Source organism: Procambarus clarkii, chromosome 79 (assembly GCF_040958095.1).
Source record: "Procambarus clarkii isolate CNS0578487 chromosome 79, FALCON_Pclarkii_2.0, whole genome shotgun sequence".
Classification (NCBI taxonomy): Eukaryota; Metazoa; Arthropoda; class Malacostraca; order Decapoda; family Cambaridae; genus Procambarus; species Procambarus clarkii.
The window spans coordinates 13,230,658-13,374,836 of NC_091228.1; the positions used below are offsets into that span (position 1 = coordinate 13,230,658).

Below are 144,179 nucleotides of genomic sequence, written 5' to 3' on the forward strand. Positions count from 1 at the left end.
CTCACACCTGGCTAGCAACAGCCCCCCTCCTAACCCACGCAACTGACGCTTTATGTCATGGCACCTTCCCTATCTGCTCAGGATTCAGCTGATGTAGAGGTAATCTAGGAGTCATTTATTTAGGTAACCCAATTACGGATGTTTTTGGTTCAGTCATGTTTGTTTTTTCTGATTTTGCTTTTTAATTTTTGGTTACAATCACTTGCTGACCAGACCACACACTAGAAGGTGAAGGTAAGCAGAACTGGCGCTGTGGGATGAACCAAACGTCGAGTTAAGGGGCCTAAATGAATGATCATATGTACGTGCATAAGGCCAGTATGGTTCTTTTTATGACATACACATATGCCATTGTTATTATAAGAAATATTTAATGTTTATCAGTGCAAAGGCCAAAGATACATAAAAATATACCGACGAGGTACACACACACACACACACACACACACACACACACACACACACACACACACACACACACACACACACACACACACACACACACACAGAGGAGGTAAGATACCTAAAGGAGACTCTTCCACAATAACAGGCACAAACCGTACCCCAGGGAGATGGGAATGCTACTGTGGAGGGGACCACCACAACCCAGATCTCATTTGCTCAAATGCTTAAAAAGAGCCCTGAAGCTAGGTCTGCGGTTAAGGAAGTTGCCATGGAAGTGGCTTCCTCTCAGGAAGCAGCTAGATGTACTAGCCGGCTGATAGAGAGAAATAGAGCAGTAGTAGTAGCAGGCATTAAAGAACAAACAGGGACCAGACCAAAGGAGCGGAGAGACAAGGACAAAAACATGATTAAAGAGATCCTTAAAGAGGTAAGGATGGAGGGAGCTGAGCGAAATGTTGAAAAGGTTTTCAGGCTTGGAAAGTACAACAAGGACAGAGACCGAATGATAAAGGTGGTTTTCATGAGCGAAATCGCGAAAGAGGAACTGCTAGCAAGGAAGTGTTGTCTAAAAGGTGTAGAGAAGTTCAAGAAAATATTCCATTCACTACAAGGATTCACTACAAATGACAAGGAAGTGTGTGAGGAATTGAATAAGAAATTCCAGGAGGTCTTCACCTTAGAGCAAGGAGAAATTCCAGAGGTAAGTGAGGGAATAGCTAACCAGGAACCACTGGAAGAGTTTGAGATTACCAGTGGGGAAGTAAGGAAGTGTTTACTAGAGTTGGACGTGACGAAGGCTATAGGCCCAGATGGAATCTCCCCTTGGGTTCTAAAGGAAGGAGCAAGAGAACTGAGCCTACCACTCTCCATAGTGTATAACAAATCACTGGCAACAGGGAAACTGCCAGATATTTGGAAAGCAGCTAACGTAGTCCCGATATACAAGAAAGGGGGATAGACAGGAGGCACTGAATTACAGGCCAGTGTCCCTAACCTGCATACCATGCAAGCTGATGGAGAAGATTGTGCTAAGAAAGCTAGTGGATCACCTGGAGCGAAAGAACTTTGTAACACAGCATCAACATGGATTCAGGGATGGCAGGTCCTGCCTCACAGGGATACTTGAATTCTACGACCAGGCAACAAAAATACAGAATAGGAGGTGACGTACTTAATGAAACGAACAGAGAGAAAGATCTAGGAGTTGATATCACACCAAATTTGTCTCCTGAAGCCCACATAAAAAGAATAACGTCTGCGGCATATGCGAGGCTGGCTAACATCAGAACAGCGTTCAGGAACCTGTGTAAGGAATCATTCAGAATCTTGTACACCACATATGTAAGACCAATCCTGGAGTATGCGGCCCCAGCATGGAGCCCGTACCTTGGAGCACAAGACGAAGCTGGAAAAAGTCCAAAGGTATGCCACTAGACTAGTCCCAGAACTAAGAGGCATGAGTTATGAGGAAAGGCCGCGGGAAATGCACCTTACGACACTGGAAGACAGAAGAGTAAGGGGAGACAAGATCACAACCTACAAAATCCTCAGAGGAATCGACCGAGTAAACAAGGATGAACTATTCAACACTGGTGGGACGCGAACAAGGGGACACAGGTGGAAATTGAGTACCCACATGAGCCACAGAGACGTTAGAAGGAACTTTTTCAGTGTCAGAGTAGTTAACGGATGGAATGCATTAGGCAGTGATGTGGTGGAGGCTGACTCCATACACAGTTTTAAATGTAGATATGATAGAGCCCAGTTGGCTCAGGAATCTGTACACCAGTTGATTGACAGTTGATAGGCGGGACCAAAGAGCCAAAGCTCAACCCCCGCAAGCACAAATAGGTGAGTACACACACACACACACACACACACACACACACACACACACACACACAAACACACACACACACATGATCACAACCTACAAAATCCTCAGGGGAATTGACCGGGTAAACAAGGATAAACTATTCAACACTGGTGGTACGCAAAGAAGGGGACACAGGTGGAAACTGAGTATTCACATGAGCCACAGAGACGTTAGAAGGAACTTTTTCAGTGTCAGCGTAGTTAACGGATGGAATGCATTAGGCAGTGATGTGGTGGAGGCTGACTCCATACACAGTTTCAAATGTAGATATGATAGAGCCCAGTAGGCTCAGGAATCTGTACACCAGTTGATTGAAAGTTGAGAGGCGGGACCAAAGATCCAAAGCTCAACCCCCGCAAGCACAAATACGTGAGAACAAATAGGTGAGTACACACACATTGCCACTGGGGGGCCGATGGCCAAGCGGACAGCTAGTTGGACACGTGACCCTGTGGTCCTGGGTTCGATCCCGGGCGTCGGCGAGAAACGATTGGCAGAGTTTCTGTCAACCTATGCCCCTGTTACCTAGTTGTAAGTAGGTTCCTGGGAGTTAGTCAGCTGGCTCAGGATGCTTCCTGGGTGTGTATGTGTGTGTGTGTGTGTGTGGTATGAAAAAAAGTAGTAGTAGAAACAGTTGACTGACAGTTGAGAGGCAGGCCGAAAGAGTCTCAACCCCCTCCGTAAGCACAACTAGGTGAATACAACTATGTGAATACAGACACACACACAGAGATAAAGACAGACTACTTACCACAAGGAGCATGCGCACTAGGGGACACAGGTGAAAATTGAGTGCCCAAATGAGCCTAGAGACGTTAGAAAGAATTTTTCAGTGTCAGAATAGTATACAAATGGAATGCATTAGGCAGTGATTTGGTGGAGGCTGACTCCATACATAGTTTCAAGAGTAGATATGATAGAGCCCAGTAGGCTCAGTAACCTATACATTAGTTGATTGACAGTTGAGAGGCGGGACCAAAGAGCCAGAGCTCAACTCCTGCAAGCACAACTAGGTAAGTACACACACACACACACCCTTCCCCTCACCCTACCTGCCCCCACCCAAATGCTCACCCAACCCTCCCTCCCCCCCACCCCATTCTGAACCTATCACCCCTCCCCCATTCCCACCATGTCCCCCCTCCCACCTTCCCCCCCTTGTCCCCCCTCCCCCTTCATCCCATACCCTCCCTATCCCTCCTCGCCCTCATCCCGTATCCTCCATGTCACCCCTTATCTCCTTAACCCACACCCTACCTGTCCCCCTTTCCCTTGCACCCCCACCCCCCACCCCAAAATCCTCTGAGACCCAGTAAACCACCTCACAGATCTTCTCACCCAGGGAACAGTTTTCCCCACCAGCAGAATGCTCACCAAGAAGGGGACTAGAAAATAAACAGAAGAAAGTGAGCTTCAAGGCAATGTACACTAACATAGATGGGATTACAAATAAAGCAAATGAGCTTGGAGAATGGGTACTAGAGGAAAACCCAGACATAATAGCCCTCACAGAAACAAAGCTAACGAAAACGATAACAAATTCAGTGTTCCCACAGGACTATTATGTTATGAGGAAAGAGAAGGAAGGAAGAGGAGGTTGTGGTGTAGCTCTGCTGGTAAGAAATGGCTGGGATTTTGAGGAGATGGTTATTCAGGGCTGTGAAGGTTTCAGTGACTACATATCAGGCACCATAGCAACTGGAGGACAGAAAATTATAGTAGTAGTCATATATCTATGCCCCCCAACAAACGACAGAAGACCCAGACAGGAATATGATAGAAACAACTTGGCCACCATCAATATAATAGAGAGAGAGTAGCTTCTGTGGCAAACAGGAACAGATACAGACTACTAATCACGGGAGACTTCAACCATGTGAAGATAGATTAGGTGAACAGAGACCCACATGGAGGACCAGACACATGGCGAGCTAAGCTGTTGGACATGGCAACAAGAAACTTTCTAAGTCAACACGTCAAGGGACCGACAAGAATGAGAGGAAAGGACGAGCCAGCCTTGCTTGATCTGATATTTATCCTAAATGAGTCGGATATAAGGGAAGTTAAGTTGGAAGCCCCTCTGAGAATGAGTGATCATAGTGTATTGTGCTTTGAGTACCTGGTTGAGCTAGGAATTATCTCCCCCAAAAATGAACTGGGAAACAAAGGGCTGGCGTACTGAAAAGGAAACTATGAGGAGATGAATCAATTCCTTAGGGATATACAATGGGACACAGAATTCAGAACCAAGTCTGTACAAGACATGATGGACTATGTCACTCAAAAGTGTCAGGAGGCTGTAAGCAGGTTTGTCCCGGCCCGACAGAAAAAAAACACAGAAGCAAAAGAATAATCCGTGGTTTACTAGGGAATGTATGAAACCAAAGGAGCTGAACAAAAAACCATGGAGGAACTTCCGTAATAACAGAACACCTGAAAGCAGAGATAGATACCAGAGAACCAGGAAATAGTATGTTAGTGTGATAAGAGCAGCTGAGAAAAGGTATGTAAATGATATAGCTAACAAAGCCAAGACCGAAACAAAACTATTACACAGTCACATCAGGAGGAAGACAACACTGAAGGAACAGGTGAGGAAACTTAGGATGGGTGAGGACAGGTACACAGTGAATGACAAAGAGGTGTGTGAAGAACTCAACAAAAGGTTCCAGGAGGTCTTTACAATAGAACAAGGAGAAGTCACGGCGCTAGGAGAGGGGGCAGCAAACCAGGCGAATTTGGAAAGGTTCGAAATTACAAGAGATGAGGTCAAGAAGCCCCTATTGGAGATGGTTGTGAGAAAAGCTGTTGGGCCGGACGGAATCTCACCATGGGTATTGAAAGAGTGTACAGGAGCACTTTGTTTGCCACTCTCCATAGTGTATAGTAGGTCACTGGAAACGGGAGACCTACCAGAAATATGGAAGATGGCTAATGTAGTCCCAATATACAAAAAGGGTGACAGACAAGAGGCACTGAACTACAGGCCAGTGTCCTTGACTTGTATACCATGCAAGGTAATGGAGAAGATTGTGAGAAAAAACCTAGTAACACATCTGGAGAGACGAGACTTCGCGACAACCCATCAACATGGGTTCAGGGAGGGTAAATCTTGCCTTACAGGCATAATAGAATTCTACGATCAGGTGACAAAGATTAAGCAAGAAAGAGAAGAATGGGCGGACTGCATTTTTTTGAACTGTTGGAAAGCCTTTGACACAGTACCCCATAAAAGGCTAATGCATAAGCTGGAGAAACAGGCAGGAGTAACTGGTAGGGCGCTCTGTGGATAAGGGAGTACCTAAGCAATAGGAAGCAGAGTGTTACAGTGAGGGGTGAGACCTCAGATTGGCATGAAGTCACCAGTGGAGTCCCACAGGGCTCTGTACTCGGATCTATCCTGTTTCTGATATACATAAATGATATCCCAGAGGGTATAGACTCATTCCTCTCAATGTTTGCTGACGACGCCAAAATTATGAGAAGCATTAAGACAGAGGAGGACAGCTTGAGGCTTCAAGAAGACCTGGACAAGCTGCAGGAATGGTCGAACAAATGGTTGTTAGAGTTTAACACAAGCAAATGTAATGTAATGAAGATAGGGGTAGGGAGCAGGAGACCAGATACAAGGTGTCATTTGGGAGATGAAATACTTCAAGAGTCAGAGAGAGAGAGAAAGACCTGGGGGTTGATATCACGCCAGACCTGTAACCTGAAGCTCATACCAAGAGGATAACATCAGCAGCATATGACACGTTGGCTAACATAAGAACGGCCTTTAGAAACTTGTGTAAGGAATCTTTCAGAACATTATATACCACACATGTCAGACCAATCCTGGAGTATGTGACTCCAGCATGGAGTCCGTATCAAGTCAAGCATAGGACTAAACTGGAAAAGGTTCAAAGGTTTGCCACCAGACTAGTACCCGAGCTGAGAGGTATGAGCTACGAGGAGAGACTACGGGAATTAAGCCTCACTTCGTTGGAAGACAGAAGAGTTAGGGGGGACATGATCACCACATTCAAGATTTTCAAGGTACAGATCCTCTCCCTCGGTCGCTGCTGGGCTGCAGATCCTTTCCCTCGGTCGCTGCTTGGCTGCAGATCCTCTCCAACGGTCGCTGATAAGCTGCCGATCCTCTCCAACGGTCGCTTATTGGCTGCAGATCCTCTCCCTCGGTCCCTGGAGGGCTGTAGATCCCCTCCAACGGTCGCTGATAGGCTGCAGATCCTCTCCAACGGTCGTTGATGGGCTGCAGATCCTCTCCCACGGTCCCTGGTGGGCTGCAGATCCTTTCCCCCGATAGCTGGTGGGCTGCAGATCCTCTTCCCCGGTCCCTAGTGGGCTGTAGATCCTATTCCCCGGTCGCTGCTGGGCTGCAGATTCTCTCCCTCGATCGTTGGTGGGCTGCAGATCCTTTTCCCCGGTCCCTGGTGGGCTGTAGATCCTCTTCCCCGGTCCCTGGTGGGCTGTAGATCCTATCCCCCGGTCGCTGCTGGGCTGCAGATACTCTCCCTCGGTCGCTGCTGGGCTGCAGATTCTCTCCCCTGGTCGCTGCTGGGCTGCAGATCCTCTCCCTCGCCCGCAGTTGGGCTGCAGATCCTCTCCCCCTGGTCGCTTCTGGGCTGCAGATCCTCTCCCCTGGTCTCTGGCAGGCTGCAGATCCTCTCCCCCGGTCGCTGGTTGAATATGAACCAAATTATGTTTTTGGTTCATATGCTATAATTTACGTTTCGATTAAACTCCTGATTTGGGTTTTAAGTTTGCAGGTTATGGCAGAGTGACAGATGACAATAGGGTTCAAATGAGCTGTAATATATATATATCGCCCATGAGTAATAATGGAAGATCGATGATCTTGATCGATGACAGTGTGAGACACTGTCATCGACCAAGAGAAAACATTTATAACACACATGTGTACATGTTCGATAGTGGACGTTAATGTAGCAACACAAACTGGTGGTGAGAATAATGTCCTGGAGTTCTTGTACCAATGCTTCCCCACCGTGTAAACAGTGGTGGTGAGAATAATGTCCTGGCCTTCCTGTACCAGTGCTAATCCACCGGGTAAACACTGGTGGTGAAAATAATGTCCTGACGTTGCTATACCAGTGCTAGCCCACCCTGTAAACACTGGTGGTGAGAATAATGTCCTGGCGTTGCTGTACCAGTGCTAAACCATCGTGTAAGCATTGGCCACGTGTGCTCTCTGCTCTTCAATCTCTCTTATGAATTGCACTTTATCGCTGACATGAAAGTGAAGTTAACACATTGCCATCATTACAGAAAAGCCTCAAATGTATTTCCAGGTGGCATTTACTGCACAACAGTCAATAGCACCTGTTGACTTTACCTGAAGGTTCTTGTTTTTTAAAGACAGAACAATATATCCGTATCTAATACATGTTTGAGCATACATTTTTCCTTAACAAATGGTGAAGTATGACATTAGATTATATGTATTTATTTATTTGATAAAGTCCCACGTTTTATGCTAACATCTCATTCTATTTCCTTAATGAGCTGTAGTCTCCTCTGTCTATTAATTAAATAACATGGGTGAGGATTCATCAATCATTTACATAAGTATAACGAAACCTTTATATCTTTCCTTAATCCTAGCGCATTTATTTACATTTATTTAACAGTTTATGAGCTTTAAAACCCAAGGTTAATATTGTTACAGATAATTTTGTAGTTCTTCAAAATTTTTAAAATGATTCAAGAATGTAAACAACTCTGTCTTGATGGAGGAAAGATGCATAGGTTTCAAAGCAGGTTACCTTGATGAATCCTGGCCCTGACCCCCCTTGTGTTACCTTAATCATCTACCATCGTTCCTGCTGTGTACCGCCAATCGTCTATACTCGTTCATCAGTGTGGTAATTGTCTCTCTTGACCTTCGACCGCCCAGTTCCGGTCAAAGGCTGAACAATAATTCCAATTCATTTCTTATTTCAAATTGGTGAATGTTGTAGATGGGATTTTTTATTGCTAATTATCCTGGGATGGACTGAAATAAATAGAAAATGTTACCTCTACAGGACCTCAACATAACCTAACCTGGTCCTGAACCAGGACCGAGGCTTTTCATAATGTATGATAATAATAGTAAAGATGTTACAACATCGGAGAGAAAGTGCAGTGAACAATGTACCCTTTTACTCATTCAAGACAAGGGATGTATGCACCAGAGGTGTAACCCGCTTCTCAGTGTATATACACTAAGAGTTTGCTTTTGTCCTGCATGAAAGATATTCTGCTTGGGCAGCAGTTTACATTAACAACCATGACGCTTACTGGTGCATGAATAGTGGGTGCTCAAAATTGCAAGCAGAATTATATGCCTCAAATGAGGCTATAAATTATGCAATTGAGAATAATTTCCATGATGTCATCATTCATACTGAATCTAAATCTTCGCTCCAGGCATAGCACTATATATATATATATATATATATATATATATATATATATATATATATATATATATATATATATATATATATATATATATATATATATATATATATATATATACACACAACTCGTCACAAAGCCTACATATAGGAAAAGAAGCACACAATCTAGAGCTGTCAATACCCCTAAATTGGATGCCAAGTCACATTGGCATAGATGGTAATGAAAAGACAGACACAGTAGCAAACACTGCCACTCCTCTACCTGTTGTACAGGTTATTAAACCTCCACGTTTTTCACAGATTAAGGAGCAAATCAAGAAGAAAATACTCCCAACTCTCAAAAGTCACCACAGAGCCAAAGTAGCGGAAGGAAGATCCATTGTGATGTGGTACGAACCAGCCACTGGGTACTCCTCTTTCAAGCCTGGCAAAAAGGTATCCATAGACATTGCAGTAGCCAGAGGGAGCCGGTCGGCCGAGCGGACAGCATGCTGGACTTGTGATCCTGTGATCCTGGGTTCGATCCCAGGCGCCGACGAGAAACATTGGGCAGAGTTTCTTTCACCCTATGCCCCTGTTACCTAGCAGTAAAATAGGTACCTGGGTGTTAGTCAGCTGTCACGGGCTTCTTCCTGGGGGTGGAGGCCTGGTCGAGGACCGGGCCGCGGGGACACTAAAAAAAGACCCGAAATCATCTCAAGATAGCCATACACAGACTCAGACCTGGTTACAAGTGCTGCTGGGAGGTAATAAACCCAATATTCAAAGGAGAGTCATATCTGTGGAACAGATGCAGAAGCGCCACTATTGCACTGCTTACTGGAATGTGAAGCAACTGAAGTCCTGCTCACCAAACTCAACATTAATCCAACGAGAGCAGCTGCATTAGATGCAAATTCCATAGCGAATACGATGATTAGAAAAGCCGTTGAAGAATGGGACACACTAGTGAACATTGTTCATCTATTTCCGCCATTAAGATAAGGTTATTAAAACAAGAGTAAAACTCGTGCGCTAAAACAGGAATGGGAAAGAAACGGGAGAAAAAAGAAAACCCAACCTCCATTTAAAACTTTGACCCAGATATCACAGTAACAAGGTTATCTCGAATAACCTAACTCAATTACGGGCACATTATAGCCCGTGCTACATGGACATTTCGTTCTGAGTAGTTAAATCTAAAACAACAACAACAGCAACAACTTTTGTCCTGGCCTTTGTTGAGGATTAAAGCATTCTCGTTGGTTGGTCAGTAAGCTGTTGTTGTTGCCTTAATAACTCTCCAGAGGTTGATAAGTCCAAGAAGAAAGCTTACTACGGTTTCTCAAGACAGTTCAGCTCGTTAGTCAAAACTCTGACGGCCTGTGATGCGACTCTTATTTAACATGAGAACAATGAGGCCCGAGCAATATTACAATCAGAGTAGGACTAATTTTAACCCTGTTCTTGCTTATAAACTAAAGCAAAAACTAACAATATGAGTTGTACCTAATTCTCCAGATTCCTTCATGAGACTGACTGGTGTTCTGGTTCGAATAAAGAAAGGTGCAGACGGAAGCTGAGACAACCTTCAGTATAAAGAAGTATAAACCTTCAGTATAAACCTTCAGTATACAGCTGTCACAGAAGGTTAACTGTCGAAACAACGATACAACGCTACATGTGGAGGGACTCTATTAGTAACGGGGAAATATATTAAGTTCCTTGTCATTTACCCCTATACCCATGTGTTGTGTGGACATCAAAGTCATTTTATGAGTGGTTATAGCCAATACCCACCTTGTGAGAGTTGGGACTATATACCCATCTCATGGGCGGAGTAGCCACATTTCCATCTTCTTAGTGGTGGACCAAGTACCCATCTTAAGTCGAGGTCCCAATATACATCTTATGAGTAGAGAGTGGTGTTCTCATCTTGTGAGTGGTGGCCCAAATACTGAACTTGTGAGTGGGGGGTCCCAATACCTATCTTGTGAGTAGTGGTCCCAATACCCACCTTGTGAGTAGTGGTCCCAATAACCACCTTGTGAGTGGGGGTCCCAATACCTATCTTGTGAGTAGTGGTCCCAATACCCACCTTGTGAGTAGTGGTCTCAATACCCACCTTGTGAGTGGGGGGTCCCAACAGCGACTTTGTGAGCGGTGGCCTCAATACCCACATTCTGAGTCGTGCTCCCAATGCCCTTCTTTTGAATGGTGGTCACAATACCCATCTTGCGAGTGTTGGTCCCAATTCTCATCATGTGAGTGGTGGTCCCAATGCCTATCTTCTGATTGGTGTTATCAATACCCTTGTTATCAATACTCATCAACTTGTGAGTAGTGTTCCCAATACCCATCTTGTGAGTGATGGTCCCGATACTCACATTTTGAGTGGTGGTCCTTATACCCATCTAGAGGGAAGGGAAGGGAACCATCAGGGGTAAGGTAAGCACCAAGCTCTTACGACTATATAGCAATCTTGAGCGAGGTGTTATCAATACCCGCCTTGTGGGTGGTATTATCAATACCCATCTAGTGAGTGGTGGTCACGATACTCACATTTTGAGTGGTGGTCCTTATACCCATCTTGACGGAAGGGAAGGGAACTATCAGGGGTAAGAGCTAAGCCCTTACGACTATAAAGCAATCTTGAGCGAGGTGTTATCAATATCCCCGCCTTGTGGGTGGTGTTATCAATACCTATTTTGTGAATGGAGGTCCCATTATCCATCATGTGTGTGTGGTGGTCCTAATACCCATCATGTGTGTGTGGTGGTCCTAATACCCATCATGTGTGTGTGGTGGTCCCAATACCCATCATGTGTGTGGTGGTCCCAATACCCATCATGTGTGTGGTGGTCCCAATATTCATCTCGTAAGTGGTGCTCTCAACCTCCATCTTGTGAGTGCTGGTCCTAATACCTATCTTGCGAGTGGTATTCCCAATACCAATCTTTTGATTAATGTTTCCAATCCCAATATTTTATTAGTGTTTCCAATACCCATATTATGAGTGCTGGATCCACATTGATATCTCTGTGAGTTGTGGTGTCCAATGTGTGTATTTTCAGTTGCAGGTTCTCATTCTCAAACTTCTACTTGAAGAAGACCTATGACATTCTCTCTAAAAGGTAGAGCTATGTACCTTTCTTGTGAGTACTGGTGTATCATACACGTTTCTTAAGGTGTGATGCACCAGTCCCATGTTGCGAGTTGTGAAACTCCAATACCCAACTCCTAAGCGCTGGAGCTTCATTCCAACCTTAGAAATGATGGTTCCTCATCCCCACTCCCCACGGCATGCGGAGGAAGGGGTACAGTTATATCCATAGCTGGGAGGGGTACAGTCATATCCATAGCTGGGAGGTTATCTTGAGATGATTTCGGGGCTTTTTAGTGTCCCCGCGGCCCGGTCCTCGACCAGGCCTCCACCCCCAGGAAGCAGCCCGTGACAGCTGACTAACACCCAGGTACCTATTTTACTGCTAGGTAACAGGGGCATAGGGTGAAAGAAACTCTGCCCATTGTTTTTCGCCGGCGCCTGGGATCGAACCCAGGACCACAGGATCACAAGTCCAGCGTGCTGTCCGCTCGGCCGACCGGCTCCCTCCGGGAGGGGTATAGTCATATCCATACCTGAGAAGAGTACAATCATACACATACCTGGGAGGGGTACAGTGTTACGGCCACAATGGGACACAACCGGGTTCTTTTCAGGTGGTACGAAAGTTCATATATCCGGCCCCAAGTTAGTAGAGGCTTTCAAGAGGTGAGCTCAGTAATGCAAGTAAAATAAGAAGGGGAGGTACATTAAATACACAAGTTCGTCACTTTAACCATATATAATTAGTCTTCCCATCAACATATATATATAAAAGTCTTAAACGGAGAATATTACTACACCTTGTACATCATCATCTCTCTCTGAAGACACTGAACACTCAGCGAAGCCCACTCCATGCAGTCTTTTACCGGGTTTCCTTATCCATGGTACTACCCTCAGCAGGTACCAGGAAACAACGATGAGTCTACCCTGGCCACGGACCAGCCAAATCACAATTCCACTAGGTGCCTCGTCGTGAAGGCCCACAACCACAGTCCAGCCTGTTGCTGGCAGGTACCAATCAGCCTCACGCTGTTAGGCCACTTCACGAGCGAATACTAGGATTGCGAGCCCTAGGCAGGAGCTTTGTGTAACTCGCTGGTTACTCTCCTCTTTCGGCACCCAGTCGGTTGTCTCTTCCACCAGCCAGCCCCGGGTACGACGAATCCCGTCACTGCCACTCCTCAGGTAGACAGTTGAACACTATACAGTTCTTGTCCGGCGGCGGCTCACTGCTTCTGTAAAGCAGATTGGTGTAGAGACCTTGGCTGCCTTGGGTAGACTGACTCTTCGTACATCACAGCAGCCTTACGTTGACTCTGTGAATACAAACACGTCATCAGTACACTGGGATACTACATGGGGACCACTAGGAAACATCACTTACTGGCTTAGACTCAAACGTCCACCTTTTCGCTCCATAGATGGCGCTCATTGTCTAAGCGCCACCTCACCAGAGGCCAGCACCGGCTACCTCTCGAGCCGATTGGGACAGGAATCTAGCGGTTCTCGCCAGTATATTCCCGTCATCACTAGATGGCGTTGTCCATGTTGTGGGGGGTTTCGGGAGCGGACTCACAGATGGCGTTGATGTCACTGCTCCATGTTCCGATGGTGGACTTGGGTTTGTAACATACAGTCACACCCGTACCTGGGAGGGGTACCGATAGTGGACTTGGGTTCGTAACATACAGTCACACCCATACCTGGGAGGGGTACAATCACACCCATACCTGGGAGGGGTACAGTCACACTCATACCTGGGAGGGGTACAGTCACACCCATACCTGGGAGGGGTACACTCATACTCATACCTGAGAGGGGTACAATCACCCTCATGCCTGGGAGGAGTACTGTGACACCCATACCTAGGAGGGGTACAGTCACACTCATACCTGGGAGAGGTACAGCCACAGTAATACCTTGAAGGTGTAGTCACACCCATACCTGGGTGGGGTACAGTCACACTCATTCCTGGGAGGGGTACAGTCACTACAATACCTGGGAGGGGTACAGTCACCCTCATACCTGGGAGGGGCACAGTCACACTCATACCTGGGAGGGGTACAGTCACACCCATACCTGGGAGGGGGTACAGTCACACCCATACCTGGGAGGGGGTACAGACACACCCGTACCTGGGAAGGGTACAGTCACACTCATACCTGGGAGAGGTACAGCCACACTAATACCTGGGAGGTGTAGAGTCACACCCATACCTGGGAGGGGTACAGTCACACCCATACCTGGGAGGGGTACAGTCACACTCATTCCTGGGAGGGGTACAGTCACACCCATACCTGGGAGGGGTACAGTCACACCCATACCTGGAAGGGGTACAGTCACACATATACCTGGGAGGGGTACATTCACACCCATAAATGGGAGGGGTACAGTCACACTCATTCCTGGGATGGGTACAGTCACACCCAGACCTGGGAGGGGTACAGTCACACTCATTCCTGAGAGGGGGTTATTATAGTATGTTGGGTTGGTGGTGTTGTCGTCGTTGGTCCTTCTTTACGGACAACCCAACGCACAACTCGGTAGAGTGCTTATACTTTACCAGATCACCCTGGGCGCTTCTGGCTCTTGGAGAGGGGCTCAACGTCACACATGTAGGGGATGCGGCTCCAATACTTAGCCTCGTTGTCACGTGCACACACTCACTCGAGCCGCTGTGACTCCCGACTCTCTCCTTAGGCGATATGATCTCCTTAATCCCCTTTGACTTTTAGTCTTCCGTCCTACCCTGTCCACAGCAGTGGTTCTTGGTTCTTTCTCTCTCTCTCCTTCTTTACTATTTCCTGGGAAGCTTCACTAGGACAAGGTCAAACACCAGCAAATTTGAATACATTTACTGGACAAAGCACATATACAATACATACACACATATAATAATAATGAATCTTACACTCTATACTATTTCAGTCAGGTTGCACTCCAACACCATCAGAAATCTATCATCTGCTTATGAAGTGGTATCCTATCTCCTGATTCACCACCTAATATTACCAAGCTCCTCAAGTAGGTCAAGTCCTATAACACAATGTTGTATTATCAGCAAGAGAATATATATATCTATCAACATGTACAAGGAAAATCAGCGTATGAGTGCAATAACATATATATATATCAGTATAAACGTTCCTTGATACACAACAATGAACAATCGATTACCTTATTAGTCCTAGAACACATACATCTGTAGGTAATTCAGCCTACGTCTGTAACTCTATGCTTCAGTATAAACACTCCTCGGCACAAGAACGGCAAACAATCACTCACCTTTCACTGCGTCTTGCACGCTAATGACAACCAAACACTCTATCACCTCCCAACAAGTAATCAACCAGAACTTCCCTTCCGCATCTGGAAGCTCACTACCCTCATCTCTTCAGGTTCTTCCGGGTTTAACTACCAGGATCCTCTGCAGCTCCTCTTGGCTGCTACACCATGAAGTCTTCCTTGAGCAATTATGGTGCTCCACCACTTCTGCTAGGGTCCTCCACAGCTCTCCTGGCTGCTACACCATGAGGTTTTCCTTGGGCAAATATGGTGCTTCACCACCTCTACAGAAGCACGTGACACTCCTCTTCACTGCTTCTCCTCACAGCTCGAGGTCCTCTCCTCCACTACCTTGGAGTCTCATCAACTACTCCCTCTGTGCTGGCTTCGAAGTTCTCAGCAACTTCTTCCCCAAAGACAAACCTGCAACCCATTGACACTCCAATAAAAATGTTTCCCCTTAAACACATAAACAAAAATAACTACACAATATATTTGCCTCCTACATCTATCTGCTCTCTACATACTGTGAGAGTGGACTCCCCCATTTTGGGCTGGTCCATGCTCCACCTCGCCCGGCGGTCCTCACTCACTCTGGGAGGGTCCTCTGCCATCAGGAGCTGGGCCCTCTCAGTCACCTGCCAGTGCTCAGAGGAGACGGACGTCGCTCCGTGTTCCTCCCTCTCCACTCTCTTGTTTTAGGCCTCCTGCCTTATCAAAACATGTCTAACTTATCAATAAACATTGCTACTGTCGCTGGGCACATGACCAACTACAAGTAATCACTATGAACTGGTTTAAATCGTGCTTACCACAGATTGCCTAGTCGACAGCGCTCCTCCCTCTTACAGAGTCTGGTCAGGGCACTCCCACGGCCCACGATAATGTCTCTGGGCGGTTTAATAAACACTCCTCGCCGTCCAGGACTTGAGACCACAACGACCCCAGCTCGATTCCACAGCTGGCACACCTGCACACTTCTCTTCTCTTGGAGATATATCACTAGGGGTTCCTTTCTGACGGGAGCTCAAATGAAGTACGGCTTCCCCCTGCAATGTTTGGTGCTCAAGTGAGCTCAAAGCCCTCCAGAAGCGAGCCTCACGCCTCCAGCAAATTATCTACATCTCCTAACCAGTCATTTATCTATTTTCTTATTCACTGCCCATAATCTCAAATCGTTCATTAAATCCAACCAGCTATTTTACATCGTGTCTTCACCTCCATATTTCCCATACCTTATAGTCGGGTCAGGCTTGATAGAATAATTCTCAAAGGGGAGACTCGTTTTTCGCCTGCCTGGGATCATAACACTCCCTCTCCTTTGTTTTTTGAGAATTATTCTAGTGGCTAGGCTCGAGATAACGCATAAGCTATTACGTTGTCTCGCCCTCTTATGTGCGTTATCACCAGGTCATACTATTGGAGCGATAAAAACCATCTGGTTAACCTCTGGTTTGCATGCTTCATTTTCCTCAGGAAAACTAGGGGATTATTGTCTGTATACACCGTCACTGGGTGTCCTCCCCCACTCACATACTCTTCAAAATGTTTCAATACCATCACCAGGGCCAAAATCTTTTTCTCGACCGTACTATACGACCTCTGGTGCTTAACGAACTTCTTCGAGAAGAAGGACACGGGGCGGTAAATTCCATCACTCTGCTGCGTCAGTACAGCTCCAGCCCCTATATCACTGGCATCTACAAATAACGTAAACGGCACTCCAAAATCTGGCGACACTAGTACAGGCGCCTCAGTCAACAGTCTTTTGGTCTTTTCAAACGCTTCTTGTGCTGTTCCATTCCACTCCCACTTCTTGCTCTTTGACAGCAAACTCGTCATAGGAACGGCTATGGTGGAGAAATTTTCACAGAACTTCCGGTAATATCCAATCATACCGAGGTATCTCAGCAATTCTTTCTTACTCCTGGGCACCGAGAAATTGTCAATGGCCTCCACCTTTGTTCTTACCGGAGCAACCTCAACCTCACCTTGCCCTACTATATATCCAAGGTACTCCAGGCTGGCTCTCCCGAACTCGCTTTTTGCTAAGTTGATCGTCATGTTGGCCTTCTCCAATCGATCGAACAAATCTAAAAGTCGATCCACGTGATCATTCCAGGAATCAGCGAACACTACAATATCATCGATGTACACTGCACATCCGGTCGAGCCTTGTATTACCTGATTCATTACTCGTTGGAAACAACTACCACTATTCTTCATTCCGAACGGCACCACTTTATATTGGTACAAGCCGTCGGGTGTCACGAACGCTGAGATCCTCTTGGCCTCCTCGGACAGGGGAATCTGGTAGTATCCCTTCAACAGATCTATTTTCGAGACATACCGTGCACTCCCAATCCGATCTATGCAATCGTCAATGCGCGGTATCGGGAATGAGTCAGCGACTGTGACGGCATTCACTTTCCTATAATCGGTGCAGAACCGGTATGTGCCATCACTCTTCTTCACGAGGAGGCACGGCGAACTCCAGTCACTGTCGCTAACCTCTGCCAAGTCGTTATCTAGCAGATACTTTACTTCTGCTCTCTCATCGCCGCTGCTTTCTCTGGGTTAACTCTGTAAGGGTGCTGCTTGATGGGGTCAGCACTCCCTACATTTACTTTGTGCACCGTTCCGCGGTGTCTTCTGGGCACGTCCTTGAATAACGACTTATTCCTCTGGAGGATCTCCGCTAGTTCCTGGCGTTGGTCATCCTCCAAATGACCCAGACGTTCACCTATCTTGGCCAGGCTTTCCGTATTCGATATCTTCGCGCCATCGGCCCTCTCTAACTTACAGTTCTCCTCCTCTATTCCTTTGCCGTCTCCCACGCAAAGCACAGTCGCCGGCAATGGGGTTTCCATCTGTTCTTCACCACCTAGAGGCTTATCTCTGTCATAGTACCTCTTGATAGAGGTACTATGACATGATAGTACCATGTTCAAGTGGCAAACCTGTGACTTCCTCAGACGATCTGTCATGTGGATTATATAATTCACATCCCCTAACGCCTTCTGGATGGTATACGGTCCACAAAATCTCGACTCATATATACTTCAATTCACCGGCAGGAGGACTAACATCTGATCTCTTTCTTAAAATTTCCTGCCCTTCGCCTTCCTGTCGTGGTACCTTACCATCTCTGCCTGGGAGGTTCTCAAATTTTCCTTGGCCAAATCTCTGGCCCTAGAGAGTCGCTCTCTAAAAGTTTTTACATATTGTCCCACGTCCACCTTAGGCCTATCCACGGTGAGCTGCTCCTTCAGCGCACCCACTGGGCTCCTCACGGAGTGTCCATACACCAGCTGGAATGGGGTGAATCCGAGTGATTCTACTACCGCATCCCTGATGGCGAACAACACGGATGGTAATGCCTCGTCCCAACTACTCCCTTCCTCAGCGCAGTATATCCTCAACAAGCTCTTTAGCGTTCCATGGAAACGTTCCAATGCTCCCTGCGACTGAGGGTGATACGGTGTTGAGCGCACTTGCTCTACCCTCCATCCTTTCACAGTGTCCCTAAACAACTTCGACTGGAAGACACTCCCCTGGTCCGTCTGGATAACCTTGTGCATTCCTACCCACGAAATGTAGTTCTGTAGTCTATCCAGAACGGCTCTCGACGTCACTCTTCTCTAGGGGATTGCTTCTGGGAAACGGGTGGCCGTGCACATTATGGTCAGCAAATATTCGTGGCCTCTTCTGGTCCTTGGCAACGAACCTACACAGTCTATCAAGACTCTCTCAAAAGGCTCGCCAAATGCCGGTATGGGCTTTAAAGGTGCCTTTGGTGTAGCCGGAGTCGGCTTACCTGCATGTTGGCATGCCAAACATGTCCTACAATACTTCTTCACATCCTTCCATACGTTCGGCCAGTAGAAGTGTTCCAGCACCTTATTTAAGGTCTTATTCACCCCTAAGTGCCCTGCCATATCTATGGAGTGGGCTAGTTCTAGCACTGCCGCCCTAAACTCCTTCGGCACTAACACTTGGTGCTTCTCCAACCATACTTTATCTGCGCCGGCTTTGTCCGGTCGCCACTTCCTCATTAGTACGTCATCGTCCAAGTAGTAATCCACGGGGGACTCCGGACATGAGTTTCCCCCTTTTGCCTCCCTGATTAGATCTATAAACTCCTCTTTCTGAGCCCTAATCAGGTCCGCTCGGTTCACGCTGAACCTTTCAGGTAGAGTCATCTTCAGTTCCTGTCTCCTCGAATCCTCATTCTTCTGAGCTGGATCTTCATCAAACAGCCCAGACATCTCCATGTCGACCTCCTCCCTTGGTGGAGTCGACACTGCCACATCATCTCCAATGTCTTACTCGGCGGCTACGTCCGACTCTTTCACTACACAGGCCGGGTATACGATGACTTGACTGTCCTCTGCCTCATCTTCAAGGATGCTGGAAGGATCTACCTTGTCCGGTGTTCCACTTGTATCGCGGTCTTTCTGGTTCACCTCCGGCACAGCTTTTACTATCAGCTCTGGCAACACCTTGGACCCACACAAGTCGTTCCCCAGGATCACTTGGACTCCTGAAACAGGTATGTTGGGGCACACTCACAACATCACCTCCGCCGACAAATAATCTGACTTCAACTGAAAAGCACACACGGCCATGTCACTCTTAGACATGAACCCAACAACCCATGAACCTTTATTCTCCTACTGCCAGCTAACAGCCGATCATTTCCAATTAGGCCTCTCAGAATCAAGCTCTGATTGGCTCCGGTATCCCTGAGGATACTAACCTCCACCTCGGGTTGACCTTCTATGCCGACCCAACCTTTACTAATGAACGGCCTATACCGCTCGTTCATCAAATCTCCCTTCTGTGGTTTGTCTTGTTGTACATCAACGAATTTTTTCCGGGGATCACACGTGGTCAGGGTCACGACTCTCTTGCCCTGCCGACAATCTCGCATCATGTGACCCGATCTGTTGCAGTTGTAGCATCTCTTCTGGGAGAAATCTCTCCTATACGTCCCCGAGTGGCTCTGATTCTGCCCACTCATATTGGAGTTCCTCGGGCCAGACGTACTACTCGTACTCTGTGGAGCTTCATTGGACTCTTGTCTTCTCTGCACATTTTGATTTTCCTGCATACCTCCAGCAGACGGACTCAACAACTTTCCTTCCTGGGGCTTAAAACTAGCTGGTCTGCTTGTCTGCCCCCCAAAACTTCTTCCTCCCCAGACTCCACTGGGTCTGCTATTGCTGAGTCTCGCCTCGCTTCTCACTCTGTTCTCCCTCAAGCTCTTGTATGCTTCAGTAATCATATCCGCCCTATCTGCGGCATCTTTCACATCCTTTACCCCCGCTTCTTGGATCTTGAACTTTGCTTCGGGATGCATCATCTCCAAGAACTTCTCCATAACCATTAGTTGCTTCAGGTCAGCGTAAGATCCAACTCCAGCAGCCTCAATCCACTTCTGGAATCGTCTTTGCTGTCCAGATCCTTTGCTGTCTCAGCAAAGGTACATGCTTCAATCTTTATCATCTCTCTGAAACGCTTCCTATAAGCTTCTGGGGTTAGCTGAAACGAGCGCAATATGCTGCTCTTTACTGTGGCATAATCCTGGCACTCTTCCAGTGACAATTGGGTGTACGCCTCCCTGGCTGCACCGGTCAATCTTAACTGGACCAGCTGGGCCCATTCCTCCTGTGGCCACTCCCTAATGCTGGCTATTTTTCAAAATGCCCGAAGAAGCTCTCTGCCTCTTCGGGAACAAACAAGGGAATGTCCTTCTCCCTAACCCTAACATCTGGTGAGTGTGATACCTGGGTGGTGCCCTCTGGCAACCCATGTTCAATCCTTTGTTCAGCCAAGGTTCTGTTCGCTTCTATCTGCATTTGTTTTGTTCTCCCTTTTTCTTATTCGACCCGGGCTTTTTCTTTTTCGACCTCTAGTCTTGCTTTCTCTTTTTCTTTCTCCTGTTCCAACTCCAGTTCTCTTACTCTGGTTTTCTCTTTTTCTTTCTCCACCTCTAGCCTGGCTTTCTCTTTTTCTACCTCCAGTTTGGTGTTCTCTTTATCCCTCTCGGCTTCATTTTTTATCTGGAGTTCTAATTTCATCTTTTCCAGCTGGAACTGTCTCTCCTTGTCCTCTCGTTGTTGCTGCATCTGGAGTTCTAACCGGAACCTTTCCAGACTCCTGTTCCGGCTTCTCCTGCTACTGCGGCTACTCTTGCTGCTCCTACTCGATCCCTGGGATCTCATTTCATCCTGCCCATCGACCTCCTTTCCACTATCAGCTCATTTCTGGGCTCCTTACTCTGCCGCTTCACTTTTTGGTTCTTAACTGCCTCAGGATCTCATCCTTCATCCCAGCTACTTTAGATGCTTTCAACCTGATGCCACATTTTTCTGCTATTTGTTTTAATTGATCCCTCGTGCAACCTTCCAAGTCCTCAGGCTTGCCTGACTCCACAAACGCTTGCACCTTATCCATCTTGTCCTGTGAGTCTTCCCAAAAGAGAATATACACCTGCGGTCACACAGTGTATCTATTTCAACAAGGGGTGTACGAATCCACTCTTGGACAGAGTGTGGGTGTGTCAGTTCACTCTCCCGGACTCAGGCCCCCAATTTATTATATTGTGGATAGGTGGTGTTGTCGTCGTTGGTCCTTCTTTACGGACAACCGAACCCACAATTCGGTAGAGTGCTTATACTTCACCAGGAGATCACCCTGGGCGCTTCTGGCTCTTGGAGAGGGGCTCAACGTCACATGTGTAGAGGGATGCGTCTCCAATACTTAGCCTCGTTGTCATATGCACACACCCACTCGAGCCGCTGTGACTCCCGACTCTCTCCTTAGGTGATATGATCTCCTCAATCCGCTTTGACTTTGACTAGTCTTCCGTCCTACCCTGTCCACAGCAGTGGTTCTTGGTTCTTTCTCTCTCTCTCATTCTTTACTATTTCCTGGGAAGCCTCACTAGGACAAGGTCAAACACGAGCAAATTTGAATACATTTACTAGACAAAGCACATACACAATACATACACACTTATAATAATAATGAATCCTACACTCTATACTATTTCAGTCAGGTTGCACTCCAACACCATCAGAATTCAATAGTCTGCTTATCAAGTGGTATCCTATCTCCTGATTCACCACCTAATATTACCAAGCTCCTCAAGTAGGTCAAGTCCTATAACACAATGTTGTACTATCAGCAAGAGAATATATATATCTATCAACATGTACAAGGAAATCAGCGTATGAGTGCAATAACACACACACACACACACTCACACACACACTCACACACACACATATATATATATATATATATATATATATATATATATATATATATATATATATATATATATATATATATATATATATATATATATATATATATATATATATATATATATATATATATATATATATATATATATATATATATATGTCGTACCTAGTAGCCAGAACGCACTTCTCAGCCTACTATGCATAGCCCGATTTGCCTAATAAGCCAAGTTTTCATGAATTAATATATTTTCTCTAATTTTTTTCTTATGAAATGATAAAGCTACCCATATTATTATGTATGAGGTCAATTTTTTATTATTGGAGTTAAAATTAACGTAGATATATGACCGAACCTAACCAACCCTACCTAACCTAACCTAACCTATCTTTATAGGTTAGGTTAGGTTAGGTAGTCGAAAAAGTTAGGTTAGGTTAGGTTAGGTAGTCGAAAACCAATTAATTCATGAAAACTTGGCTTATTAGGCAAATCGGGCCTTGCATAGTAGGCTGAGAAGTGCGTTCTGGCCAACGAATTGGTAGGGCAGATCCTACCAGAGCGTATGAGAGAGACAGCGGGAACTCATGATCAAACGTTCATCGAAGCAGCCAGACAATGGGACACCATTGCACACCCTCAACCCCGACCACAAGTCCCAAAAGACCACAAGCAGGCCCACTGGGATAGCCCCATAATGGAAAAGACTGTCACAGCAATGATTGACAACGCTGATGCTGAAAACAAAGCCCGCCTCCTAGCGGTAACAGCACCCCACGCCGGGGATTTTTTATTTGCTGTGCCCAATGCAGCCCTGGGAACTCGCCTCAGTCATGACGCTCTCCGCATTGGAGTTGCCCTTCGCCTTGCCGCCCCCATCCTCACCGAACATAGGTGCATCTGCGGAACTGCGATGGCAGACCAATATGGTCGTCATGGTCTGGTAGGTCGTAAATCACAGGGTAAAATTGTAAGACATGAAGAAGTCAACGACATCATCAAGAGGAGCCTCGCCACAGCCCGCTGCCCGGCACAAAGAGAACCACACTTATCCAGACCTAACGACCCTCAGAAGCGCCCTGATGGGGTCACCTTGCTACCTTGGAAGGATGGTAAGCAAGTGGTATGGGACTACACGTGCGCTGCCACACTGGCCAGTACCTACCTCCACTACAGCACACGTGAAAGCGGTGGTGCTGCTTCTTTCAGGGAATCGCAGAAAATTATTAAATACAGAGGTCTAGCACACTGCTACAGCTTTGTTCCGATCGGCTCGGAGACCCTCGGTTCGTGGGGAAAATGTGCATTGAAGTTCCTGAAGGAGTTGGGGGACAAATTGATCAGCGCTACAAAAGACCAGAGAGCAAAAAGTTTCTTGTTCCAGCGCCTCAGTGTTGCGATTCAGAGGGGAAATGCCTGTTGCGTCTTGGGCACTAGTCCAACTTCAGAGGAATTCGAAGAAGTGTTTGACTTGCAACAATGATCGAACCCGTCTGTGACATTCATCAATGTTTCCCATTGTTGTGTTCTTCAAGAGATCCATAACCTTTAAGCACCTTTTTGCATTATTATTTTTGTATCAACCCATGTATATCTTGTAACCATCAAATGCATAATAAAGCACAAAAAATATTCAAGGAAGGGGGTGGTAGGAGAAAAGCACACAGAAACTGTATTGGAGGGGATCTAAACATTCCCTCTAATGCGTTATGCGTGGTTTCCTCCGAGGCTATGGGTCCCCCTTCTTCCAGCTAGAGGGTATATGTATATATATATATATATATATATATATATATATATATATATATATATATATATATATATATATATATATATATATATATACATATATATATATATATATATATATATATATATATATATATATATATATGTTGTATAAAAATCATAGTTGTTACTATTATAGTTGTGTCGGTTGTGTCGACTATTACTATTATAGTTGTGTCGGCTATATATATATATATATATATATATATATATATATATATATATATATATATATATATATATATATATATATATATATATAAACGTGTACAAGGAAAATCAGCATGTGAATGCAATAACATATATCAGTATAAATGTTCCTTGATACACAACACTGATCAATCGATCACTCTATCAGTCCTAGAACACATACATCTGTAGGTAATCCAGCCTACAACTGTAACTCTAAACTTCAGTATAAAACACTCCTTGACATAAGAATGCAAACAGTCACTCACCTCTCATTGCGTCTTGCACGCTAATGACAACCAAACACTATCAACTCCCTTACAAGTAATCCACCAAAACTTCCCTTCCACCTCTGGAAGTTCACTACCCTGATATCTTCAGGTTCCTCCGGGCTTAACTACCAGGATCCTCTGCAGCTCCTCCAGGCTGCTACCATGAAGTTTCTTTGAGCAACTACGGTGCTTCACCTTTCTGCTAGGGTCCTCCACAGCTCTCCAGGCTGCTACACCATGAAGTTTTCTCGAACAACTATGGTGCTTCACCACCTCTACAGAAGCACGTGACACTCCTCTTCACTACTTCTACTCACAGCTCAAGGTCCTTTCCTCCACTACCTTGGAGTCTCATCACTACTCCCTCTGTGCTGGCTTCGAAGTTCTCAGCAACTTCTTCCCCAAAGACAAACCACAGATTGTCTCGTCGAGGGCGCTGCTTCCTCTGACGGAGCCTGGTCAGGGCGATTCCACAGCCCACGAAAATGTCTCTGGGCTGCTTAATACTCTCCTCGTCGACCAGGACTTGAGACCACAACGTTCCCAGCTCGATTCTACAGCTGGCACGTCTGCATACTTCTCTTCTCTTGGAGATATATCACTAGGGGTTCCTTTCTGATGGGAGCTCAACGGAGCGCGGCGTTCCCCCTGCGATGTCTGGCCTCAAGTGAGGTCAAAGCCTTCCAGAAGCGAGCCTCACGCCTCCAGCAAATTATCCACATCTCCTAACCAGTCATTTATCTGTTTCCTTATGCACTGCCCATAATCTTGAACTCCGTGTAAAATTTACCCAATTATTTTTACATATGAATCTTCATGTCTGTATTTCCGACCTCCTAGTCAGGTCAGGCTGATAGAATAATTCTCAAAGGGGAGATTCGTTTTTCGGCTACCTGGGATCATAACATTACCATCTGGCATAATAATTAGTTCATAGGGTTGATTTACCCATGTGTGTTGGCAAAACCTAGGTCACATGACTCGTTCGGCCATGCGGTAGGTCATATGTTTCCCCTTCGTAGCTCAGCTTGGGAAGATTGCCTATGCAACTATCTCATCATTTGAGAGTAAAGATTCCTTCACTTATATTGGCCCAAGTGCATATTAATTATCATTTGTAATGAACTGTGGCAATTAGTGTGGCGAGGACGTAGGCCGGCTTGATAGCCACGAGAGAAAGATCAAATGAGTGTAGACAGGACGGAGTCTGTGAGTTGAGGTGAATACCATACCAGGGCAGGATGGCCAGAACATCAGGCTTGGGACGCAGGATAGACGATACAATACTGTTTGGGATTGTGTACAAATGTGGCCATTTCCATTTCCACTATCTCAAAGGTTAGGATATTAATTAGACGAGGGGTTTACTTAAATTTCCATTTTTATCCTTATAAAGTTATTAAAAATTTTCCTTCTGTGTTTATGTATTTTACCTTAATATTTTTCTGGGTCCAATTTTCTTGAAGTGTTTGGGAACTCCTGTGATCATAAATGTATACTTATGAGTCAAATATTCCCCTTGTCTTGAGTAAGCAGCCTTTATATAGGGGGCATCAGTTCCAAATAAGCCAAAAAAAAATTCAATTAATGAAAACTCGTTCGATTTCACTCAAACTTTTTTCGACGAGTTGTATATGCAAAGGGTCTTATCTGGTCCTGCCTCAGCATCATAGCATAAATAGGAAGGAAGAAAAATTTATTGAACTATGTATCAAAAAATTTCCAAAATGGTCAAAAATTAACATCAAACACAAGTGTCAACTGAAATCATGTCTATGACTCAGCTATCACAATAGCATGTAATAAATACATCAATAGTTAGTTTATTAAAAAAATTTAGTAAAAAACATTTTTTTTCATTTCTATCTCTTGTTAGTTTACCGGACGATTTGCACGAAACTTATACACCTGACTACACGTAAGCTTATCTGTAAGGGTGTTAATTTGGGAGGAAATTGGTTGATGTCAACCTCATCCACAGATGGCAGAACCTTAGACTTTATTTTTTACTTATTTATTTTCAAGTAACATAAACGTTCTAATAACTCATTCATTTTTTTATTAAATTTACATGAAACTTACATCTTAAATATAGAGTTCATGTTTCTACAAATCTGTTTCGACTTTTTTTCCTAAGTTCATTTATTGATTTTATAATAGTAATAAACCATGATATATTTGCATAATTTTTTATGGAACTTTGACTATTTGTAAAACTAAACATATTTTGGAAAATCCGCTGAAACAGATCCTATTATTACATGCTAATGTGATAGAAGAGTGTCATAGAAATGATTTCATTTGAAACTTGTGGTTGTAATTTCGATTTGAAAATGTGTAAAATTCGTTGAAAAAATCTCCCTTTCTATTTAACTGCAGTACTGAAGCTTGGAACAACTGCAGCCCTTTTCATATACAACTAGTCAAAATAAGATTTGTTGACATTGAACAACTTTTAAAAAACTAACTGATACCCCCTTAAAGAAATTCCACCCATCATTTCAAGTATTTCAAGTATAAAGATCAAAATTCCTGTTAGACTATACTAATTGACTGGTCTTTTCCTGAGTCAATTAGCTTAATTACCCCCTAATTCAGGAGAGATGGTGGTGGCCGTAAAAGTATTTCGAGTAATCCTTATTTTTCATCCAGTCCTGTAAGATTTATAAACGATATTTAGTTTCATTGGTTATCAGTCATTCCTCCCCGTCCTTGCTGATTGTGGTGGACATTCTGCTCTAAGGGCGGCTCGGCAGTTCTCCTGAATTTATATTTTACAATTATAAGAGCAGTAAGGGGTTACGCTTATAACAGCAGTGATCGTTGTACGTGTGACACATATTGATGGCACACAAAGATATACGAGGGTGACTGGCGCAGCGTTACAATGTGAACAATGTCTCCTTGGTCGTGCATGAACAATGTCTACAGAGTCATACATGAGCAATGTCTCCTGGGTCGTGCATGAACAATGTCCTTTGAGTCATACATGAGCAATGTCTCCTGGGTCGTGCATGAACAATGTCTATTGAGTCATACAAGAGCAATGTCTCCTGGGTCGAACATGAACAATGTCTATTGAGTCATATATAAGCAATGTCTCCTGGGTCTCCTGGGTCGAACATGAACAATGTCTACTGAGTCATACATGAGCAATGTTTCCTTGGTCGAACATGAACAATGTATCCTGGATCCTCGAGGACCCAAGAGCTCCTCGATCCTCAAGGACCCAAGAGCTGCCTGGGGTCCTCGTGAACCATTATGAGCATGTAACAGTCATGATACTGTAGTTTTGAACCATTATGTGAGTATGTTATGGTCATACCATACTGATAACTACAAATAACACCACTGTGAGATACTCACAGAATGGTTCAACACCACAGCAACATCACTGTAACATATTCTCACAATGGTTCAACACTACAGTAACATCACTGTAACATATTCTCACAATGGTTCAACACTACAGTTACATTACTGTAACATTCTCCCATATTGTCAATATAATATATTATAGGACAATTGGCGACATCTACTGAAGTTTATAAAATATATTGCAGTAAATTGAACACTTCATTAACTTGGTTTCTGAGATGTTGCTGAGTGAAACGTGTGACTGTACCCCTCCCAGGTATGGGTGTGACTCTACACCTCCCAGGTATTAGTGTGGCTGTACCTCTCCCAGGTATGAGTGTGACTGTACCCTCCCAGGTATGTGTCTGACTGTACCCTGTTATGATCCCAGGCAGCCGAAAAACGAGTCTCGACTTTGAGAATTATTCTATCAAGCCTGACCTGACTATAAAGTCTGGGAAATATGGAGGTGAAGACGCCGATGTAAAATAACTAGTTGGATTTAATGAACGATTTGAGATTATGGGCAGTGAATATGAACTGAGTGGGTGATCGATTGATCATTGTTATATATCAAGGAACATTTATACTGATATATGTGCTATTGCATTCATACGCCAATTTTCCTTGCACATGTTTACAGATGTATATTCTCTTGCTGATATTGCAACATTGTATTATCAGACTTGACCTACTTGAGGAGCTTGGTAATATTAGGTGGTGAATCAGGAGATAGGATACCACTTGATAAGCTGATGATAGAGTTCTGATGGTGTTGGAGTGAAACCTGAATGAAATAGTATAGAGTGTAGGATTCATTATTATTATATGTGTGTATTGTGTATGTGCTTTGTCCAGTAAATGTATTCAAATTTGCTGGTGTTTGCCCTTGTCCTAGTGAGGCTTCCCAGGAAGTAGTAAAGAAGGAGAGAGAGAGAGAGAGAGAAAGAACCAAGAACCACTGATGTGGACAGGGTAGGACGGGAAACTAATAAGTCAAAGGGGATTGAGGAGATCATATCACCTAAGGAGAGAGTGGGGAGTCACAGCGGCTCGAGTGGGTGTGTGCACGTGACAACGAGGCTAAGTATTGGAGCCGCATTCCCTAAACGTGTGACGTTGAGCCCCTCTCCAACAGCCAGAAGCGCCCAGGGTAAAGTATAAGCACTCCACCGAGTTGTGGGTTGGGTTGTCCGTAAAGGGGAACAACACGACAACACCACCAACCCACAATCCTATAATAAATCGGGGGCCTGTGTCCGGGAGAGTGAACTGACACACCCACACCCTGTCCAAGAGTGGATTTGTACCCCCCTTGCCGAAATAGATACACTGTGACCGCAGGTGGGATATTCTTTCTCTTAGGAAGACTCACTGGACAAGATGGATAAGGTGCAAGCGTTTGTGGAGTCATGTAAGTCTGAGGACTTGGAAGGTTGCACGAGGGATCAATTAAAACAAATAGCAGAAAAATGTGGCATCAGGTTGAAAGCATCTAAAGTAGCTGGGATGAAGGATGAGATCCTGAGGCAGTTAAGAGCCAAAAGTGAAGCGGCAGAGAATAGCCTTGATAATTTGGAGAACCCGATACCTGATATTATTTTCCTAGGTGACTTCAACTTGCCTAGTCTCAGGTGGAAAATAGCAAACAATAATATTATACCAGGAAATCTATCAGGACCTAACCAACCACAGATTAGAGAACTACTTAGATTCTGTGACAAATTTTCACTCAATCAGCAGATATCGGAGCCAACGAGAAATGAAAATATTCTAGATCTGGTCTTTACGAACAATGAAGACATTATCAGAGACATTACGATATCAGATACCACATACTCAGATCACAAACTCATTGAAGTGCAAACGACCATCAATACTCAGAATAGACCTAAAACGTTGATAAAGCGAGAGGGGCTATTCAGTAAATTCAATTTTTATAATAAAAGGATAGACTGGGAGATAATAAACAGGGAACTTACAAACATTCCATGGGGAACTGTTTTAAATAATACAAGTCCTACAGAAGGAATAGAAAAACTTACTTCAGAAGCGTATCAAGTCTGTCTGAAACATGTTCCTTTGAGGAAAGCCAGAAAGAGATCTAACGTAGAAAGAGAACGCAGACGACACTATAAACGCAGGAAAAAATAACGGAACTGCTTATGCAGACACGAATTTCCCGTCAAAGAAGGAATAATTTAAATAGGGAGATTGAAGAAATCGAGCGGAAATTGAAACACTCATATGAAACTGAAGAAAGGCAGTTACAACAGAAAGCAATTTAGGAAATAAAGAAAAATCCAAAATATTTTTTCTCATATGCGAAATCAAAAGCAAAAACCACTGCCAGTATTGGACCTATTCGTACAAGTGAAGGTTCATACACGGAGGATGACAAAGAAATTAGTGAAATCCTAAAAAAGCAGTATGAGGACATGTTTAGCACTCCAATAAACAACATGAAGGTGGAAGATCCAGACAATTTCTTTATGCGGGATATTCAAACCCCGGTAAATATAACTGATATAAACACGAGCGCACTAAATTTTGAAAAAGAAATTGAAAACATGCCCATGCACTCGGCCCCAGGTCCAGACTCATGGAATTCAATATTTATAAAGAAATGCAAAGTGCCGGTAGCACAGGCACTCAGTATAGTGTGGAGGAAGAGCTTGGACACGGGGGAGATACCAGATGCACTTAAAGTAGCAGACATAGCCCCTCTACACAAGGGAGGGAGCAAAGCATTGGCAAAAAATTATAGACCAGTTGCACTAACATCGCACATCATAAAAGTATTTGAGAGAGTGATTAGGAGTCAGGTCACCAATTTCATGGAGACCAATGACCTTCATAACCCAGGCCAACATGGATTTCGAGCGGGAAGATCGTGCCTCTCACAGCTACTTGAGCACTACGACAAAGTCACTGAGGCATTAGAAGAGAAACAGAATGCTGATGTGATATACACGGACTTCGCAAAGGCCTTCGATAAATGTGACCATGGCGTGATAGCACACAAAATGAAGTCAATGGGAATAACCGGTAAAGTAGGACGCTGGATACTCAGTTTTCTGTCAAACAGGACTCAGCGAGTAACTGTCAACCATATAAAATCTAGTCCAAGTGCAGTGAAAAGCTCTGTACCTCAGGGTACAGTCCTTGCACCACTGCTTTTCCTTATTCTCATATCAGATATAGACAAAAATACAAGTCACAGCTTCGTATCATCCTTTGCAGATGACACAAAAATCAGTATGAAAATTACCTCGGCTGAGGACATTGAAAAACTTCAAGCTGATATTAATAAAGTTTTCGACTGGGCATCAGAAAATAACATGATGTTTAACAGTGATAAATTCCAGGTACTCAGGTACGGTAAAAATGAGGACCTTAAACATAATACAGAGTACAAAACACAATCAAATGTACCCATAGTAGGAAAACAGCATGTAAAGGATTTGTGAATAATAATGTCTGACGACCTAACGTTTAAGGAGCATAACCAAGCAAATATTGCGACAGCCAGAAAAATGATAGGATGGATTACGAGAACTTTCAAATCCAGGGATCCCATCACAATGGTTGTACTCTTCAAGGCACTTGTGTTGTCCCGTCTTGAGTACTGCTCAGTACTCACTTCCCCCTTCAAAGCAGGAGAGATTGCTGAAATAGAGGGAATACAGAGAACATATACGGCACGCATAGACGCAATAAAGCACCTAAATTATTGGGATCGTCTCAAAGCCCTCCAAATGTACTCACTAGAAAGAAGACGAGAGAGATATCAAATAATATACACCTGGAAGATACTGGAGGGCCAAGTACCAAATCTACACAGTAAAATAACAACGTACTGGAGTGACCGACATGGAAGAAAATGTAGAATAGAACCAATGAAGAGCAGAGGTGCCATAGGCACAATCAGAGAACACTGTATAAACATCAGAGGTCCGCGGTTGTTCAACGTCCTCCCAGCAAGCATAAGAAATATTGCCGGAACAACCGTGGACATTTTCAAGAGGAAACTAGATTTATTCCTCCAAGGAGTGCCGGACCAACCGGGCTGTGGTGGGTATGTGGGCCTGCGGGCCGCTCCAAGCAACAGCCTGGTGGACCAAACTCTCACAAGTCGAGCCTGGCCTCGGGCCGGGCTTGGGGAGTAGACGAACTCCCAGAACCCCATCAACCAGATATCAACCAGGTATCAGGCAGAGCAAGGAGCCCAGAAAGGAGCTGAAAGTGGAAAGGAGGATGATGGGCAGGATGAAGTGAGATCCCAGGGATCGAGTAGGAGCAGCAAGAGTAGCCACAGTAGCATGAGTAGCCAGAATAGGAGCTTGGAGAGATTCCAGTTAGAGCTCCAGATGCAGCATGAGGAGAGACAGTTCCAGCTGGAAAAGATGAAACTAGAACTCCAGATGAAAAATGAAGCCAAGAAGGAAAAAGAAAAAAAAACAGGCTGGAAGTAGAAAAGGAGAAAACCAGACTGGAGGTAGAAAAAGAGAAAGCAAGAGTAGAGGTGGAGAAAGAGAAAGCCAGGCTAGAGGTGGAGAAAGAAAAAGAGAAAACCAGAATAAGCGAACTGGAGTTGGAATAAGAAAAAGAGAAAGAAAAAGCCCAGGTCGAAAAAGAAAAAGAGAGAACAAAACAAATGCAGATAGAAGCGAATAGAACCTTGGCTGAACAAAGGATTGAACATAGGTTGCCAGAGAGCACCACCCAGGTATCACACTCACCAGATGTTAGGGTTAGGGAGAAGGACATTCCCTTCTTTGTTCCCGAAGAGGCAGAGAACTTTTTCGACTACTTCGAAAAGGTAGCCAGTATCAAGGAGTGACCACATGAGGAATGGGCCCAGCTGGTCCAGTTAAGGTTGACCGGTGCAGCCAGGGAGGCATGCACCCAATTGTCACTGGAAGAGTGCCAGGATTATTCCACAGTAAAGAGCAGCATACTACGCTCGTTTCAGCTAACCCCAAAAGCTTATAGGAAGCGCTTCAGAGAGATGATCAAAGTTGAAGCATGTACCTTTGCTGAGACAGCAAGGGATCTGGAAAGACGATTCCAGAAGTGGATTGAGGTTGCCGGAGTTGGATCTTACGCTGACCTGAAGCAACTGATGGTCATGGAAAAGTTCTTGGAGATGATGCATCCCGAAACAAAGTTCAAGATCCAAGAAGCGGGGGTAAAGGATGTGAAAGATGCCGCAGATAGGGCAGATATGATTACTGAAGCATACAAGAGCTTGAGGGAGAACAGAGTGAGAAGCGAGGCGAGACGCAGCAATGGCAGACCCAGTGGAGTCTGGGGAAGAAGAAGTTTTGGGGGGCAGACAAGCAGACCAGCTAGTTTTAATCCCCTGGAAGGAAAGTTGTCGAGACTGCCTGCTGGAGGTAAGGAGGAAAATAAAAATGTGCAGAGAAGACAAGAGTCCAATGAAGCTCCACAGAGTACGAGTAGTACATCTGGCCTGAGGAACTCCAATACGAGTGGGCAGAGTCAGAGCCACTCGGGGGCGCATAGGAGAGATTTCTCCCAGAAGAGATGCTACAACTGCAACAGATCGGGTCACATGATGCGAGATTGTCGGCAGGGCAAGAGAGTCGTGACCCTGACCACGTGTGATCCCCGGAAAAAATACGTTGATGTACAACAAGACAAACCACAGAAGGTAGATTTGATGAACGAGCGGTATAGGCCGTTCATTAGTAAAGGTTGGGTCGGCATAGAAGGTCAACCCGAGGTGGAGGTTAGTATCCTTAGGGATACTGGAGCCAATCAGAGTTTGATTCTGAGAGGCCTAACAGGAAATGATCGACTGTTAGCTGGCAGTAGGAGGATAAAGGTTCATGGGTTGTTGTCTAAGAGTGACATGGCCGTGTGTGTTGTCAAGTTGAAGTCAGATTATTTGTCGGCGGAGGTGATGTTGGGAGTGTGCCCCAACATACCTGTTTCAGGAGTCCAAGTGATCCTGGGGAACGACTTGTGTGGGTCCAAGGTGTTGCCAGAGCTGATAGTAAAAGCTGTGCCGGAGGTGAACCAGAAGGACCGCGGTACAAGTGGAACACCGGACAAGGTAGATCTAGGCAGCATCCTCGAAGATGAAACAGAGGACAATCAAGTCATTGTATACCCGGCTTGTGTATTGAGAGAGTCGGAGGTAGCCGCCGAGGTCGACACTGAAGATGATATGGCGGTGTCGACTCCACCAAGGTAGGAGGTCAACATGGACATGTCTGGGCTGTTCGATGAAGATCCAGCTCAGATGAATGAGGATTCGAGGAGACAGGAAGTGAAGATGACTCTACCTGAAAGGTTCAGCGTGAACCGAGCGGACCTGATTAAGGCTCAGAAAAAGGAGTTTATAGATCTAATCAGGGAGGCAAAAGGGGGAAACTCATGTCCGGAGTCCCCTGTGTATTACTACTTGGACGATGACGTACTAATGAGGAAGTGGCGACCGGACAAAGCCGGCGCAGATAAGGTATGGTTGGAGAAGCACCAAGTGTTAGTGCCGAAGGAGTTTAGGGCGGCAGTGATAGAACTAGCCCACTCCATAGATATGGCAGGGCTCTTATGGGTGAAGAAGACCTTAAATAAGGTGCAGGAGCACTTCTACTGGCCGAACGTATGGAAGGAGGTAAAGAAGTATTGTAGGACATGTTTGGCGTGCCACGTTGCAGGTAAGCCGGCTCCAGCTATACCGAAGGCACCTTTAAAGCCCATACCGGCATTTGGCGAGCCTTTTGAGAGAGTCTTGATAGACTGTGTAGGTCCGTTGCCAAGGACCAGAAGACGCCACGAATATTTGCTGACCATAATGTGCACCGCCACCCGTTTCCCTGAAGCAATCCCCTACAGAAGAGTGACGTCGAGAGCCGTTCTGGATAGACTACAGAACTACATTGCGTGGGTAGGAATACCCATGGTTATCCAGACGGACCAGGGGAGTGTCTTCCAGTTGAAGTTGTTTAGGGAAACTGTTAAAGGATGGAGGGTAGAGCAAGTGCGCTCGTCACCGTATCACCCTCAGTCGCAGGGAGTATTGGAACGTTTCCATGGAACGCTGAAGAGCTTGTTGAGGATATACTGCGCTGAGGAATGGAGTAGTTGGGACGAGGCATTACCATCCGTGTTGTTTGCCATCAGGGATGTGGTAGTAGAATCACTCGGATTTACCCCATTTCAACTGGTGTACGGTCACTCCGTGAGGAGCCCAGTGGGTGCGCTGAAGGAGCAGCTCACTGTGGATAGGCCTAAGGTGGACGTGGGACAATATGTGAAAACTTTTAGAGAGCGACTCTCTAGGGCCAGAGATTTGGCCAAGGAAAATTTGAGAATGTCCCAGGCAGAGATGGTAAGATATCACGACAGGAAGGCGAAGGGCAAGAGATTTCAAGAAGGAGATCAGGTGTTAGTCCTACTGCCGGTGAAAGGAAGTATATACGAGTCGAGATTTTGTGGACTATATACTATCCAGAAGGCGTTAGGGGATGTGAATTATGTAATCCACATGCCAGATCGTCCGAGGAAGTCACAGGTTTGCCACATGAACATGATAAAGAGGTACTATAACAGAGATAAGCCTCTAGGCGGTGAAGAACAGATGGAAACCCCGTTGCAAACGACTTTGCTTTGTGTGGGAGACAGCAAAGAAATAGAGGAGGAGAACTGTAAGTTAGAGAGGTTTGATGGCGCGAAGAGGAATAAGTCGTTATTCACAGACGTGCCCAGAAGACACCACGGAACAGTGCACGAAGTAAACGTAGCGAGTGCTGACCCCATCAAGCAGCACCCTTACAGAGTTAACCCAGAGAAAGCAGCGGCGATGAGAGCAGAAGTAAAGTATCTGCTGAATAACGGCTTGGCAGAGGTTAGCGACAGTGACTGGAGTTTACCGTGCTTCCTCGTGAAGAAGAGTGATGGCAGAAGAGATGATGGCAAACTTATCAGCTCTATCATGCATTTTGAGGCCAACATGAGAAGGAGACCACATGAAATGGACTCTGTTACCATACCGTTAATTTAATTTAAAATTATTAAGTTACCCTTAATAATTTTGTGTATTTGTGTCTAGCTTCGGACACGAGCATGTTACAGTTATGTCTTAAAGAGTTAAGAGCATTTAAGGATGATAAGGAGTCACTTACAATTAATGTATCAAGTTTGGAGACTTGTACACATTTCAGTGCAAGGAGCAAGGCAAATAGTTCGGTCTGAAGGGTAGAGGCCCAGTTGTTTAGACTCCCCACTCAAAGTGCAAGCCATCGCCCATTGTCAGAACAACTGCACTTCCAGCTGCACCCGTGGTGCGGTGTAGGGAACCATCATTGTATATGATCTGAGAGAGAGAATGCTCCGTCGACAGAGCATCAATATGGCTTAAGGCGTTGAGCTTTGCTTCAAGACGAAGCTAGGGATGATCTCTAATTTGCTTCTTGGGTGGAAAGGGAGGGATTAAAACTTGAAAGGATGTAACCTCCCACTGTGCAGGAAAGTGCCGTTGTTGTTTCTCTTGGTGCAAATCATGAACCTGATACATTCTGAGTTGAGTTCCAGTTTATGTTATCCATTTGGAACAATGCTGATCTTCAATAAAGAAAATCTGGAGGGCTTCTGTGCAAGGGTTAGGATGAGTTAGCCTAAGCATTTTTATACCAATTTGACAGTTAATTTCAATAACACGCTCAACAATGCTCGGAATATTAAGTTCCTCTCTCATATTAAGTATCTTTGTGGTACGAGGGCACCCAAGGATTATCCTCAAGGCTTCATTCAGCAATTTGTTTGTGAGAGAAAAATGACTAATACGTTCGGCAAATGACTTTGACTTCGACTAATAGTTCATGGCATCGTATTTTTTCATAATATATAAGGGTATGCCAATGCAATTATATTATTGTGTGCAAATAAGTTGGTAATTTCATGTAACCTAAAACTAATAAAATAGATGGAAAGAATAATTGAATAATTGTTTTAGTAAATTGTTCGGGTTCATCAAACCCGAACACCCAGTTTGGACCATCAGTACAACAACAGCCCACCATCTTGAAAGACGCTTTCGAACGTGAGTATATATTTTCTCGTGATAACACTGTGTTATACAATAGATAAGTTCTTGGATTCACATATTTAGAGGTTATATCTGTCAGAGTATGTTAGATGATGTAGTGCTGGTTGATGGTGGCGTATTGGTGAGATTGTTGATGGTTTATGGTGACGGTTTGGTCAGGTCTCTTTGTTCCTGTGTATAGTACCAGGCGTCTCTATACAGTACCAGGCGTCTATGGTTTAAGGTAGGTGAGGCAGGCACAGTATGTGCTGTCTGTGAATTCCTCAACCTTTGTATCTGGCAGTTTATATATTAGAATAATAATTAGGTTTATTTTTCTTCCTTAATTCCAAGTACCTCTACCACCACATTGAGTTTAGTAGCTCTGTGCATATCAGCTGCTCTTTAATATTCAAACCTACTCCTCCATTTGACCTAGTTTCTCTATCACATCTATATAAATTGTAGTTGGGAATCCAGATTTTACTATCCATGTAATCTTTTTTTTCCTTTCTAACTTTTTTATAAGTTATTTATATTTTATAATTTTTTATTTATTTGTTTATATTTCAAATTGAATTTTTCTAACAGTTAAAAAGGAAATAGTTTAATGGTATATATTTATTACATTAGAAAGTAATAAAATCTAATGTTGAGGTTGAACGACATACATTATACTCTATTTCCATACAGTTTATAAATTATTTTATCAGGTACAAATGCCGTCTTTCTTGGGAGGTGCAAACTGTAATGACATAGTGAGACGAATGATGAAGATAGGGCCCTTTGCTTTGTAGTGCAAGCCTTACCTAGTTGAGCTCAACAAGAAAAGTGTCTTCAAAACCTTGAATATTTCCAATGTAATATTAAGTAAGTAAATTTGACAATTTTTGTATTATATATGTATGTGTATATACTGCATATGGATATTTTTTATCATCCGAATTTTGGCACGGCATGTAAGGTAGGCACAGCAGTTGACGCCGGCACAGCAGTTGATGCCGGCACAGCAGTTGATGCCGGCATGACATGTAAGGTAGGCATGGCAGTTGACGCCGGCACAGCAGTTGATGCCGGCATGACATGTAAGGTAGGCATGGCAGTTGATGCAGGCACGGCAGTTGATGCCGGCATGGCAGTTGATGCCGGCACGGCAGTTGATGCCGGCACGGCAGTTGATGCTGGCACGGCATGTAAGGTAGGCACGGCAGTTGATGCTGGCACAGCATGTAAGGTAGGCACGGCAGTTGATGCTGGCACAGCATGTAAGGTAGGCACGGCAGTTGATGCTAGGCACAGCATGTAAGGTAGGCACGGCAGTTGATGCTGGCACAGCATGTAAGGTAGGCACGGCAGTTGATGCTGGCACGGCATGTAAGGTAGGCACGGCAGTTGATGCTGGCACAGCATGTAAGGTAGGCACGGCAGTTGATGCTGGCACAGCATGTAAGGTAGGCACGGCAGTTGATGCTGGCACAGCATGTAAGGTAGGCACGGCAGTTGATGCTGGCACAGCATGTAAGGTAGGCACGGCAGTTGATGCTGGCACAGCATGTAAGGTAGGCACGGCAGTTGATGCTGGCACAGCAGTTGATGCCGGCACGGGGTGCAAATTGTACAAATTTACAAAAAATACACGGGGTGTAAATTGTATTGACACAGTGAGATGAATGATGATGAAGATAGGGCCCTTTGTTTTGTGGTGCAAGCCTTACCTTGTTGAGCGCAAGAAGAAAAGTGTCTTCAAAACCTTGAATATTTGCAATGTAATATTGAGTAAGTAAATTTGATAATTTTTGTATTATATATGTATGTGTATATACTATATATGTATATATGTGTATATATTTGCATATCAAGTATTGCTGATATGTTGAAGCATGTACTGAACAAGATTGGTGGAAACAGATACAAGGTTAAGATTGCCAATTAACTGTAGTCTAGTTTAATTCAATCATTTTTAGTAATCTTTGAGAACATTTATGCTATGTATATGGTAAAATAAAGTAACTTTGATTTTGACTAAATATGTAGACATATCTTGAATTTTCTCTACAATAATATTGAAAGAAAGCCTAGATTAGTGGTGGCTACTAGCTCCAACAATAACATGGTATATTACAAGATATAAAATAGTGTTATAAAGACTCTTGACATTGCTGCTTTCTATAATATAGAATGGGTTTAAGCCATATTTATTAAACCATACTAAGTTCAGGCTATGCTTGGTTACTATACTTTTATATGTACTGTACATCACTCATTTTTTTTATCCTCTATGTTATTAATTGTTCTGTTGTTATTAATATACCATGCTGGTTCTCTGGTTTTGGTTGAAGTTGCCGGTGCCAGTGGACCACTTTGTGCTTTGGGCCTGGTGGAGCTTGGTCCACCAGGCTGTTGTTTGGAGCGGCCCTCAGACCCACATACAGTCTGCATATGATATACAGTCTGCTAATCAATTGAACTACAGTAGTTAGTGTTTATCATCCGAATGCACCAATATGTCTTCATTCTTCCCAGACGAAGGAACTTGGTAATGTTCATCATCTGAATGCACCATCTGAAGCTTTTCCACACTCATGTGGAAACACAGGAGGTTTATCAGCTGTATGCACCATCCTGTGAGTTTTTATAAGTCGCAAACAACTGAATCCCTTGCCACACTCAGGACATTCATGAGGTTTATCATCCGTATGTCGGAAAACCCGACACCATATAATAATATTACATTCAACAGGCAGATAATATATCTGCTGTGTTGTATATACAAGTTACCCATAGAAAATATAGCTTGTAGTGGAATTTTCCGTCAATAGAAAACGGGATATCATTGCTACATAGTACTATAAATTCACCTGCTATTGTGTTGGGAATTATTCTTAAATACAGTAGTCTTTGGAGTTTTTATATCATAAAAACATCTCATTTGAATTAACTTAATTATCAGTATCAAAATAGAGTAAATGTTATCCTTCTATCACTTACTGACATCTAGACAGTAAGCCAGTAGCGTCAGGGAGGAGGGAGTGGTCAGCCATTGTTGTTAGACCAGAGTCGTGGAGCAAATTCAGCTCCAATAATTTCTCTTGGACGAAGTGTTGTGGAGATCAGAGTAGTGTTCTACCATCATCAACATGCTGTCAACAAACACAAGGGAAGTGTCTTTCCGAAACCCATTTATCTAATCATTTCTGGCCATTAATGTTAGTAGATATAGGGCGAACCGGTTAGAACACAAATAATCGACTCAATAAAGGTAATTAAGCCTTGGTCCTTATCCTATCTATTATACAGTGTTTTCTCTGATATAGCTGTCATATATTAGGATTCTGGCTTTACAGCTAGCGCCCCTTGTCAGGAACAAGAAGAGGAAGAAAGACTTGATACATCAGTTACTGGGTGATAGAAGCTAGCCTCAAACGTGGATAATTTGGTGTCTGCATCCCAGTTATACCTGGTGGACTAAGCCTGCTGTACAATAAGATAAGGAACCTCCTCAATGTATACCAATATATGTAGTTTAATACTGTAGTTTGATTGGTTGTATATATATAAATTTAATACAAACCCCCCTAATGTATAAGGATCGATTTGTGAGATTATTGCAGAAATACAGTCCACCTAACATCATACCAATTGCTATCGAAATATATAAATTAACGTAAATATAAATTCTATATAAATTCATATAAATTAAATAAATATAAATCTCACAGGTTGGTTTCCACACCGTATGCACAATCGTGTGTGTGACTTATTGTACTGGAACGTTTTCTGAATCTTTGGCCCGCATTCAGCACACTTGAAATGTTTAGCACCCGTTTGTAACGTCCCATGCACATATATTTATTTATTTATTTATTTGCTTATAAATATTTATTTATTTATATATATATATATATATATATATATATATATATATATATATATATATATATATATATATATATATATATATATATATATATATGTATATATATACATATATATATATATATGTATATATATATATATATATATATATATATATATATATATATATATATATATAATATATATATATATATATATATATATATATATATATACATATATATATATATATATTTGGATCTTGGAGTTTGGATCTAAACTAGGTTGCCTGTATAATGTTTGATGTCATTATTTTTACTGCAACTTAGTATCTGGAAATTATCACTGTTAAACATCATGTTATTTTCTTCTGCCCAGTTAAAAACTTTATTAACATCTGCTTGCAGTTTTTCAATTTCTTCAGCAGAGGTAATTTTCATGGTTTGTCATAGAGGTCAAGTAACTGTGAGAGTCATGATCTTCCCATTCTAAAATCTATCTTGTACTGTCAGCTGTACTGTCAGTCAATGTAATTAGTGCATATGCACCAACCCTGACTTCTCCAGCAGAGGCAAATGAAAAATTCTACGATGACCTCAACAGAGTCATAGCAAGAATCCCTGTAAAGGAGCCACTGTTCATCCTCGGCGACTTTAACGCCAGAGTGGGTGCCGAGCACAACATTTGGCCCACTTGCCTGGGTCAATTTGGCATAGGGAGGATGAATGAGAACGGACAACGTCTGCTAGAACTCTGCTGCCTTCATGGTCTTTGTGTCACCAACACGTTCCTCGGCACAAAGCCTCAACACCGAGTATCTTGGAGACACCCCAGATCCAAGCACTGGCACCAGCTTGACCTGATTCTTACCAGGAGTGCAAGTCTACCCAGCGTCAAGATTACGCGTAGCTACCAGAGTGCTGTCTGTGACACCGACCACTCCCTGGTATGTAGCAGGGTCAAGATGCAACCAAAGAAGATTCATCACTCGAAAAAGGCGGGCAGACCTCGCATCGACACCACCAAGACCTGCAACCAGGACAAGGTGGAAGATTTTGCACGCGTGCTCGAGGAAGCTCTCCCTGGCCCAGCTGGGGTCACTGCCTGTAAAAGATGGGAGCACTTCAGAGACGCTGTGTTCAACGCTGCCATTTCCACCTTTGGCAAGAAGACCAGCAGGTCGGCAGACTGGTTCGAGGCTCACTCGGAAGAGATGGCACCTGTCATCGAAGAGAAGAGAAACGCATTGGCAGCCTACAAAGCCTGCCCAAGTCAGCGCAACTTACAGATCCTTCGGGCCGTCCGCTGCAAAGTGCAGCAGATTGCCAGGCGATGTGTCAACAACTATTGGCTCCAACTCTGCTCCCAGATACAGACTGCAGCGGATACAGGCAATGTAAGGGGAATGTATGACGGCATCAAGCAGGCCCTCGGCCCAATCCAGAGGAAGACCACTCCTCTGAAATCTGCCACTGGCGAGGTGATTCAGGACCAGACACTGCAGCTGAAGCGCTGGGTCGAGCACTACTCTGAGCTATACGCCAGGGACAATGTGGTCACCGAAGATGCCCTGAGCGTCATTAAGTGTCTGCCTGTGTTAATGGAGCTCGACAGTGAACCGACCCTGGAAGAACTCAGCGATGCCCTAGACTCCCTTGCTTCTGGTAAAACTCCTGGCAAAGATGGCATTCCTGATGAGACCTTGAAGTGCTGCAGAGGTAGCCTGCTCATGGAGCTGCATGAAATTCTCTGCCTCTGCTGGGAAGAAGGAGAGGTGCCACAGGACATGAGGGATGCCAACATTGTCACACTGTATAAGAATAAAGGTGACAGGGGCGACTGCAACAACTACCGTGGAATCTCCCTCCTCAGTATTGTCGGAAAGCTGTTTGCTCGAGTCGCATTGAAGAGGCTCCAAGTACTTGCAGAGAGAGTCTATCCAGAATCACAATGCGGATTCAGAGCTGGCAGGTCCACCATCGACATCTTGAGGTTATCTTGAGATGATTTCGGGGCTTTAGTGTCCCCGCGGCCCGGTCCTCGACCAGGCCTCCACCCCCAGGAAGCAGCCCGTGACAGCTGACTAACTCCCAGGTACCTATTTACTGCTAGGTAACAGGGGCATTCAGGGTGAAAGAAACTTTGCCCATTTGTTTCTGCCTCGTGCGGGAATCGAACCCGCGCCACAGAATTACGAGTCCTGCGCGCTATCCACCAGGCTACGAGGGTCCATAAGACATGGTCTTTTCCCTCAGACAACTGCAGGAGAAATGCAGGGAACAGAAGCAGCCACTCTTCGTAGCCTTCATAGATCTGACGAAGGCCTTCGACCTCGTCAGCAGGGATGGCCTGTTCAAGATCCTCCCCAAGATCGGATGCCCACCCAGGCTCCTCAGCATCATCAGATCTTTCCATGAGAACATGAGGGGCACCGTGGTCTTTGATGGCCTAACATTAGACGCCTTTGACATCCAAAGTGGAGTAAAGCAGGGCTGCGTACTGGCTCCAACCCTATTCGGGATTTTCTTCGCAGTTATGCTGCGGCATGCCTTCGGATCTGTCACGGAAGGCATTTACCTCCGGACCAGGTCGGATGGAAAGCTCTTTAACCTCGCCAGGCTGAGACCCAAGACGAAGGTTCGGCTGAGGTGTCTGCGCGACTTCCTTTTTGCCGACGACGCGGCAGTCACTGCCCACTCAGCTGAAGACCTCCAACGGCTCATAACCCGCTTCAGCGAGGCCTCTCAGGCTTTCGGACTCACCATCAGTCTGAAGAAAACACAAGTCATGGGACAAGGAGTGGACTCCCCACCTGACATCGGCATCTCTGATTCCAAACTGGAAGTCGTTCACGACTTCGTGTACCTGGGATCCACAATCACTGACTACCTCTCTCTTGATACGGAGCTAAACAAACGCATCGGTAAGGCATCTACTACCATGTCCAGACTGACAAAGAGAGTGTGGGCCAACAATAGGCTGACTGAGTATACTAAGATTCAGGTTTACAGAGCCTGTGTCCTGAGCACTCTCCTTTATGGCAGTGAGTCTTGGACACTCCGCGCCCGTCAGGAAAAACAGCTGAATGCCTACCACATGCGCTGCCTTCGACACATCTTGGACATCACCTGGCAGGACAAGGTGACAAACAACAACGTCTTGGGGAGAGCAAGAATCACCAGCATGTACAAAATGCTGAAACAGAGACGAATGCGCTGGCTCGGGCACGTTGTGCGAATGGGCGACGGCAGGATCCCCAAGGATCTCCTGTACGGAGAGCTGATGCAGGGAAAGCGTCCAACAGGCAAGCCCCAGCTACGGTACAAAGACGTATGCAAGAGGGACCTGAAAGCCATGGACGTCGATCTAGCTATATGGGAGACACAGGCTGCAGACAGTTCAGCCTGGAGGCAGTCCTGTTCAAAGAGGTCTCTCCAAGTTCGAGGAGTCACTTGCCAAGAAATCGGAGGCAAAGAGACAGAGAAGGAAAGCCGGTAGCCAGGAAGACAGACCAGAATCGGACTTCGTTTGTGCTCGGTGTGGGAAGGACTGCCACTCTCGGATTGGCCTCATCAGTCACACCAGACGCTGCACCAGGATTGACAACTAGGGCGCAACTCCATAGTCTCCCGAGACTGAAGGATGCCTACTAACTGTCAGCTTTGCCAAAATTATCTGGGTAGGTTAGGTTTGGTCATATTTCTACATTAGTTTTAACTCAAATTCTTCCTTTGCAAACTCAGTTTATCATTATTAATCCATTTTTCTGGGAGGGCTTTCTTTGGGGACACTACGCTGCTCTCCTGGATCTTTTAAAACTTTTTGACCTATGTATTTAAAAGCAATTCTAAAGTTAGAAAGTGTAGCATAGGCCCCTCGCATAATGTTCTTAATATGATCCTCAGGTTATAGTTTTCTATCTAAAACCACCCTTAGATCTCTTTTTTGATCAGAATTCTTTATATATCTCTGTGGCTCGATCTTAGAAACTGAGTTGATTCGTTACACTGGACCTTCCAGATCGAAGACCAGCTGACAGTGATATATCATTGAGTACGTCTGCATCTGAAATTGAGCAATATCGGTTTTATTATTTGGTTTTATAAATTTTAGACCTATAATCTTATAAGGATGGGGGCACTGGTGGTACTGGTGGAGGTGGGGGCACGGTTGGTACTGGTGGAGGTGGGAGCACAGGTGGTATGGGTGACGGATGGAAGCACCGGTGGTACTGGTGGAGTTGGGGGCACAGGTGGTACTGGTGGAGGTGGAGGCACAGTTGGTACTGGTGGTGGTGGGGGCACAAGTAATACTGGTGGATGAGGGGACACATGTGGTAATGGTAGAGGTGGGGGCACAGGTGGTACTGGTGGAAGTGGGGGCTCAGGTGGTACTCGTGGAGATGGAGGCACAGTTGGTACTTTTGGTGGTGGGGGCACAGGTGGTACTGTTAGAGGTGGGAGCACAGGTGGTACTGATGGAGGAGGGGGCACAGGTGGTACTGGTAGAGATGGGAGCACAGGTGGTACTAGTGGAGGTGGGAGCACAGGTGTTACTTGTGGAGGTGGGGGCACAGGTGGTACTGGTGGAGGTGGGGGCACAGATGGTGCTGGTGGAGGTGGGGGCACAGGTGGTACTGCTGCTGGTGGGGGCACAGGTGGTACTGGTGGTGGTGGGGGCACAAGTGGTACTGGTGGAGGTGGGGGCAGAGGTGGTACTGGTAAAAGTGGGGGTACTGGTGGAGGTGGGGGAACAGGTGATACTGCTGGAGATGGGTGCACAGGTGGTACTAGTGAAGATGGGGGGCACAGGTGGTTTGTGCAGGTGGGTGCACAGGTGGTACCGGTTAGGCGAGGGCACAGGTAGTACTGGTGGAGGTGGAGGCAGAGGTGTTACTGGTGGAGGTAGGGCACAGGTGGTACTAGTGGTGGAGGGGCCACATGTGGTACTGATGGAGGTGGGGCACAGGTGGTACTGGTAGAGGTGTGGGCACAGGTGATACTGGTGGTGGTGGGGGCACAGGTGGCACTGGTGGAGGTGGGAGCACAGGTGATACTGGTGGTGGTGGGGGCACAGGTGGTACTGGTAGAGGAGAGGGAACAGGTGGTACTGAAGGAGGTGAGGGCACCGGTGGTACTGGTGAAGGTGGGGCCATAGGTGGTACTGGTGGAGGTGTGGGCACAGGTGGTACTTGTGGAGGTGGAGGCACAATTGATACTGGTGGAGGTGGGGGCACAGGTGGTACAAGTGGCGGTAGGGGCACAGATGGTGCTGGTGGAGGTGGAGGCACAGGTGGTACTGCTGCTGGTGGGGGCACAGGTGGTACTGGTGGAAGTGCGAGCACAGGTGGTACTGGTGGAGGTGAGAGCACAGGTCATACTGGTGGAGGTGGGAGGCACAGGTGGTACTCGTAGAGGTGAGAGCACAGGTGGTACTGGTGGAGGTGGGGGCTCAGGTGGTACTGGTGGAAGTGTTGGCACAGGTGTTACTAGTGGTGGTGGGTGAACAGGTGGTACTGAAGGAGGTGAGGGCACCGGTGGTACTGGTGAAGGTGGGGCCACAGGTGGTCCTGGTGGAGGTGTGGGCACAGGTGGCACTGGTGGAGGTGAGAGCACAGGTGGTACTAATGGAGGTGTGGGCACAGGTGGGGGCACAGTTGGTACTGGTGGAGGTGAGGGCACAGGTGGTACTGGTGGAGGTGGGGGCACAGGTCATACTGGTGGAGGTGGGGGGCACAGGTGGTACTGGTGGAGGTGGGGGCACAGGTCATACTGGTGGAGGTGGGGGGCACAGGTGGTACTGGTAGAGGTGAGAGCACAGGTGGTACTGGTGGAGGTGGGGGCTCAGGTGGTACTGGTGAAAGTGTTGGTACAGATGTTACTGGTGGTGGTGGGGGAACAGGTGGTACTGAAGGAGGTGAGGGCACAGGTGGTACTTGTGGAGGTGTGGGCACAGGTGGTACTGGTGGAGGTGAGAGCACAGGTGGTACTAATGGAGGTGTGGGCACAGGTGGTACTGGTGGAGGTGGGGGCACAGGTGGTACTGGTGGAGGTAAGGGCATAGGTGGTACTGGTGGAGGTGGGGGCACAGGTCATACTGGTGGAAGTGGGGGGCACAGGTGGTACTTTTGGAGGTGGGGGCACAGGTCATACTGGTGGAGGTGGGGGGCACAGGTGGTACTGGTAGAGGTGAGAGAACAGGTGGTACTGGTGGAGGTGGGGGAACAGGTGATACTGCTGGAGATAGGTGCACAGGTGGTACTGGTGGAGATGGGGGGCACAGGTGGTTTGTGCAGGTGGGTGCACCGGTGGTACCGGTTAGGCGAGGGCACAGGTAGTACTGGTGGAGGTGGGGGCACAGGTGTTACTGATGGAGGTGGGGGCACAGGTGGTACTGGTGGTGGAGGGGCCACAGGTGGTACTGATGGACGTGGGGGCACAGGTGATACTGGTGGAGGTGGGGGCACAGGTGAAACTGGTGGTGGTGGGGGCACAGGTGAAACTGGTGGTGGTGGGGGCACAGGTGGTACTGATAGAGGAGAGGGAACAGGTGGTACTGAAGGAGGTGAGGGCACCGGTGGTACTGGTGAAGGTGGGGCCACAGGTGGTACTGGTGGAGGTGAGGGCACAGGTGATACTAGTGGAGGTGGGGGCACAGGTCATACTGGTGGAGGTGGGTGGCACAGGTGGTACTGGTAGAGGTGAGAGCACAGGTAGTACTGGTGCAGGTGGGGGCACAGGTGGTACTGGTGGAGGTGGGGGCTCAGGTATTACTGGTGGTGGTGGGGGCACAGGTGGTACTGGTGGAAGTGTTGGCACAGGTGTTACTGGTGGTGGTGGGGGACACAGGTGGTACTGGTAGAGGTGAGAGCACAGGTGGTACTGGTGGAGGTGGGAGCTCAGGTGGTACTGGTAGAGGTGGGGGCATAGGTGGTACTGCTGCTGGTGATGGCACAGGTGGTACTGGTGCAGGTGGGGGCACAGGTGGTACTGGCGGAGGTGGGGGCACAGGTGGTACTGGCACAGGTGGTACTGGACACAGGTGGTACTGGTGGAGGTGGGGGCACAGGTGGTACTTGTGGAGGTTGGGGCACAAGTGGTACTGGTGGAAGTGAGGGCACAGGTGATACTGGTGGAGGAGGGGCACAGTTGGTACTGGTGGAGGTGGTGGCACAGGTGGTACTTGTGGAGGTGGGTGCACAAGTGGTACTGGCGGAGGTGGGGGCACAGATGTTACTGAAGGAGGTGGTGGCGCAGGGAGTACTGGTGGAGGTGTGGGCACAGGTAGTACTGATGGAGGTGGGGGCACAGGTGATTCTGGTGGAGGTGGGGGCACAGGTGGTACTGGTGGAAGTGTTGGCACAGGTGTTACTGGTGGAGGTGAGGACACAGGTGATACTGGTGGAGGTATGGGCACAGGTCATGGTGGTGAAGGTGGGGGGCACAGGTGGTACTGGTAGAGGTGAGAGCACAGGTGGTACTGGTGGAGGTGGGGGTACTGGTGGAGGTGCGGGCACAGGTGATACTGGTGGAGGTGTGGGCACAGGTGGTACTGGTGGAGGTGTGGGCACAGGTGGTACTGGTGGAGGTGAGAGCACAGGTGGTACTGGTGGAGGTGTGGGCACAGGTGGTACTGGTGGAGGTGGGGGCACAGGTCATGCTGGTGGAGATGGGGGGCACAGGTGGTACTGGTAGAGGTGAGAGCACAGGTGGTACTGGTGAAGGTGGGGGTACTGGTGGAGGTGCGGGCACAGGTGATACTGGTGGAGGTAGGGACACAGGTGATACTGGTGGAGGTAGGGGCACAGGTCATGCTGGTGGAGATGGGGGGCACAGGTGGTACTGGTAGAGGTGAGAGCACAGGTGGTACTGGTGAAGGTGGGGGTACTGGTGGAGGTGCGGGCACAGGTGATACTGGTGGAGGTAGGGGCACAGGTGATACTGGTGGAGGTAGGGGCACAGGTGGTACTGGTGGAGGTTGGGGCACAGGTGATACTGGTGGAGGTGGGGGCACAGGTGGTACTGGTGGAGGATGGGCCACCGTTGGTACTGGTGGAGTTGGGGCACAGGTGGTACTGGTGAAGGTGGAGGCACAGTTGGTACTGGTGGTGTTGGGGGACAGGTAATACTGGTGGAGTATGGGACTCATGTGGTACTGGTAGAGGTGGGGGCACAGGTGGTACTGGTGGAGGTGGGGGCACAGGTGGTTCTGGTAGAGGTGGGAGCACAGGTGGTACTGGTGGAGGTGGGGGCACAGGTGGTACTGCTGCTGGTGGGGCACAGGTGGTACTGGTGGAGGTGAAGGCACAGGTGATACTGGTGGAGGTGGGGGCACAGGTCATACATGTGGAGGTGAGGGGCACAGGTGGTACTGGTGGGGATGGGGGCACAGGTGGTACTGGTGGAGGTGAAGGCACAGGTGATACTGGTGGAGGTGGGGGCACAGGTCATACATGTGGAGGTGGGGGGCACAGGTGGTACTGGTAGAGGTGAGAGCACAGGTGGTACTGGTGGAGGTGGGGGCTCAGGTGGTACTGGTGGAGGTAGGGGCACAGGTGGTACTGGTGGAAGTGGGGTCACAGGTGGTACTGGTGGAGGTGTGGGCACAGGTGGTACTGGTGGAGGTGGGGGCACAGGTGATACTGGTGGTGGTGGGGGCACAGGTGGAACTGGTGGAGGTGGGGGCTCAGGTGGTACTGGTGGAGGTGGAGGCACAGGTGGAACTGCTGCTGGTGATGGCACAGGTGGTACTTGTGGAGGTTGGGGCACAAGTGGTACTGGTGGTGGTGGTGGTGGCACCGGTGGTACTGGTAGAGGTGGAGGCACAGGTGGTACTGCTGGAGGTGGGGGCACAGGTGGTACTGGTGCAGGTGGAGGCACAGGTGGTACTTGTGGAGATGGGTGCACAAGTGGTACTTGTGGAGATGGGTGCACAAGTGGTACTTGTGAAGGTTGGGGCACAAGTGGTACTGGTGGTGGTGGTAGCACCGGTGGTACTGGTAGAGGTGGGGGCACAGGTGGTACTGCTGGAGGTGGGGCACAGGTGGTACTGCTGGAGGTGGGGCACAGGTGGTACTGGTGCAGGTGGGGGCACAGGTGGTACTGGTGGAGGTTGGGGCACAGGTGATACTGGTGGAGGTGGGGGCACAGGTGGTACTGGTGGAGGGGGGGGGGGCACAGATGTTACTGAAGGAGGTGGGGGCTCAGGTGTTACTGGTGGTGGTGGGGGCACAGGTGGTACTGGTGGAAGTGTTGGCACAGGTGTTACTGGTGGTGGTGGGGGGCACAGGTGGTACTGGTAGAGGTGAGAGCACAGGTGGTACTGGTGGAGGTGGGAGCTCAGGTGGTACTGGTGGAGGTGGGGGCACAGGTGGTACTACTGCTGGTGATGGCACAGGTGGTACTGGTGCAGGTGGGGGCACAGGTGGTACTGGCGGAGGAGGGGGCACAGGTGGTGCTGGTGCAGGTGGGGGCACAGGTGGTACTGGTGGAGGTGGGGGCACAGGTGGTACTTGTGGAGGTTGGGGCACAAGTGGTACTGGTGGAAGTGAGGGCACAGGTGATACTGGTGGAGGTGGGGGCACAGGTGGTACTGGTGGAGGTGGTAGCACAGGTGGTACTTGTGGAGGTGGGTGCACAAGTGGTACTGGCGGAGGTGGGGGCACAGATGTTACTGAAGGAGGTGGTGGCGCAGGGAGTACTGGTGGAGGTGTGGGCACAGGTAGTACTGATGGAGGTGGGGGCACAGGTGATTCTGGTGGAGGTGGGGGCACAGGTGGTACTGGTGGAAGTGTTGGCACAGGTGTTACTGGTGGAGGTGAGGACACAGGTGATACTGGTGGAGGTATGGGCACAGGTCATGGTGGTGAAGGTGGGGGGCACAGGTGGTACTGGTAGAGGTGAGAGCACAGGTGGTACTGGTGGAGGTGGGGGTACTGGTGGAGGTGCGGGCACAGGTGATACTGGTGGAGGTATGGGGACAGGTGGTACTGGTGGAGGTGTGGGCACAGGTGGTACTGGTGGAGGTGAGAGCACAGGTGGTACTAGTGGAGGTGTGGGCACAGGTGGTACTGGTGGAGGTGAGGACACAGGTGATACTGGTGGAGGTGGGGGCACAGGTCATGCTGGTGGAGATGGGGGGCACAGGTGGTACTGGTAGAGGTGAGAGCACAGGTGGTACTGGTGAAGGTGGGGGTACTGGTGGAGATGCGGGCACAGGTGATACTGGTGGAGGTAGGGGCACAGGTGGTACTGGTGGAGGTTGGGGCACAGGTGATACTAGTGGAGGTGGGGGCACAGGTGGTACTGGTGGAGGATGGGCCACCGTTGGTACTGGTGGAGTTGGGGCACATATGGTACTGGTGAAGGTGGAGGCACAGTTGGTACTGGTGGTGTTGGGGGACAGGTAATACTGGTGGAGTAGGGGACTCATGTGGTACTGGTAGAGGCAGGGGCACAGGTGGTACTGGTGGAGGTGGGGGCACAGGTGGTTCTGGTAGAGGTGGGGGCACAGGTGGTTCTGGTAGAGGTGGGAGCACTGGTGGTACTGGTGGAGGTGGGGGCACAGGTGTTATTGGCAGAGGTGGGAGCACAGGTTGTACTGGTGCAGGTGGGGGCACAGGTGGTACTGGTGGGGGTGGGGCCACAGGTATTACTGGTGGAGGTGGGGGCACAGGTGGTACTGCTGCTGGTGGGGCACAGGTGGTACTGGTGGTGGTGGGGGCACAGGTGGTACTGGTGGACGTGGGATCACAGGTGATACTGGTGGGGATGGGGGCACAGGTGGTACTGGTGTAGGTGAAGGCACAGGTGATACTGGTGGAGGTGGGGGCACAGGTCATACATGTGGAGGTGGGGGGCACAGGTGGTACTGGTAGAGGTGAGAGCAGAGGTGGTACTGGTGGAGGTGGGGGCTCACGTGGTACTGGTGGAGGTGCGGGCACAGGAGATACTGGTGGAGGTGGGGCCACAGGTGGTACTGGTGGAGGTAGGGGCACAGGTGGTACTGGTGGAAGTGGGGTCACAGGTGGTACTGGTGGAGGTGTGGGCCCAGGTGGTACTGGTGGAGGTGGGGGCACAGGTGATACTGGTGGTGGTGGGGGCACAGGTGGAACTGGTGGAGGTGGGGGCTCAGGTGGTACTGGTGGAGGTGGAGGCACAGGTGGAACTGCTGCTGGTGATGGCACAGGTGGTACTTGTGGAGGTTGGGGCACAAGTGGTACTTGTGGTGGTGGCACCGGTGGTACTGGTAGAGGTGGAGGCACAGGTGGTACTGCTGGAGGTGGGGGCACAGGTGGTACTGGTGCAGGTGGAGGCACAGGTGGTACTTGTGGAGATGGGTGCACAAGTGGTACTGGCGGAGGTTGGGTCACAAGTGGTACTTGTGGAGGTTGGGGCACAAGTGGTACTGGTGGTGGTGGTAGCACCGGTGGTACTGGTAGAGGTGGGGGCACAGGTGGTACTGCTGGAGGTGGGGCACAGGTGGTACTGGTGCAGGTGGGGGCACAGGTGGTACTGGTGGAGGTTGGGGCACAGGTGATACTGGTGGAGGTGGGGGCACAGGTGATACTGGTGGAGGGGGGGCACAGGTGATACTGGTGGAGGTGGGGGCACAGGTGATACTGGTGCAGGTGGGGGCACAGGTGATTCTGGTGGAGGTGGGGGCACAGGTGGTACTGGTGGAAGTTGGGGCACAGGTGGTACTGGTGGAGGATGGGGCACCGTTGGTACTGGTGGAGTTCGGGGCACAGGTGGTACTGGTGCAGGTGGGGGCACAGGTGGTACTGGTGGAGGTGGGGGCACAGGTGGTACTGGTGGAGGGGGGGGGGCACAGATGTTACTGAAGGAGGTGGAGGCGCAAAGGGTACTGGTGGAGGTGGGGGCACAGGTAGTACTGGTGGAGGTGGGGGCACAGGTGATTCTGGTGGAGGTGGGGGCACAGGTGGTACTGGTGGAAGTTGGGGCACAGGTGGTACTGGTGGAGGATGGGGCACCGTTGGTACTGGTGGAGTTCGGGGCACAGGTGGTACTGGTGAAGGTGGAGGCACAGTTGGTACTGGTGGTTGTGGTGTCACAGGTGGTATGGATGGAGGTGGGTGCACAAGTGGTACTAGCGGTACTATCGGAGGTTGCGGCACACGTGGCACCGGTGGTACTGGTAGAGGTGGGGGCACAGGTGGTACTGCTACAGGTGAGGGTACAGGTGGTACTGGTGCAGGTGGGGGCACAGGTGGTACTGGTGGAGGTGGAGGCACAGGTGGTACTGGTGCAGGTGGGGGCACAGGTGGTACTGGTGGAGGTGGGGGCACAGGTGGTACTGGTGCAGGTGGGGGCACAGGTGGTACTGGTGGAGGTTGGGGAAAAGGTGGTACTGCTGGAGGTGGGGGCACAGGTGGTACTGGTGGAGTTGGAGGCACAGTTGGTTCTGGTGGTGGTGAGGGCACAGGTAGTACGGGTTGAGGTGGGGACACAGGTGGTACTGGTAGAGGTGAGGGCACAGATTGTACTGGTGGTGGTTGGGGCACAGGTGGTATTGATGGAGGTGGGGGCAAAGATTGTACTGGTGGTGGTGGGGGCACAGATTGTACTGGTTGTGGTGGGGGCACAGGTGGTACTGGTGGAGGTGGGGGCACAGTTGGTACTGGTAGAAGTGGGGGCACAGGTGGTACTGGTGGAGGATGGGCCACCGTTGGTACTGGTGGAGTTGGGGGCACAGGAGATACTGGTGAAGGTGGAGGCACAGTTGGTACTGGTGGTGGTGGGGGACAGGTAATACTGGTGGAGTAGGGGTCTCATGTGGTACTGGTAGAGGTGGGGGCACAGGTGGCACTGGTGGAAGTGGGGGTTCAGGTGGTATTCGTGGAGGTGGAGGCACAGTTGGTACTGGTGGTGGTGGGAGCACAGGTGGTACTGTTGGAGATGGGTGCACAGGTGGTACTGTTGGAGATGGGGGGCACAGGTGGTTTGTGCAGGTGGGTGCACAGGTGATACCGGTTAGGCGAGGGCACAGGTAGTACTGTTGGAGGTGGGGGCTCAGGTGTTACTGGAGGAGGTAGGGGCACTGGTGGTACTGGTGGTGGAGGGGCCAAAGGTGGTACTGATGGAGGTGGGGCACAGGTGGTACTGTTAGAGGTGTGAGCACAGGTGAAACTGGTGGTGGTGGGGGCACATGTGGTACTGGTAGAGGAGAGGGAACAGGTGGTACTGAAGGGGGTGAGGCCACCGGTGGTACTGGTGAAGGTGGGGCCACAGGTGGTGATGGTGGAGTTGTGGGCACAGGTGTTACAGGTGGAGGTGGGGGCACATGTCATACTGGTGGAGGTGGGGGGCACAGGTGGTACTGGTAGAGGTGAGAGCACAGGTGGTTCTGGTGGAGGTGGGGGCTAAGGTGGTACTAGTGGAGGTGGGGGCTCAGGTTGTACTGCTGCTGGTGATGGCACAGGTGGTACTTGTGGAGGTTGGGGCACAAGTGTTACTGGTGGTGTTGGTGGCACCGGTGGTACTGGTAGAGTTGGGGGCACAGATGGTACTGGTGCAGGTAGGGGCACTGGTGGTACTGGTGACACCGGTGGTACTGGGAGAGGTGGGGACACAGGTGGTACTGCTGTAGGTGGGGGCACAGATGGTACTGGTGCAGGTAGGCGCACAGATGGTACTGGTGGTGGTGGTGGAACCGGTGGTACTGGTAGAGGTGGGAGCACAGGTGGTACTGCTGGAGGGGGGGGGGCACAGATGGTACTGGTGCAGGTAGCGGCACAGGTGGTACTGGTGGTGGAGGTGCAGACACAGGTGGTACTGCTGGAGGTGGGGGCACAGGTGGTACTGGTGCAGGTAGGGGCACAGGTGGTACTGGTGGTGGTGGTGGCACAGGTGGTACTTGTGGAGGTGGGTGCACAAGTGGTACTGGCGGAGGTGGGGGCGCAAGTGGTACTGGTGGTGGTGGTAGCACCGGTGGTACTGGTAGAGGTGGGGGCACAGCTGGTACTGCTGGAGGTGGGGGCACAGGTGGTACTGGTGCAGGTGGGGGCACATGTGGTACTGGTGGAGGTTGGGGCACAGGTGATACTGGTGGAGTTGGGGACACAGGTGGTACTGGTGGAGGTGGGGGCACAGATGTTACTGAAGGAGGTGGTGGCGCAGGGAGTACTGGTGGAGGTGGGGGCACAGGTAATACTGGTGGAGGTGGGGGCACAGGTGATTCTGGTGGAGATGAGCGGCACAGCTGGTACTGGTAGAGGATGGGGGCACCGGTGGTACTGGTGGAGGTAGGGGCACAGTTGGTACTGGTGGAGGTGGGGGCACAGGTGGTACTGGTGGAAGTGAGGGCACAGGTGGTACTGGTGGAGGATGGGGCACCGTTGGTACTGGTGGAGTTGGGGGCACAGGTGGTACTGGTGAAGGTGGAGGCACAGTTGTTACTGGTGGTGGTGGGGGACAGGTGGTATGGATGGAGGTGGGTGCACAAGTGGCACTAGCGGTACTAGCGGAGGTTGGGGCACACGTGGCACCAGTGGTACTGGTAGAGGTGAGGGCACAAGTGGTGCTGGTGCAGGTGGGGGCACAGGTGGTATTGGTGCAGGTGGGGGCACAGGTGGTACAGCTGGAGGTGGGGGCACAGGTGGTAGTGGTGCAGGTGGGGGCACAGGTGGTACTGGGGGAGGTGGGGGCACAGGTGGTACTGGTGCAGGTTGGGGCACAGGTGGTATTGGTGGAGGGTGGGGCACAGGTGGTACTGCTGGAGGTGGGGTAACAGGTGGTACTGGTGCAGGTGGGGGCACAGGTGGTACTGGTGGAGGTTGGGGCACAGGTGATACTGGTGAAGGTGGGGGCACAGGTGGTACTGGTGGAGGTGTGGGCACAGGTGGTACTGGTAGAAGTGGGGGCACACGTGGTACTGGTGGAAGTGGGGGCTCAGGTGGTACTCGTTGAGGTGGAGGCACAGTTGGTACTGATGGTGGTGGGGGCACAGGTGGTACTGATGGAGGTGGGGGCACAGGTGGTACTGGTTGAGGTGGGAGCACAGGTGGTACTGGTGGAGGTGGGGGCACAGGTGGTACTGGTGGAGTTGCGGGCACAGGTGGTATTGGTGGAGGTGGGGGTACTGGTGGAGGTGCGGGGCACAGGTCATACTGGTGGAGGTGGGTGGACAGGTAGTACTGGTGGAGGTTGGGACACAGGTTGTACTGATGGTGGTGGGGGCACAGGTGGTACTGGTGGAAGTGAGAGCACAGGTGGCAGTGGTGGAGGTGGGGGCACAGGTGATACTGGTGGTGGGTATGACACAGTTGGTAGAGATGGAGGTGGGTGCACAAGTGGTACTGGTGGTGGTTGTGGCACAGGTGGTACTGGTGGTGGGGGGGGGCACAGGTGGTACTGGTGGACGTGGGAGCACAAGTGATACTGGTGGAGGTGGGGGCACAGGTAGTACTGGTGGAGGTTAGGGCACAGGTGATTCTGGTGGAGGTGGGGGCTCAGGTGGTACTGGTGGAGGTGGGGGCACATTTGGTACTGCTGCTGGTGTTGGCACAGGTGGTACTTGTGGAGGTTAGGGCACAAGTGGTACTAGTGGTGGTGGTGGCACCGGTGGTACTGGTAGAGATGGGGGCACAGGTGGTACTGCTGGAGGTGGAGGCACAGATGGTACTGGTGCAGGTGGTGGCATAGGTGGTACTGGTGCAGGTGGGGGCACAGGTGGTACTGGGGGAGGTGGGGGCACAGGTGGTACTGGTTGAGGTGGGGGCACAGGTGGTACTGGTGGAGGTTGGGGCACAGGTGGTACTGCTGGAGGTGGGGGCACAGGTGGTACTGGTGCAGGTGGGGGCACATGTGGTACTGGTGGAGGTGTGGGCACAGGTGTTACTGGTGGAGGTGAGAGCATAGGTGGTGCTGGTGGAGGTGGGGGCTCAGGTGGTACTGGTGGAGGTGGGGGCACATTTGGTACTGCTGCTGGTGTTGGCACAGGTGGTACTTGTGGAGGTTAGGGCACAAGTGGTACTAGTGGTGGTGGTGGCACCGGTGGTACTGGTAGAGATGGGGGCACAGGTGGTACTGCTGGAGGTGGAGGCACAGATGGTACTGGTGCAGGTGGGGGCACAGGTGGTACTGGGGGAGGTGGGGGCACAGGTGGTACTGGTTGAGGTGGGGGCACAGGTGGTACTGGTGGAGGTTGGGGCACAGGTGGTACTGGTGGAGGTTGGGGCACAGGTGGTACTGCTGGAGGTGGGGGCACAGGTGGTACTGGTGCAGGTGGGGGCACATGTGGTACTGGTGGAGGTTGGGGCACAGGTGATACTGGTGGAGGTGGGGGCACAGGTGGTACTGATGGAGGATGGGCCACCGTTGGTACTGGTGGAGTTGGGGCACAGGTGGTACTGTTGAAGGTGGAGGCACAGGTGGTTCTGGTTGAGGTAGGAGCACAGGTGGTACTGGTGGAGGTGGGGGCACAGGTGGTACTGGTAGAGGTGGGAGTACAGGTTGTACTGATGCAGGTGGGGGCACAGGTGGTACTGGTGGGGGTGGGGCCACAGGTATTACTGGTGGATTTGGGGGACAGGTAATACTGGTGGAGTAGGGGACTCATGTGGTACTGGTAGAGGTGGGGGCACAGGTGGTACTGGTGGAGGTGGGGGCACAGGTGGTTCTGGTTGAGGTAGGAGCACAGGTGGTACTGGTGGAGGTGGGGGCACAGGTGGTACTGGTAGAGGTGGGAGTACAGGTTGTACTGATGCAGGTGGGGGCACAGGTGGTACTGGTGGGGGTGGGGCCACAGGTATTACTGGTGGAGGTGGGGGCACAGGTGGTACTGCTGCTGGTGGGGCACAGGTGGTACTGGTGGTGGTGGGGGCACAGGTGGTACTGGTGGACGTGGGCTCACAGGTGATACTGGTGGGGATGGGGGCACAGGTGGTACTGGTGGAGGTGAAGGCACAGGTGATACTGGTGGAGGTGGGGGCTCAGGTGGTACTGGTGGAGGTGCGGGCACAGGAGATACTGGTGGAGGTGGGGGAACAGGTGATACTGCTGGAGATAGGTGCACAGGTGGTACTGGTGGAGATGGGGTGCACAGGTGGTTTGTGCAGGTGGGTGCACCGGTGGTACCGGTTAGGCGAGGGCACAGGTAGTACTGGTGGAGGTGGGGGCACAGATGTTACTGAAGGAGGTGGAGTCGCAAAGGGTACTGGTGGAGGTGGGGGCACAGGTAGTACTGGTGGAGGTGGGGGCACAGGTGATTCTGGTGGAGGTAGGGGCACAGGTGGTACTGGTGGAAGATGGGGCACCGTTGGTACTGGTGGAAGATGGGGCACCGTTGGTACTGGTGGAGTTCGGGGCACAGGTGGTACTGGTGAAGGTGGAGGCACAGTTGGTACTGGTGGTGGTGGGGGACAGGTGGAACTTGTGGAGGTTGGGGCACAACTGGTACTGGTGGTGGTGGTGTCACAGGTGGTATGGATAGAGGTGGGTGCACAAGTGGTATTAGCGGTACTATCCGAGGTTGCGGCACACGTGACACCGGTGTTACTGGTAGAGGTGGGGGCACAGGTGGTACTGCTAGAGGTGAGGGCACAGGTGGTACTGGTGCAGGTGGGGGCACAGGTGGTACTGGTGGAGGTGGAGGCACAGGTGGTACTGGTGCAGGTGGGGGCACAGGTGGTACTGGTGGAGGTGGGGGCACAGGTGGTACTGGTGCAGGTGGGGGCACAGGTGGTACTGGTGGAGGTTGGGGCACAGGTGGTACTGCTGGAGGTGGGGGCACAGGTGGTACTGGTGGAGTTGGAGGCATAGTTGGTTCTGGTGGTGGTGGGGGCACAGGTAGTACGGGTTGAGGTGGGGGCACAGGTAGTACGGGTTGAGGTGGGGACACAGGTGGTACTAGTAGAGGTGAGGGCACAGATTGTACTGGTGGTGGTTGGGGCACAGGTGGTATTTATGGAGGTGGTGGCAAAGATTGTACTGGTGGTGGTGGGGGCACAGATTGTACTGGTTGTGGTGGGGGCACAGGTGGTACTGGTGGAGGTGGGGGCACAGGTGGTACTGGTAGAAGTGGGGGCACAAGTGGTACTGGTGGAGGATGGGCCACCGTTGGTACTGGTGGAGTTGGGGGCACAGGAGGTACTGGTGAAGGTGGAGGCACAGTTGGTACTGGTGGTGGTGGGGGACAGGTAATACTGGTGGAGTAGGGGTCTCATGTGGTACTGGTAGAGGTGGGGGCACAGGTGGCACTGGTGGAAGTGGGGGCTCAGGTGGTATTCGTGGAGGTGGAGGCACAGTTGGTACTGGTGGTGGTGGGAGCACAGGTGGTACTGTTGGAGATGAGTGCACAGGTGGTACTGTTGGAGATGGGGGGCACAGGTGGTTTGTGCAGGTGGGTGCACTGGTGGTACCGGTTTGGCTATGGCACAGGTAGTACTGTTGGAGGTGGGGGCTCAGGTGTTACTGGAGGAGGTAGGGGCACTGGTGGTACTGGTGGTGGAGGGGCCAAAGGTGGTACTGATGTAGGTGGGGCACAGGTGGTACTAGTAGAGGTGTGGGCACAGGTGAAACTGGTGGTGGTGGGGGCACATGTGGTACTGGTAGAGGAGAGGGAACAGGTGGTACTGAAGGGGGTGAGGGCACCGGTGGTACTGGTGAAGGTGGCCACAGGTGTTACTGGTGGAGTTGTGGGCACAGGTGTTACTGGTGGAGGTGGGGGCACAGGTCATACTGGTGGAGGTGGGGGGCACAGGTGGGACTGATAGAGGTGAGAGCACAGGTGGTTCTGGTGGAGGTGGGGGCTCAGGTGGTACTGGTGGAGGTGGGGGCTCAGGTGGTACTGCTGCTGGTGATGGCACAGGTGGTACTTGTGGAGGTTGGGGCACAAGTGTTACTGGTGGTGTTGGTGGCACCGGTGGTACTGGTAGAGGTGGGGGCACAGATGGTACTGGTGCAGGTAGGTGCACTGGTGGTACTGGTGACACCGGTGGTACTGGTAGAGGTGGGGGCACAGGTGGTACTGCTGGAGGTGGGGGCACAGATGGTACTGGTGCAGGTAGGCGCACAGGTGGTACTGGTGGTGGTGGTGGCACCGGTGGTACTGGTAGAGGTGGGGGCACAGGTGGTACTGCTGGAGGTGGGGGCACAGATGGTACTGGCGCAGGTAGGGGCACAGGTGGTACTGGTGTGGAGGTGCGGGCACAGGTGGTACTGCTGGAGGTGGGGGCACAGGTGGTACTGGTGCAGGTAGGGGCACAGGTGGTACTGGTGGTGGTGGTGGCACAGGTGGTACTTGTGGAGGTTGGGGCACAGGTGGTACTGGTGGTGGTGGTGGTGGCACAGGTGGTACTTGTGGAGGTGGGTGCACAAGTGGTACTAGCGGAGGTGGGGGCGCAAGTGGTACTGGTGGTGGTGGTAGCACCGGTGGTACTGGTAGAGGTGGGGGCACAGCTGGTACTGCTGGAGGTGGGGGCACAGGTGGTACTGGTGCAGGTGGGGGCACATGTGGTACGGGTGGAGGTTGGGGCACAGGTGATACTGGTGGAGGTGGAGGCACAGGTGGTACTGGTGGAGGTGGGGGCACAGATGTTACTGAAGGAGGTGGTGGCGCAGGGAGTACTGGTGGAGGTGGGGGCACAGGTAATACTGGTGGAGGTGGGGGCACAGGTGATTCTGGTGGAGATGAGCGGCACAGCTGGTACTGGTAGAGGATGGGGGCACCGGTGGTACTGGTGGAGGTAGGGGCACAGTTGGTACTGGTGGAGGTGGGGGCACAGGTGGTACTGGTGGAAGTGAGGGCACAGGTGGTACTGGTGGAGGATGGGGCACCGTTGGTACTGGTGGAGTTGGGGGCACAGGTGGTACTGGTGAAGGTGGAGGCAGAGTTGGTACTGTTGGTGGTGGGGGACAGGTGGTACTTGTGGAGGTTGGGGCACAAGTGGTACTGGTGGTGATGGTGTCATAGGGGGTATGGATGGAGGTGGGTGCACAAGTGGCACTAGCGGTACTAGCGGAGGTTGGGGCACAAGTGGCACCAGTGGTACTGGTAGAGGTGAGGGCACAAGTGGTACTGGTGAAGGTGGGGGCACAGGTGGTACTGGTGCAGGTGGGGGCACAGGTGGTACAGCTGGAGGTGGGGCACAGGTGGTAGTGGTGCAGGTGGGGGCACAGGTGGTACTGGGGGAGGTGGGGGCACAGGTGGTACTGGTGCAGGTTGGGGCACAGGTGGTATTGGTGGAGGGTGGGGCACAGGTGGTACTGCTGGAGGTGTGGGCACAGGTGGTACTGGTAGAAGTGGGGGCACACGTGGTACTGGTGGAAGTGGGGGCTCAGGTGGTACTCGTTGAGGTGGAGGCACAGTTGGTACTGATGGTGGTGGGGGCACAGGTGGTACTGATGGAGGTGGGGGCACAGGTGGTACTGGTTGAGGTGGGAGCACAGGTGGTACTGTTGGAGTTGCGGGCACAGGTGGTATTGGTGGAGGTGGGGGTACTGGTGGAGGTGCGGGCACAGGTCATACTGGTGGAGGTGGGTGGACAGGTAGTACTGGTGGAGGTTGGGACACAGGTTGTACTGATGGAGGTGGGGGCACAGGTGGTAATGGTGGAAGTGAGAGCACAGGTGGCACTGGTGGAGGTGGGGACACAGGTGATACTGGTGGTGGGTATGGCACAGTTGGTAGGGATGGAGGTGGGTGCACAAGTGGTACTGGTGGTGGTTGTGGCACAGGTGGTACTGGTGGTGGGGGGGCACAGGTGGTACTGGTGGACGTGGGAGCACAGGTGATACTGGTGGAGGTGGGGGCACAGGTAGTACTGGTGGAGGTGGGGGCACAGGTGATTCTGGTGGAGGTGGGGGCACAGGTGGTACTGGTGGAAGTGTTAGCACAGGTGTTACTGGTGGTGGTGGGGGAACAGGTGGTACTGTTGAAGTTGGGGCCACAGGTGGTACTGGTGGAGGTGTGGGCACAGGTGGTACTGGTGGAGGTGAGAGCACAGGTGGTACTGGTGGAGGTTTGGGCACAGGTGGTACTAGTGGAGGTGAGAGCACAGGTGGAACTGGTTGTGTGGGCACAGGTGGTACTGGTGGAGGTGAGGGCACCGGTGGTACTGTTGAAGGTGGGGCCACAGGTGGTACTGGTGGAGGTGTGGGCACAGGTGGTACTGGTGGAGGTGAGAGCACAGGTGGTATTGGTGGAGGTGTGGGCACAGGTGGTACTGGTGGAGGTGAGAGCACAGGTGGTACGGGTGCAGGTGCGGGCACAGGTGGTACTGGTGGAGGTGAGGACACAGGTGATACTGGTATAGGTGGGGGCACAGGTCATGCTGGTGGAGGTGGGGGGCACAGGTGGTACTGGTACAGGTGAGAGCACAGGTGGTACTGGTGGAGGTGGGGGTACTGGTCGAGGTGCGGGCACAGGTGATACTGGTGGAGGTGGGGGCACAGGTTGTACTGGTGGAGGTAGGGGCACAGGTGGTACTGGTGGAGGTGAGGGCACAGGTGATACTGGTGGAGGTGGGGGCACAGGTCATACTGGTGGAGGTGGGGGGCACAGGTGGTACTGCTGGAGGTAGGGGCACAGGAGGTACTGGTTAGGCGAGGGCACAGGTAGTACTGGTGGAGGTGGGGGCACTGGTGTTACTGGTGGAGGTAAGGGCACAGGTGGTACTGGTGGTGGAGGGGCCACAGGTGGTACTGGTGGAGGTGGGGCACAGGTGGTACTGGTAGAGGAGTGGGAACAGGTGGTACTGAAGGAGGTGTGGGCACACTTGGTACTGGTGGAGCTGTGGGTACAGGTGGTACTGGTGGAGGTGTTGGCACAGGTGGTACTGATGGAGGTGAGAGCATAGGTGGTACTGGTGGACGTGGGGGCTCAGGTGGTACTGGTGGAGGTGGGGGCACATTTGGTACTTCTGCTGGTGTTGGCACAGGTGGTACTTGTGGAGGTTAGGGCACAAGTGGTACTAGTGGTGGTGGTGGCACCGGTGGTACTGGTAGAGGTGGGGGCACAGGTGGTACTGCTGGAGGTGGAGGCACAGATGGTACTGGTGCAGGTGGGGGCACAGGTGGTACTGGTGCAGGTGGGGGCACAGGTGGTACTGGGGGAGAAGGGGGCACAGGTGGTACTGGTTGAGGTGGGGGCACAGGTGGTACTGGTGGAGGTTGGGGCACAGGTGGTACTGCTGGAGGTGGGGGCACAGGGGGTGCTGGTGCAGGTGGGGGCACATGTGGTACTGGTGGAGGTTGGGGCACAGGTGATACTGGTGGAGGTGGGGGCACAGGTGGTACTGGTGGAGGATGGGCCACCGTTGGTACTGGTGGAGTTGGGGCACAGGTGGTACTGTTGAAGGTGGAGGCACAGTTGGTACTGGTGGTGTTGGGGGAGAGGTAATACTGGTGGAGTAGGGGACTCATGTGGTACTGGTAGAGGTGGGGGCACAGGTGGTACTGGTGGAGGTGGGGGCACAGGTGGTTCTGGTTGAGGTGGGAGCACAGGTGGTACTGGTGGAGGTGGGGGCACAGGTGGTACTGGTAGAGGTGGGAGCACAGGTTGTACTGATGCAGTTGGGGGCACAGGTGGTACTGGTGGGGGTGGGGCCACAGGTATTACTGGTGGAGGTGGGGGCACAGGTGGTACTGCTGCTGGTGGGGCACAAGTGGTACTGGTGGTGGTGGGGGCACAGGTGGTACTGGTGGACGTGGGCTCACAGGTGATACTGGTGGGGATGGGGGCACAGGTGGTACTGGTGGAGGTGAAGGCACAGGTGATACTGGTGGAGGTGGGGGCACAGGTCATACATGTGAAGGTGGGGGGCACAGGTGGTACTGGTAGAGGTGAGAGCACAGGTGGTACTGGTGGAGGTGGGGGCGCAGGTGGTACTGGTGGAGGTGCGGGCACAGGAGATACTGGTGGAGGTGGGGGAACAGGTGATACTGCTGGAAATAGGTGCACAGGTGGTACTGGTGGAGATGGGGGGCACAGGTGGTTTGTGCAGGTGGGTGCACCGGTGGTACCGGTTAGGCGAGGGCACAGGTAGTACTGGTGGAGGTGGGGGCACAGGTGTTACTGGTGGAGGTTTGGGCACAGGTGTTACTAGTGGAGGTGAGATCACAGGTGGTACTGGTAGAGGTGTGGGCACAGGTGGTACTGGTGGAGGTGAGGGCACCAGTGGTACTGTTGAAGGTGGGGCCACAGGTGGTACTGGTGGAGGTGTGGGCACAGGTGGTACTGGTGGAGGTGAGAGCACAGGTGGTACTGGTGGAGGTGTGGGCACAGGTGGTACTGGTGGAGGTGAGAGCACAGGTGGTACTGGTGCAGGTGTGGACACAGGTGGTACTGGTGGAGGTGAGGACACAGGTGATACTGGTGGAGGTGGGGGCACAGGTCATGCTGGTGGAGGTGGGGGGCACAGGTGGTACTGGTAGAGGTGAGAGCACAGGTGGTACTGGTGGAGGTGGGGGTACTGGTGGAGGTGGGGGCACAGGTGGTACTGGTGGAGGTAGGGGCACAGGTGGTACTGGTGGAGGTAGGGGCACAGGTGGTACTGGTGGAGGTGTGGGCACAGGTGATACTGGTGGAGGTGGGGGCACAGGTCATACTGGTGGAGGTGGGGGGCACAGGTGGTACTGCTGGAGGTAGGGGCACAGGAGGTACTGGTTTGGCGAGGGCACAGGTAGTACTGGTGGAGGTGGGGGCACTGGTGTTACTGGTGGAGGTAGGGGCACAGGTGGTACTGGTGGTGGAGGGGCCACAGGTGGTACTGGTGGAGGTGGGGCACAGGTGGTACTGGTAGAGGTGTGGGCAAAGGTGATACTGGAGGTGGTGGGGGCACAGATGAAACTGGTGGTGGTGGGGGCACAGGTGGTACTGGTAGAGGAGTGGGAACAGGTGGTACTGAAGGAGGTGTGGGCACACTTGGTACTGGTGGAGCTGTGGGTACAGGTGGTACTGGTGGAGGTGTGGGCACAGGTGGTACTGGTGGAGGTGAGAGCATAGGTGGTACTGGTGGAGGTGGGGGCTCAGGTGGTACTGGTGGAGGTAGGGGCACATTTGGTACTGCTGCTGGTGTTGGCACAGGTGGTACTTGTGGAGGTTAGGGCACAAGTGGTACTGGTGGTGGTGGTGGCACCGGTGGTACTGGTGGAGGTGGGGGCACAGGTGGTACTGGTGCAGGTGGGGGGACAGGTGGTACTGCTGGAGGTGGGGGCACAGGTGGTACTGGTGCAGGTGGGGGCACAGGTGGTACTTGTGGAGGTTGGGGCACAAGTGGTACTGGTGGTGGTGGTGGTGGTAGAACCGGTGGTATTGGTAGAGGTGGGGGCAAAGGTGGTACTGCTGGAGGTGGGGGCACAATGGTGGTACTGGTGCAGGTGGGGGCACAGGTGGTACTGGGGGAGGTGGGGGCACAGGTGGTACTGGTTGAGGTGGGGGCACAGGTGGTACTGGTGGAGGTTGGGGCACAGGTGGTACTGCTGGAGGTGGGGGCACAGGTGGTACTGGTGCAGGTGGGGGCACATGTGGTACTGGTGGAGGTGGGGGCTCAGGTGTTACTGGTAGAGGTGCGGGTACAGGTGATACTGGTGGAGGTGGGGGCACAGGTGTTACTGGTGGTGGTGGGGGCACAGGTGGTACTGGTGGTGGTGGGGGCACAGGTGGTACTGGTGGAGGTGCGGGTACAGGTGATACTGGTGGAGGTAGGGGCACAGGTGTTACTGGTGGTGGTGGGGGTTCAGGTGATACTGGTGGAGGTGGGGGCACAGGTGGTACTGGAAGAGGTGAGAGCACAGGTGGTACTGGTGGAGGTGGGAGCTCAGGTGGTACTGGTGGAGGTGGGGGCACAGGTGGTACTGCTGCTGGTGATGGCACAGGTGGTACTGGTGCAGGTGGAGGCACAGGTGGTACTGGCGGAGGTGGGGGCACAGGTGGTACTGGTACAGGTGGGGGCACAGGTGATACTAGTGGAGGTGGGGGCACAGGTGGTACTTGTGGAGGTTGGGGCACAAGTGGTACTGGTGGAAGTGAGGGTACAGGTGGTACTGGTGGAGGTGGGGGCACAGGTGGTACTGGTGGAGGTGGGTGCACAAGTGGTACTGGCGGAGGTGGGGGCACAGATGTTACTGAAGGAGGTGGTGGCGCAGGGAGTACTGGTGGAGGTGGGGGCACAGGTAGTACTGATGGAGGTGGGGAGCACAGGTGGTACTGGTAGAGGTGAGAGCACAGGTGGTGCTGGTGGAGGTGGGGGTACTGGTGGAGGTGCGGGCACAGGTGATGCTGGTGGAGGTGGGGGAACAGGTGGTACTGGAGGAGATGGGGGCACAGGTCATGCTGGTGGAGGTGGGGGGCACAGGTGGTACTGGTAGTGGTGAGAGCACAGGTGGTACGTGTGGAGGTGGGGGTACTGGTGGAGGTGCGGGCACAGGTAATACTGGTGGAGGTGGGGGCACAGGTGGTACTGGTGGAGGTGTGGGCACAGGTGGTACTGGTGGAGGTGAGGACACAGGTGATACTGGTGGAGGTGGGGGCACAGGTCATGCTGGTGGAGGTGTGGGGCACAGGTGGTACTGGTAGAGGTGAAAGGACAGGTGGTACTGGTGGAGGTGGGGGAACTGGTGGAGGTGCGGGCACAGGTGATACTGGTGGAGGTGGGGGCACAGGTGGTACTGGTGGAGGTAGGGGCACAGGTGGTACTGGTAGAGGTGCGGGCACAGGTGGTACTGGTGGAGGTGAGGGCACAGGTGATACTGGTGGAGGTGGGGGCACAGGTCATACTGGTGGAGGTGGGGGGCACAGGTGGTACTGCTGGAGGTAGGGGCACAGGTGGTACTGGTTAGGCGAGGGCACAGGTAGTACTGGTGGAGGTGGGGGCACAGGTGTTACTGGTGGAGGTAGGGGCACAGGTGGTACTGGTGGTGGAGGGTCCACAGGTGGTACTGATGGAGGTGGGGCACAGGTGGTACTGGTAGAGGTGTGGGCAAAGGTGATACTGGTGGTGGTGGGGGCACAGGTGAAACTGGTGGTGGTGGGGGCACAGGTGGTACTGGTAGAGGAGAGGGAACAGGTGGTACTGAAGGAGGTGTGGGCACAGTTGGTACTGGTGGAGGTGTGGGCACAGGTGGTACTGGTGGAGGTGAGAGCATAGGTGGTACTGATGGAGGTGGGGGCTCAGGTGGTACTGGTGGAGGTGGGGGCACAGGTGGTACTGCTGCTGGTGATGGCACAGGTGGTACTAGTGGAGGTTAGGGCACAAGTGGTACTGGTGGTGGTGGTGGCACCGGTGATACTGGTAGAGGTGGGGGCACAGGTGGTACTGCTGGAGGTGGGGGCACAGATGGTACTGGTGCAGGTGGGGGCACAGGTGGTACTTGTGGAGGTTGGGGCACAAGTGGTGCTGGTGGTGGTGGTAGCACCGGTGGTACTGGTAGAGGTGGGGGCACAGGTGGTACTGCTGGAGGTGGGGGCACAGGTGGTACTGCTGCAGGTGGGGGCACAGGTGGTACTGCTGGAGGTGGGGGCACAGGTGGTACTGGTGCAGGTGGGGGCACAGGTGGTACTGGGGGAGGTGGGGGCGCAGGTGGTACTGGTTGAGGTGGGGGCACAGGTGGTACTGGTGGAAGTGCGGTCACAGGTGGTACTGTTGCAGGTGTGGGCACAGGTGGTACTGGTGGAGGTGAGGGCACAGGTGATACTGGTGGAGGTGGGGGCACAGGTGATACTGGTGGTGGTGGGGGCTCAGGTGGTACTGGTGGAGGTGGGGGCTCAGGTGGTACTGGTGGAAGTGGAGGCACAGGTGGAACTGCTGCTGGTGATGGCACAGGTGGTACTTGTGGAGGTTGGGGCTCAAGTGGTACTGGTGGTGGTGGCACCGGTGGTACTGGTAGAGGTGGAGGCACAGGTGGTACTGGTTGAGGTGCGGGCACAGGTGGTACTGGTGGAGGTGAGGGCACAGGTGATACTGGTGGAGGTGGGGGCACAGGTCATACTGGTGGAGGTGGGGGGCACAGGTGGTACTGCTGGAGGTAGGGGCACAGGTGGTACTGGTTAGGCGAGGGCACAGGTAGTACTGGTGGAGGTGGGGGCACAGGTGTTACTGGTGGAGGTAGGGGCACAGGTGGTACTGGTGGTGGAGGGGCCACAGGTGGTACTGATGGAGGTGGGGCACAGGTGGTACTGGTAGAGGTGTGGGCAAAGGTGATACTGGTGGTGGTGGGCGCACAGGTGAAACTGGTGATGGTGAGGGCACAGGTGGTACTGGTAGAGGAGAGGGCACAGGTGATACTGGTGGAGGTGGGGGCACAAGTGGTACTGGTGGTGGTGGTGGCACCGGTGGTACTGGTAGAGGTGGGGGCACAGGTGGTACTGCTGGAGGTGGGGGCACAGATGGTACTGTGCAGGTGGGGGCACAGGTGGTACTTGTGGAGGTTGGGGCACAAGTGGTACTAGTGGTGGTGGTAGCACCGGTGGTACTGGTAGAGGTGGGGGCACAGGTGGTACTGCTGGAGGTGGGGGCACAGGTGGTACTGGTGCAGGTGGGGGCACAGGTGGTACTGGGGGAGGTGGGTGGACAGGAGGTACTGGTTGAGGTGGGGGCACAGGTGGTACTGGTGGAGGTTGGGGCACAGGTGGTACTGCTGGAGGTGGGGGCAGAGGTGGTACTGGTGCAGGTGGGGGCACAGGTGGTACTGGTGGAGATTGGGGCACAGGTGATACTGGTGGAGATGGGGGCACAGGTGGTACTGGTGGAGGATGGGTCACCGTTGGTACTGGTGGAGTTGGGGCACAGGTGGTACTGGTGAAGGTGGAGGCACAGTTGGTACTGGTGGTGTTGGGGGACAGGTAATACTGGTGGAGTAGGGGACTCATGTGGTACTGGTAGAGGTGGGGGCACAGGTGGTACTGGTGGAGGTGGGGGCACAGGTGGTTCTGGTAGAGGTGGGAGCACAGGTGGTACTGGTGGAGGTGGGGGCACAGGTGTTACTGGTAGAGGTGGGAGCACAGGTTGTACTGGTGCAGGTGGGGGCACAGGTGGTACTGGTGGGGGTGGGGCCACAGGTATTACTGGTGGAGGTGGGGGCACAGGTGGTACTGCTGCTGGTGGGGCACAGGTGGTACTGGTGGACGTGGGCTCACAGGTGATACTGGTGGGGATGGGGGCACAGGTGGTACTGGTGGAGGTGAAGGCTCAGGTGATACTGGTAGAGGTGGGGGCACAGGTCATACATGTGGAGGTGGGGGGCACAGGTGGTACTGGTGGAAGTGCGGTCACAGGTGGTACTGGTGGAGGTGTGGGCACAGGTGGTACTGGTGGAGGTGAGGGCACAGGTGATACTGGTGGAGGTGGGGGCACAGGTGATACTGGTGGTGGTGGGGGCACAGGTGGTACTGGTGGAGGTGGGGGCTCAGGTGGTACTGGTGTAAATGGAGGCACAGGTGGAACTGCTGCTGGTGATGGCACAGGTGGTACTTGTGGAGGTTGGGGCTCAAGTGGTACTGGTGGTGGTGGCACCGGTCTTACTGGTAGAGGTGGAGGCACAGGTGGTACTGCTGGAGGTGGGGGCACAGGTGGTACTGGTGCAGGTGGAGGCACAGGTGGTACTTGTGGAGATGGGTGCACAAGTGGTACTGGCGGAGGTTGGGGCACAAGTGGTACTTGTGGAGGTTGGGGCACAAGTGGTACTGGTGGTGGTGGTAGCACCGGTGGTACTGGTAGAGGTGGGGGCACAGGTGGTACTGGTGGAGGTTGGGGTACAGGTGATACTGGTGGAGGTGGCGGCACAGGTAGTACTGGTGGAGGGGGGGGGGCACAGATGTTACTGAAGGAGGTGGTGGCGCAAAGAGTACTGGTGCAGGTGGGGGCACAGGTGGTACTGGTGGAGGTGGGGGCACAGGTGGTACTGGTGCAGGTGGGGGCACAGGTGGTACTGGTGGAGGTTGGGGCACAGGTGGTACTGCTGGAGGTGGGGGAACAAGTGGTACTGGTGGAGTGTGAGGCACAGTTGGTTCTGGTGGTGGTGGGGGCACAGGTAGTACGGGTTGAGGTGGGGACACAGGTGGTACTGGTAGAGGTGAGGGCACAGATTGTACTGGTGGTGGTGGGGGCACAGGTGGTATTGATGGAGGTGGGGGCACAGATTGTACTGGTGGTGGTTGGGGCACAGATTGTACTGGTTGTGGTGGGGGCACAGGTGGTACTGGTGGAGGTGGGGGCACAGGTGGTACTGGTGGAAGTGGGGGCACAGGTGGTACTAGTGGAAGTGGGGGCACAGGTGGTACTAGTGGAGGATGGGCCACCGTTGGTACTGGTGGAGTTGGGGGCACAGGAGGTACTGGTGAAGGTGGAGGCACAGTTGGTAGTGGTGGTGGTGGTGGACAGGTAATACTGGTGGAGTAGGGGTCTCAAGTGGTACTGGTAGAGGTGGGGGCACAGGTGGCACTGGTGGAAGTGGGGGCTCAGGTGGTACTCGTGGAGGTAGAGGCACAGTTGGTACTGGTGGTGGTGGGAGCACAGGTGGTACTGATGGAGGTGGGGGCACAGGTGGTACTGTTGGAGATGGGGGGCACAGGTGATACTGGTGGAGATGGGGGCACAGGTGGTACTGGTGGAGGATGGGTCACCGTTGGTACTGGTGGAGTTGGGGCACAGGTGGTACTGGTGAAGGTGGAGGCACAGTTGGTACTGGTGGTGTTGGGGGACAGGTAATACTGGTGGAGTAGGGGACTCATGTGGTACTGGTAGAGGTGGGGGCACAGGTGGTACTGGTGGAGGTGGGGGCACAGGTGGTTCTGGTAGAGGTGGGAGCACAGGTGGTACTGGTGGAGGTGGGGGCACAGGTGTTACTGGTAGAGGTGGGAGCACAGGTTGTACTGGTGCAGGTGGGGGCACAGGTGGTACTGGTGGGGGTGGGGCCACAGGTATTACTGGTGGAGGTGGGGGCACAGGTGGTACTGCTGCTGGTGGGGCACAGGTGGTACTGGTGGTGGTGGGGGCACCGGTGGTACTGGTGGACGTGGGCTCACAGGTGATACTGGTGGGGATGGGGGCACAGGTGGTACTTGTGGAGGTGAAGGCTCAGGTGATACTGGTGGAGGTGGGGGCACAGGTCATACATGTGGAGGTGGGGGGCACAGGTGGTACTGGTGGAGGTGTGGGCACAGGTGGTACTGGTGGAGGTGCGGGCACAGGTGATACTGGTGGAGGTGGGGGCACAGGTGATACTGGTGGTGGTGGGGGCACAGGTGGTACTGGTGGAGGTGGGGGCTCAGGTGGTACTGGTGGAAATGGAGGCACAGGTGGAACTGCTGCTGGTGATGGCACAGGTGGTACTTGTGGAGGTTGGGGCTCAAGTGGTACTGGTGGTGGTGGCACCGGTCTTACTGGTAGAGGTGGAGACACAGGTGGTACTGCTGGAGGTGGGGGCACAGGTGGTACTGGTGCAGGTGGAGGCACAGGTGGTACTTGTGGAGATGGGTGCACAAGTGGTACTGGCGGAGGTTAGGGCACAAGTGGTACTTGTGGAGGTTGGGGCACAAGTGGTACTGGTGGTGGTGGTAGCACCGGTGGTACTGGTAGAGGTGGGGGCACAGGTGGTACTGGTGGAGGTTGGGGCACAGGTGATACTGGTGGAGGTGGCGGCACAGGTAGTACTGGTGGAGGGGGGGGCACAGATGTTACTGAAGGAGGTGGTGGCGCAAAGAGTACTGGTGGAGGTGGGGGCACAGGTAGTACTGGTGGAGGTGGGGGCACAGGTGATTCTGGTGGAGGTGGGGGCACAGGTGGTACTGGTGGAAGTGTTGGCACAGGTGTTACTGGTGGTGGTGGGGGAACAGGTGGTACTGGTGGAGGTGAGAGCACAGGTGGTACTGGTGGAGGTGTGGGCACAGGTGGTACTGGTGGAGGTGAGAGCACAGGTGGTACTGGTGGAGGTGTGGGCACAGGTGGTACTGGTGGAGGTGAGGGCACCGGTGGTACTGTTGAAGGTGGGGCCACAGGTGGTACTGGTGGAGGTGTGGGCACAGGTGGTACTGGTGGAGGTGAGAGCACAGGTGGTACTGGTGGAGGAGTGGGCACAGGTGGTACTGGTGGAGGTGAGAGCACAGGTGGTACTGGTGGAGGTGTGGGCACAGGTGGTACTGGTGGAGGTGAGGACACAGGTGATACTGGTGGAGGTGGGGGGCACAGGTGGTACTGGTAGAGGTGAGAGCACAGGTGGTACTGGTGGAGGTGGGGGTACTGGTGGAGGTGCGGGTACTGGTGGAGGTGCGGGCACAGGTGATACTGGTGGTGGTGGGGGCACAGGTGGTACTGGTGGAGGTAGGGGCACAGGTGGTACTGGTGGAGGTGCGGGCACAGGTGGTACTGGTGGAGGTGAGGGCACAGGTGATACTGGTGGAGGTGGGGGCACAGGTCATACTGGTGGAGGTGGGGGGCACAGGTGGTACTGCTGGAGGTTGGGGCACAGGAGGTACTGGTTAGGCGAGGGCACAGGTAGTACTGGTGGAGGTGGGGCACTGGTGTTACTGGTGGAGGTAAGGGCACAGGTGGTACTGGTGGTGAAGGGGCCACAGGTGGTACTGATGGAGGTGGGGCACAGGTGGTACTGGTAGAGGTGTGGGCAAAGGTGATACTGGTGGTGGTGGGGGCACAGGTGGTACTGGTAGAGGAGAGGGAACAGGTGGTACTGAAGGAGGTGAAGGCACAGTTGGTACTGTTGGAGGTGTGGGCACAAATGGTACTGGTGGAGGTGAGAGCATAGGTGGTACTGGTGGAGGTGGGGGCTCAGGTGGTACTGGTGGAGGTGTGGGCACAGGTGGTACTGCTGCTGGTGATGGCACAGGTGGTAATTGTGGAGGTTAGGGCACAAGTGGTACTGGTGGTGGTGGTGGCACCGGTGGTACTGGTAGAGGTGGGGGCACAGGTGGTACTGCTGGAGGTGGGGGCACAGACGGTACTGGTGCAGGTGGGTGCACAGGTGGTACTTGTGGAGGTTGGGGCACAAGTGGTACTGGTGGTGGTGGTAGAACCGGTGGTACTGGTAGAGGTGGGGGCACAGGTGCTACTGCTGGAGGTGGGGGCACAGGTGGTACTGGTGCAAATGGGGGCACAGGTGGTACTGCTTAAGGTGGGGGCACAGGTGGTACTGGTGCAGGTGATTACACAGGTGGTACTGGGGGGAGGTGGGGGCACAGGTGGTACTGGTTGAGGTGGGGGCACAGGTGGTACTGGTGGAGGTTTGGGGCACAGGTGGTACTGCTGGAGGTGGGGCACAGATGGTACTGGTGCAGGTGGGGGCACAGGTGGTACTGGTGGAGGTTGGGGCACAGGTGATACTGGTGGAGGTGGGGGCACAGGTGGTACTGGTGGAGGATAGGCCACCGTTGGTACTGGTGGAGTTGGGGCACAGGTGGAACTCGTGAAGGTGGAGGCACAGTTGGTACTGGTGGTGTTGGGGGACAGGTAATACTGGTGGAGTAGGGGACTCATGTGGTACTGGTAGAGGTGGGGGCACAGGTGGTACTGGTGGAGGTGGGGGCACAAGTGGTTCTGGTAGAGGTGGGAGCACAGGTGGTACTGGTGGAGGTGGGGTCACAGGTGGTACTGGTAGAGGTGGGAGCACAGGTTGTACTGGTGCAGGTGGGGGCACAGGTGGTACTGGTGGGGGTGGGCCACAGGTATTACTGGTGGAGGTGGGGGCACAGGTGGTACTGCTGCTGGTGGGGCACAGGTGGTACTGGTGGTGGTGGGGGAACAGATGGTACTGGTGGACGTGGGCTCACAGGTGATACTGGTGGGGATGGGGGCACAGGTGGTACTGGTGGAGGTGAAGGCACAGGTGATACTGGTGGAGGTGGTGGCACAGGTCATACATGTGGAGGTGGGGGGCACAGGTGGTACTGGTAGAGGTGAGAGCACAGGTGGTACTGGTGGAGGTGGGGGCTCAGGTGGTACTGGTGGAAGTGCGGGCACAGGTAGTACTGGTGGAGGTGTGGGCACAGGAGGCACTGGTGGAGGTGAGGGCACAGGTGATACTGGTGGAGGTGGGGGCACAGGTGATATTGGTGGTGGTGTGGGCACAGGTGGTACTGGTGGAGATGGGGGCTCAGGTGGTACTGGTGGAGTTGGAGGCACAGGTGGAACTGCTGCTGGTGATGGCACAGGTGGTACTGCTGGAGGTGGGGGCACAGGTGGTACTGGTGCAGGTGGAGGCACAGGTGGTACTTGTGGAGATGGGTGCACAAGTGGTATTGGCGGAGGTTGGGGCACAAGTGGTACTTGTGGAGGTTGGGGCACAAGTTGTACTGGTGGTGGTATTAGCACCGGTGGTACTGGTAGAGGTGGGGGCACAGGTGGTACTGCTGGAGGTGGGGCACAGGTGGTACTGGTGCAGGTGGGGGCACAGGTGGTACTGGTGGAGGTTGGGGCACAGGTGATACTGGTGGAGGTGGGGGCACAGGTGGTACTGGTGGAGGGGGGGGGGCACAGATGTTACTGAAGGAGGTGGTGGCGCAAAGAGTACTGGTGGAGGTGGGGTCACAGGTAGTACTGGTGGAGGTGGGGGCACAGGTGATTCTGGTGGAGGTGGGGGGCACTGGTGATTCTGGTGGAGGTGGGGGCACCGTTGGTACTGGTGGAGTTCGGGGCACAGGTGGTACTGGTGAAGGTGGAGGCACAGTTGGTACTGGTGGTGGTGGGGGACAGGTGGTACTTGTGGAGGTTGGGGCACAAGTGGTACTGGTGGTGGTGGTGTCACAGGTGGTATGGATGGAGGTGGGTGCACAAGTGGTACTAGCGGTACTAGCGGAGGTTGGGCACACGTGGCACCGGTGGGACTGGTAGAGGTGGGGGCACAGGTGGTACTGCTGGAGGTGAGGGAACAGTTGGTTCTGGTGCAGGTGGGGGCACAGGTGGTACTGGTGGAGGTGGAGGCACAGGTGGTACTGGTGCAGGTGGGGGCACAGGTGGTACTGGTGGAGGTGGGGGCACAGGTGGTACTGGTGCAGGTGGGGCACAGGTGGTACTGGTGGAGGTTGGGGCACAGGTGGTACTGCTGGAGGTGGGGCACAGGTGGTACTGGTGGAGTTGGAGGCACAGTTGGGTCTGGTGGTGGTGGGGGCACAGGTAGTAGGGGTTGAGGTGGGGACACAGGTGGTACTGGTAGAGGTGAGGGCACAGATTGTACTGGTGGTGGTGGGGGCACAGGTGGTATTGATGGAGGTGGGGGCACAGATTGTACTGGTGGTGGTGGGGGCACAGATTGTACTGGTTGTGGTGGGGGCACAGGTGGTACTGGTGGAGGTGGGGGCACAGGTGGTACTGGTGGAAGTGGGGGCACAGGTGGTACTGGTGGAGGATGGGCCACCGTTGGTACTGGTGGAGTTGGAGGCACAGGTGGTACTGGTGAAGGTTGAGGCACAGTTGGTACTGGTGGTGGTGGGGGACAGGTAATACTGGTGGAGTAGGGGTCTCATGTTGTACTGGTAGAGGTGGGGGCACAGGTGGCACTGGTGGAAGTGGGGGCTCAGGTGGTACTCGTGGAGGTGGAGGCACAGTTGGTACTGGTGGTGGTGGGAGCACAGGTGGTACTGATGGAGGTGGGGGCACAGGTGGTACTGGTAGAGGTGGGAGCACAGGTGGTACTGATGGAGGTGGGGGCACAGGTGGTACTGGTAGAGGTGGGAGCACAGGTGGTACTGATGGAGGTGGGGGCACAGGTGGTACTGGTAGAGGTGGGAGCAAAGGTGGTATTGGTAGAGGTGGGGGAACAGGTGATACTGCTGGAGATGGGTGCACAGGTGGTACTGTTGGAGATGGGGGCACAGGTGGTTTGTGCAGGTGGGTGCACAGGTGGTACCGGTTAGGCGAGGGCACAGGTAGTCCTGGTGGAGCTGGGGGCTCAGGTGTTACTGGAAGAGGTAGGGGCACTATGGTACTGGTGGTGGAGAGGAAACAGGTGGTACTGAAGGAGGTGAGGGCACCGGTGGTACTGGTGAAGGTGGGGCCACAGGTGGTACTGGTGGAGTTGTGGGCACAGGTGTTACTGGTGGAGGTGGGGGCACAGGTCATACTGGTGGAGGTGGGGGGCACAGGTGGTACTGGTAGAGGTGAGAGCACAGGTGGTTCTGGTGGAGGTGGGGGCTCAGGTGGTACTGGTGGAGGTCGGGGCACAGGTAGTACTGGTAGAGGTGAGAGCACAGGTGGTTCTGGTGGAGGTGGGGGCTCAGGTGGTACTGGTGGAGGTGGGGGCTCAGGTGGTACTGCTGCTGGTGATGGCACAGGTGGTACTGTGAAGGTTGGGGCACAAGTGTTACTGGTGGTGTTGGTGGCACCGGTGGTACTGGTAGAGGTGGGGGCACAGATGGTACTGGTGCAGGTAGGGGCACAGGTGGTACTGGTGGTGGTGGTGGCACCGGTGGTACTGGTGCAGGTTGGGGCACAGGTGGTGCTGGTGGAGGTTGGGGCACAGGTGATACTGGTGCAGGTGGGGGCACAGGTAGTACTGGTGGAGGTGGGGGCACAGGTGATTCTGGTGGAGATGAGGGGCACAGGTGGTACTGGTGGAGGTAGGGGCACAGTTGGTATTGGTGGAGGTGGAGCACAGGTGGTACTGGTGGAAGTGGGGGCACAGGTGGTACTGGTGGTGGCACCGGTGGTACTGGTAGAAGTGGGGGCACAGGTGGTACTGCTGGAGGTTGGGGCACAGATGGTACTGGTGCAGGTAGGGGCACAGGTGGTACTGGTGGTGGTGGTGGCACCGGTGGTACTGGTAGAGGTGAGGGCACAGGTGGTACTGCTGGAGGTTGGGGCACAGATGGTACTGGTGCAGGTAGGGGCACAGGTGGTACTGGTGGTACTGGTGGCACCGGTGGTACTGGTAGAGGTGAGGGCACAGGTGGTACTGCTGGAGTTGGGGCACAGATGGTACTGGTGCAGGTAGGGGCACAGGTGGTACTGGTAATGGAGGTGCGGGCACAGGTGGTACTGCTGGAGGTAGGGGCACAGGTGGTACTGGTGGTGGTGGTAGCACCGGTGGTACTGGTAGAGGAGGGGGCACAGCTGGTACTGCTGGAGGTGGAGGCACAGGTGGTACTGGTGCAGGTGGAGGCACAGGTGGTACTGGTGGAGGTTGGGGCACAGGTGATACTGGTGGAGGTGGGGGCACAGGTGGTACTGGTGGAGGTGGGGGCACAGATGTTACTCAAGGAGATAGTGGCGCAGGGAGTACTGGTGGAGGTGGGGGCACAGGTAGTACTGGTGGAGGTGGGGGCACAGGTGATTCTGGTGGAGATGAGGGGCACAGGTGGAACTGGTGGAGGTAGGGGCACAGTTGGTACTGGTGGAGGTGGGGGCACAGGTGGTACTGGTGGAAGTGGGGGCACAGGTGGTACTGGTGGAGGATGGGGCACTGTTGGTACTGGTGGAGATGGGGGCACAGGTGGTACTGGTGAAGGTGGAGGCACAGTTGGTACTGGTGGTGGTGGGGGACAGGTGGTACTTGTGGAGGTTGGGGCACAAGTGGTACTGGTGGTGATGGTGTCACAGGTGGTATGGATGGAGGTGGGTGCACAAGTGGTACTAGCGGTACTAGCGGAGGTTGGGGCACAAGTGGCACCGGTACTGGTACTGGTAGAGGTGAGGGCACAGGCGGTACTGGTGCAGGTGGGGGCACAGGTGGTACTGGTGCAGGTGGGGGCACAGGTGGTACAGCTGGAGGTGGGGGCACAGGTGGTAGTGGTGCAGGTGGGGGCACAGGTGGTACTGGTGGAGGTGGGGGCACAGGTGGTACTGGTGCAGGTTGGGGCACAGGTGGTACTGGTGGAGGTTGGGGCACAGGTGGTACTGCTGGAGGTGGGGGCACAGGTGGTACTGGTGCAGGTGGGGGCACAGGTGGTACTGGTGGAGGTTGGGGCACAGGTGATACTGGTGAAGGTAGGGGCACAGGTGGTTCTGGTGGAGGTGTGGGCAGAGGTGGTACTGGTAGAAATGGGGGCACAGGTGGTACTGGTGGAAGTGGGGGCTCAGCTGGTACTCGTGGAGGTGGAGGCACAGTTGGTACTGATGGTGGTGGGGGCACAGGTGGTACTGATGGAGGTGGGGGCACAGGTGGTACTGGTTGAGATGGGAGCACAGGTGGAACTGGTGGAGGTGGGGGCACAGGTGGTATTGGTGGCGGTGGGGGTACTGGTTGAGGTGCGGGCACAGGTCATACTGGTGGAGGTGGGTGCACAGGTAGTACTGGTGGAGGTTGGGACACAGGTTGTGCTGATGGAGGTGGGGGCACAGGTGGTACTGGTGGAAGTGAGAGCACAGGTGGCACTGGTGGAGGTGGGGGCACAGGTGATACTGGTGGTGGTTATGGCACAGTTGGTAGGGATGGAGGTGGGTGCACAGGTGGTACTGGTGGAGGTGAAGGCACAGGTGATTCTGGTGGTGGTGGGGGCACAGGTGGTACTGATGGAGGTGTGGGGTACAGGTGGTACTGGTGGAGATGGGTGTACAGGTGGTACTGGTGTTGGAGGTGCACAGGTGATACTGGTGTTGATGGGGACACAGGGGGTACTGGTGGTGGTGGTGCACAAGTGGTACTGGTGGAGGTGCATGCACAGGTGGTACTGGCGGAAATGTAGGGACTGGTATTACTTGTGGAGGTATGTGGCTGCTTCGATAAATGCCTTTTGGGTGCCTGGGCTGCAGGTCTTGGAACTAGTGTTACAGGTCTCGGTGCTAGGACTGCAGGTTTTAGGGTTAGGGCTGCAGGTATCAGTGCTAGGATTGCAGGTCTTGGAGCAAGGGTTGCAGGTCTTGGGGTTAGGGCTGCAGGTCTTGGGGCTAAGATTGCAGGTCTTGGAGCTGGGGCTGTAGGTCTTCGGGCGAGGGCTGCAGGTCTTGGGGCTAGGGCTGCAGGTCTTGGGGCTAGGGCTGCAGGTCTTGGGGCTAGGGCTATAGGTCTTGGGGCTAGGGCTATAGGTCTTGGGGCTAGGGCTATAGGTCTTGGGGCTAGGGCTGCAGGTCTTGATGTAATGATAATTTAGAGCATAGTTTGGTAATTAACTTTTTATCATGATTAATAAGGAAAATATGGGTGACGAGTTAAGAGAACTGGACATGAATGTCTCAAGAAATATTTACCGATAAGCATTGTAACATAGTCGCAAGTGGTGGGGGTAGGGCGGTGCCAGCATTACCGGTGACAGGGAGATGCTGGCGGGTGGTACCAGCAGTACCGAGGCCAGGGAGACGCAGGAGGGGGGCGGTGCCAGCAGTACCGGGGCCAGGGAGACGCGGACGGGGGGTTGTGCCAGCAGTACCGAGGCCAGGGAGACGCAGGAAGGGGGCGGTGCCAGCAGTACCGGGGCCAGGGAGACGCGGACGGGGCGGTGCCAGCAGTACCGGGGCCAGGGAGACGCAGGAGGGGGGCGGTGCCAGCAGTACCGGGGCCAGGGAGACGCGGACGGGGGGTTGTGCCAGCAGTACGGGACCAACAGTTCAGCTGGTCACTACACGGGTCCAGGTCAGTTCTCTTCCTGCCCCGCATCTTATCTCTCTTCCTTCAGAAAGACCTTAACTGATGTAGGTAGGTGCTCTCACTCCAGGGTGTATGGTTTACCTGGCGGCCTAACACTCCAGGGTGGCTAGTTTACCTGGCGGCCTAACACTCCAGGGTGTATGGTTTACCTGGCAGCCTAACACCCCAGGGTGGTTGGTTTACCTGGCGGCCTAACACTCCAGGGTGTATGGTTTACCTGGCAGCCTAACACCCCAGGGTGGTTGGTTTACCTGGCGGCCTAACACTCCAGCGTGGTTGGTTTACCTGGCGGCCTAACACTCCAGGGTGTATGGTTTACCTGGCGGCCTAACACTCCAGGGTGTATGGTTTACCTGGCAGCCTAACACCCCAGGGTGGTTGGTTTACCTGGCGGCCTAACACTCCAGGGTGTATTGTTTACCTGGCGGCCTAACACCCCAGGGTGGTTGGTTTACCTGGCGGCCTAACACTCCAGGGTGTATGGTTTACCTGGCAGCCTAACACCCCAGGGTGGTTGGTTTACCTGGCGGCCTAACACTCCAGGGTGTATTGTTTACCTGGCGGCCTAACACCCCAGGGTGGTTGGTTTACCTGGCGGCCTAACACTCCAGGGTGTATGGTTTACCTGGCGACCTAACACCCCAGGGTGGTTGGTTTACTTGGCAGCCTAACACTCCAGGGTGGTTGGTTTACTTGGCAGCCTAACACTCCAGGGTGGTTGGTTTACCTGGCGGCCTAACACTCCAGGGTGGTTGGTTTACCTGGCGCCCTAACACTCCAGCGTGGTTGGTTTACCTGGCGGCCTAACACTCCAGGGTGTATTGTTTACCTGGCGGCCTAACACCCCAGGGTGTATGGTTTACCTGGCGACCTAACACTCCAGCGTGGTTGGTTTAACTGGCAGTCTAGCACTCCAGGGTGGATGGTTTACCTGGCAGCCTAACACTCCAGGGTGTATGGTTTACCTGGCGACCTAACACCCCAGGGTGGTTGGTTTACCTGGCGACCTAACACCCAGGGTGGCTGGTTTACCTGGCGGCCTAACACTCCAGGGTGGTTGGTTTACCTGGTGGCCTAACACTCTAAGGTGGTTGGTTTACCTGGCGCCCTAACACTCCAGGGTGGTTGGTTTACCTGGCGGCCTAACACTCCAGGGTGGTTGGTTTACCTGGCAACCTAACACTCCAGGGTGGTTGGTTTACCTGGCAGCCTAACATTCCAGGGTGGTTGGTTTACCTGGCGGCCTAACACTCCAGGGTGTATGGTTTACCTGGCGACCTAACACCCCAGGGTGGCTGGTTTACCTGGCGACCTAACACCCCAGGGTGGCTGGTTTACCTGGCGGCCTAACACTCCAGGGTGGTTGGTTTACCTGGTGGCCTAACACTCTAAGGTGGTTGGTTTACCTGGCGCCCTAACACTCCAGGGTGGTTGGTTTACCTGGCGGCCTAACACTCCAGGGTGTATGGTTTACCTGGCGACCTAACACTCCAGCGTGGTTGGTTTACCTGGCAGCCTAACACTCTAAGGTGGTTGGTTTACCTGGCGGCCTAACACTCCAGGGTGGTTGGTTTATCTGGCAGTCTAACACTCCAGGGTGGGTGGTTTACCTGGCAGCCTAACACTCGAAGGTGGTTGGTTTACCTGGCGGCCTAACACTCCAGCGTGGTTGGTTTACCTGGCGGCCTAACACTCCAGGGTGGTTGGTTTATCTGGCAGTCTAACACTCCAGGGTGGGTGGTTTACCTGGCAGCCTAACACTCTAAGGTGGTTGGTTTACCTGGCGGCCTAACACTCCAGGGTGGTTGGTTTATCTGGCAGTCTAACACTCCAGGGTGGTTCGTTTACTTGGCAGCCTAACACTCCTGCGTGGTTGGTTTACCTGGCAGTCTAACACTCCAGGGTGGTTGGTTTACCTGGCGGCCTAACACTAGGGTGGTTAGTTTACCTGGCAGCCTAACACTCCAGGGTGGTTGGTTTAACTGGCAGCCTAACACTCCAGGGTGGTTGGTTTACCTGGTAGCCTAACACTCCAGGGTGGTTGGTTTACCTGGCGGCCTAACACTCCAGGGTGGTTGGTTTACCTGACGGCCTAACACTCCAGGGTGTATGGTTTACCTGGCGGCCTAACACCCCAGGGTGGTTGGTTTACCTGGCGGCCTAACACTCCAGGGTGTATGGTTTACCTGGCGGCCTAACACCGCCTCCCTCAACCCGTCTCTCGCATTCACCACAGAAATTATTAATCACGAATAATTCTTTTCTGCGCAATTATGGATGTAACACGTTAATGAGAACTGGGTTGCAATTATACGGACTTAAATACAGAGGAGCTCCAAGATATTCATAACCTCTAAACCCATTGTAATAAATAATAACTAATGTAAATCTTGTAACCTTTAAATATCTAATAAAGCAAAACAAAAGACAAAAGAAAGAGCGGTAGGAGAAAAGCACACAGAAGCTGTATTGGCGGGACCTAAACATTCCCTCCAATGCGTTATGTGTGATTTTCTCCGAGGTTAAGGGTCCCCTTCTTCCAGCCATAGGTGGAACTCCCTTCTTATAATTCTTGGTACGTTGGTAAACGGTGATTCTGTAGAATCACTGTTTACCAACGTACCTGTGGATGAAACAATCGGGATGATAGCCGACAGAGTTTACCGTGATCCGGCCTGTACTCCTCTTGACATACCAGAAAACAGTCTAAGGAAACTACTCCAAGCTTGTACTAAAGAGGCACCCTTCTTGAGCCCGGATGGGCACATGTATAAGCAAGTAGATGGGGTCGCCATGGGTTCTCCCCTAGGTGTCCTGTTTGCAAACTTCTACATGGGTACCATCGAGCAAAAAGTCTTAGTCGACATGAACTTGAAACCGGCCATATACTGCAGGTATGTTGACGACATTTTTACACAGGTACCTGATGTCAGACATCTGCAGGAGCTGAAGGAGGCATTTGAGCAGAGTTCCGTGCTGCGTTTCACTTACGAGATGGAAAAGGATGGGAAGCTGCCCTTTCTAGATGTAACAGTCATGGAAAAGGGCGGAGGTTTCCACACTGCAGTCTACACTAAGGAAACGAACATAGGAATGTGCCTAAATGCCAACAGCGACTGCCCAGACAGGTACAAGAGGAGTGTTGTTAACGCATATGTCGACCGTGCTCTCAGCCACAGCTCAGAATGGAAGCAAGTCGACGAAGAACTCTGTAGGGTAAGGCAGGTCCTAGTCAATAACGGCTTCTCCAATGGTTTCGTCGAAGACATCATAAGAAGGAAAGTGAAAAGCCATGCAACCTCTGAAGAGACAACTAACACAACACCTATACCGCCTATTAGACTATTTTACAGGAACTTCTTTTCCACAGCTCATAAAACGGAGGAAAGGGTCCTGAAAGATATTGTTAATAGAAACGTTATCCCTACAGACAAAAATCAGAGGATACAACTGACGATTTACTTTAAAACCAGAAAAACGGCCAGCCTACTCATGAGAAACTCTCCAGACACAAAACAGAACGCTTTAAAAGAGACTAACGTCGTCTATGCCTTCAAATGCCCTCTTGGGGACTGTAAGCTCCAAAAAACCCAGTATATAGGCAAGACAACAACATCTCTTTCTAGGCGTTTAACGATGCATAAGCAACAGGGCTCCATTAAGGAACATATAATCTCTTCCCACAACCAAACCATCGCCAGAGAAATCCTAGTAAACAACACAGAAATCATCGATAGATACAGCGATAGCAGGCGGCTTGACGTTTGCGAGGCACTACACATCAAGAAGTCAACACCAGCAATCAACAGCCAATTATTGCACAACTATATTCTACCCACCTCAAGACTCCGCTCCAATATAGAAGCATCAAGAAATATGGACCAATAGGCTTTCTACAAACACTTCTATTCAATATCCATTGTTTCGTGTTCTGTCTTGTGTTGATGAAATTAATACCCTATTAATACCACTTCTTGTTCTGTCTTGTGTTGATGAAATTAATACCCTATGAATACCACATCTTGTTCTGTCTTGTGTTAATGCCACATCACCCCTTCCACCTCACTCAAATGTAGATATAAAATCGGAGATGCGTAAGTTCTATTCAGTTGTGTATTTGTGAACTAAAGTCTTTGAAAATGTAATAAGTTTTACGAAACGCGCTCGTGTCGCGTCAGACTAGAAATAAAAATGAATTTTGGAGAATTGATCTTTGATTTACCTCCAACAGTGAAAAGAAATGTACGAAAGATTGAGAAAATTCGTGTTAGAATTATTAATCTTACTTTTTCGGTCATATTTAATATATATATATATATATATATATATATATATATATATATATATATATATATATATATATATAAATATATATATATATATATATATATATATATATATATATATATATATATATATATATGTCTACAGGAAAGACTGCTACCAAAATATACTAATATATATAAATATATATATATATATATATATATATATATATATATATATATATATATATATATATATATATATATATATATATATATATATATATATATATAAAGTTTGTGAGGGTACCACCTCTGGTGCCAATGTGGGGACCCATAGCCTCGGAGAAGAAAATAAAAAGTATTCAGAGGAGACCTTGTGGTTTCTCACTGAACACTAATATTATCTTCTCCTACCACCCCCATTCTTTTGTATGTACACATATATATTTACTTTATTTGAACTTTGTTACAAAAAAGGAGTTACATATAGGTTACAAAGATGGTTGTCATAGGTTGTCGAGTTCCTCCAGCTCCTCAGATGGCGGGCAGGAACCCTGGATGCAGTGCGCATTTCCCCTCTGTATCGCCACACTGAGGCGCTGGAAAAGAAAGCTTGCAGCTCTCGGGTCCCTTGTTGTTTCAATGAGCCTAGAACCCAGTTCCTTCAAAAAACTGGTAGCACTTTTACCCCAGGCGCCGAGCGTCTCAGAAGCAATGGGGACAAAATTGTAGTGGTGATCCAGTTCTCTATACTTACGGGATTTGGCTGCTTCCCTGTGGGTGGCAGCGCCACCTGGTTGTGCAACACTGAGGTTAATGTAGGTGTTAGCCAGGGTTGATACGCACGTGTAGTCCCATACCAACTGCTTGCCATTCTTCCAGGGGTTCACTGTGATACCATCTGGGCGACCAATAAGAGCATCAGAGTTACGGGGCGTTAGGTAACGGGGCTCTCTTTCAGCTGGGCATCCAGCTGTGGTGAGGCTCCTCTTGATGATGTCGTTAACTTCGCTGTGCCTCGAGTGCCATCCCCCTGTGCTTTGGCAGAGTAGGCCATGGTGACCGTACCTGTCAGCCACCACCTCGCCGCAAATACACCTATATCTGGTGTGGATTGGGGCAGCAAGGCGGAGGGCCACAGCAATTCGGAGGGCGTGTGGTGTGAGACGCGTGCCAGTTGCCGACATTGGGGTTGCTAACAGGAAATCCCCTGCATGTGGTGCTGCTACTGCTGTGAGGCGAGCAATGTCGTGTTGTGTTGTTGCAGCACCCAGGCACTCTGCAGCAACTTGGTCTACAATGGGACCATCCCAGCTGGATTGCTTGTGGGATTTTGGGGATGGTGGTTGAGGTGATTGGCCTGCACGAGAGGCCCACTCTGTGGCACAGCGTGTAAAATTGGGATCATGTACACCTGCCAGCTGATGTAAGTGGGCAGGTAGAATTTCCTTCACAAGGTCGTCGGATGCTGATAAGGAGGACAGGAAGGCTGGAACAGCGATTTGCGTTGCTGTTCGAACTCCGAGGCCCCCAAGTCTTACGGGAAGAGAGGCTTGTTTCCACTGTAGGTCATCGAGAGAGAGGTTAAGGGCTTTTTCTAGCATTGATTTCAGTAACCGGTCATACTCACTTAGTTTTTGGCTACTGTAAGATGGTGAACACCTCAGAAAGTAGGTTAACCTGGGGAGGGACAGACATCTGGTGATGAGGTAGAGTGCATCATGTGCATCAATATCCTCAATCCTCCCATCCATCCTCTTAAGGTCGGCGATTTTCTTATCAAGGACCTCATCGATGGCTTTCAACCCCAGGGGAGCTCCTAGGAGTGTGCTGTCTTCAGGTTTAGTTTTATGGATATTTGGCAGAAGACCCTCTATTCTCTCTACGATGCCCTGGTTGGAACATATTATTTCACATTTAGAAGGGTTCAGGGTGAGGCCTAAAACTGCACCTTGCTCCTGGATTTTTCTGATGTCCTCCAGGAGGGAGTCTTGGGAACCAGCTAGGGTACCATCATCCAAGAACCAGATGTTAAGCTCGCTGGACAGGACCTCTGTGACTTGTTTGATGACTAAGCAGAAAAGGAGAGGAGCGAGGGGGTCACCCTGTTGGACGCCTTCTCGCGAGTCAATTTCATGTTCGCCAAAAAGTAGCTTAAGATCCATACTGTAGCATGAATGTACAAAAGGGTAGAGGGAAGGGAAATGACTATGAACCGCACGGAGTACAGCATCCCTCCGCACCAAATTGAACGCATTTTTGAAATCTAGCTTGATAAGGGCCTTTTCGTCTGTGATGTTGGCGATGAAGGCTCGAGCTGCATAGCCTGCCGCCTCACACCCTTGTGGAATGCCAAACCCGAGCTGTTTTGGCTTCAGCATGTTGGCCGCTGCATCACTAACTGTTCTTGCAGCTGCCTTTGCGACGAGACGCCGGAGAGAATTGCCCACAGCTATTGGCCTGATCCCTCCATCCTTTTTCTTTAGAGCACAGAGAGATGCTCCAAAAAAGATAGGTCTTATGGACGCTGGTATGTTGCCAGCTAGACATGTGTTGGTGAATCTGGTTAGTTCCACCAAGAGGTTCTTTGCAATGTCACCCAGTGCAGGGTTGAGCATTTGCTTGAGGTGGTTGGGTTTTAGTCCTGTGAACCCACCTGCTGATCCTGTAGGGAAGGACATGGCTGCTTTATGGACCACAGATTCAGCCACCCAGAGAGGGTCTGCTCCGGTAGCCCCCACTTGTACAATGTCGTCCTCACGCGGAGCCCTGGGTGGGTGTTTCTTCCTTAGGGCTTGAGCTGTTGCGGCATCTCTGTCGGCAATTGAGTCCTCACTGGTGATGACTCGTATTGCGCCAATAGTGTTTCCTTCTTCTATTTTCTTGGTGACTGATGTTCTGATTTTTGATGTCTCGGATATGCCACTGTTGCTCTTCCTGCCATATATATATATATATATATATATATATATATATATATATATATATATATATATATATATATATATATATATATATATATATATATGAAATAGCTTCGGCTATCACTTCCTTATGTCCGGTCATGACGTTCAAGCGGATTAAGGCATCCTGTAGATACCAGTTGCGTTGCTCCTGGCATTATGGGTTCGAGTCACTTCTGGGGTGTAAGTTTTCATTCATATATATATATATATATATATATATATATATATATATATATATATATATATATATATATATATATATATATTTATATATATATATATATATATATATATATATATATATATTTATATATATATATTTATATATATATATTTATATATATATATTTATATATATATATTTATATATATATATATTTATATATATATATATATATATAAAGCTAGCTGAACCACTTCCCCGCCGGCACTCGAATAGTAATTATGGGCATAGCATTTTATCAAATCACCTCATTCTTTGGGGCATGTTGTGAGGAACACAAATGCGAACAAGCCTGAATGATCCCCAGGACTATATGCGACTGAAAACTCACACCCCAGAAGTGACTCGAACCCATACTGCCAGAAGTAACGCAACTGGTATCTACAGGACGCCTTAATCCGCTTGACCATCATGACTGGACATAAGGAAGTGATAGCTGAAGCTATTTGAAGCACTTCCCCGCCGGCACTTGGATGGTAATCTTGGGAATAGCATTTTATCAAATCACCTCATTCTTTGAGGCACATGTGAGAAACACAAATGCGAACAAGCCTGAATGATCCCCAGGACTATATGCGACTGAAAACTCACACCCCAGAAGTGACTCGAACCCATACTGTGAGGAGCAATGCAACTGGTATCTACAGGACACCTTAATCTGCTTGACCATCACGACCGGACATAAGGAAGTGATAGCCGAAGCTATTTGAACCACTTCCCTGCCGGCACTTGGATGGTAATCTTGGGCATAGCATTTTATCAAATACCTCATTCTTTGGGGCACACGTGAGGAACACAAATGCGAACAAGCCTGAATGGTCCCCAGGACTATATGCGACTGAAAACTCACACCAGAAGTGACTCGAACCCATACTCCCAGGAGCAACGCAACTGGTATCTACAAGACGCCTTAATCCGCTTGACCATCACGACCGTACATAAAGAAGCGATAGCCGAAGCTGTTTCAACCACTTCTCCACTGGCACTTGGATGGTAATCTTGCGCATAGCATTTCATCAAATCACCTCATTCTTTGGGGCAAACGTGAGGAACACAAATGCGAACAAGCCTGAATGGTCCCCAGGACTATATGCAACTGAAAACTCACACCCCATAAGTGATTCGAACCCATACTGCCAGGAGCAACGTAACTGGTATCTACAGGACACCTTAATCCGCTTGACTATCGCGACCGGACATAAGGAAGTGATAGCCGAAGCTATTTGAACCACTTCCCTGCCGGCATTCAGATGGTAATCTTGGGGATAGCATTTTATCAAATCACCTCATTCTTTGGGGCACACGTGAGGAACACAAATGCGAACAAGCCTGAATGGTCCCCAGGACTATATGCGACTGAAAACTCACACCAGAAGTGACTCGAACCCATACTGCCAGGAGCAAAGCAACTGGTATCTACAGGACGCCTTAATCCGCTTGACCATCGCGACCGGACATAAGGAAGTGATAGCCGAAGTTATTTGAACCACTTCCCCGCCGGCAATCGGATGGTAATCTTGGGCATAGTATTTTATCAAATCACCTCATTCTTTGGGGTGTGAGTTTTCAGTCGCGTATAGTTCTGGGGACTATATAGTCAAATGGATTAAGGCGTGCTGTACACACTAGTTGCGTTGCTCCTAGCAGTATGGGTTCGAGTCACTTCTGGGGTGTGAGTTTTCTGTTGCATATAGTCCTAGGGACCATTCAGGCTTGTTCGCACATATACATACGTGTATATATATATATATATGTTTCATTGAATATGACCGCATATTCTGTATTTATTATTTTCTGGTTTAGGGCTTCTATCCCTCTAACTATTTTCTTAGCATCAGGGCTTAATTGAAATAGGAGTTCTCCAAAACTCATTTTCGTACTTTTAAGGTGAAGAAAAGAAGTGATTTACTATAGAGTGTATTACACTTATTTATATAATTTGCACAACGTTTCGAACCTCCATGGTTCATTCTCAAGTGAACAGGTCTTACAATATTAGTTGATTTTATACCCGCACTGGGTCAGGTGATAATACAATAAAGGTGAAAACATGGGGGGATACATAGGGAATAAATGTGAGGTGAAACATACAGGCTGCAGAAGGCTTATTGGCCCATACGAGGCATCTCCTATCTAAATACAAAGATTAATCCAGTGTAATTGGCCTATTATGTTGGACATTGTCTTCTGTGTTGGCATCGATATGTTCTTGTCTTGTCCTTACTCTCATGGTGGGTAGAGTAAATAGTTTCGTGATTTGGGTGTTCATGGAAGGTCGCTCTATTCTTATGTGAATTGCCTCAAGAATTTGTAATCTTCTTGCATCTTGGGTTTTGTCTATTATGCAGGTATTCTTGTTCAACATTTCTCTTGTTAGAGTAATGTCATGGGCTTGTCTCATGTGATTCCTAGGGGCACCAGATTGAAGATGGCATGTCAAACGCCTCGTCAGCTTGGTCGATGTCATACCTATGTACTTACATTGAAGGTTACATCCTTCGTGGGGGCAAGTGTACATGTATACAACGCTTGACTGCTGTAGAGGGTTCTCCGTCGGCTTCGGGCTGTTTTTGATAAGGAGTTCGGAAGTCTTCTTGGTTTTGTAGAATATTATCAGGTTTATGTTTTGGTTAGGAGTAGTGCTTTTTACTCCTTTACGGATTATTTCTTTCATTATTCTTTCCTCTTTTATATGTTTACTGTGCATGGTTGATTTGTAATATAATTTTATTGGGGGTGTTGTGGTTTCTGTTCTAGGTTCTGAATTATACCAACGGTCCAAGTGTCTTCTTATAGCAGCGTTTATTTCCGCGTTGCTATATCCGTTGTTCACCAATACCTGAGTTATTCTTTCAAACTCTCTACTCACGTTGCTCCATTCAGAGCAGTGGGTAAGCGCTCGACGAATATAAGCATTGAGAACACTGGCTTTGTATCTTTGGGGGCACTCACTTCTACCGTTCAGGCATAATCCTATGTTGGTGGGCTTGGTATATACGTTGGTGCTTAAAGAGGTTCCTGTTTTTGTTATTAGTACATCCAGGAATGGCAGACTGTTATTTTCACTATTTTCATGTGTAAATCGGAGTACTGACTCTCTCTCTAGGTGTCTTTTTAGGTCAATTAGTTCATCTGAGTCTTTTACTATTACGAATATGTCATCTACATAACGGCAGTATACAGTTGGTTTTTGTCTGCTACTGAAGACCCTGTCTTCGATGGTTCCCATATAAAAATGGGAATTTGAATTTGAAAAAATTTGTTTGAAAGAAAACTTGCTGCCAGTATACACCAATATATATATATATATATATATATATATATATATATATATATATATATATATATATATATATATATAAACTCTGTAGGGTAAGGCAGGTCCTAGTCAATAACGGCTTCTCCAATGGTTTCATCGAAGACATCATAAGAAGGAAAGTGAAAAGCCATGCAACCTCTGAAGAGACAACTAACACAACACCTATACCCCCTATTAGACTTTTTTACAGGAACTTCTTTTCCACAGCTCATAAAACGGAGGAAAGGGTCCTGAAAGATATTGTTAATAGAAACGTTATCCCTACAGACAAAAATCAGAGGATACAACTGACGATTTACTATAAAACCAGAAAAACGGCCAGCCTACTCATGAGAAACTCTCCAGACACAAAACAGAACGCTTTAAAAGAGACTAACGTCGTCTATGCCTTCAAATGCCCACTTGGGGACTGTAAGCTCAAAAAAACCCAGTATATAGGCAAGACAACAACATCTCTTTCTAGGCGTTTAACGATGCATAAGCAACAGGGCTCCATTAAGGAACATATAATCTCTTCCCATAACCAAACCATCGCCAGAGAAATCCTAGTAAACAACACAGAAATCATCGATAGATACAGCGATAGCAGGCGGCTTGACGTTTGCGAGGCACTACACATCAAGAAGTCAACACCAGCAATCAACAGCCAATTATTGCACAACTATATTCTACCCACCTCAAGACTCCGCTCCAATATAGAAGCATCAAGAAATATGGACCAATAGGCTTTCTACAAACACTTCTATTCAATACCCATTGTTTCTGTTCTGTCTTGTGTTGATACTTTTAATACCCTATTAATATCCCCTCTTGTTCTGTCTTGTGTTAATGCCACATCACCCCTCCCACCTCACTCAAATGTAGATATAAAATCAGAGATACGTAAGTTCTAATCAGTTGTGTATTTGTGAAGTCTTTGAAAATGTAATAAGTTTTACGAAACGCGCCCGTGTCGCGTCAGACTAGAAATAAAAATGAATTTTGGAGAAGTGATTTTTTATTTACCTCCAACAGTGAAGCGTAATGTACGAAAGATTGAGAAAATTCGTGTTAGAATTATTAATCTTACTTTTTCGGTCATATTTAATAATATATGTCTACAGGAAAGACTGCTACCAAAATATACTAATATTAAAGTGCACGACCCAGCAGCAAGGAATCAAGCCTTCACGATAAAATATCGCCAGGATCTGATTCGTGATCAGATATACAAGGCAGAGAATGAAATCAAAGACAACAAAACGCAACTACTTCATGCTACAAACGAGTGGAGAAATAGCAACATCGACCATAGTATCCGTACCCGCATTGAACAACACCTCGACATCCTCACAGACCAACATCACCTCAGCACTGAAACAAGGATTATCAAGAAACTAACAACATTATATGGAGGACCTATGGCAATTCCACGACCAAGAGATGGCTTCCTGAACCTTGCAGGAATTAACCTCACTGAGGACCAAGTCACTCTCCTAAATCTGGGCATAAACTGTCATGTTATGTCCAGACCGAGTGAAATGGCCCGGAAAGTAGAGTTGGAAATTCTGTTGGACGACATATTCGACCTCGAGACACAAAAGAAGGTCACTACCAAAGATACCTTACAAGTAGAACTTATTGCAGAAGGAGGAAAGAATCGAGGCAACTACAGAAGCACCATACTGTCCCCCGAGCTTAAAGCGGCAGCTAAAAGCCTTCGTGAGAACAAGGAGATAGTTGTCAGGAGAGGTGACAAGTCGCCAATATATGTCATTCTTAAAAAAGACGAATATCTGGCGAAAATGAACATCATACTCTCTGACCAAACTAAGTTCCAAAGGGTAACGAAGGACACTACAGCCGAATTAAAAGCAAAGGTCAACAAACTGATCGAAACTGTGAACGCCAAGAAATCCGGACTCCACCTGCCAAAGATCATTGGGGAATATAAACCTGGATATGTGTATGGAAATGTCAAGACGCACAAGCCTGGAAACCCACTTCAGCCAATCATTAGCCAGATACCCACACCCACGTACAGACTGGCGAAGCGACTCAACGGCCTGCTGACTCCTTATGTTCCTTGCGCCTTCAGCCTGAAGTCTCCAAAGGAATTTGTGGACTTACTGCGCGGCACACGGGCCACAGGGATAAGAGCCTCGTTGGACGTAGAATCGCTGTTTACCAACGTACCTGTGGACGAGACAATCGGAATGATAGCCGACAGAGTGTATCGTGATCCAGCCTGTACTCCTCTTGACATGCCAGAAAGTATTCTGAGGAAACTACTCCAAGCTTGTACTAAAGAGGCACCCTTCTTGAGCCCGGATGGGCACATGTATAAGCAAGTAGATGGGGTCGCCATGGGTTCTCCCCTAGGTGTCCTGTTTGCAAACTTCTACATGGGTACCATCGAGCAAAAAGTCTTAGTCGACATGAACTTGAAACCGGCCATATACTGCAGGTATGTTGACGACATTTTTACACAGGTACCTGATGTCAGACATCTGCAGGAGCTGAAGGAGGCATTTGAGCAGAGTTCCGTGCTGCGTTTCACTTACGAGACGGAAAAGGATGGGAAGCTGCCTTTTCTAGATGTAACAGTCATGGAAAAGGGCGGAGGTTTCCACACTGCAGTCTACACTAAGGAAACAAACATAGGAATGTGCCTAAATGCCAACAGCGACTGCCCTGACAGGTACAAGAGGAGTGTTGTTAACGCATACGTCGACCGTGCTCTCAGCCACAGCTCAGAATGGAAGCAAGTCGACGAAGAACTCTGTAGGGTAAGGCAGGTCCTATCCAATAACGGCTTCTCCAATGGTTTCATCGAAGACATCATAAGAAGGAAAGTGAAAAGCCATGCAACCTCTGAAGAGACAACTAACACAACACCTATACCCCCTATTAGACTTTTTTACAGAAACTTCTTTTCCACAGCTCATAAAACGGAGGAAAGGGTCCTGAAAGATATTGTTAATAGAAACGTTATCCCTACAGACAAAAATCAGAGGATACAACTGACGATTTACTATAAAACCAGAAAAACGGCCAGCCTACTCATGAGAAACACTCCAGACACAAAACAGAACGCTTTAAAAGAGACTAACGTCGTCTATGCCTTCAAATGCCCACTTGGGGACTGTAAGCTCCAAAAAACCCAGTATATAGGCAAGACAACAACATCTCTTTCTAGGCGTTTAACGATGCATAAGCAACAGGGCTCCATTAAGGAACATATAATCTCTTCCCATAACCAAACCATCGCCAGAGAAATCCTAGTAAACAACACAGAAATCATCGATAGATACAGCGATAGCAGGCGGCTTGACGTTTGCGAGGCACTACACATCAAGAAGTCAACACCAGCAATCAACAGCCAATTATTGCACAACTATATTCTACCCACCTCAAGACTCCGCTCCAATATAGAAGCATCAAGAAATATGGACCAATAGGCTTTCTACAAACACTTCTATTCAATACCCATTGTTTCTGTTCTGTCTTGTGTTGATACTTTTAATACCCTATTAATATCCCCTCTTGTTCTGTCTTGTGTTAATGCCACATCACCCCTCCCACCTCACTCAAATGTAGATATAAAATCAGAGATACGTAAGTTCTAATCAGTTGTGTATTTGTGAAGTCTTTGAAAATGTAATAAGTTTTACGAAACGCGCCCGTGTCGCGTCAGACTAGAAATAAAAATGAATTTTGGAGAAGTGATTTTTTATTTACCTCCAACAGTGAAGCGTAATGTACGAAAGATTGAGAAAATTCGTGTTAGAATTATTAATCTTACTTTTTCGGTCGTATTTAATAATATATGTCTACAGGAAAGACTGCTACCAAAATATACTAATATATATATATATATATATATTAGATGTTGAGTCTGGTGTTGACAAAGGCTTTAACAAGCCGAAACGTTCACCTCATTTCATATTTCTCTGTGGATTTTCCGCATAAAATGATCAGTGTTTTGTGATCGTCAATTGCATATATATATATATATATATATATATATATATATATATATATATATATATATATATATATTTATATATATATATATATATATATATATATATATATATATATATATATATATATATATATATATATATATAAGGCGTCTTGTACATACCAGTTGCGTTGCTCCTGGGAGTATGGGTTCGAGTCACTTCTGGGGTGTGAGTTTTCAGTTGCATATTGTCCTGGGGACCATTCAGGCTTGTTCGCATTTGTGTTCCTCACGTGTGTCCCAAAGAATGAGGTGATTTGGTAAAATGCTATGCCCAAGATTACTATCCGAGGGCCGGCGGTGGGGTGGTTCAAATAGCCTCGGCTATCACCTCATTATGTCCGGTCGTGATGGTCAAGTGGATTAAGGCGTCTTGTACATACCAGTTGCGTTGCTCCTGGGAGTATGGGTTCGAGTCACTTCTGGGGTGTGAGTTTTCAGTTATATATATATATATATATATATATATATATATATATATATATATATATATATATATATATATATATATATATATGTTGTACCTAGTAGCCAGAACGTCGTACTCGGCCTGCTATGCAAGGCCCGATTTCCCTAATAAGCCAAGTTTTCCTGAATTTATATATTTTTCAATAATTTTTTCTTATGAACTGATAAAGCTATCCATTTCATTATGTATGAGTTTTTTTTTTTAATTTGAGTTAAAACTAACGTAGATATATGACCGAACCTAACCAATCCAACCTAACCTAACCTAGCCTTTCTTAACCTAACTTAAACTAACACAACTAAGTCAATAATTTATATTCTTAATATAATAATATAACTCGTCTAGCATCTCACTGGACAATTTTCTTTGGATGACAATTTTAGTCGTCCACTCAGCAGTGGGTTGATCCACTACACTGCTGAATGATCTTAGCAGTGACTGGCGTTTTTTAGCTAAAGGCTTGTAAGGAGTCAACTGTTTGATCTGGCTGGGTTAAGTCTAGTAACTGATGCACGAGACATATTGTTGGGAGATTAGCACCATCGTTGTCGGCATTACCTCTAGAATGCTGGATTGGGTTATTATCACCATCGTTCTAATCACAATTCAATTTCAACTACTTTATTATATAACCCATACCCATTCTGTGGGCGGTGGTGGGAAAGTGTTACAGAGACATAATGGTTCAGGAACTGAATCCCACAGTTTATTTAGCTAAGCAAGTGACAAGCTTTTGAAGCTTGTTACACAATTGTTAATGTCAAATTTAAATGTTCAAATATACAATCATTTAAACAAATAAATATACTTATCGATAATCTTTTAATATCAAAGGTGATTCAATAACAGGCTCACAACAGTCATTACACAAGGCACTTTTCATCTATCATGGGTCTCGCAGTTACTTTACAGTCATGTGCAGGCTGCACCTACCGTAAGCAAATTTTGGATACTTGGCTAAATTTACTGGCAGCATCTCATTATGAATGAAGTACTTACTCATTTCTTGATCTCTATTGGTGATGTTATCTCTGAATTCTGCGATTTTTCACATTCCATTAAATAATGGCGCAAAGTATGCGAACAGTTCTGCTGAAAGTTTACATTTAGTCAAATCTATATCAGCAGATGTTACAAACTCCCAGAGGTATTTGTAGCTAATCCTAAGCCTAGCAGTGATAACATTTAGAAGTCTGCTAACCTTATTGGATGACCCATATACTTGCGTTTCTGCCTGCATAATTGAATGATGATAGATGGAATAACTGGTGTGAATTTCACTTTGCCTCAGGTCAGCGAGATTTTGTTGATACTCCTGGAATATTACCGCACTCGGCAGCTCAAAGGCAGTTCAAGAAGGTAATCAATTCCCTCATTATGAGCAAAAGCTTTGACTAACTCATCAGTTCTATCATGTATTCAGAGACTAATATGAGAAGGAATCAACAGGAGACACAGTCTGATTCCATCATTAATTATTTCAATGATGTATATTTCATCATTATGTATATATGTGTCTAGCTTCAGACACAAGCACGTCACAGTTATGCCTTGGGGAGCTGAGGGAAGTGAAGGATGACAAGGAGTACCTACAATTAGGGTGTCAACTTTGGAATCACATTCGCGCTCGAGTGCAAGGATTATGGCAACCAATTTTGTTTGAAGAGTTAAGGCCCAGTTGTTTATATGCGCTGAACACTCATAGGAGAAGATACCATCTCTCCCTGTCACAACAATTGCACTTCCCACTGCACCTTAGGACTGGTGCATGGAACCATCAGTGTAAATCATTTGGGAAAGGAAGCACTCTTTGATGCATAAATTTCAATGCATAAAATTGACTAAAGACATTGTACTTTGCTTCTTGTTGAAGCGAGGATTGTTCTTTAATCAGCTTCTTGGGTGGAAAAGGGGGAAGGGACAGTATTTTGGAAAGGTGTGATCTCCCATGAGGCATGAGTGTCGATGTTGTCTCTAAAGTTGTTAGTAAAGGTGATGAATATTGTACATTCTGAGCACAGTGGCGGTTTTGGTAATCTATATGGAGGGATGCTGACCTTCAAGAAAGAAGGCTTGGAGGGCTTCAGTGCAGGGGTTAGGGTGGGTTAGCCTAAGCATCTTGATACTAATTTACAGCATTAATTTCAGTGATCCGATCACTAACACATGAAATATTCAGTTCCTTCAATATGTTAAGTCATGTTAAGTAATTTAGTAGTATGGGAGCATTCGAGAATAACCCTCATAGCTTCGTTTTGCATCTTTTCTAGCCTTCCAAGCATTCTCTCAGTCACTAGAGCAAGCATGGATGCAGCATAATCGAAAAGAGATCTAATATATGAGAGATACATCATTTTGCCATATCTCACATTTGCGCCATAGCTTGGATTGTAGCCTGCTACAGCCTTGAGAGCACAGAGCCTCTCTTTATATTGATGGCCTAGTCTGGCTACAACATTGCAGTACAGTGGAACATTACGACCACGGTATTTGCATCAGGTTACATAGTCGAGCAGAGAGCCATCATTCAACTGCATCATAGGAACAACCTCTTCCGTCTGAGTGGCCGTCGGTTTAGGATCTTTGTTTTCTCCACTGAGATGACTAAGCCTAGTTCTAGACATGTGTTCAATACAGTGTTCAGAACATTTTGGGTGTTGAAATACCCATTAGTGTGGAGCAGTATGTCATCTACATAGCTAATGATGTGTTTGTTGTGCCTCATAGTTACTGAGTTCAGGAGTGCATTGATTAGCATATTGAACAGAGTAGGACTGAGGACACCTCCCTGTGGAGTGCCCAGTTTAAAATCACTCCTTACACTCCTATGCCCTTGGAACAGTACAGATGATATCCTGTTGGATAGATAGCCTCTTATCCACCATCGTAGTAGCCATCACCCAACATTCTTTTTAGCAAGTTTCCTCAGAATGTCATATCGGTTAGCAATGGCAAAGGCTGACTTAACATCTAGGAAAGTGGTATATAACCTATCAGAATGCAGGGTGAGGAAGGCAGTAATACAGTGAGGTACACCCTTTCCACGCATGAAGCCATATATCTGGGGAGACAGCAAGTTACTAATTCTGTAAAGGAGACGGTTTAGAAACATCCTCTCAAGATACTTACAGAGACAACTAGTGAGGAACATTGGGTGAAAAGCACTCTGCTGGTTAGGTTTAGGAATGGGAATAATAAAGCTGTTGGCCCATGACTTTGGAAACTCCCCATTTACATAATAACCTACACTACCGACGATATTAATAAAAGAGATTTATTTTTGTATTACCTATTATCACAGAGGGATTGACTATTTCAATCCCTTTGTGATAATAGATGGATAATTCACGTAAACAAACCATTTCAATTGAAATGGTTTATTTACGTGTATATTTGAACTGCAGGTGGATACAAGTAACCAGAAGATAAATATTTTTTATGAAATCTTCATTATGAAATTAGCATTAATATATTGATGTAATTAATTTAAGTTGACCAAACCACACTAGAAATTGAAGAGACGACGACGTTTCAATTAATTTATTTTGAGGAAAGTGCAACACATTAATTTATAACTATTTTCAAGAGACCAAGTTAGCTAGAGTAGGCAAGGCTTAGAATATATTTCCTGGTGATATTGAGGGTGAAGAGTTGCAAATTGACTTATATTTATATATACTACTAGCTGTACCCGGCCACGCGTTGCTGTGGCTCAGCAACGCATGTGCATTGCTGAGCAACAGCAACTCTCCCCCTGTCACTCAGTCCTCCATCACCATCCCCCAATTTTCTGTCCCCTTTTCCTCCCCCACCAATCTCCATTCCCCTGTTCCCTTATCCCCAACTTTCCCGTCCCCTCGTCCGCCATTACCTGCTCCTCAGTCTCCTCGTCCTCCCCACTATCCCCCACTCCCGTCCCCTCGTCCTTCCCACCATTCCCCACTCCCTCGTTTGAAGCATTCCTAAATGATCTGATGTTCCTATTTGAAAATTAGGAACATTAAATGATCTGATGTTCCCATCACTGAAATATAAGAAAAACAATTACAAACCGAAATTTTAAACAATGAAAAAATAATAAATAAACTATACTCACGAAGTGAACGGTATGGTAAAAAACAAAGCTCAATTCCAACGCAATGTTACAGAAAATAATTAAATAAAAATCAGAATAAATCGAAATTTATGAAAATTAAATTTAACACAATTGGAAACATTGAAACGGAATTCATAACATATTATAGTGTGACAGTGTCAGACCACAGAGAAAAATTGAAACAGGAATTTCCTTAAGTACTTCCGTATATTAATACATCTTCAGAAGGAGTGCATGAAGATGTATTAATATACGAAAGTACTTAAGCAAATTCCTGTTTAAATTTTTCTCCATGGTCTGACACTGTCATATTTTTAATCACGTGTTTATTTTTCGTGATTTACACACATATTATAGTGAGTGTTGCTATTACGTGCAACAGATGGCACTGTTTTGGAAAAAAACATATTTTTGCCTGTCACAGGTGTGGCATCTATATCATAGATATATAAATACACGCATATTCGAATGGACCATTGTGTTAGAATTTCAAAGCAATCTGTGAAGAACTTTGGGAGATTACAGTGTGTGTTGCTCATACCTCCAACAGATTGGCACTGTTTAAAAAAAAAAAGTTTTTCCTTTCACAGGTGAGGCATGTATATAGTAGGTATTTAAAAACACGTTCCTATTCGAATGCAACGTCGTTCAAAAATTTCAAAGCAATCGGTAAAGAGGTTTCGAAGATTTCTCTCATGAAAATCACTTAAAAAACACAGTTTTTAAAAAAAAACATGTTATTTTCCATCACAGACGTGACATCAATATCGCATGTATATAAATACCCGCTCGGATGCGAATGGAACATTGTGTGAAAGTTTCAAAGCAATCGGTGAAGAACTTCGGAGATTAGCCTCCTCCCCGCTCAGCTCGTTGTCGCCGTGTGGGGGCTTCGTGGGCGGCTGCCGGAGTGTGATGCTCCTTAGGACAGTCCTCTGTCCTTTTCTAGCCTTGTGCTCCTGCTGCCGTCCTCTCCAATTCTGCTGGGCACCTTTTCCTTTTCCTTCTGTTTCGTTTTTCTCCCCCCTCTTCTCCTATCTGCTTGCCGTTTCCTGCCGACCTTTTGCTCGTTCTGGTTCTTCCATGGACTTCTTCTATTTTGACGCCCGGGTGCTTGAGGAGGCATACTCATGCACCCGTAGAACTGCAATACCCGACGTCGAGAGCGAGGGGAACCTTTTATTGTCAATCCCCACTTCGTCACTGAACCCGATCTCGATGGACTGTCGGTTTCTTAAGGTGGCGTTTGTGGGGCGTATACTCACGACGCACCGCTAGGAGGCCCCGACAAGATCGGCGATAGCTTCTTGTTGGGTGTCCTGCCTCTAATTGTGGCTCCATGGTGGGTGTGGGGGCACATTCGTGAGTGAATTCTTCTTTTCGTCAAGATGATAACCCCTGTTTCGGCTGCTTCTGGCTTACCTTCTCAGGCTCGTGGGGTGGGCGACCAAGCCCCCGAGTCGGTCCGTATTGGAAGACCGGGCTCTGTAGCCTCCGCTGCATTGGGCCCCGACCTTGCTCCTCCTTTGGCCTCTCTGACTCCTTCCCCTGGCTCCCCTCCCTCCTCTGTGGTTGGGTCGAGCCCCAAGCCCCCAGTGGTGACTACCTCGTCCCCTGGCGCGGCTCCTTCTCTAGTTGTAACTACTGCGCCTTTTAACCCCTCTCTCTCTGGGGGTTCTCACCGCCGTCTTCGTCACGGCCGCCCTCGCTCGATTCCTTCCAGTTCTGCTACCTATCAAGCCTTGTTTGGTCCCGCTTCGTGGGCCAAATATTTTGATCTCCTCCCTCTTGATTCTGCGCCTCCTGACGATTTCTCCCTTCATCGACATCTCATTGATTCCGTGGATGCCTCCATTACTTTCAACCCCACTTGTCTCAGTACACGTGTCGTTGCTGCTCCTTCTCAGGATGCTGCTTCCCGCTTGGCTGCCTTATCCTGCCTTGGCGAGACCCCCGTTCGGGTCTCGAAGAACGCTCAGTTGAATGCCAGTGTTGGCACTATTTTGCTCCCGCCCCATGTTGCAACCGGTGTTCGGGACCTGCACGACTGCCACGACGATATTCGACAAATCCTCGCTGCCCAGGGCCATTCTATTCTCCAGGTGGACACGTTTACTCGTCCCCCTCGTGGTAGTCGCCGTCAACCCCTCCGGGTTGTGGAGATTACCTTTGATGGTAGGACCCTTCCACCCTCTGTCATTCTTGCTGATGCCAGGTGCTCTGTCCAGGAGTACATTCCTTCTCCTCGGCTCTGCAACAAGTGCTGGAGGTTTGGGCATGGTGCCCTCCGCTGCTCCGGGACTGTCTCTCTCTGTCCTTTGTGTGGTGGCGAAGGTCACTCTAAGTCGGAGTGCACTTCTCCCCAGGCTCGTTGCCTCAACTGCGGTGAGGCCCATCCTACCTTCTCCCGTGCGTGTGTCCATTACAAGCTTGAGGCAGCTGTCCTCAACCTGAAGCACCGGGAGCGTTTATCTTTTCCTGAGGCGAGGCGCCAGGTTCGCCGGCTCCCGCCTTATGCTAATATCTCTTATGCTCGCGTGTTGCGCTCTTCCTCTCCTCGTCCTTCCCGCCTTCATCAGACTCACAACCGTTTCCGGGCCTTGGACCCTGATGCGCCCACTGCCCCCTCCTCTGTTCCTTTGGGTTCTCTCCCGAAGGATCCTCCTCCTGGTCCTCTGTCTGGGGTTCCCCTTCCTTCTACCCGGTCTGTCGTGTCTTCTGTGTCTTCTTCCTCGTCCCCCTCCGATCCTCCTTCCCATCCTCTTCCTCCATCTATCGGCTCTCCCCACCGCCTGTCGGTGCGGGCAGATGTCCATCGCTCTCCTAACGGCCGTCGTGTGTGCTCTCGTTCGGCTTCTCCTGTTGAGACACTGGAATCCGTTGCCAGGTACGTAGTTGCTGGGACACCGGTCTCTTTAAGTCAGAAGCGTAAGCCTGGCTCCTCTCCTTCCTCTTCCCCGGCGGGTAAGAAGGCTTCGCTTTCTTCCTCAGCTCCTCCTTCTGGCTCTGTTGCTCCTTCCCCTCCCGTTTCAGTGCTTGTGCCCCCTATTCCTGCTATGGAGGTTTCTTTGGCCCCTGCTTCCCTTTCGGTTGCTGCTCTTGCTGGGGTGCACTCCCCTCTTTCTACTCCCCCTCCTCCTGCTGCTGTCCTTGACGGCTCCTCTCCGTTGTCTCCTCCTCTTCCTCCTCCTCCTCCTCCTCCTCCAGACCCTGCCCGCCCACCTCTGATCTGTTCTCCCGTTTCCTTCCCTCCGTCTTTGCTCAGTTTACCCATGCCCCCTAACCCTGACTTTGCTGACCCTGATCCCGACCCTGATATTCTTTAACGTGCTCTGTTGCTCTTTCGCCTTTGTTTCTTCCTTGTTCTCTGTTTTTGTCCTTTCTCTTCTCTTCGTTGTCCATTCTTCAATGGAACGTTCGAGGTTATTACGCCAATTTCCTCGAACTCCAACTTCTGATTTCGCGGTTTTCGCCCCTTTGTGTCTGTCTCCAGGAGCCAATGCTTGGTGCTCGTCCTGGTCGTTTTCGTGGCTATTCCTTTCTCTCCCCCCCCCCCCAGCCATTGCTGGGGCTTCTAATTCTTCTGCTCTCTTGATTCGGGCTGATGTTCCCTTTGTTCCTTTACTTTTTCCTTCGCCTCTCCATTGTTCTGCTGCTCGTATCTTTGTGGGGAAATGGTACACAGTTTGTTCCATTTATCTCCCCCCGAGTGTCCCGCTCTCTCTTCCTGATTTGAAACACCTCCTGGACTCCTTGCCGGAGCCTGTGCTCCTGCTGGGTGACTTCAATTGTCGTCATTCTCTTTGGGGGGACGTTCTGACGAATACCCGGGGTCGCCTCATTGAGCCGTTTCTCCTCTCTTCTTCCCTGTCTCTTCTGAATTCTGGTGAGCCCACTCATTTGGACTCTCGGACTCGCACCCTTTCTTGTCTTGATCTTTCTCTCTGCTCTTCTTCTCTTTACTTAGATTTCACGTGGCAGGTTCTTGATTACCTCCATGGAAGTGATCATTTCCCCATCCTTGTTTCCTTTTTCTCTTTTCGCCCTTCCCTCTCTTTCCCTAGGTGGCAGTTTGCTAAGGCAGACTGGACCCTATTTACCCTCAGTGCTGCTCTCCCTGACCTCTCCCTTCTGCCTCTCTCTCGCGCTCTCCTCCTTTTTCATGACACTGTCTTAAACGCTGCCCTCCGCTCTATTCCTCGCTCTTCCTCTCGGGGTCCACGGAAGTGCGTTCCCTGGTGGAATGCAGACTGTGCTCGGGCTGTCCGCTGTAAGCGTGCAGCCTGGAAGAGGCACCGCCGTAGGCACACGACCGATTCTTTTCTTTTCTTTCGGAAAGCGAGTGCGGTGGCCCGTAGGGCCATCCGTACAGCTAAACGTGAATGTTGGGCATCTTATGTCTCAACAATTACGTCCGAGACCCCTCTGGCCCAGATCTGGAAGCGTATCCGCAAGATAGCGGGTAAGTTCGTTCCCGATGTTTCACCGGTCCTTCACCTCCATGATACTCTTGTGGCGGACCCGTTGCAGGTCGCTTCCGAACTGGGTTCCCACTTTTCTTCTGTTAGCTCTGGTCTTCATCTTCCCCACTCTTTCCTTCTTCGTAAACCTGTCCTTGAGTCTCGTCCTTTAGATTTCTGCACTCATCTTCAGCTTCCCTATAATGATCCCTTCTCTCTCTCTGAACTTCGTTCTGCCCTGGCCCTCTGCGGTTCTACGGCGGCGGGCTCCGATGGTATTCATTATGAGATGCTTCGCCATCTCCCTCCGAGCACGTCTCAGTATTTACTGAGTCTGTATAATCGGATCTGGGAGTCGTCGTCAGTCCCTGAGGACTGGCTCGATGCCGTTGTCCTCCCTGTTCGCAAACCGGGGTCTCTGGGTACTTCCCCTAAGGACTTTCGCCCTATTGCTCTCACAAGTTGTGTCTGCAAACTCTTTGAACGTATGGTTAACGTTCGTCTGATGTGGTTCCTGGAACACCATCACCTCCTCTCCCCTTCTCAATTTGGTTTCCGCAAGTGCCGCAGCACGACAGATGTCCTGGTGAACTTGGAGGTCTATATTCGTACTGCTTTTGCTGCGAAGACCTCCGTTGTTGCCGTCCTTTTTGACCTAGAAAAGGCTTACGACACCACTTGGCGTTATCATATCCTATCTCAACTTCATTCTTTTGGCCTTCGTGGTCATCTCCCTCTCTTTCTCCGCAGCTTCCTCTCTCGTCGTTCCTTTCGGGTACGCCTTGGTACCGCTCTCTCTCCATCTTTTCAGCAATACGAAGGTGTGCCCCAGGGTAGTGTTCTGAGAACTACTCTTTTTCTTGTTGCCCTCAATGGTCTTCTTTCCTCTCTTCCTTCTGGTGTCTTCTCCGCTCTCTATGTCGATGATCTTACCCTTTGTTGTCAGGGTGATGATTCGCCTCTCCTTCAACGCCGGCTTCAACTTGCAATTGATGCCGTGTCGTCTTGGGCCACAGGTCATGGCTTCAAGTTCTCTACTTCTAAGACTTGTGCCATGACTTTTACGCGGAAACGGGTTGTTCTTCGTCCCTCTTTGTCACTTTATGGTCATCCCCTTGAATACAAAGATTCCGCGAAGCTTTTGGGGTTATTCCTTGACACTCGTTTGTCTTGGTCTCCCCATATCTCTTACCTCCGTGTTGAGTGCTCTAAGGCCCTTACCCTCCTTCGGGTCTTGTCCCATACTTCTTGGGAGGCAGATAGGCGCACTCTCCTTGCTTTACATTCCTCTCTCGTCCTGTCTAAGCTCGATTATGGTTGCCCTGCTTACTCGTCTGCTTCTCCTTCTAATCTTCGCCGTCTTGATGCTTTGCACCATACTGGGTTGCGCCTCAGTTCTGGTGCCTTTCGTTCAACTCCCATCCTTAGCTTATATGTTGACACTGGCTTCCTGTCTCTCCAGGACCGCCGTGATCGCTACTGTCTTCGCTATCTTGCGCGGTCCTTGCAACATCCTTCCTCTCGCCTCTGTCGTGCTTTAACTTTTACCCCTCCTGCGGTTCCTGTTCCTCTTCACCACCTCCCTCTTTCTGTCCGGTTATCTCGCCTACAGGATTCTCTCTCCGTTCGTATTTCTGATGTTTCTCCTCGTGTTGTTCCTTCTTTGCCCCCATGGAGGGTCCCTCTTCCGCGGTTTTGTACTTCCTTGACCCGTATCACTAAAGCTTTTACCCCTCCTATGGTTCTAAAACGCCTTTTCCTCTAGCACTTTTCTTCTCACTCCCGCTCCGTTTCTGTCTTCACCGATGGGTCTGAGTCAGCGGACGGTGTTGGCTACTCTGTTGTTTTTCCTGATCGCACTTATATGTGTCGCTTGCCTCCGGAGACTAGCATCTTTACAGCGGAACTTTATGCTATTCTCTATGCTCTTCGTCTCCTGCTTTCTCGTTGTCAGTCTTCCTTTGTGGTGTTGACTCTCGTAGTGCCCTCATGGCTCTCGGGTCCTTTAATCCGGTTCATCCAGTAGTTGTCGAGATCCAGCATTGGCTGTTTCTCGTTCACAGTAAATTTAAGTCGGTTGAGTTTTGTTGGGTTCCCAGCCATATTGGTGTGTCTTTAAATGAGCGTGCGGATGCTGCCGCTAAGGAAGCTGTCCGCTCTTGTCCCATCTCTCGTAAAGGCATTCCGTATTCCGACTTTTACCCGGTTATCCATTCCTCAGTCCTTACCCGTTGGCAGGCTTCTTGGTTGTCTGTTACTGGTAACAAGCTGCGTACTCTTAAGTGTTGTGTTTCCTCGTGGCCGTCCTCCTTCCACTGTAACCGGAGGTGGGAAACAGCTCTGGCGAGGTTGCGTATTGGCTATACTCGCTTAACCCATGGTCACTTGATGGAGCGCCGCCCTGCTCCTTATTGTCCTAGTTGCACTGTCCCTCTTACGGTCGTGCATGTCCTTCTTGAATGTCCTGACTTCCAGGACGAGCGTGTGTCTTGCTTTCCGACCGCCCCTCGCGGTCACCTGTCCCTCGATAGAATTCTTGGTGACTCGGATACTTTTGATATCGTTCGCCTTATGCGTTTTTGTTCTCGTATTGGCATCCTTGGTGATATTTAGCGCCCTCTGATTATTTTGCGTATTTGATGGTGCTACATAGCCTTCCCGGTTTGGTGCCTTCTTTTGATAATTACTTACTTACTTCGGAGATTAGCGATTTTGAACAAACGAACATTTCCATTTTTATTAATAATGATTATAAGTAAATTAATGAAAACACCTATTAACTATTATTACCCCCTGCCTTGTTAACCTTGGGTTGGAGACAAATTTTAGTAGAGTGGTTTGAACACTAACTAGATGAATATGAAATAAGTGTGGAGTTATGGAGGGGGGGGGGCATAATGACATCACAGAAATCCAAGAACAGAAATCAGCTAAGCTGACATCGCAGTGTGAATATCGACGACAGAACGAGATTCCCCCTCGCCTTGATTTGAGGTTTTCTGAAGTAGGCTATGAAAAAGGTAGCGGCCTCCCTCTCCCTGGGGTACTTGTGTTTTTTGTTTGATGTAAGAGAGTGGGACGAGCCTCGTGTGTACCGGACAGAGGGCTTCAGCACCATTATATATCTGTACGTTTAGGAGGGCTTTGTCTGGGATAGTTGAGGGTGAGCCCCTCCGACCTTACACAAGGTGGTTCTGTCCACACCTCACAGTTGCAGTTTTTAATATTAGTGGTGATTGTGGTGATGCTGGTAGTTTTACAAATGTGGCAATTGATGTGCCATTTGTTTTGAGGGTGGTGATAGTGGTATTAATGATGATGGTGTTCAGTCTCCATTGGTAAGATTCTAATGTAATATAATTTGGCAGGTGAAGGCCGGTAGCAAAGGACAAAATCAATTAGAGCCATGTGGAGGATTCGAACCTGCTCCATGGGTACTCCTAAGCACTTGGAAGTACCCATGGTGCAGGTTCAAATCCTCTGCATGGCTCCAATCAATTTTCTTGATGATATATCATGTTACTGTGATTTCTTTTTTCATATAAAAGAAACGCTGGAGGAAGAACTCCAATGCCACACCAGAGTGTATGAAGATAATGTGTCAAAAACTTGACTTGGTGTCAGCTCGATGCCTGAGGACACTTTGAGGATTTAAATGAATCACAGATTGCATTATGTATAGCATATCGTGGTTCAGAAGTTTAAGGTATGTGTTTGCAATTACCCATGGTGCAGGTTCGATTCCTCTGTATAGCTACAATTGATTTTCTCATTGATGCATCACGTTAATGTGATTTCTTTGTCCATTGGTAGGAAGTTCTTGCTGTGATCATAGGCTGATGGTGATATAATAGGGGCTGGTGGAGAATGGTGGGTTTCTGGTGGTTAGGTTAGGTTAGTGAGGCTAGTATTGTTCTGGACTTTTACAATAGCTGTGGTGATCGTTGTTTATTTATTCACAAATATTCACATTTACTATATTTATGTAGGTAGGATAGAGTGGCCCTGAGGAAGGTGAGTTATGTGCAGCTGGTGAAGGCAAGATCAGAGTAAAGTAACAGCTGGCATGGCGGCTACACACTACCCGGCTGGGGCGGCCGTGGCCCTGCTGACGGCGCTGGTAGCAGCCACACACACACGTGCTCTAGGTAAGTACCTCCCCCACACCTCTCTCATTCCCCAGCCTCACACACACACATGCTCTAGGTCAGTACCTCCCCCACACCTCTCTCTCCCCCCAGCCTCACACACACACATGCTCTAGGTCAGTACCTCCCCCACACCTCTCCCCCCAGCCTCACACACACACATGCTCAAGGTCAGTACCTCCCCCACACCTCTCTCTCCCCCCAGCCTCACACACACACATGCTCAAGGTCAGTACCTCCCCCACACCTCTCTCTCTCCCCCCAGCCTCACACACGCACACACATGCTCAAGGTCAGTACCTCCCCCACACCTCTCTCCCCCCCCCCAGCCTCACACACGCACACACATGCTCAAGGTCAGTACCTCACCCACGCTTCTCTCTCCCCAGCCACACACACACATGCTCAAGGTCAGTACCTCACCCACACCTCTCTCTCCCAAGCCTCACACACACATGCTTAAGGTCAGTACCTCACCCACACCTCTCACAGACTCACACACACACATGTTCAAGGTCAGTAGGCCCATCATAAACTGGGCTCACCCACATCTCTCTCTCTCCCCAGATAACATTCATCTCTCAAGTTTTGTCTCAAGTTATAAATTATTAGCAAAAAATCTGTGGTGAAGAGATATTTGATACATTAGAATTTTTTTACTGTTATCAATGTCTCAAAACTTCACAATTTGTTTAGAAAACTGCTCATGTGTACTGAACCCAGAATTATCCACCTTCACTACGTCAACAAAGAATGGTTTATCATCTGTATTTCCTTCTCTCCGGTATATCTACAGACGTGACTGGTACTGTCAACATTTTAGGCCTCATGACAGAGCTTCCGTTCCTGAAGGAGCGGATCTGGTTGGAGCGGACGATAGATTTGGCAGATTCCAAGATTAATCTCACTGTATGCTTCCACCTGAAGGTCCAGTACTTTTACAAGCCTGTCTCTGTAATATTATCCATTGACAAATTCGCATCATTTTCGGGTGAGTTAATGATGGGCTTATTGTCTGTTAATCTTAAGAAGTTTATTAAGGCCACCACAATAACCAAACTACAAAGATACTTTAGTTAAGATTACAGGTCAAGTCTAATGTAAACTATGTGTGTGTGTGTATATTCTGAGAAGCGGGGTATAAGTGAAGGGTTGGGGCATTGAAGCACCTGAATGAATCTTGAATAATGGTGAAGAAATGAAATTCCCGGATGAGTATTGATGGAGTGAATAGTATAGTGTAGCTCCCAGTTGAGCCTTAGTGCTGAGACATTGAGGCTAACAAGTGAGTCTTGCCTGAGAGTAGGCAGTGATGTCCTCAGAAATCACCTTGCAACCAAGAACAACACGGGATTGACACCTTGGAAGAGTAAGACGATTAGGCTTGTTTGTGGAAAGGTTTATGACCTTTCAACCTATCTGATGAGCTGCCGCTGCGCTCCTTTCAATGACTTCACCCTGTCATCTACGTGTTTAAATGTAAACTACTTATTGGCATATTCCCCGATTTGCAATTATTATGTAGAAATTTATTAGAAGGATCGAATGTAGTTTCACGAGAGATTATAGTAAAGTTTCAACTTATTGTGTTTATGGGCGTTTTATGCAGCCTAATGAATTCCACAAAATATCAGTTGTTTAGTACAATACACTGACTGGTTTAGCTGGCTTTTTCGGGTCTCAGTTTTGTCAGGTGTAAAGGGAGGTGTATTTTCGTAAAGTCTGCCTAACTGAACCAGAAAATTTGTTTTTTGTTTCACTGATTTATAGGGACTAGACGTACAAATTGCTGGCATAGAAATAAATTCTGTTATTTTGTGAAGAATTTACAACTTCTGGTAGTGTAACCTGTCCTCTTGGAGGAATCCTCCCAGAGGTAATAAATTCAAAACAACTACATAATTAGTACTATTATCTACTCCCAATCTTTGGTTAGGTTAGGGTAAGTATATATTATGTTAAGATTAGATTAGGTTAGGTTTCGTTATATTTGATTATGTTAATACTGTGAAGTATTCTCTAACATATGAAATTCGAAAACAATTTGAGTATTCTCTAGAATTAGATTTACAGAAAAGAAAATTGTTCAGACCATTTCAAAGAAAACGAATTACATGTAGAGTTTTATATTTTAAACCAACGATATATAATACAATAAAGTTATAACATATGAATATTCTCTGTTTAGGACAAAGATTCACTTGCGAAATTACAAGTAGACTATTATTGAAACCATAATATGCTCTCACCCATTGCAAATGTCTAGGTTACTATCCATGTGGTTTGAGGAGGGGGTTGGGCTGGTGCCCTGTTTAAATCACTTAGCACTGAGAACTGGCTTGCAGAATATTGGGTGATAATGCTGCCAATTTAAGTGTTGTAGGCTGGGTGGCCAGCGGCGAAGGCTTGAACTCGAGGGTCAAGGGACGGGATCAAGCAGCTGGTCCGTGCTGCTTCCAGCTGCAAAACGTGTAATAAAAGTATATATTTTTTTATTTTGTGGAGGTACGTAAAGGCTAGAAGTAAACAGCCAGCGGTCTTTGCCATATTTTTATTTATATTTAATCGGGCGACATTTGTATTTTCTTCTACTTAGTTAAAAAGTTTAGTAATTCGTGTTTAAAATATTTGAGAATTGCCTCGTTTTTATCATTATTATTCATAATTATCAAACAGTGTGACATTCAATCATGAAAGATCCATGAAACACTCTCTTATTAGTAATCTTATATATCTCCCCAGTTTACTTGACAGTTGTTCCCTATTAATTTTATGCAACTCTTTTATTGCAAATTAGTTTATCACATATAATATCGTACATCTGTCACGTTTTGAGTTCTGGGCTGTGACCAGGAATTGTTGCCTTGTACTGTGTTATAACCCCTATGCATATGGGTAAGGTTCATGTTTCTTACAGTCGTAAATTATTAGTAAATGCGGCCTTGCTAATCTTAATAGTCCTGGGATGAAATAAACGACTGCTTCACAAACACATCAATATACTTCATGAAGAGGTAACAAAGAACAAGAATTGCCCTGATTGACTGACCAGTGTTGGACAAGTCATTCAGTCTCGTAACAGCTCTGCAAGAACCATCCGAGTGATAAGACATGAAAACTCACAAACACGGTTTCAAAAAGACAATTACAAGAACAAGCTCACACATCCTGACGGTGAACTTTATGATAAAACATTCCTTCAAAACCATCTTGGCCTCCCATGAAAGTAACGAACCTCTCTGAAACTTTGATAGCACTTACTATGAACCTCACTTATCAAGTTACTTTCTCTTGGTGACGTTAAATAATCAAACAACAATATTCAAACAATCAAACAACAGTTTTAGTGGTCGTATCACCTGGTGGATAAACACCAGAGTACCCGGGAAACACCCAAGGAAAATCTGTAACAATACAAACTCAACAAAACCAACCTGTGGGACATTCACGTCCCACTCCAACTTGTAACGTTCAACTGTGACCTTGAACTTCTACCTCAAAGTCGGACGAAACAGTTTAACACCACTTAGGCTCTGGGAATAAAGACTGCTCATGGACTTACCCAAGTTCTCTAACCTACACTTGCAGTGAAGGATCGTACTAGATACAAAATAAGAGACACTAGAATTCCACACAACATTGGTTGCAGGAAATCTATTCTCACAAATCAGTGGAGTAAAATTACTGTTCACAGCAATAGTTCAAGGTAAAGATGTCATACAGTTCATTTCTACAAGGGAGTATGGCTCCTATGGTACAACAACAGTTTGCATAAAACCCTTGGAACACTCTGACTTGAATTACTCAATGCTAAACACTTAATTTACTTGGAACAAATATAACTGGCCATGACACTGCAATTTAGGCCTAGAAGGAATATTATCACTTTTTTACTATTACACAAAATTTGCTAAATTGTCCTCTCATGACACAATCTTGAGATGCTTGGATTTGTGTCTCATTACAATCACTAGACTTACTAAGCTGGGTCATTCCCTCACAGTCAACTGAAGAGGGAGGCTCACGGTGTCTCCATCTACTCATCAGAAGCTGATTATCTGGATGATCTCCCACACTCTCCAACAATGGATCTGAATCACAGACTGTCTCCTCACTATTCTCAGATATTTTGGGGGCAGTTCTACTTGATTGACTCACACAAAGGCAATGACTCTAAATCTGGAGCGAGTGGGGAAGTAACTGGCTTACGGACTTCCTGTTCCAAACCATTTACTTGGTTAGAATACATTGGGAGGGGGGGGGGGGATCATAGTACCAGACTCACTCTCAACAACTAGGTTGACAACAAATGAATCCTGAAAATCCACCTCCCACTTCACCTCTGAAAGGGTCCTGGACTCTGGGAAATTTTCCTTGGTAGTACCAGAACTGACAACTGGAACACTAATAGAACTGAACTCAGCACAAGCAGGGTTAGATAACACCCTTCACTGCATCTGGCTGTTCACTTACAGAACTGGACTCAGCTCAGGCAGGGTAGATAACATCATCAACTGCATCTGGCTGGTCACTATTAATAACAGGTTTTTGTAATATAATGGGATTAACCTTCCTAACAACATAATTAATGACTATAATCATTACCCAGAATAACATCCGCACCTTGGAATAGGCAACTAATGCCTAACACCAAATATGCACAATCCTGGAGTAAGTGATGACCTTAAGTTAATGTCTATCAGAGGTACTGACTGAAAATTTTTAATACTCTGACAGACCACAGATTCACCAATGTGCCTCATCTGAACTTTAAAGAGTACACTGTCTAATATGAGAGTTTGAGAAGCACCAGTATCTCTCACCATAACAACTGGCTTCCATTGACCTCTCCTACACACTACTTCACCTGGAAATGGTTTTGCCGCTTTGGTCGCCAGGTGGTGTGGGCGTCTCTGCCCTCCCAGCTGTTGCTGCCCTGGCTGCAAGTTGACGTGGCAAGTTTGACATGTGTGGCCATCTTCCCCCTGTTGTGCCTGTGAACTTCGTGGGCCTGGAGTTCACTAGTCAGGCTGGATATCCGGACATCGAGGTGGTTATGTGTGACATGCTCTGTATCCCGGTGGAGTCTATCTACGGTGTTGAGCTTGTGACAGCCCACTGGGTTGTTCTCAAGTTCGTGAGGGAGGAGGAGTACCGGGATTTCCTCCGTCGTTACGAGGGGTGTACGTTGTCGTTGCCGGGTGATGCCGGCTCTGTGGCAATTTCGGACCGTAGTGGTGCCCTGACTTATGTCAGTGTCCATAGGGCGCCCCTGGAGTTTCCTGCAGACCTCCTCTGGCGTTACTTCGGGAGGTTTGGTGCTGTTGTAAGCGTGCGGGTGAACACGCTGCCTCGGGGAGGTATGCTGGAAGGCGGACGAACATTCGTACCTTGGGAATGCGCCTGCGGTCGGATATACCATCTTCTGTCCGGCTTATGGGACACTACATCCGGGTGCATTATGCCTGGCAACCCCATACCTGTTTCCGGTGTGGCCTGTTGGGCCATCAGGCTGCCGGGTGCTCTGAGGCCCCAGCTGCTCCTGTCAACTTGTTCCAGGAAGAGGATTTCCCGCCGCTCCCTCTGGAGGAGGACTCCGGGGATGGGGAGGTGAGCGTCCCGTTAGCTGCTGCGGCTTCCCCTGCGTCGCCTGACATGCCTCCGGTTGTTGCTGCCCCTCCTCCGGGTATTGCAGTACTGTCGGATGGTCTACCTGCTCCTGTCACTGTCCCCGCTGCTCCCGTGGGCCTTCCTGGTGCTAACTGTAGGGCGTCGCCGTCTTCTTCCCCGTCTTCGGATGCTGTGCCTGGCCCTGTGTCCGTGCCTCGGGTCCCGGCTGTGCTGGGTGCTGGGGTGGCTGCGGAGCCTCCTGCTGCGTGTGGCTCGGTTCCCCCTGTGGTAGAGGCTGCTGCCGTTCTGCGTCGGGTGTCGGTTCGCCCAGCTAGTGGTACCCGTGTTTCTGGGTCCGCTTCTGGCTCTGACGATATCCGGCCGGAGCCCAAACGTTCCCGGCGTTCATCTTCCGCCTGGGCCGATGTTGGTGACTTCAGTGACTGTGGGTCTTCGGGTGTTGACGGTGTGGATCCACATACGTCGATGTCTCCGCAGTTAGTGGTGACGGAGGTCTATGTGCCTGCTGGTGCTGGTGCCCATGTCTCAGAGGTGCCTTCGGTTCTTTCTCCGCCAGGGGACTCTCCGCAGTGGGGGGTAGTGGCTTCCGCTGCCAGGGTTAGTGTGGATGCTGGTGCTTGGTGTGGCCTGGTAGTGACATTACGGAAGGATGCTCGCCGTCCAGGTTCCCTGCGGTCGTCTGGTGGTGTGCAGGTGGTCGCGGGTGGCCCTGTGGTAGTGCGTGTTGGGGAACTGGGGGACGTGTTGCTGGCGTCTGTGATGCCGCCGGGTCACTGGACACCGATTGCCGAGTTGATGCTGTCTGATGAACCGGAGAACTTTCATGTTGGGCAAGTTCCCTGCATGTGAGGACGAGTGGCAGATACTTGCCTCGTCAGTAATACCATCTGGGTCCCCTGTTTGCGGGTGTTTGTTGCCAGGGTTCCGGATGTTATGGCTTCCCCAGTGGATGGCCGAGACCCTTGGCGGTGGATGCTCTGGGAAGCATTTAATGTGCGGTTCCCACGGGCCTGGTTTCCGGGAAAGTATGACCACTGATTTCCTATTTATGTGCTGTATGTAGTGATGTATGCCCCTCTGGCGGTTTGCTTGCCCTATTGTGTTATGTGCTTGTGCCTCTCCCTTTGTTTATTGCAAGGCCGTGTTTCTTGTTCATATGTTTGTTTTGTGTTTTTTCTATGCCCTGTGTGTTATATTTCTGCCTTAGGTTTTTTTTTTATCTTTCATGTTGTACTTCTTGATATGCTTTGTTGTCGGTCCTTCCGGGCGGTGCTAATGGCGTTGTTTCCATGATACTATGTTATGTTTTCTTATCATTTTTTGCTTGCTTGATTGCTTGTTTACGTTTTCTTATATTTTGTGTGAATGTCCTTGACTTGATGTATTCTGTGTTTCTCTTGCGTTTTTTCCAGTTATGCTTATTATTGTACTGTGCTGTCGGTCCTTCTGGCCGGTGGTTTTCTGTTTTGCTTTGTTGTAATGTTTCCTGTATTGTTTTATTGTATTTATTGTCTATAATTGAATGCTTGCATGTAAAAATACAAAAAAACTTCACCTGAAAACAGGCATTGCTTAACCACTGTGCTGCTCACCTTCCAAATACGGCTCCCCCCCCTCCCCACTCCCCTGTGCGCAGGAAATAAATCCTCGGGAAAAAAATTATTTTTGTTTTCGAAAAAGTTAAATACCCTTCCCTGATCATAGATATGTAAAAAAACGAAATTGTAATTACCTTGGCCGCCATGGGATCCGGAAATGACGTGTGACGTCACGATTTGGTGGTCCCCCAACTCCTCCTGAAGCCAGTCGCTCGCCAGCTTCAATATCCCCGAGTTGCTATAAATATTTTTTTTGTTCATTTTTTGCCTACATTTCCAAATACATCTGTTTTGCTTTTTCTTGCCAATCCTATGTATAATGAACACGTACACAATATTATGGCAGTAGAATATCCGTACTGTCCCAAGATCCTGTGTTATATGTGTCTCAAATGTGTCTACATATATTGCTCATATATCCAATGTTTCATGATCATTTATGTAAATTTACAACATATTTACACACTATACACTATCACATACTATATACATTCACCATCAACACACTCAGAACTCCGCGAGTGTGAGCTGCCACACCCAGCCAGCCAGCCCTCCCTCACTCCTCCAACACTTTACTCCTTACACTTTATTCGCCAACATTGCTCCTCCCACCATACTGTTATTATTTTTATTACACTATTTACACACGTTATGTAAACGTATCTACATGTTTTTATCACCATAACTATGCAAGTAAGCCGGTATTGTGTCTAAACAGCACAGTGGCCACCATACACTGCATGAGAAATCACACAGCAACCAGCATACGACGCTACGAGTACGATGCCACCTCCCTCACCAAAATGGCTCTTTCCAACATACTCCTGTTGCTGTTATTACACTTATACACACATTGTATATACCCATGTACATATGTGTTCACCATAGCGAACCACTAAGTTAGTATGGTGAGCAAAACAAGAGTGGTTTCCACACACAGTGACACTATCTGGATTCCCTCCCTCACCAAAATTCCTCCTCCCACAATACTACGCACATATGTAAATGTGGTATATACACACATTGTATACAATCATGTACATATGTGTTCACCATAGCGAACCACTAAGCTAGTATGATGAGCAAAACAAGAGTGACTGCCACATACAGTGACATTATTTGAATTCCCTCACTTAACTTCCTCCTCCCACAGTTCTACGCACAGCGCTAATTATCACCACAATCTTGCTAGTATCACAATCCTGGTCACTAAATCCTGTAAATGAATAATTGACCACATGTTTATTTTGTAAAGTAACATATGAAGTCGTTTGAAGATTCCTAGATGGACGAAATAATGTTGTGGTGCTGTGGCTAGAGTTGTGAACATTGTGAACAGCATTAATTCACTGATATTTGAACATTGTACACAGTCATTATCACACTCAGGCTTTTCTGAAATACGATCATGTCTAAATAATACCAGTTATATATATATTTTGGCATTATTAGGAGATGCTGTGGTCACAAGCTGAACAGCTGTGCTGTGAGTTCATGCTGCATGTGCCAGGCTTGGTTGCTCACTCAGTACTGAGGCTCTCACACCCAAGAATCTTTCTCACTATTTTTTTAAGTAGCGTCTGTTTACAAGAGCCCTGAGGAAGCTCATGTAAACCCCATGAGGTCGCGGGAGTTTTGAATCATACACTAAAAATATAAGATCCCGGAGGAGCGTTGCACGCCTCCCGTTGAGCGCCTGCAGGCGCGTTGTGCAGTTAAGAGGTTAAAATCAGTCATACAATTTGGCGATACTGGAACAACATTATAATTCGATACATGCAACCCCTGTCTCAATATCAGACCAGAAGGTCTCAACTCAGGGTGCAAAATACAACATGAATTAACTACATGTCCTCTTCTCTTGCAATTCATGCAATATTTGCTAGTGGTCGAAACAACCAAACCAACTGCAGGTTTAGATACTACATTATTGGAGAGTGACAAATATTGTCTATCTAGTTCAGCAAGGCTCATGTACCTGTCATGGTACATGACAGGTACCAAGATGAAATGGAGTGGGGAACGGTGGGGAGGACGAGGGGATGGTGGAGTAGAGAATGAATGGGAGGACGAGGAGACGGATGAGGGGGAAATGGTGGGGAGGACTGGGGGACAGGGAAGGTTGCTGTGGCTCAGCAATGCGTGGCCGGGTACTGCTAGTATATATGTGTGTGTGTGTATATATATATATATATATATATATATATATATATATATATATATATATATATATATATTAGTATATTTTGGTAGCAGTCTTTCCTGTAGACATATATTATTAAATATGACCGAAAAAGTAAGATTAATAATTCTAACACGAATTTTCTCAATCTTTCGTACATTACGCTTCACTGTTGGAGGTAAATCAAAAATCACTTCTCCAAAATTCATTTTTATTTCTAGTCTGACGCGACACGGGCGCGTTTCGTAAAACTTATTACATTTTCAAAGACTTCACAAATACACAACTGATTAGAACTTGCGTTTCTCTGATTTTATATCTACATTTGAGTGAGGTGGGAAAGGTGATGTGGCATTAACACAAGACAGAACAATAGGGGATATTAATAGGGTATTAAAAGTATCAACACAAGACAGAACAGAAACAATGGGTATTGAATAGAAGTGTTTGTAGAAAGCCTATTGGTCCATATTTCTTGATGCTTCTATATTGGAGCGGAGTCTTGAGGTGGGTAGAATATAGTTGTGCAATAATTGGCTGTTGATTGCTGGTGTTGACTTCTTGATGTGTAGTGCCTCGCAAACGTCAAGCCGCCTGCTATCGCTGTATCTATCGATGATTTCTGTGTTGTTTACTAGGATTTCTCTGGCGATGGTTTGGTTATGGGAAGAGATTATATGTTCCTTAATGGAGCCCTGTTGCTTATGCATCGTTAAACGCCTAGAAAGAGATGTTGTTGTCTTGCCTATATACTGGTTTTTTTGGAGCTTACAGTCCCCAAGTGGGCATTTGAAGGCATAGACGACGTTAGTCTCTTTTAAAGCGTTCTGTTTTGTGTCTGGAGAGTTTCTCATGAGTAGGCTGGCCGTTTTTCTGGTTTTATAGTAAATCGTCAGTTGTATCCTCTGATTTTTGTCTGTAGGGATAACGTTTCTATTAACAATATCTTTCAGGACCCTTTCCTCCGTTTTATGAGCTGTGGAAAAGAAGTTCCTGTAAAATAGTCTAATAGGGGGTATAGGTGTTGTGTTAGTTGTCTCTTCGGAGGTTGCATGGCTTTTCACTTTCCTTCTTATGATGTCTTCGATGAAACCATTGGAGAAGCCGTTATTGACTAGGACCTGCCTTACCCTACAGAGTTCTTCGTCGACTTGCTTCCATTCTGAGCTGAGGCTGAGAGCACGGTCGACGTATGCGTTAACAACACTCCTCTTGTACCTGTCAGGGCAGTCGCTGTTGGCATTTAGGCACATTCCTATGTTTGTTTCCTTAGTGTAGACTGCAGTGTGGAAACCTCCGCCCTTTTCCATGACTGTTACATCTAGAAAAGGCAGCTTCCCATCCTTTTCCGTCTCGTAAGTGAAACGCAGCACGGAACTCTGCTCAAATGCCTCCTTCAGCTCCTGCAGATGTCTGACATCAGGTACCTGTGTAAAAATGTCGTCAACATACCTGCAGTATATGGCCGGTTTCAAGTTCATGTCGACTAAGACTTTTTGCTCGATGGTACCCATGTAGAAGTTTGCAAACAGGACACCTAGGGGAGAACCCATGGCGACCCCATCTACTTGCTTATACATGTGCCCATCCGGGCTCAAGAAGGGTGCCTCTTTAGTACAAGCTTGGAGTAGTTTCCTCAGAATACTTTCTGGCATGTCAAGAGGAGTACAGGCTGGATCACGATACACTCTGTCGGCTATCATTCCGATTGTCTCGTCCACAGGTTCGTTGGTAAACAGCGATTCTACGTCCAACGAGGCTCTTATCCCTGTGGCCCGTGCGCCCCGCAGTAAGTCCACAAATTCCTTTGGAGACTTCAGGCTGAAGGCGCAAGGAACATAAGGAGTCAGCAGGCCGTTGAGTCGCTTCGCCAGTCTGTACGTGGGTGTGGGTATCTGGCTAATGATTGGCCGAAGTGGGTTTCCAGGCTTGTGCGTCTTGACATTTCCATACGCATATGAAGGTTTATATTCCCCAATGATCTTTGGCAGGTGGAGTCCGGATTTCTTGGCGTTCACAGTTTCGATCAGTTTGTTGACCTTTGCTTTTAATTCGGCTGTAGTGTCCTTCGTTACCCTTTGGAACTTAGTTTGGTCAGAGAGTATGATGTTCATTTTCGCCAGATATTCGTCTTTTTTAAGAATGACATATATTGGCGACTTGTCACCTCTCCTGACAACTATCTCCTTGTTCTCACGAAGGCTTTTAGCTGCCGCTTTAAGCTCGGGGGACAGTATGGTGCTTCTGTAGTTGCCTCGATTCTTTCCTCCTTCTGCAATAAGTTCTGCTTGTAAGGTATCTTTGGTAGTGACCTTCTTTTGTGTCTCGAGGTCGAATATGTCGTCCAACAGAATTTCCAACTCTACTTTTTCTACTGTAAGCTCCAAAAAAACCAGTATATAGGCAAGACAACAACATCTCTTTCTAGGCGTTTAACGATGCATAAGCAACAGGGCTCCATTAAGGAACATATAATCTCTTCCCATAACCAAACCATCGCCAGAGAAATCCTAGTAAACAACACAGAAATCATCGATAGATACAGCGATAGCAGGCGGCTTGACGTTTGCGAGGCACTACACATCAAGAAGTCAACACCAGCAATCAACAGCCAATTATTGCACAACTATATTCTACCCACCTCAAGACTCCGCTCCAATATAGAAGCATCAAGAAATATGGACCAATAGGCTTTCTACAAACACTTGTATTCAATACCCATTGTTTCTGTTCTGTCTTGTGTTGATACTTTTAATACCCTATTAATATCCCCTATTGTTCTGTCTTGTGTTAATGCCACATCACCCTTCCCACCTCACTCAAATGTAGATATAAAATCAGAGAAACGCAAGTTCTAATCAGTTGTGTATTTGTGAAGTCTTTGGAAATGTAATAAGTTTTACGAAACGCGCCCGTGTCGCGTCAGACTAGAAATAAAAATGAATTTTGGAGAAGTGATTTTTGATTTACCTCCAACAGTGAAGCGTAATGTACGAAAGATTGAGAAAATTCGTGTTAGAATTATTAATCTTACTTTTTCGGTCATATTTAATAATATATATATATATATATATATATATATATATATATATATATATATATATATATATATATATATATATGTCGTACCTAGTAGCCAGAATGCACTTCTCAGCCTACTATGCAAGGCCCGATTTGCCTAATAAGCCAAGTTTTCCTGAATTAATATATTTTCTCTAATTTTTTTCTTATGAAATGATAAAGCTACCCATTTTATTATGTATGGGGTAATTTTTTTTTTATTGGAGATAAAATTAACGTAGATATATGACCGAACCTAACCAACCCTACCTAACCTAACCTAACCTATTTTTTATAGGTAAGGTTAAGTTAGGTAGCCGGAAAAGTTAGGTTAGGTTAGGTTAGGTAGGTTAGGTAGTCGAAAAAACATTAATTCATGAAAACTTGGCTTATTAGGCAAATCGGGCCTTGCATAGTAGGCTGAGAAGTGCGTTCTGGCTTCTAAGTACGACATATATATATATGCAGAATATATATATATTCTGCATACTTGGATCAGTGTTTTTGTGATCATTGTTGCATATATATATATATATATATATATATATATATATATATATATATATATATATATATATATATATATATGTCGTACCTAGTAGCCAGAACTCACTTTTTGGCCTACTATTCAAGGCCCGATTTGCCTAATAAGCCAAGTTTTCATGAATTAATTGTTTTTCGACTACCTAACCTACCTAACCTAACCTAACTTTTTCGGCTACCTAACCAAACCTAACCTATAAAGATAGGTTAGGTTAGGTTAGGTAAGGTTGGTTAGGTTCGGTCATATATCTACGTTAATTTTAACTCCAATAAAAAAAATTGACCTCATACATAATGAAATGGGTAGCTTTATCATTTCATAAGAAAAAAATTAGAAAAAATATATTAATTCAGGAAAACTTGGCTTATTAGGCAAATCGGGCCTTGAATAGTAGGCCAAAAAGTGAGTTCTGGCTACTAGGTACGACATATATATATATATATATATATATATATATATATATATATATATATATATATATATATATATATATATATACACAAAACCCAAGATTCAAGAAGATTACAAATTCTTGAGGCAATTCACATAAGAATAGAGCGACCTACCATGAACACCCAAATCACGGAACTATTTACTCTACCCACCATGAGAGTAAGGACAAGACAAGAACATATCGATGCCAACACAGAAGACAATGTCCAACATAACAGGCCAATTACACTGGATTAATCTTTGTGTTTGGATAGGAGATGCCTCGTATGGGCCAATAAGCCTTCTGCAGCCCCTATGTTTATCCCTTATGTATCCCCCCATGTTTTCACCTTCATTGTATTATCACCTGACCTAATGCGGGTATAAAATCAACTAGTATTGTAAGATCTGTTCACTTGAGAATGAACCATGGAGGTTCGAAACGTCGTGCAAATTATACAAATAAGTGTAATACACTCTATAGTAAATCACTTCTTTTCTTCACCTTAAAAGTACGAAAATGAGTTTTGGAGAACTCCTATTTCAATTAAGCCCTGATGCTAAGAAAATAGTTAGAGGGATAGAAGCCCTAAACCAGAAAATAATAAATACAGAATATGCGGTCATATTCAATGAAACATGTTTGAAAGAAAACCTGCTGCCAGTATACACCAATATATATATATATATATATATATATATATATATATATATATTTCTTGATGCTTCTATATTGGAGCGGAGACTTGAGGTGGGTAGAATATAGTTGTGCATTAATTGGCTGTTGATTGCTGGTGTTGACTTCTTGATGTGTAGTGCCTCGCAAACGTCAAGCCGCATGCTATCGCTGTATCTATCGATGATTTCTGTGTTGTTTACTAGGATTTCTCTGGCGATGGTTTAGTTGTGGGAAGAGATTATATGTTCCTCAATGGAACCCTGTTGCTTATGCATCGTTAAACGCCTAGAAAGAGATGTTGTTGTCTTGCCTATATACTGGTTTTTTTGGAGCTTACAGTCCCCAAGAGAGCATTTGAAGGCATAGACGACGTTGGTCTCTTTTAAAGCATTCTGTTTTGTGTCTGGAGAGTTTCTCATGAGTAGGCTGGCCGTTTTTCTGGTTTTATATTAAATCGTCAGTTGTATCCTCTGATTTTTGTCTGTAGGAATAACGTTTCTATTAACAATATCTTTCAGGACCCTTTCCTCCGTTTTATGAGCTGTGGAAAAGAAGTTCCTGTAAAATAGTCTAATTGGGGGTATAGGTGTTGTGTTGGTTGTCTCTTCAAAGGTTGCATGGCGTTTCACTTTCCTTCTTATGATGTCTTCGCCGAAACCATTGGAGAAGCCGTTGTTGACTAGGACCTGCCTTACCCTACAGAGTTCTTCGTCGACTTGCTTCCATTCTGAGCTGTGGCTGAGAGCACGGTCGACATATGCGTTAACAACACTCTTCTTGTACCTATCTGGGCAGTCACTTTTGGCATTTAAACACATTCCTATGTTCGTTTCCTTAGTGTTCGTTTCTACACTAAGGAAACGAACATAGGAATGTGCCTAAATGCCAAAAGCGACTGCCCAGATAGGTACAAGAGGAGTGTTGTTAACGCATATGTCGACCGTGCTCTCAGCCACAGCTCAGAATGGAAGCAAGTCGACGAAGAACTCTGTAGGGTAAGGCAGGTCCTAGTCAACAACGGCTTCACCAATGGTTTCGTCGAAGACATCATAAGAAGGAAAGTGAAACGCCATGCAACCTCTGAAGAGACAACCAACACAACACCTATACCCCCCTATTAGACTATTTTACAGGAACTTCTTTTCCACAGCTCATAAAACGGAGGAAAGGGTCCTGAAAGATATTGTTAATAGAAACGTTATCCCTACAGACAAAAATCAGAGGATACAACTGACGATTTACTATAAAACCAGAAAAACGGCCAGCCTACTCATGAGAAACTCTCCAGACACAAAACAGAACGCTTTAAAAGAGACCAACATCGTCTATGCCTTCAAATGCCCTCTTGGGGACTGTAAGCTCCAAAAAAAAACAGTATATAGGCAAGACAACAACATTTCTTTCTAGGCGTTTAACGATGCATAAGCAACAGGGTTCCATTAAGGAACATATAATCTCTTCCCACAACTAAACCATCGCCAGAGAAATCCTAGTAAACAACACAGAAATCATCGATAGATACAGCGATAGCAGGCGGCTTGACGTTTGCGAGGCACTACACATCAAGAAGTCAACACCAGCAATCAACAGCCAATTAATGCACAACTATATTCTACCCACCTCAAGACTCCGCTCCAATATAGAAGCATCAAGAATTATGGACCAATAGGCTTTCTACAAACACTTCTATTCAATACCCATATATATATATATATATATATATATATATATATATATATATATATATATATATATATATATTTTATATATATATATATATATATATATATATATGTATATATATATATATATATATATATATAAAATATATATATATATATATGGGCTCGAGTCACTTCTGGGGTGTGAGTTTTCAGTTGCATATTGTCCTGGGGACCATTCAGGCTTGTTCGCATTTGTGTTCCTCACTTGTGCCCCAAAGAATGAGGTGATTTGGTAAAATGCTATGCCCAAGATTACTATCCGAGTGCCGGCGGTGGGGTGGTTCAAATAGCCTCGGCTATCACCTCATTTTGTCCGGTCGTGATGGTCAAGTGGATTAAGGCATCTTGTACATACCAGTTGCGTGGCTCCTGGGAGTATGGGTTCGAGTCACTTCTGGGGTGTGAGTTTTCAGTATATATATATATATATATATATATGTCGTACCTAGTAGCCAGAACGCACTTCTCAGCCTACTATGCAAGGCCCGATTTGCCTAATAAGCCAAGTTTTCATGAATTAATGTTTTTTCGACTACCTAACCTACCTAACCTAACCTAACCTAACTTTTTCGGCAACCTAGCCTAACCTAACCTATAGAGATAGGTTAGGTTAGGTTAGGTAGGGTTGGTTAGGTTTGGTCATAAATCTACATTAATTTTAACTCCAATAAAAAAAAATTGACCTCATACATAATGAAATGTGTAGCTTTATCATTTCATAAGAAAAAAATTAGAGAAAATATATTAATTCAGGAAAACTTGGCTTATTAGGCAAATCGGGCCTTGCATAGTAGGCTAAGAAGTGCATTCTGGCTACTATATATATATATATATATATATATATATATATATATATATATATATATATATATATATATATATATATATATATTGTACCTAGTAGCCAGAACGTCGTACTTGGCTTACTATGCAAGGCCCGATTTGCCTAATAAGCCAAGTTTTCCTAAATTTATATACTTTTATAATTTTTGTCTTATGAAATGATTTATCTGTTCATTTCATTATGTGTAAGTTAATTTGTTTAAATTTGAGTTAAAACTAACGTAGATATAAGATCGAATCTAACCAACCTAACCTTACCTAACCTATCTTAACCCATCCTAAAGTATCACAACTAAGTCAATAAATTATGGTCTTAATATAATATAATAATAATAATTCATATAAACTAAATGGAAACAATTTATTGAAAATTAAGAAAATTACTCTGCCTATTAGGCAAATCGGACCTTGCATAGTAGGCCGAGAAGTGCGTTCTGGCTACTAGGTACGACATATATATATATATATATATATATATATATATATATATATATATATATATATATATATATATATATATATATATATATATATATAATGTTGTACCTAGTAGCCAGAACGTCGTACTCGGCCTGCTATGCAAGACCCGATTTGCCTAATAAGCCAAGTTTTCCTGAATTAATATATTTTCTCTAATTTTTTTCTTATGAAATGATAAAGCTACCCATTTCATTATGTACAATATCAATTTTTCTTTATTGGAGTTAAAATTAACATAGATATATGACTGAACCTAACCAACCCTACCTAACCTAACCTAACCTATCTTCTTAGGTTAGGTTAGGTTAGGTAGCCGAAAAAGTTAGGTTAGGTTAGGTTAGGTAGGTTAGGTAGTCGAAAAACAATTAATTCATGAAAACCTGGCTTATTAAACAAATCGGGCCTTGCGTAGTAGGCTGAGAAGTGCGTTGTGGCTACTAGGTACGACATATATATATATATATATATATATATATATATATATATATATATATATATATATATATATATATATATATATATATATATGTCGTACCTAGTAGCCAGAACGCACTTCTCAGCCTACTATGCAAGGCCTGATTTGCCTAATAAGCCAAGTTTTCCTGAATTAATATATTTTCACATTTGTTTTCTTATGAAATGATAAAGCTACCCATTTCATTATGTATGAGGTTAATTTTTTTATTGGAGTTAAAATTAACGTAGATATATGACCGAACCTAATTAACAATACCTAACCTAACCTATCTTTATAGGTTAGGTTAGGTAACCAAAAAAGTTAGGTTAGGTTAGGTAGGTTAGGTAGTCGAAAAACAACTAATTCATGAAAACCTGGCTTATTAGGCAAATCGGGCCTTGCATAGCAGGCCGAGTACGACGTTCTGGCTACTAGGTACAACATTATATATATATATATATATATATATATATATATATATATATATATATATATATATATATATATATATATATATATATATATATATATATATATCTGTATGTATGTATGTATGTATGTATGTATGTATGTATGTATGTATATATATATATATATATATATATATATATATATATATATATATATATATATATATATATATATATGTATATATATGCTAGCTGTACCGGCCACGCGTTGCTGTGGCTCAATCTAGTTAAATTGAAAAGAAAGAAAAGAAAATGCACGTTTCTAACATGTTTAATTTCACAATGCTTGTGGGTATACAATATTTTTTCTTGTTTCACTGTCTGTGAAGATATAAAGATTATCTGATTGCCGACTCTAGAACACGTAACATATTATTGTCCATGTGAGAAGCAATCCGTGTCTAAATCTAAACCGCACAATTCTAAAGATTGGCCCCGAGCTTTGTTGATGGAGATTGCAAACGCCAATCGAAGTGGGAATTACAATCTCTTAAATTGAAATGGGAAATCCGTTGGAATCATAGGAATGTGAAGAATGAGGACATCTTCACCTGTGAAAGGTCCTGTCAAGATTGTTGCTTCTACGACGTTGCTGAATAATTTTTTACTGCAAGCCGCGTGCCGTTGCTAAGCTTTGGCTGGTTGATATTTCGTAATATGATAATTGGCATGCCGATTTGTAGTTGAAGTTCGTGCGGTGGTGGTATCCCGGGCAGATCGAGTGAATTAAAAAATTCTGTTGTATAATTAACCGCTTCATCTGCTTCCACTAGTATCGACGGACTTGTATGTAACTTTTTTTTTTTTTTTACATGTGTGCATGTGTATAAATACAATAATACTAAACAAAATACAAAATCGCAAAATCACAAAAGCACATATAGTACCGGCCAGAAGGCCCGACAACAAAAAACAAACATAATGCAAGATAGTATAAAAAGAAAAGTGCAATACATGTCGTTCATTTTTTAGCGTTCAGGCAAGCACACGTAAGACAAACAGATCACACAAGCACAAATGACAAAGGCACAAAAGTACAAATTACCAAATACACAAAATATCGGCCCGAAGGCCGAAAGCAAAAACAATAAGCACATCAGTACAATTACAAAGTACTCAAACCCGCACCCAACAACCCAACTCTTGAAACACAACACAAAACAAGCCTACAGGCCCCAGAAACCACATGGAGAGGCACAAATACATAACTACAACAAAAATAAAGAAAACACTCCCACACACACACACACGCACGCCCCTGCACTCCACGCACACAAATGGACTCTACACCACAACACAGCACACACAAAAAAATCACTTAAAAGAAGGAAACACCTCAATGGGACGCGAATATTTCTCAGGAAACTCATGCAGAGGATATTTCTGCTTATAAGCCTCCCACATTAAGTACTCCCTGTCGGTAGGACAACGCTCCCCTTGCCTCAGGGGAGCGTGCATAAACTCGGGACTCACCAGATCAGTCAGAAACGGCAGCTCCTGGAACTGGGCGGCAGTAGTCGCATAACGAGGTAAGGTAGAGCGAATGGAAGCAGAAGAAGCGGAATTAGGCCACTGAGACGGATCCGCCGCCGGACGCACAAGAGAAGAAGACGGATGCCGCCAAGACGGTAACACCACACCCGACACCGCTTGAGACGCAGAAGAGACGTCTGGAGATGGGAGAAGCGGCAAAACCGCCGCCGATGAAACGGGGGATGAAGCTAGGGACATGGAACCCCCAGAGCGAGCAGTCTTTTTTTAACACCACCACCAGGTCACCACACTCACCAGCAGGAGGAACTCCCCCCCCCCCCACGCAGAACCGGAACCATCCGACGCAGGCGACGCACCAGAAGCAAGCTCCACAGGCACCACACTAGAAGAAACACTGACACCGGCAGCCGCAGGCACATGGGCCTCCACCACCACCAAAGAATGCGACTCACCCGGAACCTCACGGCTGTCGCTGGAAGCCCCACCATCGTCGACTTCTCCCACATCAGCCCAATCAGAAGATCGCCGGGAACGCTTGGGCACCGGCCGCACATCATCAGAGCCGGATGTCGACCCATACCTTGAGGCGCTTCCAGGGCTTAGTGTCCCCACGGCCCGGTCGTCGACCAGGCCTCCTGGCCTGCTCATAGAATCGGGCAACACAAGCCGGGCGAACCGACGCTCTCCGTAGGACGGCAGCAGCCCCAACCACACGGGGAACCAGGTCGAGCGCAGTAGGAGGCCCCACAGCCACCCCAGCACCCAGCCCAGCCTGGGCACACGGCGAGGGCTCAGTAACAGGCACCACAGTTGAAGAGCAGGAAGACGGGGAAGCCTTACAGACTGGAGCCGGAAAAACCACGGGAAAATCAAGGACAGCAACCGGGGCAGGACGAACACCCGACAGCGACACAACCTCCTGAGGAGAGGCAACAGGAGGCGCAACAGGCCACGGCAGCATCCAAAGAGACGTCCACATCCACCAAAGCCTCCTCCACAGGGAGCGGCGGTAAATCCTCCTCACGGAAGAGGGTGACAGGCGCGACGGCAGGTTCAGAGCACCCAGCAGCCTGATGACCCAAGAGGCCACAACAGTAACACGTACGGGGCTGAGGAGCATAGTACACCCGAACGTAGCACCCCAGAAGCTTCACTTGAGACGGAATATCCGCCAGCAGCCTCATCTCTAGGGTGTGAATATTCGACCGCACACCCTTTAGCGGACCCGAGGAGAGCAGGTGTAACCGCACACTGACGACCACTCCAAACTGCCCGAAATAACGCCTCAGCAGCCCCTCCGGGAATTCCAGGTGAGCCCCATGCACCCTTACATACAAGATGGCACCACTGCGATCGGAGACAGTCACAGTGCCTGCACCTTCTGCCAGGGGCAAGGTCCGCCCCTCGTTGCGACGTAAAAACGAACTATACACCTCCTCCGTCGTTAGTTAGCAATCACCCTATGGGCAGTCACCAGCTCAATGTCATAAATATCCCCCACAGGGATTCGAAGCATGTCACACAGCATCAACCCCACCTCGGGATAACCTGCCCGATCAGAAAACTCGAGGCCTATAGACTGGGCACGCACAACAGGGAAAAGGGGGGCTCCCATGGCGCCGACACGCCAAAATGCACCCGCCCCCTCGCAACTCCAGGCGGCAACTGGCAGGTCAGGCGAGCACGTCTTAATCCCCTGGCACTCAACGAGGCAATCTCACTTATATGTAACTGACACGTTTCCGTTCCCAATTTACAGAAATTGATGTGAGAATATCTCAGCTGATGAGTCAGTTAGCATTTGGACACGGATATTTGTAGTTAATTTTAACATCTTTACATAGTGCCACAAAGTAGAGTATTGCAGGCAAGCATTTATTTCGTTCACTGGTGTTGATCGAGGAATTACAGGTAATGTTTGCATAAAATCTCCTGCAAGCAATATTAATGCGTTCCCAAATGCTTTGATGTTTCCACGCAAATCGTGCAATGATCGATCAAGAGCCTCGAGAGATTTTTTGTGTGCCATTGTGCATTCATCCCAAGCAATAAGTTTACATTTCTGTAATACTTTTCTCATGCCGGATGCTTTGGAAATGATGCACGTGGGAGTTTCAATGAATTGCATGTTCAATGGCAATTTCAAAGCCTAAGTAGCAGTTCTACCGCCTGGTAGCAATGTTGCAGCTATTCCGAACGATGCAAGAGCTAAGGTTATGACTGCTTGGGATCGAAATGCTGCCAAAATACAAAAAAAATTGAAAGGTTTAACAGTACCTCCTAACGCATCTTAGAAGATTTCTCCAAACCTGTTATTGACAGTTTGAATGAATTGATCGTAAATGCCTTTCCGTTCAAGTGTTAGATTAAGAATATTTAATTGCCCATACGACAAAAGATCACCAGTGTTGTAATTTAGCTCACGACGCAATTCTACATTGAACAAAGCAGCAGCAGATCGATTCGGTGATGGCATTCCCAATTGATTGAGAACTTTGTACGCGATTTCTAAGCACAAATCTTCAATCATTATCAATGCTTCGTTGTAGATCGTAACATATCTTGTATATCGTATGCTGATCTTACGTGCAACAGATGGTGCTGTTTTTTAAAAAATGTATGTTTTTACCTGTCACAGTTGTGCCATCTAAATAGTAGATATATCAAAACACACACGTATTCGAAAGGAACGTCGTGTCAAAATTTCAAAGCAATCCGTGAAGAACTTTTGGAAATTTCAGCATGTGTTGCTCATACTGTTGTGTTGTGTTGTGCTGGGGGTGGAGGCCTGGTCAAGGACCGGGCCGCAGGGACACTAAAGCCCCGAAATCAACTCAAGATACGTCCTGTTTTTTACGTTTGTAAAACAGCTCATGCGCTGTTTTTAAAAAAAGCATGTCTTTTCCTGTCGCAGGTGAGTATGTATATAAAAACACTCGCCTATTAGAATGCAATGTTGTGTCAAGATTTCAAAGCAATCGGTAAAGAGGTTTCAAAGATTTCCGTCACCTGAAAAACACAGGAAAAACACAGCTTTTCAAAAAAACATGTTTTATTCCCGTCAGAGACGTGACATCTATATAGTATGTATACAATAACCCGCTCGGATGTGAATGGAACGTTGTGTGAAAATTTCAAGGCAATCGGTGAAGAACTTACGGAGATTAGCGATTTTGAACAAACGGATATTTCCATTTTTATTTATTTACTAGCTGTACCCTGCCACGCATTGCTGTGGCTCAGCAATGCATGTGCGTGTCTGAGCCCCAACAACCTTTCCCTTGTCTTTCAGTCCTCCCCACCATTCCCCCTCTTCCGTTCCATTGTCCTCCCAACCATTCCCTACTCCCCAGTCCCTTTGTTCTCCCAACCATTCCCCTCTCCCCCATCCACTCGTCCTCCCCACCATTTCCTCCCTCCCCTATCCCTGTGTCTCCCCATCATCCCCCACTCCACCACCATGTCCTCCCCACCATCCCCCACTCCACCATCCCCCACTCCACCATCCCCTCGTCCTCCTAACCATTCTCCACTCCACCATGCCCTCGTCTTCTCCACCATCTCCCACTCCCCCATCCCCTTGTCCTTCCTCTCATTTCTCCCTCCCCTGTTCCCTCGTCCTCTGCACCATCCGCCACTCTCCTGTTCCCTTGTCCTTCACACCATTCTCCATTCCCCTGTCCTCTCGTCCTCATCATCCCCAACTCACCTGTTCTCTCGTTTTCCCCACCATTACCCCCTCCCCTGTCCCGTCGTCCTCAGTACTATTCCCCACTCCAGTTCTTGTCCTCCCCACCATTCCCAACTCCCTCATCCGATGCATTCCCATATGATCTGATGTTCCATCAGAAAATTGGGAACATCAAATGATCTGATGTTCCCATCACTGAAATATAAGAAAAACAATTAAAAAATGCAATGAAAAACAATGAAATTTAAAAAAATAAACTACACTCATGAAATGAATGGTATGGTAAACAACAAAGCTCAATTCCTCCATTCTATCACAATGTCACACAAAATAGTTAAATCAAAATGAAAATGAATCGATATCTATGAAAATTCAATTTATCAATGAAATTGGAAACATTGAAATAGAATCGTAACATATTAAATATAGCTTGAGTTGCTCTTACGTGCAACAGATGGCGCTGTTTAAAAAAAAAATGCATATTTTTACCTGAAACAGGTGTGTTATCTATACTTATACTCACAAAATGAATGGTATGGAAAAGAACACAGCTTAATTCCAATGCAATGTCGCACAAAATAATTAAATCAAAATTAAAATAAATCGAAATCTATGAAAATTCAATTTATCAATGCAATCGGAATCAATGAAATGGAATCGTAACGTATTTAGTATAGTGTGGATGGCACTTATGTGCAACAGATGGCGCTGTTTTTAAAAAAAAAAAAAAAAAAAAACTTTTTTTTTTTTACCTGTCACAGGTGTGGCATCTATACATATACACACGAAATGAACGGTATGGTAAACAACATTAGTTCAGTTTCAGTGCTATGTCAGACAAAATAATAAAATCAAAATGAAAATAAATGGAAATGTATGAAAATTTAATTTGTCAATGCAGTTGAAGTCATTGAAATGGAATCATAACATATTTAGGATAGTGTGTGTGGCTATTACGTGCAACAGATTGCGCTATTTCTTAAAAAAAAAGTTAACATTTTTACTTGTTACAGGTGTGGCATTTAAACTTATACTTATGAAATGAACGGTATGGTAAACAACACTGCTCAATTTCAACACAATGTCACACAAGATCATTCTATACAAATTAAAATATATCGAAATCTATGAAAATTAAATTAATCAATGCAATCGGAAACACTGAATTGGAATTCGTAATATATATATTATTGCAAGTGTGTTGCTATTATGTAGACCAGATGGCGCTGTTTTCGAAGAAATGCAAGTTTTATCTGTCACAGGTGTGGTATCTATATAGGAGGTATATAAAAACATGTGCATATTCGAATTTATTGTTGTGTCAGAATTTCAAAGCAATCGATGAAGAATTTCTAGAGATGACAGCATGTGTTGCTCTTAAGTCCAACAGATGTCTCTGTTTAGAAAAAAAAAACAAGTTTTTTCCTGTCATAGGTGAGGCATGTATATAGTAGGTATATAAAAATACGAGCCTATTCGAATGCAACGTTGTGTCAAAATATCTAAGCAATCGGTAAGGTGATTTTAAAGATTTCCCTCACATGAAAAACACTTGAAAAAAAGTTTTTAAAAAAATCATGCTTTTTTCGTCACAGACGTGACATTTATATAATATGTATATGGAAACCCGCACGGATGCGAATGGAACGTTGCGTGAAAATTTAAAAGCAACCGGTGAAGAACTTTTGAAGCTGCCCTTTCTAGATGTAACAGTCATGGAAAGGAGAGGAGGTTTCCACACTGCAGTCTACACTAAGGAAACAAACATAGGAATGTGCCTCAATGCCAACAGTGACTGCCCAGACAGGTACAGGAGGAGTGTCGTTAACGCTTATGTCGACCGTGCTCTCAGCCACAGCTCAGGATGGAAGCAAATCGATGAAGAACTCTGTAGGGAAAGGCAGGTCCTAGTCAACAACGGCTTCTCCAATCGTTTCGTTGAAGACATCATAAGAAGGAAGGTGAAACGCCATGCAACCTCTGAAGAGACAACTAACACAACACCTGTACCCCCTATTAGACTATTTTACAGGAACGTCTTTTCCACAGTCCATAAAACGGAGGAAAGGGTCCTGAAAGATATTGTCAGTAGAAACGTTATCCCTATAGACAAAAATCAGAAGATACAACTGACAATTTACTATAAAACCAAAAAAACGGCCAGCCTACTCATGAGAAACTCTCCAGAAACAAAGCAGAACGTTTTAAAAGAGACCAACGTCGTCTATGCCTTCAAATGCCCTCTTGGGGATTGTAAGCCTCAAAAAACTCAGTATATAGGCAAGACAACAACATCTCTTTCCAGGCGTTTAACGATGCATAAGCAACAGGGCTCCATTAAGGAATATATAGCCACTTCCCACAACCAAACCATCACCAGAGAAATCTTAGCAAACAACACAGAAATCATCGATAGATACAGCGATAGCAGGCGGCTCGACGTCTGCTAGGCACTACACATCAAGAAGTCAACACCAGCAATTAACAGCCAATTAATGCACAACTATATTCTACCCACTTCAAGACTCCGCTCCAATATAGAAGCATCAAGAAATATGGACCAATAGGCTTTCTATAATTACTTCCATTCAATACCCATTGTTTCGTGTTCTGTCTTGTGTTTGAATTTGATACCCATTCAATACCCATTGTTGAAAGTTTGTTTTCACCTCATCCACCTCACCCAAATGTAGATATAAAATCGAAGATGTGTAAGCTCTATTCAGTTTCAGTTGTGTTTGTAAACTAAAATCTTTGAAAATGTAATAAGTTTTACGAAATGCGCTCAAGTGTCGCGTCAGACTAGAAATAAAAATGAATTTTGGAGAATTGATCTTTGAATTACCATCAACAGTGAAAAGAAACGTAAGAAAGATCGAGAAAATTCGTGTTAGAATTATTAATCTTACTTTTTCGGTCATATTTGATAATATATGTCTACAGGAAAGACTGCTACCAAAATATAATTTTATATATATATATATATATATATATGTCGTACCTAGTAGCCAGAACTCACTTCTCAGCCTACTATGCAAGGCCCAATTTGCCTAATAAGCCAAGTTTTCATGAATTAATGTTTTTTCGTCTACCTAACCTACCTAACCTAACCTAACCTAGCTTTTTTTGGCTACCTAACCTAACCTTACCTATATATATAGGTTAGGTTAGGTTAGGTAGGGTTGGTTAGGTTCGGTCATATATCTACGTTAGTTTTAACTCCAATAAAAAAAAATTGACCTCATACATAGTGAAAAGGGTAGCTTTATCATTTCATAAGAAAAAAATTATAGTAAATATATTAATTCAGGAAAACTTGGCTTATTAGGCAAATCGGGCCTTGAATAGTAGGCTGAGAAGTGAGTTCTGGCTACTAGGTACGACATATATATATATATATATATATATATATATATATATATATATATATATATATATATATATATATATATATATATATGCAATTGACGATCACAAAACACTGATCATTTTATGCGGAAAATCCACAGAGAAATATGAAATGAAGTGAACGTTTCGGCTTTGCTAAAGCCTTTGTCAACACCAGACTGACTGAGGAGAAGGGAGAAGGGGGGAAGATATATAGGCCGACACCTGACCAACCCATCCCAAGGGTTGGTCAGGTGTAAATAACCAAAAACAGGTATAGCTTAGCTTAGAATGGTCAAAGAGGATTAAGCGGTCAGAGAATAAGGATGAAAGATTAAAGAAAAGCCTCATGAACACACAATATATGAATATACAAATATAATGAGACATTGTAAGCCTCTCTATCAGAGTTGTTTCTTAAACTGTTGTGCAATATTGTAACTTAAAAATGGATCAAGTTTGTACATTCCAGTACTAACATTAAGAAGATTTGGACACTGACTGATTAGAGCAGACTCAATCAAATTCCGTTCCACGAAATCCCCACAATTGGTAATGCTTTTTGCCCCATTCCAATTAATATTGTGATCGCATAAACTCGTATGTAGATACAATGCATTAGACGTTTGGGCAGTTCTAATACTATAAGCATGTTGTGACAACCGCAATTGTAAGGACTTTCCTGTTTGTCCAAGGTACACAGAATCACAATCATTGCAGGGAATCGAATACACACAACCTGCTGTATCAGGGGAGTTTTTTATTAAATTGGATTTGATCGTACTATTAGTGAACACCAAATTTATATTAAGTTTCTTAAAAATCAGAGACAATTTTTCAAGTCCACTCGCATAAGGTACCACCAATGAGTTAATAATTTTTGGTTTCGCCTTAGGGACGTGATTATTATACGTACGCTTGGCTTGTACAAACGAGAAATCCAAAAACCTCTTAGGATATTGTAAACTCTTCCCAATTTCATATATTTTAGCAATCTCTTCATCAAAAAACTCAGGGCTGCAAACCCTCAAAGCTCGTAGAAACATTCCTGAAAATACTGCCTGTTTAACTTTACTATGATGATTCCCCCCTTCTCCCTTCTCCTCAGTCAGTCTGGTGTTGACAAAGGCTTTAACAAAGCCGAAACGTTCACCTCATTTCATATTTCTCTGTGGATTTTCCGCATATATATATATATAAATATATATATATATATATATATATATATATATATATATATATATATATATATATATATATATATATATATATATATATATATATATATATACATATGTATAAGATTAATAATTCTAACACGAATTTTCTCAATGTTTCTTATATTTTTCTTCACTGTTGATGGTAACTGAAAAATCAATTCTCTAAAATTTATTTTTATTTCTAGGTTGACGCGACACTTGAATGCGTTTCGTAAAACTTATTACATTTTCAAAGACTTTAGTTTACACACACACAACTATAACTGATCAGAGTTCAAACAGCTTCGATTTTTTATACCTGCATTTGGGTGAGGTGATATGTTACAACAGTTTTGGATGAGGTGAAAGCAAACTTTTAACACAAGACAGAACACGAAACAATGGGTATACTATTTTGTAAGTTAAAGGGAAGAATGGAAGTAACTGTAAAGGGCCTATTGGCCCATATTTCTTGATGCTTCTATATTGGTGTGGAGTCTTGAAGTGGGTAGAATTTAATTGTGCATTAGTAGGCTGGTGATTGCTGGTGTCGACTTCTTAATGTGTAGTGCCTCGCAGATATCCAGCCGCCTGCTATCGCTGTATCTCTCGATGATTTCCGTGTTTTTTTGTTATGACTTCTCTGGTGATGGTCTGGTTGTGGGAAGAGATTATATGTTCCTTAATGGAGCCCTGATGCTTATGCATCATTAATTGCATGGAAAGAGATGTTGTTGTCTTGCCTATATACTGAATTCTTTGAGGCTTACAGTCCCCAAGTGGGCATTTGAAGGCATAGACGACATTGGTCTCTTTTAAAGCATTCTGCTTTGTGTCTGGAGAGTTTCTAATGAGTAGGTTGGCCGTTTTCTAGGTTTTATAGTAGATCGTCAATTGGTTCTTCTGATTTTTGTCTGTAGGGATAACGTTTCTATTAACAATATCTTTCAGGACCCTTAACTCCGTTTTATGAGCTGTGGAAAAGAAGTTCCTGTAAAATAATGTAATAGGGGGTAGAGGTGTTGTGTTAGTTGATTCTTCAGAGGTTGCATGGCGTTTCACCTTCCTTCTTATGATGTCTTCAACGAAACCATTGGAGAAGCCGTGGTTGACAAGGACCTGCCTTACTCTACAGAGTTCTTCATCGACTTGCTTCCATCCTGAGCTGTGGATGAGAGCACGGTCGACATAAGTGTTAACAACACTCCTCTTGTGCCTGTCTGGGCAGTCACTGTTGGCATTGAGGCACATTCCTATGTTTGTTTCCTTAGTGTAGACTGCAGAGTGGAAACCTCCGCTCCTTTCCATGACTGTTACATCTAGAAAGGGCAGCTTCCCATCCTTCTCCATCTCGTAAGTGAAACGCAACACAGAATTCCACTCAAATGCCTCCTTCAGCTCCTGCAGATGTCTGACATCAGGTACCTGTGTAAAAATATCGTCAACATACCTGCAGTATATGGCCGGTTTCAAGTTCATGTCGACTAAGACCTTTTGTTCGATGGTACCCATGTAGAAGTTCGCAAACAGGACACCTAGGGGAGAACCCATGGGGACCCCATTTACTTGCTTATACATGTGTCCATCCGGGCTCAAGAAGGGTGCCTCTTTAGTACATGCTTGGAGTACTAAAGAGGCATCTATCATCGATAGATACAGCGATAGCAGGCGTCTGGATATCTGTGAGGCACTACACATTAAGAAGTCGACACCAGCAATCAACAGCCAACTAATGCACAACTATATTCTACCCACTTCAAGACTCCACACCAATATAGAAGCATCAAGAAATATGGGCCAATAGGACCTTTACAGTTACTTCCGTTCTTCCCTTTAACTTACAAAATATTATACCCATTGTTTCGTGTTCTGTCTTGTGTTGAAAGTTTGTTTTCACCTCATCCAAAACTGTTCTAACATATCACCTCACCCAAATGCAGGTATAAAAAATCGAAACTGTTTCAACTCTGTTCAGTTATAGTTGTGTGTGTGTAAAGTAAAGTCTTTGAAAATTTAATAAGTTTTACGAAACGCGTTCAAGTGTTGCGTCAGACTAGAAATAAATATGAATTTTGGAGAATTGATTTTTCAGTTACCATCAACAGTGAAGAAAAATATAAGAAACATTGAGAAAATTCGTGTTATAATTATTAATCTTACTTTTTCGGTCATATTTAATAATATATATATATATATGTCGTACCTAGTAGCCAGAATGCACTTTTCAGCCTACTATGCAAGGCCCGATTTGCCTAATAAGCCAAGTTTTCCTGAATTAATATATTTTCTCAAATTGTTTTCTTGTGAAATGATAAAGCTACCCATTTCATTATGTATGAGGTCAATTTTTTTTTATTGCAGTTAAAATTAACGTAGATATATGACCGAACCTAACCAACCCTACCTAACCTAACCTATCTTTATATGTTAGGTTAGGTTAGGTAGCCGAAAAAGTTAGGTTAGGTTAGGTTAGGTAGGTTAGGTTGTCGAAAAACAATCAATTCATGAAAACTTGGCTTATTAGGCAAATTGGGCCTTGCATAGTAGGCTGAGAAGTGCGTTCTGGCTGCTAGGTACGACATATATATACATATATATATATATATATATATATATATATATATATATATATATATATATATATATATATATATATATATATATATATATATATATATATATATGTCGTACCTAGTAGCCAGAACGCACTTCTCAGCCTACTATGCAAGGCCCGATTTGCCTAATAAGCCAAGTTTTCATGAATTAATTGTTTTTCGACTACCTAACCTACCTAACCTAACCTAACCTAACTTTTTCGGCTACCTAACCCAACCTAACCTATAGAGATAGGTTAGGTTAGGTTAGGTAGGGTTGGTTAGGTTCGGTCATATATCTACGTTAATTTTAACTCCAATAAAAAAAATTCACCTCATACATAATGAAATTGGTATCTTTATCATTTCATAAGAAAAAAATTAGAGAAAATATATTAATTCAGGAAAACTTGGCTTATTAGGCAAATCTGGCCTTGCATAGTAGGCCGAGTACGACGTTCTGGCTACTAGGTACAACATATATATATATATATATATATATATATATATATATATATATATATATATATATATATATATATATATATATATATATATATATAATACATATCTCATATATATATATATATATATATATATATATATATATATATATATATATATATATATATATATATATAATACATATCTCATATATATATATATATATCCTACAATATGAGATGGTGTATGGAATATGCAACTCTGAGAACTAGGTCTTTTCCTTTTTTACGTGGGGTGTAACAACAGGGGCTGTTGTTACGACCTGTTATCTGCTTTTCTAAATCTTTGACTTTACAGGATCAAAATTTATGTGAATAGGTCGGTTAGCTGGTCTGGTCTAGAAAACATGACATTTGGGAAATGATAATTAATTTTAGTATTATAAGTATTTGACCGTGCTTGGAAAGACACTTTAATGAGTATCTCATCTTCTTTTCCTAGCTTGGCAAGTTGAATAATGTCCGTGGTATGTTTATGCTCAGCTATAAACATTGCTAATTTCTCTGGTAGACAACCTAAAATCGCCTCAGTAATTAGATTTCTCAAAGACTCGAAGTCTGTAATTGAATGTGCTATTTACCCATCTATCAAAATTATTAATTTTAACTCCTGCAAAATCAAAATAGATTGTTCATGTGTTTGTGTCAAACCACAAAATTTTCGTCTATGAGTCTCTGGAATCTGTTGGTAAGCATTTAAGATGCTTTGCTGTACAAAAGGATTAGCATCAGGAAGAGATGCAATAGGCCTCCTGGGCTTTTCACTTAAATATTCCCTGCGTTATAGAAGCCCACTGATCCACAGATCAATTCATACTGACTTCTATCTTTTTGAAAGGTAAAAAAAAATATCTGGATCCTCCTCATTGAATTAGGGGTAAATCGACATGTTTACTAAATTTTGAATGGTTATTAGTATTACCTGTAAGATTACTAGTGTCATTGGGATACCTTGAGATGATTTCGGGGCTTAGAGTCCCCGCAACCCCAGTCCTCGACCCTTTGTTTCCGCTCGGGAAAGGTGTCACCTTGCCCTGCTGCAATTCTCTGTTCCTCTAATATGGTATTATTTATTGCTATATTCTGTTGAATCTCCAACTGCTTAGTTTGCTGCTCTGCTTCTTTAGCTTGATGCTCTGTTTTTTTCCTTCTAGCTTCCTCTAGTTTCAGCTGAGCTTCATTCCTTCTATTCTGTGTCTCTAGTCCCACTTGTAACAGTTTACTATGAACTTCCAACTCCAACTGTTTTTATTGGTTTTGAGCCTCCAGCATATGCTGTTGAGTCTCCAACTCCAGCTTTTTTTGGTCATTCTGCATCTCCAATCTCTGCTTCTCTTCTTCTAATCTAGCCATCTCCAACTTGGATTCCAACTCTAATGGCATAATTGCCACCTGGTCACTCGACTCTTCTTCTGACTTCTCTAACCACTCCTCGTCGAGTTTCCCCTCTTCGACCAAATGGGCAACAGTTACTCTTACTAACTGAGCCTTTACCATTCTCTTGGAAACTGGCAGGTTTAATTTTCCAGCCATGCACAACAACCCAGACTTCTTCAAGTCATTAATATCAACAAAAATAAGCTGCTACACCAACAAATCCATTTGTTCCTACATGGAAACCACTTAATAAGGCACTATAGCAATTTAAATAATTGAAAGCAACACTAAAGGTTCGCTTGGCCACTAAACACAAGCTGTACACAATTTAAATCGTTAAGTGTTGAGAAAAACTTCCACAAGCAGCTCACACCAAACAGAGAATCAGACCACAGGCTTGATTGGATAACTAGTTAAAGCACACAGTGCCTTGGAAGGCATTAAATTTAATGACATGTACCATATTTAGTACATTAAGTTATAGGAAACATTCCTCCCGGACATAGGCCCTTATTTGTTATAACCCTTAAGCTTAGTAAATGCTTACTTTCCAATAACAAATGTCTAGGGATGAAATAAGCGACTGTTTCACAAACACATCAATATACTTCATGATGGGGCTAATAAAGAACTAACATTAAACATGAAACTCAAGTACTACGTATCTCCAGAAATAATGAGGTGAAATAACACCTAATAAGCAATGATCACTTGATTAATGTTTACATGAATAGATGGGTATGGAGGTAATGGTCTAACTAGATAATTAGTTATGTTAACTGATCAAAAACAGGCTTCAAAGACATCTATAAATTCAGGTCCAACTTAGTCCGCTCCACCCACGCTACTGGTTACAAGACGCCTTCCTAGGTGGCGTCTACATATTACAAAATTAAGATCCACAAGAATACTCCTCCATACTCTGCTAGCCAAGAGCAATACTTATAAACATAATGAATAATAAAAGAATATACATTTGTCAATAATAAGAGGTAATTTACAAAATTGTACCTACAAGAATAAACAATAATTACAGGGGTTTAATCAAGACGCTAAGTTGGTACAATGCGCACATCAGTTCTGGTAACTTTATATGGGCATCCCCCTCTACAAGATGCCAACTGACTCCACTCACGTGGATAAACCCACATAATCAAATAAATATACAAAACTGGTACACAACAGAATGAAGTATTTAACCCCAAAAATATACTCAAGAAACAATAGGATGTAATGTCAAATAAATTAATTAAGTAATATTAATGTTTATCATGATAAATGACAGAATCAAGTATTATTGATTCGAAACATCAGGCTCCAGGGTGAACTATGGTGGATAGAGGGACAGTCAGGCTTCAGTGTTAGTTATGGTGGATGGTTGGACAGGCAGGCTCCAGGGTTAGTTATGGTGGATGGTGGGACAGGCAGGCTCCAGGGTTAGTTATGGTGGATGGTGGGACAGGCAGGCTCCAGGGTTAGTTATGGTGGATGGTGGGACAGGCAGGCTCCTGGGTTAGTTGTGGTGGATGGTGAGACAGTCAGGCTCCAGGGTGAGCTATGGTGGATGGTTTGACAGTCAGGCTCCAGGGTGAGTTATGATGGATGGTGGGACAATCAGGCTCCAGGGTTAGTTATGGTGGATGGTGGGACAGTCAGGCTCCAGAGAGAGTTATGGTCACGGGACAGTCAGACTCCAGTGAGAGTTATGGTAGATGTTGGGACAGTCAGTCTCCAGGGTTAGTGATCGTGCATAGTTTGACAGTCAGGCTCTAGGGTGAGTTATGGTAGGAAAGTCAGGTCCAGGGTGAGCTATGGTGGATGGTGGGACAATCAGGCTCCAGGGAGAGTTATGATGGAAGGTTGCACAGTTAGATTCCAGGGTTAGTTATGGTGGATGGTGGGAAAGTCAGGCTCCAGATGAGCTACGGTGGGACAGTCAGGCTCCAGGGATAGTTATTGTAGATGGTGAGATAGTCAGGCTCCAGGGTGATTTATGGTGGGACAGTCAGGCTCCAGGGTGAGCTATGGTGGGACAGTCAGGCTCCAGGGTGAGCTATGGTGGGACAGTCAGGCTCCAGGGTGAGCTATGGTGGGACAGTCAGGCTCCAGGGTGAGCTATGGTGGGACAGTCAGGCTCCAGGGAGAGTTATGTTGGGACAGTCAGGCTCCAGGGATAGTTATTGTGGATGGTGAGATAGTCAGGCTCCAGGGTGATTTATGGTGGGACAGTCAGGCTCCAGGGTGAGCTATGGTGGGACAGTCAGGCTCCAGGGTGAGCTATGGTGGGACAGTCAGGCTCCAGGGTGAGCTATGGTGGGACAGTCAGGCTCCAGGATGAGCTATGGTGGGACAGTCAGGCTCCAGGGAGAGTTATGTTGGGACAGTCAGGCTCCAGGGCGATTTATTGTGGGACAGTGAGGCTCCAGAGAGAGTTATGGTGGATGGTGTGAGGGGATCCAGATGGTGGAACAGACAGGCAGGCTCTAGGGAGAGTTTTGGTGTATGGTGGGACAGTCAGACTGCAGGGGTGAGTTATGGTGGGACAGTCAGGCCTCAGGGTGAGTTAGGTGGGACTTTCAGGTTCCAGGATGAGTTTTGGATGATGGTGGGACAGTCAGGCTCAAGGGTGAGTTATGGTGAATGGGGGAATAGTAAGGCTCCAAGGTGAGTTACGGTGGATGGTGGGACAATCAGGCTCAAGGGTGAGTTATGGTCGATGGTGGAATAGTTAGGCTCCAGGGTGAATTACGTGGATGCTGGGAGAGTTAGGTTCCAGTGTGATTTTGATGGATGGTGGAACAGTCAGTTTCCAGGGAGAGTTATGGCGGGACAGTCAGGGTACATGGTGAGCTATGGTAGATGGTGTGACAGAAAAGCTCAAGGGTGACTTATGGTGGATAGGAGGACAGTCAGGGTCCAGGGTGAATTATATTGGACAGTCAGGCTCCATAGTGAGCTACTGTGGAACAGTCAAGCTACAGGGGTAAGGATGGTGGATGGTGGGACAAACAGGCTCCAGGGAGAGTTATGGTGGGGCAACCAGGCTCCAGTGAGAGTTATGGTGGGACAGTAAGGCTCAAGGGAGAGTTATGGTTGATGGTGGGAATGTCTGGCTCCCGGGAGAGATATGGTAGATGGTGGTACAGTAAAGATCCTGGGTAAGTTATTATGGATGGTGGGAAAGTCAGTTTCTAGCGTAAGGTTTGGTGGATAGTGCGACAGTCAGATTCCAGTGAGAGTTATTGTAGGACAGTCAGGCTGCAGAGTGAGTTATGGTGGTTGGAGGGACAGTCAGGCTCCAGGGTGAGTTATGGTGAATGGATGAACAGTCCGGCTCCATGGTGAGTTATGACAGTCAGATGGTGTGACAGTCGTGCTCCAGGATGAGTTGGGTGGAGAGACTCTAGTGTGAGTTATTGTTGAATTTCTGACGATAAGGCTCGCAATGTGAGTACAGTGAGATTCTTATGTGAGTCTCAGTTAAAGGTGAAGCTTTCATTTGAGTAATGATGCAAATTGTACCTGTTAGACTCAGGTAAGAATAATGACGTTAGTTGAGGCTCCCTGTGAGTCTTGGTGAAGGCGGAAACATCGTGGACGATAGATTTATGTGTAAAATGTAAACTGACAATAATGACAAAATAATATATTTTATTTTTTGCATAAGAAAAATACACAGTAAAATAATTTGATAACCTAAACGTTTTAATCCTGTGGCTCTCTGTTCTGATATTGGAAGAAAGTAAATGCCAAAAAATTTGAATCCTGCTAATATCGTCATTATATTCTGCAGAATTAGCAATACTCTTTTTGACCATAACAATAACATCAAAGTTTTCATAACATACCTAAGGAGATAACACAGAGAGTGCACTGTTCATCTTTCTTCTCATTGCCAGCCTTGAGCGATGGTTACAACCTGTACTTGGGGAAGTTAGGGATGAAGGTTGACTTCAAACCTCGCCCGTGGCAGTGGACTCACTTGTGTGTGGTGATCAGCGAGGCTCCGGCCGTGGTGGTCGACGGCCTCCAGGTCCTCAGTAACGTGACGGCAGCCAATACTTCACTTCCTCAAGACAAGGTCAGTATACTCAGCTGCTCCTGATGTACCCATCTCAGTAACACTTCCTCAATACAAGGTCAGTATACTCAGGTCCACCTGATGTAGCAATCTCAGTAACACTTCCAGTAGCCATCTCAGTAACACTTCCATATTTCAACACCAACTTCAGCAGCACCTTCAGTATCCACTTCAGTAGCACCTTTAGTAGCAGTTGTGGGAAACGACACGTAGCGGCGCCGTTTTACTTTTTTCGACGGCTCCTCTACGTGTCGTGTGTTTTTCGTTACCCCGCTGACCCATGCACAGACGGAGCAAATGGTCAATGACGTTACCAGCTAGTTGCTCAGTGACCCTGCACAGGCACGTTCAAAGGGATTAAAAAGCCGGCCTATGGCCCGGGTATTTCTAGTTTCCACAGCGAATGATTGCTAGCCTTTTAGGTTCAGCCATTTTGCTCAAG

General features: G+C 47.6%; 1 long non-coding RNA gene across 1 annotated transcript; it reads left to right on the forward strand.

The window, feature by feature from the left end:
- The first annotated feature begins 37,734 nt into the window (after positions 1-37,734).
- Positions 37,735-108,902, forward strand: LOC138357679 (uncharacterized). Its single transcript, XR_011225103.1, has 3 exons — positions 37,735-37,885; positions 107,153-107,311; positions 108,108-108,902. It is a non-coding gene; the product is annotated as an uncharacterized lncRNA (long non-coding RNA).
- The last annotated feature ends 35,277 nt before the right edge of the window (positions 108,903-144,179 follow it).